General features: G+C 49.6%; 3 protein-coding genes across 5 annotated transcripts; all 3 read left to right on the plus strand.

Moving 5' to 3' along the window:
• Window positions 1-6033: 6033 nt before the first annotated feature.
• Window positions 6034-21977, plus strand: SLC22A14 (solute carrier family 22 member 14; the record flags this gene model as incomplete). Its single annotated transcript, XM_082663503.1, is given in 11 exon segments — window positions 6034-6144; window positions 6148-6549; window positions 7265-7368; window positions 7587-7741; window positions 8635-8836; window positions 14351-14471; window positions 14742-14839; window positions 15092-15306; window positions 17314-17446; window positions 18059-18262; window positions 21780-21977. Coding segments are annotated over 11 exon segments (1836 nt in total). The 3' UTR covers window positions 21871-21977.
• A 9570-nt stretch (window positions 21978-31547) lies between these two features.
• XYLB (xylulokinase) lies at window positions 31548-74965 on the plus strand. Of its 3 annotated transcripts, XM_082664638.1 has the most exons (19): window positions 31587-31658; window positions 32892-32974; window positions 35981-36050; window positions 37836-37916; window positions 39900-39986; window positions 40627-40755; window positions 41557-41622; window positions 43319-43391; window positions 45398-45516; window positions 48269-48350; window positions 52330-52370; window positions 52955-53070; window positions 53869-53984; window positions 54636-54709; window positions 59498-59594; window positions 64925-64983; window positions 66477-66564; window positions 69165-69259; window positions 74576-74965. In XM_082664638.1, the coding sequence occupies exons 1-19, from the start codon at window positions 31602-31604 to the stop codon at window positions 74651-74653; spliced, it is 1611 nt and encodes a 536-aa protein (XP_082520764.1). In that variant the 5' UTR covers window positions 31587-31601; the 3' UTR covers window positions 74654-74965. The 3 variants fall into 3 exon arrangements, 1 of the variants encoding a protein (XP_082520764.1); XR_014297374.1 differs by lacking the exon at window positions 66477-66564 and having other exon boundaries at window positions 31548-31658; XR_014297375.1 differs by lacking the exon at window positions 59498-59594 and having other exon boundaries at window positions 31548-31658.
• Window positions 74966-84024: 9059 nt separating this feature from the next.
• ACVR2B (activin A receptor type 2B) lies at window positions 84025-109252 on the plus strand (the record flags this gene model as incomplete). The annotated part of the gene is made up of 15 exons (XM_082663504.1): window positions 84025-84176; window positions 84239-84430; window positions 84891-84976; window positions 85224-85366; window positions 89115-89340; window positions 102453-102660; window positions 102970-103079; window positions 103233-103384; window positions 103467-103610; window positions 104108-104251; window positions 104577-104725; window positions 106164-106278; window positions 106917-107055; window positions 107149-107279; window positions 108862-109252. 15 exons carry the CDS (start codon window positions 84025-84027, stop codon window positions 109054-109056), a joined length of 2286 nt encoding a protein of 761 aa, XP_082519630.1. The 3' UTR covers window positions 109057-109252.
• Between the last annotated feature and the right edge of the window lie 12040 nt (window positions 109253-121292).

A 121292-nucleotide genomic window follows, 5' to 3' on the forward strand; every position in this document is an offset into this window, starting at 1 on the left:
TACAACCTTTACAAAAATTAACTCAAAATGGATCATAGACCTAAATGTAAAACACAAAACTATATAAAACTTCTAGAAGACAACATAGGAGAAAATCTAAGTGACCTTGGGTTTGGCAATGAATTTTTAGATATGACACCAAAAGCAAAATCTATGAAAGAAAAAAATTGATAAATTGGACTTTTATTTTAAAGATTTATTAATTTTGTTTATTTTTGGCTGCGTCAGGTCTTAGTTGCGGCACGTGGGCTTTTTGTTGTGGTGCACAGTCTTCTCTCTAGCCGTGGTGTGCAGGTTTTCTCTCTCTAGTTGTGGCGCACAGGCTCCAGCGTGCGTTGGCTCTGTAGTTTGCGGCACGCAGGCTCAGTAGTTGTGGCACGCGGGCTTAGTTGCCCCGCGGCATGTGGGATCTTAGTTCCCCTGACCAGGGATCAAACTCGTGTCCCCTGCATTGTAAGGCGGATTCTTTACCACTGGACCACCAGGGAAGTCCCAAATTGGACTTTACTAAAATAAAAAACTTCTGCTCTGCAAAAGATGCTGTTAAGAGAATAAAAGGGCAAACCAGAGACTGGAGAAAATATTTGCAAAACATAGCTGATAAAAGACTTGTATACAAAATATACAAATAACTCAAAACTCAACAGTAAGAAGGTACACATCCCAATTTAAAAAACAGGCAAAAGATCTGAAGAGATAACTCACCAAAGAAGATATACAGATAGCAAATAAGCATATGAAAAGATGCTCAACATTATTTGTCATTAGGGAAGTGCAACTTAAAAGAATGAAAAACTAAATAAAAGAGCTCATCTATTATTATGGCTAAAATCAAATAAATTGGCAAGGATGCAGAACAAGAATTCTCATTCATTGCTGGTGGGAGTGCAAAATGGTATAGCCACTTTGGAAGACAGTTTCGTTTCTTACAAAGCTAAACATAGTTTTACCATATGACTCAACATTCGTGTTCCTAGGTATTACCCAACTGATTTGAAAACTGTATCCACACAAAAACCTGCGCGCAAATGTTTATAGCAGCTTTATTCACAGCTGCCAAACACTGGAAGCAACCAAGATGTCCTTCAATAATTGACGAATGGATAAGCAAACTGTAGTACGTGGATACATTGAAAAATATTATTCTGTGATTTTTGAGAAACAAGCTGTTAGGCCATGAAAAGATATGAATGGCCTTAAGTGCATACTGCTGAGTGAAAGAAGCCTGTCTGAAAAGGCTATATAGTGTATGATTAAAGGTATATGACACTCCGGGCTTCCCTGGTGGTGCAGTGGTTGAGAGTCTGCCTGCCGATGCAGGGGACACGGGTTCGTGCCCCGGTCCGGGAGGATCCTGCATGCCGCAGAGGGCTGGGCCCGTGAGCCATGGCCGCTGAGCCTGCGCGTCCAGAGCCTGTGCTCCGCAACTGGAGAGGCCACAACAGTGAGAGGGCCGCGTACCGCAAAAAAAAAAAAAAAAAAGGTATATTACACTCCAGAAAAAGCAAGATATACTGTAAAAAGATCAGTGGTTGCCAGGGCTTTGAGAAAAGAGAGGAGGATTTAATAGGTGGAGCACAGATTTTTTAGGGCAGTGAGACTTCTGTCTGATACTCTAATGGTGGATACATGACTCCACGCATTCATCAAAACCCACAGGACTTTACAGCCCATAGAGTGGACCTTACCATGTACAAATTTAAAAAAAAATCATTTAAGAGATAGAGGGATCCCAGGGTGGAATGCAGACTGTGATAAATGAATGTAACTGTATTACACATGTATGAAAAACATATGGAATTTTAAATTATTAAGCTGTTAGTGACTTCTAATTTAATCTCATTGTAGTCAGAAGACAGGTCTATATGATGCCTATTCTTTGAAATTTGTCATGAGAACTTCCCTGGCGGTACAGTGGTTCAGACTCCTTGCTTCCAATGCACGCGGTGTGGGTTCAATCCCTGGTCCGAGTACTAAGATCCCATATGCCGTGCAGTGCGGCCAAAAAGAAAAAAAGAAAATTTCTGTCGAGGCTTGCTTTATTGCCTAGTGTATGATAAAGTTTTGCAAATGCTCTGAGTAGGCTTGAGAAAAGTGTGTATTCTCTAGTTGTTACATGCAGAATTTTAGAAATGGTCATTAGTTTAGTCTTGTTAATTGTGTTATTAAAATAATCTATCTTTGCTAAGTTTTTACATTTTGGCCCCTTGAAAAGGTGCATTGAAATTTCTCATTATGGTATTAGAGCTATCAACTTCTCCTATGAGTTATACTCATTATTTTATATATTTGAAGACATTTATTAGGTTCATATATATTAATTTTTTGGTGTACTGAACGTTTTGTCTTTAGATAATGAATCTCTCTATTAATGATACTTTATGGGTTTTTGTTTTGTTTTGGTAATAGTATAGCTAAATCAGATTTCTTTTGATTACTCTTTGCCTAATACAACTTTTTCCATCCTTTAACTCTCAGCCTTTTCATGTCCCTATGCTTTAAGTGTGCCTTCTTACAGAGTGACCAAGTTGTCATCAAAATCAAAACACTTGTGAGAGGGAAAGGGGGCGCTATGAATAATTACACAAGCATAAAAGACATAAACTGGGTATGTTCTGGGAAATACTGGCCACGCTGTTTATTTATTTTTAAATATTTATTTGGCTGTGCCAGGTCTTAGTTGTGGCATGCGGGCTTTTTAGTTGCAGCATGCAGGCTCTAGTTCCCTGACCAGGGATGGAACCTGGGCCCCATGCATTGGGAGTGCAGAGTCTTAACCACTGTACCACCAGGGAAGTCCCGGCCGCCCTATTTAAAAACAGCATATTAATTTGATTTTTCAAAAGCTCAATCCAATTATCTCTTTTAACTAGTGATAATCAATATACTTTGATTCATTTTTGCAGTCACAGTTACTGAAATCCACTTTTTCTATGTTTCCTTTTTTCTTTTCTTCCCTTTTTCGATTGAGGTCTTGTTTTTGTTTTTCCCTTTAGCCTACCTTTTTCCACTGCTGTTTTCTAGCTATATTATTGTAGTGGTTATCCTTAAAATTTTGTCATGCAAATGTAACTTTGAGGGACTTCCCTGGTGGTCCAGTGGTTAAGACTTCGTGCTTCCACTGCAGGGAGCATGGGTTGGATCCTTGATCAGGGAACTAAGATCCCGCAAGCCAGGCAGCATGGTGTGGCCAAAAAAAAAAAAAACGAGAAAAGTAACTTTGAAATCTTGGTGTCTTTCTCCTACACCTTGAACAATAGAAAGATTTTAAGATACTTTGGCTCTCATCATCTCCATCGTGAAATATGTTATTGCTGCCCACCATTTTATCTTTTTTTTTTAACTCCACAGTTGAACAGAGCTTTTATTATTTATTGCCATCAATATTTGGATTTGCTTACATGTTTACCATTTAGATTGCTCATCACTGCCTATCAGTTTGTCGTCTTGACATAATTTTCCTCCTCCTTATCCTCTTTTTTTTCCCCAATGGTTCCAGACCCATTTATTGATGAGTTCCTCTTTTATCCAGTTTCTGAACTCTTTTTTTCACTACACTGTATATTCCTACTCCAAAACTTTGTTGTTTTTTTTTGGCCACACTGCGAGGCTCGTGGGATCTTAGTACCCCAACCAGGGACTGAACCCGGGCCCCTGGCAGTGAAAGCTCAGAGTCCTAACCACTAGACTGCCAGGGAATTCCCACCAAAACCATTCTTAATTGTTTGTATTATTTTAGGATTTTGCATTTTCATATACATTTTATTTTATTTTATTTGGAGCATCCCCCTCCTTAACTTTTAGAAGTTCCATTAAATCAGATCTGTTGCTAACTCAATTTTTGACTATAACTCTCTTCATTTTACTCTGACAGATAATTTTGCTGAGTAAGCAATTCTAGGTTGGCTGTTATTTCCTATCAACATGTTGAAGATACTCTTCACTCTCTTCTGGTTTCCTTGTTGCTTAACAACTTTTGGTTATTTCTTTAAAAAAAAGAAAAGAAAAAGAAAATTCAAAAGTCTTAGAGTTAGGGCTTCCCTGGTGGCGCAGTGGTTGAGAGTCCGCCTGCCGGTGCAGGGGACACAGGTTCCTGCCCCGGTGCGGGAAGATCCCATATGCTGCGGAGCGGCTGGGCCCGTGAGCCATGGCCGCTGAGCCTGCGCGTCCGGAGCCTGTGCTCTGCAACGGGAAAGGCCACAACAGTGAGAGGCCCGCGTACCGCCAAAAAAAAAGTCTTAGAGTTAAACAGTGAGTCTTCAACATTATAAAGCTATTTATAACAGTAATTAAAGTAGTGGTAACATTTTCCCCTTATGAAAATGTCATAGACTTCAAATCACAACTTGGATCCTCAATGATTCAGGTGTTTTATCTTACAAATATGGGTTTGGTCAGTTTTAAGATAAAATTCCTCCAAATATGTTGTCCACAACTTTTGTTTCTTAACAGAAGTCTGTAGACATGGCTCATTTGTCCATGATCTATCTTCTCTTTAGATGTTTTTGAAAATCTTTTCTTTGTCACTGGTGTTCTGCAACTTTGTTACAGTGGGTTTCTCTTTTATTTATCCTGCTTGGGATACACTGTTTCCTGATTCTAAGGATTCATGTTTTTCAAATTTTAGAAAATGGATTGCTCTTATCTCTTTAAATATCGCTTCTCTCTTTCTCCCACTGGGCCTGCAACTAGATGAACGTTAAATCTTCTATCTTCTAATTCATCTTTGTGTCGACTCTAATTCATCTTTGTGTCGACTCTATTTAACCTTCCCTTTAGTGTGTTTATTTCAACAACTTGTTATTCAATAGTTTTTATTTTTAGAAGTTGTGTCTTCCCTCCAAAGGTGTCTGCTTTTTGCCTCTGGTTATAAGTCCATTTCTGTAATTATAACTTCCATCTCTTACTCTCAGAATGACTTAACTTCTTATGGGTTAGATAATATTTGTTTTGAGCCCTTGGCTTGATCTTAATCTGTGAGAGCCTTGCAAGCTTAGTTTGGAGAAATTTTCCTTCAGAGAAGACCTGCATCTGCTTTTGCTGGTAGCCAAGGGGTGCCCCAACCCAGGACCTCTTCAGCCCCGCTTAGGTTCCCCACTTTGCTGCTGTTCCAAGGTAATATCCTTACAGTCAGTGTTGCTACCTCACTCCTCCCCTCCGCCTGCCTTTCCAGCTTGGCTCTCTGTTGCTGTCTGTCACCCTACCATTTTGGTGCCCCATGGCACCAGCCCTGTCTTCTCACCTCTGTGATCAAGGCTTGCAGCCACCCACCTTGGCCTCAGTTCATGGCCACTTCAGAGCCAGATTTGTGTGTGTATGTTTTGTTTTTTTAATTAATTTATATATTCTTGGCTGCATTGGGTCTTCGTTGCTGCGCGCGGGCTTTATCTAGTTGCAGCGAGCAGGGGCTACTCTTCATTGCAGTGCTCGGGCTTCTCACTGCAGTGGCTTCTCTTGTTGCGGAGCACGGGCTCTAGGCGCACGGGCTTCAGTGGTTGTGGCTCACGGCTCTAGAGTACAGGCTCAGTAGTTGTGGCGCACGGGCTTAGCTGTTCCACGGCATGTGGGATCTTCCCAGACCTGGGCTCGAACCCATGTCCCCTGCATTGGCAGGCGGATTCTTAACCACTACGCCACCAGGGAAGTTCCTGTTTTGTTTTTTTTAAGGAATGGTCCCTGGAGACCTGTCCTACCTTTTGCAAGACTGGTGGTGCCTCAGTGTGTGTGTAAACAAAGTTTCCATTGTGGGGAAGTTGCAGGAGAGCTCCTCAGAACTTAGTCATTCATGATAACAGAAGCAGAGCATTTTCTAAAACATTAAAAAATCTTAAGTGCTCTATACACATCAGGGATGGGTGGGCCAATGGGGGACAAATTAAGAAATTTCAGAAGCAAAGGAGGGAAGTACAGAGAACATCAAGGTTGGGATCCAAACTGTTTCAAGCCAGTTTCTGGCCAGTGCCTCCCACGCTGGTCTATGATATCTGAAAAGTGGTGTCAGTGAAGACTGAGCTGCATCCTCTCTTTGAACAAATGGCAAAGGAAAACAACTTCAAGGTAGAGTTCAAATCCCAGCATCATCTCAGGAGCTTCCACCAACATGAGGCAGCAGAAAGCCCCCGTTCCTGTTCTCTGGACATGCTGTAACGCAGATTGAGGGCCATAGAAGCCAAGCAAGATGATAAGTTTGCCACCATCATGGATGCAGTAGGGGAGTTTGGCACATTCCAGCGGAGGCTGGTGGCCCTCACCTTCATTCCCAACATCCTGTCTACCTTCTTCTTGTTTGCTGACATCTTCGTGTTCACACCACAGAAGCCCTATTGCAACACCAGCTGGATACTGGCAGTGGGCCCCAACCTGACGGAGTCTGAGCGGCTGAATCTGACCCTGCCCCAAGCACCCAATGGCAGTTTCCTGACTTGCCTCATGTACTTGCCTGTGGACTGGGATCTGGAGTCTATCATCCATTTTGGGCTCAACCGCAGAGACTCATGTCAAGATGGGTGGATCTATCCTGAGGTCAAGAAGCGATCACTGATCAATGAGGTATGCCTTGTCCTGAGTTGTCTGTAGCTAACCCAGGACTCCAGAGATTTGCCCTTACCCTCACTGAACAGGTGGGGAAACTGAGGCTCAGGGAGGGGAAGCAATTGGCCCAAGGTCAACCCACAGAGGCAGGGCCAAGGCAGAAACAGGACTCCTGCTGCCCAGCCCTGGTCTTACAGGTCTTAACCAGGAAGCTAGAGTAGATTGGGGACTAGGGGCAGATGTCAGGTGGCAGAGTTTGCCACCTGCCCAGGGAATTGCTTCTGTAGTTGTGGCTCTGCCCTCTGAAATCACAGGAATTAGGGAACTGGGGAAAGAAGCATCTTTGATCTGGTATCTCTTATGGAGTTTCTCAGCCTAAGCTGCTACCTGGGCCCTTCACAGCACAGAACTGCCCAGTTTGATTCTCTAGGGTGAGGCCTAGCATCTGTACTTGGAAAAGGGTCTTGGGTGATTCTGGCCTTTGCTCCGTTACCTCTTCACCCAGCCCCCTTCTTGGCCTGTGTCTCTGGTCCCTCTCTCCAGGCCTAACTCCTAGAGTCTGCCAGATGCAGGATGGGATGCAGAGGTAACAGAGCTGAGGCATGCTGCACACAGTTACCTGCCCCTGTCCCAGGCCCCTTCTGCCTAAAGGCCCACCCTGGGTGGAGGCTCAGTCTCAACCTAGAAGGCCCTGGATGGAGGCCTGTGGCCAATCCCTGCATATAACCCCCAGTTTGACTTGGTGTGTGGCAAGGTACCGAACCCGGAAATCGTGCAGAACATGTACTTGGTGGGACTCTTGACAGGGTCTTTCCTCTTCGGGTTCATAACTGACAAGTAAGTCTTCCAGAGTTCCCTCTGGTCCGCGGGACACCCCTGCCTCCTCCTTGTGGCCATTCAGAGCTGAAGGGTCTCAATTTAGGGGAGGCAAGGGTAGGGGCCCTCCGGAGGCAAGTGTACGGCTCGGGGCCTGGTCTTGGTGCTGGGAGCGGGCTGGGGCCAGCCACATAGGTCCATGCACTTGGCGCAGTCTCCCCTCCCTTGCACGCGCGCAGGCTGGGCCGCCACCCAAGCATCCTGCTGTCGCTGCTGGGACTGATCATCTTCGGCTTCGGGACAGCCTTTGTCAACAGCTTTCACCAATATCTGTTCTTCCGCTTTGGCGTGTCCCAAGCTGCGGTGGGCTACGCCATCAGCAGCGCGTCTTTAAGTGAGGTGGGGGGGCGGGGCGCGCGTGTACCTACTGGGAGCCCGCAGGACAGGGGGAGTTGTGGCCTAGGCAGGCAGGCTGTGGAGGCCTAGAGATGGCAGAGAATCTGTGCCCACACTGCCCTTGCACTGTCATCCCCCTGGTACCCCACACATCCCCCCTTCATACCCCTTGCTTCCCCCACCTGGGCCAGGTAGCTGCTAAGCCCTCTATATGTATTGCCTCCTTTCATCCTGGCAGCTGTCTGTTCGGTAGCACTAATCTATTATTCCTTTAGCTCAGGAAGGTACTTGAACCTCAGGAAGTTAACCAACTTACTCAGGGTCACAGGGCAGTTCAGTGAAGGAACTGGGATTCCACCCCAGGCCTGTGTGATGCAAAATTCCCAAGTGCCCGTACATTTATTCAGCCTCACAGGAACCTGCTGGGGAACCCTGCTCCCGTTCCTCATTGGGAAATTTTCAGAGCCCAGCCAGAGGGAACTGGGTCCTCCACAAAGGCCGGGGTCTAGGTGGCCAAAGCACTGATACACTGAACCAAGACAAGGACAGTGATGTCTCGCCTTGCCTGTGTCAGGCCACATGTGAGGTGCTGTACCCAGGGCCAGAGCTTCTTAATGACAGGCGTGTGGTCAGGGGGAGGTGTTCCAAGGGAACAGCCAAGTTGATGACAGACTGGAGGCTATGTCTGTGGTTTGGACCCCAGGCAAGTGTGCCCTGGGGACGCAGAGGCACTCTGCCTGGCTTTGAAGTGCTGTCTCTGGACCCGGATCCTGAGCAGGCAGAAGAAACCCAGTTCCTGAGCAGGGCTGGGGCATCTCAGAAGGCTGGGGACAGGGGCAGCCCTGGGTACCTTGAGCTGAGTATGATTTTGTCCTCCTGGCCTCTGCACAGTCGCTGAGTGGCTAGTGGGCATGCGCCGGGCCCACGCCATCACCCTGGGACACTGCTTTTTCGCTATGGGGGTCATATTCCTGACGGGACTTGGCTACAGCCTTCCCCACTGGCGGCTGCTGTTTCTGGTGAGTGGGGCACCTGTGTTCCCCCTCATCTCATATCTGGTGAGCAAACGAATACAGGGCATGCACAGGGATGGGTCTGTTGGGCTGGAGGTTGAGGGGTGTGGAGGGTCCTTGAAGGGCTGGAGTGGGTGGGATTTTCCCTGGGAGAAAGTGTATGGGGAGCCAAGGGCAGAGCCTCTGGAACCCCAGCATTAACCCCATCAGAGGAGATCCTCAAAGAGATGTCAGAGAGGTGGGCAGAAAACCAGAAGGAAAGGTTTTGAAAGGCAAGAGTTCAAGGACAAGGGAATGGTCAGGGTTGAAGGCAAGAAAGGTGAGGCTGGAGAAGGATCTGTTGGCCTTAGTGACCTTGACATGGCTTCCGCGGAGCGGCAGGAGGTTGAGGAGCGAGGAGGAACTGAAAAATATATCCATCCAGGAGGTGACACTTTCCCAGTGTTGGACTGAGGCAGGCAGGGGGAAAGTGAGGACGTCTGTGGGCAGCTAAGGCAGAGTCAGGGAAGGGTCTCTGATGTTTTTAATGGTAGGGGAGTCACAGACCTGAAAGACGGAAGCTATGAAGGGACAACTGATGGAGCAAACTTGGAGGAGTAATGAGGAGGGACTGGGCACAAGAGCAAGATGGCGCTGCTTACTATGGGCAGGTGGCAAAAGGAGAGGAACGGGGCTTCCCTGGTGGCGCAGTGGTTGAGAGTCCGCCTGCCGATGCAGGGGACACGGGTTCGTGCCCCGGTCCGGGAAGATCCCACATGCCGTGGAGCGGCTGGGCCCGTGAGCCATGGCCGCTGAGCCTGCGCGTCCGGAGCCTGTGCTCCGCAACGGGAGAGGCCACGACAGTGAGAGGCCCGCATACCGCAAAAGAAAAAGGAGAGGAACAGAAGAGAAGGCAGATAGGGAGGTGAGAGGGAGCAAGCTGAAATCACCTTGTTAAGGGTTAGGCAATTCTGGGTGAAGAAATGATCATACTGAATCTTGACATGATCACATGTTATCTTTACAAGATGGATGTGAGTCTCCTGTCCCAGAGGCTGGAGGGAGGGGTCAGGGAAGAGGCTTCAGAGGGTCAGAATAACTTGCCCAAGGTCACACAGCTAAAAAGTGGGAGACCTGGGATTTGACTCAGCCTCTCTGGCTCCAAAGCCCCTGCATTTTAACCACTGCATTGTACACAGTATGGATTGTAAGAATTGGGGTTACCAGTTAAAAGTGAGGGCACATAGGTGGCTTGGAGACCTTCCAAATTGTGCAGAAGCTGGAGACCAGCTTTAACAGTCGTTGAGATACCCCTAATGAGTGTGAGGACCTGGACCCAGTTGATGCCAGGTAGCATGGCATGTAGCTGGGAAAGAGGGTTGCATGACTTGATCTATTTTTTTTTTTTGGTGAGGGGGGAGGTATAGTTGTTTTACAATGTTGTGTTAGTTTCTACTGCACAGCAAAGTGAAGTACTATTTTATACATATTCGTGTATCTATGTCAGTCCCAATCTCCCAATTCATCCCACCACCACCCCCTCATGACTTGATCTTAAAACATTTTTTAAAATGTTATTAATGCAATTGATGCATACGGTTAAAGATTAAGTGGTATCAAAAGGTTTGTAATGGAAAACAAGTCAATAATTTCAGCTCCCCTCAGCCCTCAGATCCTTTCCCAGAAGCCATCACACTGATCTCCCTTAGGGCTTTCTTCCAGCCGATGTCTACATAGTTCTACATTCTATGAGTAGACAGCTTATTGAATGGGGCACCATTTTTCTTCAACCACTACCTGCAGACATGTCCTGTCAGCTGTCCCTCGCCTGACACTTGACAATATCTTGGGCAGGTTGTGTCTCTTTCCCATCATTCTTGGTTGTAAGAAAAAGTCTCATTTTGATCATTAAGCTTCACTGGCAGTCATTAAAAAATCCAGTCATGTCCCCATTTAAAACTTGGTCTTATATCCAGTTCACACCTTCTCCCTGGTGGCTAGGTAGCTCAACCTAGTCTGTTCTGACCTTTGCTTTCCTCCTCTGTCTCCCTGCTCTGATATTCCAGGTTCCCAGCATCAGAGAAAAATGACAAAAGATGTGTCATCAATGGTCAGTGTCCTCCGTAGGGCAGATGTTCAAATGCCCCAGGAGCCCATCTGTGTGTCTTCAGAGTGTTGGCATTTCCAAATGCTCCAGGCACTGTCGTTGTGACTTCCTCCAGCTCCTGTCCCTAGCAGTTCACCCCATAGCCTCTTTCTGCAGAGGTCTTCTCGCCCTAGCACACGGGGTGCCTTCAAGACATCAGGGTCCACTTGGCTAAAAACTCATTGGCCCCCACCCCGCAGGCTGCCACTGTGGGCTGCTCACACCAACCTCCTGCCTGACCATACCCAGAGGGAGAAGGGACCCCAGTCTCTGGGTTTGTGTAAGTCCTCCAAATTCAGGAGACACACAAGGACTCTACCAGAAACTCTTCTGTCTAGAGTACAGGTACCAGGGCAAGCCCACAAGTGTCTGAATCAGCAAGCCCCAGCCAGAGAATGGAAGGACAGACTCCCTTTCTCTAAGGCAGTGCCCTTCACCAGGCTTGACCTGGTGAGCAACGTAGGGAGGGGAAGAGATTCAAGACCCTCTCACTTCCATGAACAGGAAATTTCCAGCCTTTCTAGGTGGCCAAGGGAGCTGGCTGCTGGGCTGTTTTGTGTTATTATTATTTCTTTAATAAGTCCTGTCCTGAATGTGGTAAAACCTCTCTTTAGAAGGTGAGGTTATCAGCCATTCTTACTAGCTTTGGGACTTAGCTGAAATTCCAGGCAAAAAAGGCCCTCGTTTTTTTCGTGATAGCATTTGGATTTTTTAAAAATTTTATTTATTTTTTGGCTGTGTTGGGTCTTCGTTGCTGCGCGCGGGCTTTCTCTAGTTGCAGTGAGTGGGGGCTACTCTTCCTTGCGGTGCGCGGGCTTCTCATTGAGGTGGCTTCTCTTGTTGCAGAGCACGGGCTGTACATGCACAGGCTTCAGTAGTTGTGGCACGTGGGCTCAGTAGTTGTGGCTCTCGGGCTCCAGAGCACAGGCTCAGTAGTTGTGGCGCACAGGCTTAGCTGCTCCGCAGCATGTGGGATCTTCCTGGACCAGGGCTCGAACCCGTGTGCCCTGCATTGGCAGGCGGATTCTTAACCACTGAGCTACCAGGGAAACCCTGGAATTTGTTTTATGAAAATAAAACTGCGAAACATTCTCAAACGGTTTGTTTTTTTTTTTTGGCCACGCCGTGCATGGCATGTGGACTCTTAATTTCCCAAGCAGGGATCAAACCCGTGGCCCCTGCATTGGAAATGCAGTGTTTTAACCACTGGACTGCCAGGGAAGTCCTCAAGTGGTTTTGGGGATACAAGTTAGAGTTTTCTTTTTTCTCTCCTGTCCCTTACATTATCTGTGTCCTCTGGGGTCCATTTTTTTTTTTTTACTTATTTTGGGCCCTTTTTAATTGGAGAGGTTTTCTTTACTATTTGGTGACCTTGGATCATCCTTTCTTTTTTCTTTCTTTTTTTTTTTGCAGTACACGGGCCTCTTACTGTTGTGGCCTCTCCCGTTGCGGAGCACAGGCTCCGGACGCGCAGGCTCAGCGGCCATGGCTCACGGGCCCAGCCGCTCCACGGCATGTGGGATCTTCCCGGACCGGGGCACGAACCCGTGTCCTCTGCATCGGCAGGCGGACTCTCAACCACTGTGCCACCAGGGAAGCCCCCATCCTTTCTTATTTAAGAGTAAGTCACTAAGAAGCTAATGGGGGAAACTGCGCAGGAGCTCCTTGACTGGTAATCCTTTAGGGCAATAGATTGCAAATTGATTGGAGCATCAGAATCACCTGGGGACTTGTTAAAACATTGAGGATAGGGCCCCACTCCCAGAGTTTCTGGCTCAGTAGGACTGGGATGGGGCCTGAAGACCTGCATTTCCAGCAAGTTCCCAGATGATGCTGATGTGGTTGATCCACTGATCACACTTTGAGAACCACTACTATTGGATGATCAAATGTCAGGTACCTTTTCCCTGAGGGATCCCAAAGCCAGTGAGTTGCCTGGCTCAGGCTGCTCTGCTCCCCAGTGGGGCTGGAGGCTGGTACCCTTGTTATCATCATGGGACTTCTGCTCAGTTCCCCTATTTACCCTCAGCCTTGTCCTTGCTATTGATGCCCCTTTCTTCCTCAGCCTTGATGCCAAAAACTCGGCCTCTGTGCACCAGTGCCAAATTGAATTTCAGAGACAGTTTTGTTTGTTTGGTTTTTTGGCTGCATTTGGGTCTTCATTGCTGCATGTAGGCTTTCTCTAGTTGCGGCGAGCGGGGGCTACTCTTTGTTGCGGTGCGTGGGCTTCTCATTGCGGTGGCGTCTCTTGTTGCAGAGCACAGGCTCTAGGGCGGGCCTCAGTAGTTGCAGCACGCGGACTCAGTAGTTGTGGCACGCAGGCCCTAGAAAGCGTGGGCTTCAGTAGCTGTGGCGCACAGGCTCTAGAGCACAGGCTCAGTAGTTGTGGTGCACAGGCTTCGTTGCTCCGCGGCATGTGGGATCTTCCTGGACCAGGGCTCGAACCTGTGTCCCCTGCATTGGCAGGCAGATTCTTAACCACTGTGCCACCAGGGAAGACCCTTGGTGACTTTCTTGAGGACAGTTTTGCAGCCTTAGAGTGGAGAAGGATAACAGGGTGACTGGTTGCTGGCCCCTGGGTCTGGGGGGAATAGGAGCAGGGGCAGGTAGAGGGGATGACGTTGTCTCTAGAGTCCTGGGTGTGTGTGTACAGTGACCAGCCACAGAGTCCAGGCTGGGGCGGGAGGAGGGACAGTTGCAAGAACACAGCAGGGACTGATGACATAGTTTTGTCAAGAGTGCCTTATCAGGTTCATACTAGCTCTGACTCTGTGACCTTGGGCAAGCCCTTACTCCCAGAGACTGAGAATAAAATGGGAATAATCATACTAGTTCGGGGCTTGGGGGGGGGATTAACTGATAAGATAAGGGCACTTAAGTGCTTTAAATGTTAATCTGTGTGGATTCTTCAACCTGGTAGCATCGGGAAGAACCAGGGGCCTTTTGAGGTCAAAGGCAATGGGAGATGTGGCGGGGAGGAGATGGGCCAGAGTGGAGACCACTCACCGAGGCAGGGGCTGGGCCCTGGGGTCAAACCTGGGGTCCTGCCCCCATACTCTCCAGGCTATTAGGAGATGGAGAGGAAACAGGAGAATTCCCCAACTACAAGAACGAGGCTCTATTAGAGGGTGTAGACGGGGAGGACAGTATGCCTGGCAGGTGGGGACAACCCCCAAGATAGAAAACAGCTCTTAGAGGTGGCTCTGAGGAAAGGAAGCTGTAGTGCAAAGGCAGCCAGTGGGCAGGGTGTCACTGAGCAGCAGTGGGTACTGTGTATGGCTTGGGCAGGGGACGGGCTGACTGCCAGGGGTGGGCGAGGGAGGCCAAGGTTGATGGTCACCTTCAGGGCCTCCAACACCTGAGTCACCTCATGCTGGAGCAGGATGGCCACCACTGAGGCTGGGATGGTGCCACCTTGGGTCTGCGGGGCATCTTGGAGTGATGGGTAAGAGAGGGGCGGGCCATGCAGGATTCTCCCAGAGTCCCCACGGTGGCTGATGATGAAAGGGAAGCTGAAAGAGGCCAAGCAGGTGCTGTGCTATGCAGCTGGTGTGAACAAGAAGACCATTCCTGTAAGTCTGCTGGATAAGGTAAGAAGCTTCAGGCCTAGAGTGGGACCAGGGCAGGGGGCTATGCAAAGGCCTCTTCCTTCCTCATCCTTTCAGGTAGGACCTCGGCCCAAAGGGTGTCCCCAGCCCACTGCTTGAGGAGCATGGTGACAGCAAAATCAAGCCCTGCCAGGGGAAAGACAGAGGCCAGGCTGGCCCTGTGGGGGGCAGGGGGGCCTCGTGAGTCCTGTTGGGGGAAGGAGCAAGCTGGGGTCTCGGCCCTGCCTCTGGCTGGTCCTGCTTGTCCTGTAGCTGCAGCTGCCTGGAAAGAAGGTGACTACGGCCTCTATCCTGGACTTCTATAGCAACAGGCACCTCCGCAAGGTGACCTTGGTGATGTGCAGCATGTGGTGAGTACCCAGCAGGGACTGCAAACGGCCTTGCAGGCCAGGGGTACAGGGAGATGATGGGCGTGGGCAGGCTGCAGGGAGAGCATGGCCTGAGGACCCTGGTGCAGCCTGCAGAGCCCAGATCTCTGTGCTCATTTCTGTCCTCCACTGCCACCCTGCTGTGCTCTCCTCTGCCTCTGTCTTTATTCCTGGCCCCGGCTTTCTGTGTGTGTCTTTTTCTCTAAGTGTCTCTCTTCTGGCAATGAATTCTAGGCTTGGTATCGGTTGCAACTATTATATGCTGAGCCTCAGGATGAAGGAATTGGGAGTGAACATCCACTTCACACAAGTGATTCCTGGCATGATGGAGGTGCCCGCCCGGCTGTGCTGCATCTTTCTCCTTGAGCAGTTGAAGAGGAAGCGAAGCCTGATTTTGACTTTCTTCCAAGGTGCCCTCATGTGCTTCCTTAGCCTTCTGCTCCCCTCAGGTACAGCTTCCCCTAACCTCCCACTTCACCTCCCTGATGCCACCCCCGGCCTTCCGGCTTCCTCAAACCCCTCCCTCCTGCCTCCTGCCCCTATCCAGCCAACAAAACACCTTGGCAGTTAGCCTCATGCATCCAGACCCCACCTGCCCTACAGAGGCCCCTGCACGTCCTGAGCAGGGGCCATTCTCTAGAGCACTGCCCTCTCGGAGGGGAGGGGGTATCCCAAACAGGGCACGTGCAGCTCCCAGAGACCTGGGAAGGGAGGACGTGCTGTCCAGAGGAATCGTCCTTGTGCAGGAGAGTGGGCAGCTTTCTTCTGCCTGATTCCAACTCCTGTCAATAATTAAATGTGAACAGATGCAGCAAAAGTAGTCCTTCAACTGCTACCCCTGCCCTGTCTCATCTGTAGTCTCACCAGGAAAAAATCACTTGCCCACTGAAGATTGAGCGTAACATTGGGCCAAACTCTCAGGAACAATTCTTGCATGGAGGCCACTCCTTCCCAGGGCGGGCACAGTGCCCTGCGCCCTGTCAACTCAGAACTAGGGAAGGAAATGGGAGGGTGGGCTGGCAATATTTTCAGAATTTCAAAGAACCTTAAGACAATGCCTATGCTCCAGGTCACAAGGCTAGAAGAGTGTGGCGGGGCTGAGGATGTGGACATCAAGATGTCAGTGTTGGGGGCTTCCCTGGTGGCACAGTGGTTGAGAGTCTGCCTGCCGATGCAGGGGACACGGGTTTGTGCCCCGCTCCGGGAGGATCCCACATGCCGCGGAGTGGCTGGGCCCGTGAGCCATGGCCGCTGAGCCTGCGCGTCCGGAGCCTGTGCTCCGCAACGGGAGAGGCCACAACAGTGAGAGGCCCGCGTACTGCAAAAAAAAAAGATGTCAGTGTTGGGAATATCCTGCCGGCCCGGTGGTTAGGACTCCGAGCTTCCACTGCAGGGGACCCCGGGTTCAATCCCTGGTCAGGGAGCTAATCCTAATCCCGCAAGCCACGTGGCATGGCCAAGAAAAAAAGATGTCAGTGTTCATTCACCTGATCAGAATTGCTGACCACAAGAGCCCCTTCAGCCACTGGGGCCGGGATGGCGGAGCCTGGATGCGGGGTCCACCTCAAGGGGCTCCCTCACTTTCCCTGGGGTCTGGAATTTTGTGTGTCTTGACCTGGACTCTTCCTCTCCCAGATGTTGGCAGTGTTGACAGGCTAAAACAAGATGGGGGAAACAAAGCCATTGTTCAATTTCTATTGTTTGGTGGTTTTTTAAAAAAGTGGGTCTATAATGAGTCAAGCAGAAACGTCTGAAACTCTCACATGTGTGAGAGGAACTAGGAGGAAAATCCCCAATATATAAAATTAGATCTCCGGTTTCATCCCAGAGCCAAGTAAAGCCAGACCCAAAGTGGGGAGTGGGGAGGCCTGGGGCAGGGTCCAGCAGAGGCTGATGGGGAAGGAGCTGAAACTCCTGGCTCCAGTTCAGTGAGCAGGGCGTCCAGCTCCCAGCTTCCCCAGGCCTGAGGAAGGGCGTTTCCCAGGCTCTTTTCTTCCTCCTCCAATGTACATGTCTGGAGTTGGGCATCCCGGAACGTCTAGCTGTGCAGGCCCCAGGGACCAGGCTTGCAGAGGATGAAGGGGAAGTGGGGAGAGCCCTGAGCAGGGAGCCCGGCACACAAGACGCAGGCCAGGGGCTGAGTGCATGCTTCAGGAGGAGCTGGCCGTGGGGTGGGTGAAGCTGGGTGAACATGTGGAATACAGGGAGGCAGAGGTGCAACAGCTGAGTCCACACAGTAGATGGTGGCCTGAGAGGCCACAGAGGTCCCCACTCCACTGACCAACTCTCCCGCTGTAGATGTACTAATTCCCGGCCTGGCTGGGCCTCTAGCAGACTGACCCTCCTCTGAGTCTCCTGGCCAGCTGACCAGGTGGTCTGGGTAGACCTTCAGATGCCTTCTAAGAGGGATTGAGGGAGGGCCGGTGGGCAGGCCCCCCAACCTGCCCCGAGGGAAGGATGGCCACATTGTCTGGCCACAGAGTTGAAATCCCTCTTGGTCTTGATAATTGTGCTTGGAGAGTTCAGCCTGGCCGCCACGGTCACCGTGTTCTACATCTACCCTTCTGAGCTCCTCCCCACTGTCCTCAGGTAGGGGGCCTGGTGGGTGATGGCCGTGGGGGCATGGGGAGTGTGGGGCAATAGCAAGATGGGTAACAGCAGCTGAGATTGGGCAATCACCTGCTGAGAGGCACCCTGCTAAGCAATTTACATGGGTTACTCCATCTAACCCTCACCAAAAAAAATCCCCCTAACACCATGATTAACCCTATTTCAGACAGGAAATCAGAGAGATAAGGGCACTGGCTCAAGGTCAAACATAGCAGGTGGCAGAAGTGGGATTTGGACCTAGGCAGTCTGACTCCAGTCCCTGACTTGCACTGACTGCCTGAAATGTGACTGGGCCGCTCTGAGGTTCAGGCCCTTCTCCACGGGGGCCCTTGGTGATGGCTGCAGTATCCTCCTCCCCACCCTCCCACGCATACCCACGCTATGGTGTGTGGTCTTACTTCTCCCACTCCTGGACCCATGAAGAAACTACTACCTACCTTGCAACAGTAAAGAACTAAATTCTCCAAGGTTGCACAGTGAGTTGGGACAGGGTGGAGATGAGGGTGTGGGGTTTTCCCTAAAACCTTTTTCCACCCTACCCAGTCTCTGGGCCCAAGAAGCCCCCAAATGAACTTTCACCTCCCCTTCCAGGGCGACAGGTCTGGGGCTACTGTCTTTGGTCTGGGCTGCTGGAGGTATCTCATCCTTGATAGTCGTCAACCAGAACATCGCCATCCTACCCGTCTTTCTCTGCTGCATCTCAGCCTTTGTGGCTTTGTTCTTCTGCGTCAAGCTGCCAGAAACGCAAGATCAGCCCATCCCTGACAGCCTGGAGCACCTTCCGCCAGAGAGAAGGTAGGTGTGTGAGGCTTCTGGGCTCTGGTCAGAACAGGGCCTCGTTCTCAAGCACTGTCCATCCCTGCCCCTTCGCCAGAAGGGCCTATGATACAAGGGCTACTCTATGTCCACAGCAGACTCCCTAGCTCTACTGGATGCTTCCACGTACCTCTGTCCAGCTCAGCCTCTGCCAGCTCCCATCCTGCCTGGCTCTCCTGACCTAGCCTGGGCCACGTCTTCTTCTTTCTTCATCCCCTGGTGCCTGTCTGGACTGGGGTGATGCCCTTCGAAATACTCAGGGCTCCCTCCCCTCCCAGGGCACAGGGGACTGGCTTGGAACCAGCTTTCTGAGTACCTCTCCATTCATTTCTGAACTCCCAGGTGCTCACAAAGGACCCAGTCTTGATTTACAACTCTGGCCTCTTGGCCCCAGTAGCCCGGGACCCCATGTGGGAAATGTGCTCCACCCAACTGCTTCATGGGCACTTCTGGTCTCTGGTCTCCTAGTGCCACTGGAGAAGGCTTGTCGTGATTGGTAGCACCATCCCTTCTGGGATTTGGGCCAGCAAAGCCCAGAACTCTCTTCCTGGACCTGAGCAACAGGGAGGAGCAGAGGCTGCTTCATGTCCTACAGTGCCCTCTGCTAACAGCACAGGGGCCTTTGGCCTTCCTCAGTCCTCCTCCCCACCACCCCCTCCTCCTTGCCTCCTTTTTCAGACTCTCATTGATACCACCTCTGCTAGGCATTGTACCAGGGCTGGTAAGAAGTCCCCAGGCTTAAGTAAGCCATAGTTTATAGGGAGACAGATACGCAAACAGTTATCACCAATGGACTCTGACAGAGGGATGTATAGGACGTATAGGGACCCCAGGAGGGAGGAACTTTAGTTTGGGGAGTTGGGGAAGGTTTCCCAGAGAAAGTGATATTTGAGTAGGGCTTTGAAGGATGAATAGGTGTTTGCCCCATTGTAGAGGGTGGGAGTGCCATGCAGCAGAGTGACAGCATAGTAGGTAAGAACACAGGCTCTGGAGCCAAAGGGTCTGGATTTCTATCTCTGCTAACACTTCCTAGTATGTGCACAGGGAAGTTACCTAATACTTCTGAGACTCAGTTTCTACGTTTGCAAAATGGGATGATAACATAGTAATAATAATAGCTAAGCTGTATGAAGCATTTATCATGTGTCAGGTCCTGTTCTAGATACATGCCTTTTCACATTTCATCCTAACAACCACCACATACCATAGTGACAGGTAGGTCCTGTCACTATCCCTTATTTTACAGGTGAGGAAACTGAGGCGCAGAGAGGTAAAGACATGGAGCTGAGCCTTCCTATCTCATAAGGATTTGGGAAGGTTACACCCATATAAAGTGGTTGGAGGAATTTCCTGGCGGTCCAGTGGTTAGGACTCTGCACTCTCAATGCAGAGGGCCTGGGATTCGATCCCTGGTCAGGGAACTAAAATCCCACAAGCCACATGGTGCGGCCTAAAATAACTAACTAATTAATTAATTAATTAAAAAATAATAAAGTGGTTGGCACAGTGGCTCGAGGCAAGTGCTCAGTAAATGCTCGTGATGAAGATGGTGGACAGCGTCCCAAATATGCAGAAGAGTGAAGGGTCTGACTAGGGTTGGGAGATGGAACAGGTCTGCTCCTGGAGGTGAGGGTCCCTCCCGGGCTCGTGGTGAAGCTTGGCTGGGGACCTGCCAAGGCGTGGGAAAGACCCACCTCTCAGGAGTGCAGAGCCAGGCCTGGCCGGTGCTGCTTTTCTCAGCTCCCAAAAAGATGCAGCTCATGAGTTTTTCTCCAACGGTTTCTTCAGGACCTTGAGCAAGGACATGTCGAGCGAGGACATGTTATGTGACGATGTGACAGAGGAAGTGGCCAAGAACACCATTTTCAACGCCACGATGACAAATATGGACCAAGACAGTCTCTCCAACCTGTCTTTGCAATCTGGAGAAGGGGAAATAGACAAAACAGGAGGACTGAGGGCCAGGCCCCCAGATGATCTCGGGCTGGAGTTGAGTGGCCGGATCTGGGGCTGTGGATCTCAGACCATGATTTCCGGTCCCAGTCCAGCTTGGTGGGGGCAGGGTCAGTCCTGCCCCGAGGCCAGCCCTGGAGATCCAAAAATGGCCCCTTCTCGGGGAGCTAGGGTGAGATTCATTCCAATAAAGGTACCATGTTGGACTTGAGACGACTAGGTCAAAATTGGCTGTGTCTGGAGGACCCAGAGGCCCAAGCCAGGAGGAGAGTAGTTCAGACAGGCTTTTCAGAGTCCTTAATGTCTTAGCTGACCTCTGAGGACGAGGAGTTGTCTGATTGGGGGGTGTGGGTGGGCCGTGTCTGTGAGGGCCGGGAGTGGGCAAGGGCGCCACTCGCCTCCATGCTGCCCACATCTTTTTAGCCCAGGCGTCCACTAGTGTGGGTGGTCTTCCCACTCAGGTGCAGGCTGAGGACAGGTTCCACAGCCCCGCTGTGTGTGTGTTCACCTGCCAAGGCAGGGGTGGAATATAAAGGAATAATGAGAAATTCTCCCTTTTGTGCCATGGCACAAGGGCTTTCTCACTCCTTCTGCTGCTCCCAGATAAGCACGGCCTTGGGGATTACCTATCTCAGGCTCATCCTCAGGGAGTGGGGAGCAGGGTGTCTCCCCTGATGATTCCATCCTGGCTGACCTCTGACCTCCACCACCCTGAGGATAAGCCCTCAAGCCCCAGCTCACTGTCCTGACTGCCCTGAGGGTGAGTCTGCATTCCCAGCCAGCATGCGCCCCCCCCCCCCCCCCCCCGCCCGGCAGGATCCAGGACTCCTCATCCACTAGTCAGACCTGGAAATCTTTGGGTCAGGCCCTGGGCTCCACCTCCTATCTCCCTGAGAGGAGAGTCCCTGAGGGTAGGGGTGGGCTCTTCTCTCCCTGCTCAGTTTATTTGGAAGATCATTATTAGCTTGCAGGGAGGTGCTAACTGCTGGAGCTGCTGCGGGGAGGAGAGAAAAGAATGTCCGCCTTCATGGAGCCTGAGGTCTCCCGGGCAGAATTGGAGAGCAGCACAGCAGGGTGCAGCTTCTGGTACCCTGGCCCAAGCACACTGCTTTGGGCGTGTGCTCCCAAGCTTCAGGACAGCAACAAGCTGGTGCCAGGCCTTCCTCTTAAAATATCATTTTCTTTTTTTTTAAATTGAAGTACAGTTGATTAACAATGTTATGCTAATTTCTGCTGTACAGCAAAGTGACTCAGTTATACACATTCTTTTTTTTTTTTCCTGTTTTTTTTGGCCACGCTGCGTGACATGCGGGATCTTAGTTCCCCCAATCAGGGATCAAACCTGGCCCCCCTTCAGGGAAGCACTGCGTCTTAACCACTGGACCGCCAGGGAAGTCCTTACACTCTTTTTTTTTATATTCTTTTCCATTATGGTTTGTCCCAGGAGATTGGATATAGTTCCCTGTGCTATACAGTAGGACCTTGTTTATCCATTCTAAATGTATTAAAATATCATTTTCTGATTTCTCTGTTCTTTACCCAGTTTCCCAGGATTGCCTTCAAAGAGGGGTTTGAAGGGCCCAGAAGAAGAGGTCTCGAGAAGTCTCTGCTCACAGGACGACAGGATACGTTAAAGGCCTCCCTTGCTCTTTCTGTGGGAGGCCTGTCTATGAGCTCTGGTGGCCAACATATTAGCTATGTTTAAACACCTCATCTCACATTGCTTTGCTGGAAGGATTCAGCCAGTACTGCAGGAACAGTAGGAGGAGATGGGTCAGAACAGAAAACTGATGGGGCAGCATGGCCACAAGAGGTGACTGTCGGTAAGACCTAGTACACCCCTACTCGACTTAGATATTCCTTAGGTGGCCAGGATTTGTCAGTCAGTTCCAGATAGGACCTAGTTTGCTTATCTGATCAATGGCTAATATTACCTAGAGTTTGGCATTGTATACTTTAACAGACCATAGGCTAGCCACTAGCCAGATACGGCTGTTGAGGGCTTGAAATGTGGGTAGTTGGAGTTGAGATGTGTTGTGAGTGTAAAAAACACACTGGAGGGCTTCCCTGGTGGCGCAGTGGTTGAGAGTCCGCCTGCCGATGCAGGGGACACGGTTTGTGCCCCGGTCCGGGAAGATCCCATGTACCGCGGAGCGGCTGGGCCCGTGAGCCATGGCCGCTGAGCCTGCGCGTCCGGAGCCTGTGCTCCGCAACAGGAGAGGCCACAACAGTGAGAGGCCCGCGTACCACAAAAAAAAAAAAAAAAAAAAAAAAACACACTGGATTTCAAAGACTTAGTACAAAACGAAACCAAACCCAAAAAATATGTCACCAGTATTTTTTATATTATGTGTAAAAATGATAACATTTTGGATATATTGAGTTAATATTAAAATTAATTTTACCTATTTTTTAAAACTTTTTTTAACGTGACTGGCAGAAAACATAAAACTACACACGTGACTTCTATTTCCATAAATCTATCGGCCCCTTGGATTCCCTGTTTTGTGAAGTACTTGGTCAAGTTTCTTGGCCTTTTTTTTTTCTGGCCACGCCGCACGGCATGTGGGATCCTAGTTCCCCAACCAGGGATCAAACCTGTGCCCCCTGCGCCCCCTTCATTGAAAGTGCAGAGTCTCAACCACTGGACTGCCAGGGAAGTCCCTCTTGGCCATTTTTGCTTTTCTCTTTCTTTCTTTTCTGTATTTATTTATTTATTTAGGCTGCACTGGGACTTAGTTTCGGCACGCAGCATCTTTGTTGTGGCATGTGGGATCTTTTATTTTCCTTTTTTAATTTATTTACTTATTATATATTTATTTTTGGCTGCGTTGGGTCTTCATTGCTGCGCGCAGTCTTTCTCTAGTTGCGGTGAGCGGGGGCTACTCTTCGTTGCGGTGCGTGGGCTTCTCTTGTTGCAGAGCACGGGCTCTAGGTGCTCGGGCTTCAGTAGTTGTGACTCACGGGCTCTAGACCACAGGCTCAGTAGTTGTGGCACACAGGCTTAGTTGCTCCGCGGCATGTGGGATCTTCCCGGACCAGGGCTCGAACCCGTGCCCCCTTCATTGACAGGCGGATTCTTAACCACTGCGCCACCAGAGAAGTCCCAGGATCTTTTTTTCTTTGTTTTTAGTCGTGGCATGTGGGCTTCTTAGTTGCAGCATGCATGCGGCCCCCCTGCATTCGGAGCGCAGAGTCTTACCCACTGGACCACCAGAGAAGTCCCTCTTGTCCATCTTTGTCTGGGGTTGTCTGCTCTTGTTCTTACAGACTTGCAGGGGTACTATATAGGTTCTTGATGAGTCTGTTGTCAGTTATGTGGTTGCAAATAGCTTCTACCTCTTTGATTTGCCATTTCACTCTATCTAAAAATTGTTTTATAGTTTCATATTTTAAAAACTATGGATGCCTAATTTTTCCACGATTCCTTGTTGGAAAGATGGTCTTTTCCCCACTGTTCTCAGTGCCATCATAAATCAAGTGATTGTGTATGTGGATTTGATCCTGGGTTCTCTTTCTTGTTTCATTGGCCTGTTTGTCTTCTTGTGACAATGATCTTGGGTACTGTGGTGCATTGAAGTCTTGATGTCCAAAGGAGCAAGTTCTCCCACATTGTTTTTCTTTAAGAGGGTCTTGGGGGACCTCCTTGGCGGTCCAGTGGTTAAGACTCTGGGCTTCCAATGCAGGGGACGTGGGTTCAATCCATGGTCAGAAAACTAAGATCCCACATGCCACACAGCACAGCGAAAAAAAAAGGTCTTGGCTTCTCTTGGCCCTTTGCGTTTCCATATAAATCTTAGAGTCTGGTCATTAAGTTCCACAACAAAAATGAAAAACACCTGTTGGGGTTCTCACTGGGATTATGGTGAATCCATAGAACAATTTACAATGTTGAGTCTTCCCATCCAAGAACATGCTAGATCTTCTCTCCAGTTATTTAGGTCTTCCTTCGAGTCCTTTGGTAAAGTTTTAGTTTATAGTGTTATGGTTTTCTCCATACGGGGTCTTGTATTCTTTCTTTACTCCTGGGTACCTGATATTTTTTAAGCTATTTTAAAAGCTATCTTTTGGTTTTGTTTTTTAATTTCATTTTCCATTAGCTGCTGGTATATAAAATTGCAATTGACCTTTGTATATTGATTTTATATCCACAGCCTTGTTAAATAGATTATCTCTTCGTTTCCAATGTTTATGTCTTATATTTCTTTTTCTTGCCTTACTGGACTAGTTAGTTCCTCCAGTACATTGTGGTAAAGAAGTAGTATGAACTGGCATCCTTGTCTAACTCCTCATTTTAGAGAAAGCAAACCTTTCAACATTAAGTGTGATGTTTGTTGTAAATTTGTTGTAGATAGCCTTAATCAGATTAAGGAAGTGCCTTACTATTTCTGTTTTTCTAAGAGGTTTTTTTTTTTCTCCTTTGGATCTTAGTTGTGCTTAGTTGTGCACAGACTTCAGTAGTTGTGGCACGTGGGCTCAGTAGTTGTGGCACGTGGGCTCCAGAGCACAAGCACAGTAGCTGTGGCACACAGGCTTAGTTGCTTCACGGCATGTGGGACCTTCCCAGACCAGAGCTTGAACCCGTGTCCCCTGCATTGGCAGGCGGATTCTTAACCACTGCGTCACCAGGGAAGCCCCTTCTGTGACATTTTAAAAATCGTACTTTCAAGGGGTCAGGATGTTTCTGGTTTATAATTCTCTGATCAAGATGGTCCACGGCTCAGGGGCCTGTGAGTTCATCTTGCCCTGGAGAAACAACCTGATTTCATACATTAATGATGATGTCTACAACAGCAATTTTAGTACATGGATGATGATATCATGTTATCAACAACAGCAGTCTGCCTCTGGTTGGTTAGTGTTCAATTAGCACAGGATTAAGGTCAGAAGAGACAAGAAAGGGGCTGAGGTCAGAGAGGACAAGAAAAGGAATAAAGTTTTGGATAGACAGAGATTAATCATACACCTGGCAAGGGAACTTGGTTTTAGGGGGCTCAGCTTCACTACAACGTGAATGATTCTCGGAAAAAGTATGTTGAGTAAAATAAGCCAGTCACGAGAGGCCACCTGTTGCATAATTCCATTTAATTTAAATGTCCAGAATAGGCAAAGCCATAGAGACAGAAAGCAGATGAGTGGTTGCCAGGGTTTGGGGAGAATGGGAAAGAGTGAACAATGGGATTTCTTTTGGGGGTCATGAAAATGTCCTAAAATTGGCTGTGACAGTTGTTGCACAGTTCTGTGAATACACTCAAAACCATTGATCGCGTGCTGTATTCTGAATAGGTTAATTGTGTGGTATGTGACTTACATATCAATAAGGATGTTAGTTTTTTTTGTTTTTGTTTTTTTGTGTGGTACGCGGGCCTCTCACTGTTGTGGCCTCCCCCGTTGCGGAGCACAGGCTCCGGACGCGCAGGCTCAGCGGCCATGGCTCACGGGCCTAGCCGCTCCGCGGCATGTGGGATCTTCCCGGACCGGGGCACGAACCCGTGTCCCCTGCATCGGCAGGCGGACTCCCAACCACTGTGCCACCAGGGAAGCCCGGGATGTTAGTTTTTAAAAAGAGAGATGAGCAGAAGGCAGAGCGGTGAAGGAGCAGAGAGCGAGGTGCTCTCCTGCACTGCGAGGGTAGAAGGGCACCTCATGCAGCTTTTCTGGAGTGGAGTTTGGCAAGATGTGCAAATAGTTAGACTCTATATACCTGTGGACACAGGAATCCTCCCAGATTTACCCAAAGGAGAAGATAATTATCCAAATATGAAAATCTGTGTGCCCAAGGATGTTCACTGCAGCTTTGTTACATTAAAAATACAAAACTTTTGAAAACAAACTTTAAGTCATTACTAAGAGACACTACTGTTCATATTATATAATTAATACAATTTATGATAAAGCTCTATATTTATGGACATGCAAAGCTGTCCGTGACATAATGTTTAGGGAAGTAAGCAGTTTATGGAACTTCAGTGGTTATGTAAAATTCAGGCATTTCTTTATACCTAGAAGGAAGTTCATCAAAATGCTGAGTAATTTCTATAGCCCCTGAATTAATGGGGTATATTAGTTTCCTAGGGCTGCTGAAAACAGTACCGCCAATTGGGTGGTTTAAAATGGAAGTTTACTTTTTCACAGTTCTCTAGGCTACCATCCAAAAATCAAGATTACTGTAGGGTCAATATTCCCTCCTGAGAGTCTAAGGAAGAATCCTTTCATGCCTCTTCTAGCTTCTGGTAGTTGTCCTAAGTCCTTGGGTGTGTATCTGTATATATGACTAAATTTCTCTTTTCCTATAGGGATACCAGTCATTGGATTAGGGCCCACCCAGTACGAAGTCATTTCAATTTGATTACATCTGCAAAGACCTTATTTCCAAATAAGGTCACATTCACAGGTACTGGGACTTAACTTGAACATTCTGGAGACACACAGCTCTACCCACTGCATGGGGTTAGTTCATTTCTTTTCACTCTTTAATGAAAGCGTTCAAGAATATGCATTTATCTCTGCGTATGTGTGTCCCAAAAGTTCTGATAGGGATGTTTTCATTTTCCTGCTTTCTAAATAGCGTGCTGTATTTTGACTCTTTGACCCACTAATTATTTAAGAGAATGAGTTAAAAGTCCTAAGCAGCTTGAGATCCATCCCATTATTGCTATTATGTTTGCTTGTTTTCTTTTTCCTTATTCTTTTAGTCTAAAAGTTAAAAGTTCAACAATACAGAGTGAATTAAAATGCAAAAGTCACCCCCTAACCACCAGTTTCTACATCCCACTCCAACAGATAATTGTTAGTAACTGGGAGTATATTTTCCAGACCCTCCTTTCACATATACAGAACTACAGGATTTAGTTATCTGCTTTAAACACTCATGGAGTAAAGGAAATTCAGACCCCAAGGGACGAATGCAGTAAAACCAGAAAATTGCAAGATATCCACACCAACAGTTAATTTTCCTAAATCAAATTTGCTTCTGAAGTGAGTACAAACACAGAAACAGCAGGCCTATGCATACTTTGGTGAAAATAAGAACTTTTCTCCTCAGAGCTCTTTAGAATCTGCTGAAACATCAAAGTCCATCAAAGTTTTCTCTAGACATAAACACAAAATCAGCTTTTAAAAATCTTAATCCCAGCTGCATGAGTTACTTATTTAACTGGAGGCAGGACACCCCTCACCCTCAGACTTGGATAAACAAAACTGTATGACATTTGCCCTGCTAAGGGCTATAGTTCCAAACATTTATTTTCAATCATAACAGCTTCCATTGGGAGACTGGGATTGACATATATACACTTATATGTATAAAATGGATAACTAATAAGAACCTGCTGTATAAAAAAATAAATAAAATTCAAAAAATCATAACAGCTTCCCACTGATCTTACAAAAAATTTGTACTACCTTTGAGATAGAACAGAGAAAAATTATTTAATTTCTGACATATCTCAAGATGACATCTTCTAAAAAATTTCAGACAGATATAATAAATTAGTAAACCTGAATTATAATTGATTTGCCTTTTTTTTTGGCCACGTCATCTTAGTTCCCCGAACTGAGGCCACGGCATTGAAAGCGCCAAGTCTTAACCACTGGACCGCCAGGGAAGTCCCTGATTTGTCTATTTCATTTCCCAATTTCTGATTACATTTGATTGATTCAGTGATTTTATCTTTGTCCTAGAAGTGGAAGGGATAGGAATTAAAGCTACCAGTACAATCCTAACTTTTCACTCTTAAAACTACTCATTTAGAAGGAGATATATCAGCCTGAACAGTTTCAGTAGCATCAGTACTAATGAACACAGCTTTAGGTGGGTTGGATAAAAACTAGTCAGCTATTTTTACACAAACAGGATAAAATATATTGGAATTTAAAAACAGTGCATCTTTATCCAGAAAGCATATTTCTTCAGGATTTTTCTCAAAGAAAAAGGTTAGGGCTTCCCTGGTGGCGCAGTGGTTGAGGGTCCGCCTGCCGATGCAGGGGACACGCCCCGGTCCGGGAAGATCCCACATGCCGCGGAGTGGCTGGGCCTGTGAGCCATGGCCGCTGAGGCCTGTGCTCCGCAACAGGAGAGGCCACAACAGTGAGAGGCCCTCGTACCGCAAAAAAAAAAAGAAAAAAAAGGTTAACTTTGAGAAAAATCCATGTTGTGGATGCAGACTTCAAAGAATTAAGAGATAGTTTGCTGTTGTTTCATTGGCGACCAGAGTATAGGAACTGAATTTATGTTTGTCTCCATTTTCCTATTTTACAATGAGTTCTCATTATTATATTTACTAAATGAAATTTTTTTCTTTCTCTGAAAAGTTTATATCTAGTGCTTACCCTCAGATAGATTAGTTTCCACTGACCTCTGTGTTATGATGTAGTATATTCAGTTGACAAACACCTAGCTTCAAAGAAAACTCAATTCAATCTGTATGTCTTTGGAGAAGTGTCTATTTAGGTCTTCTGCCCATTTTTTTTTTTTTTTTTTTTTTTTGCGGTACGCGGGCCTCTCACTGTTGTGGCCCCTCCCGTTGCGGAGCACAGGCTCCGGACGTGCAGGCTCAGCGGTCATGACTCACGGGCCCAGCCGCACTGTGGCATGTGGGATCCTTCCAGACCGGGGCACGAACCCGCGTCCCCTGCATCGGCAGGCGGACTCTCAACCACTGCGCCACCAAGGAAGCCCAAACCCACGGTCTTTTAATTAGAATCACTCAGCTGGTGTCTGGACTAACTGAGGCTCAGGTTCTTTGTGTCTCAACTCAGAAAGAATTCGGTGAGAGACAAAGTGATAGGTAATATTTAGAGAGAAACACGTTCCACAGACAGAGAGTAGGCCATCTCAGAAGGCAAGAGCGACCTCGAAATATGGTGTGGTTAGTTTTTTTGGGCTGGGTAATTTCATAGGCTAATGAGTGGGAGGATTATTCCAACTATTTTGGGGCAGGGGTGGAGATTTCCAGGAATTGGGCCACCGCCCACTTTTTTGGTCTTCGATAGTTGGCCTCAGAACTGTCATGGCGCTGGAGGGTGTGTCACTTACCTTATGCTAATGTATTACAATGAGCATATGATGAGGCTCAAGGTCCACTGGAAGTCGAATATTCTGCCATCTTGGACCTAGTTGGTTCTAACCAGTTTTCGTCATATCCTATGGCTATGTCATGCTTTTAAAGGCCGTGCCCTGCCCCCTTCCCTCCTGTTTCATAACCACTGGACTGCCAGGGAATTCCCTGCCCTGCTGCTCTCAAGAGAAGAGCGTGCTGGTAGGACACTGCTGGTCCCAGGAAAGAAAAGATGAGAGACACATGGAGCAGAGTCCCTCTAACTGAGCCGAGCCTAGATCAGCTGACCTGCTGACATCTGAGAGACAAGAAAAGATGATTGTTTTAAGTCATCAAGTTTGGGGGTGTTTTGTTATGCATCAGCGGTTGTCCAACCAGGTCACCTAAGCCAGGAACCTGAGCATTACCTTTGCTGCTCCCTCTCGCAATCCACGATGTTCCCAGAGCTTCCTAAGTATCTCTGGAATCCATCTAGTCTCCATCCTCAGCACCTCTTGAGGTGTTAGGCCTAGCTCAGGCCTCCTGCAGCTACATTCTAACTCATTTTTCCTTCCTCCCCTTTGCCCCCATTCTCCACACACAGCATCTTGAGTGACCTTCCTTATACGCCAATCTGATCACGTGACTCCTGTGGGTTTGCCTTGCCCTCAGGCTGTGGTGTCCTTAGGGCCTGATATGGGAAGGAACCTTGCTAGGCACTGTGGACAACCTGGTCATGGTGAAGAGACACCTCCAGGGCAGTTTCTGCTTTGTTCCTAAATTCCTGGTGCGGGGAGCCAGGTTCAAGGTTGGAGCTGATAAGCAAAAGGCCAGCCTCAGGCCACGGCAGCATTTCCCAAGGGTTCCCTGAAACCCCTCTACTGCTGGCTGGGCCTTTTCAGGGCGTCAACAGGGAAGACAGTATGAGACGCGTTGACAACTTGGAATTAAGATTTCCATCCTTATTCCTTGCTAAAGGATCAGATCGTGGGTGTACAGTCTCCTTAAACAGGCAAATGGGCTCTCAGACCTCTAGTCTTCTTTGTGGCCACAGTGAAAGTGCTATTACATCAAGAGAAAGGATGAGTCACCAGTCACCAGCATGGGGTAGAGATGCCACAACCCATAGAGAACGGCACCCCTGACCAAGAGTAGGTCTTCCTGTGAGGCAGCTTGAGAAACAGCCAGCTGCCTCAGCCTTCAAGAGACTTTCATATTTTGCCATGGGTCTTCTCGCAAGGCTGCCCAGCAGATTGTCTTGTGTAGTGGTTAAACATGTAAATTCTGCACCCAAACTCACTAGCTTTGGGTCCAGCCCTGCCACTGACCTTGGGACCTTGGGCTAAGAAGAGGATCTGGGTTCCGAGAAGCTCAAGTTCAGCAAGAGAGATATGGGTAATAAGACCATTGCATCAGGGGCTCTGCTGCGCTGGGGGCTCCTGGGCGGAGCACCTGGGTGGGTGTTGGGAAGGCTTCTGCGGGACACACTAGGTGGAATGAGGGGGAGAGAAGGGGTCCTCAGCTCCAGGAAGAGAAGGAGTGAGTCTGCTTTTGGTTCTCATCCCCCTTCACCGTGCCTGGAATACCAGCTGACCGCAGGAGTGACGAAGGAGCCCCCTCCGGGGGAAGTGGGGGCGAGGTGGCTCAGGAACTCTGACTTTAAATGCAGAGGTGGGATGCGGCACACGTCAGACTGGGGATAAATGCAGAGGTGGGATGCGGCACACGTCAGACTGGGGATAAATGCAGAGGTGGGATGCGGCACACGTCAGAGCTGGGGAACTACTCAGATCTACTGGGTCAGGACAGGGCCTGCTGGAGCTCCATGCCTCCAACCCCAGGGCACATTTCCCTTGCCCCCTAACTCACCACTATGAGTGGACAGCTACTGCAGTACCCGAGAGGGACGGCCATGTAAGTCCCCAGGCTCAGGGCCCCCAGAGAGACAGGGACAAGCCTGCTTAAGGTTGAATCCTCTGGCCCAGGCGTCTTCCGAGAGAAGGCAGGCAGCGTTAGGGCCAGGCCTGTGCAGGGAGCACATTTGGATGGGAAGCGGGGCGGGGCGGGATTGGAGGGAGCGGGCTGCGCAGGGGAAACCCGTTGGTCGCCCAGGTGCGAAGCGCAGGCGGAGGCCGAGCCGCGGTGCGTCCCCGCCCTGTTCACCAGCAGGCGGCGCCAGAGCTCAAGGCCGCGGGGACCTCGGGTCCCGGAGTCCGGCCGGGCGGGGCGAGGGGCGGACCCCGGCGCATCGGAGCGTTGGGGCGCGGGGGCAGTCCGGCGGCGGGAAGGACTGGCAGAGCGACACGCTTCCTGGAACCTCCGTGGCCATGGCCAAGCACGCCGGTCGCCGCTGCTGCCTGGGCTGGGACTTCAGCACGCAGCAGGTATCGGCGCGGGCCCGCGGTCGGCCGGGCGGGGCCGCCTCTTTCGCGACGCCGAGCGGGCTGTCGGGGGACCCGGGCGCCTGGAACCCTGGGCCGCGCCGCGGGCGCGCCTCCCTCTCGGGCTTCCCGGGGACCCGGCGCCTCCTCCCGGCCTGGACCCCGGAACTCCCAGAATGGGCGTCCACCCCCACGCTCCCGAGGGACCCACGGGTACGTGGCGGGGAAATGCCCGGAAGGCTGGGGGGGACCCGAAGGGCTCGCGCGCCGTCATGGCACAGATTGACAGGGCCCCGAAGGAGCTCAGCTACTGTAAACAGAGGACCAGACAGACGGGTAGACACGCAGGCAGAACCAGTGAACTGCAACCAGATCACCGCTAGAAGCTTTTTTTTTTTTTTTTTAAGTGAAATGGGCACAGTGTACACCTGAACTTTGTTCCGCCCTGTGACAGCCCTTGGTTGGCACCAGCGTGCTTGGGTCAACGTGCCCAGCTGTGCTGCTCTCAGGGCCAGTCAGACAGGCAAGCAGAGTCAAAATTTGTCTTCAAACTGGGCTTGGGGTGCCAAGGGGCTGGCTCCTCCTTAACTTGGGAAATCAACACAGTTGCAGTGAAATCCCCCTCCTCGGATGGGTCAAGGGAGCAAGGCCAATCCCTGATCAAAGTCCTGTGAGACCTTGGATAAGTCAGGTTGTCCTGCTAGGCCTCAGTTTCTCCATCTGTCCAGGAAAGGAGTTGTATCCTTGAGTTTGGAGGTCTGCTCCATTGGGGCATGTGTCTCTGGTCCTTGACCATGGCCTGTGGGAACAGACCAGGGACCTTGCCTCTCAGATCTCTGTAAGCGTGGACCTCCAAGAGACATCTCAAAACCTTGCCTCCCATGCCTTCCCCTCTAGGACTTTCTCAGACCTCCTTGCCTGGCACAGGAACCAGCTTATCTGTGGACATCTACCTCTAGAGCATCTTGGCTTTGGCTGTTTGAAGGGCAAAAATTCCCTGAGCTACATGGGTGTTTCTGCTTAGCCTCAGCTTCTCCATTTTACTAAGTCTTTGGATATGTCCCCAGATGAGGCCTCTGTTCCCATGGTTACAATGATGCACCCCAGCCTCAAGGAGGTCTCCAGACTGAACCACTTCTAGGGGGCTGGGCTTCACTTGGTGATGTTCATATCCCTGGACCAGTGTAGAAGCTGAGGAAAATTCTATACATTGTTTTTTTTTTTAATGCCTTCCAGGTAAAAGTTGTTGCAGTTGATGCAGAGCTGAATGTCTTCTATGAGGACAGTGTGCATTTTGACAGAGACCTTCTAGAATTTGGGTATGTACCTAGTGTGCATGTGTGTGTTGGGGGTTGGTTTTTAGGTCCTCCCTGAACCTTTTTTTGGCTGTACCGTGTGCAGCTTGCGGGACTGTAGTTCCCCCACCAGGGATTGAACCTGGGCACCCCCCCACCAAGTGAAAGCGTGAGTCCTAACCGCTGGACCACCAGGGAACTCCCCCTCCTTCAACCTTTTACATTTATAAACCACACAGTACTGGTTTCCTCAAACTGCAGGAGGGGTTGTCTTAATAAATCTCTCAGCATCTTTCTTCTATGCCTAGAATGCACACTTCTGCATTCCTTTCCAATTCCACTCATTGCTTCATATATGTATAGTAGGTATCAGTTGAGACTTACTTTGTACCAAGCACTATGCTGGGCGCTGGGATGGTAAACGAAAAAGAGACATTGTCCTTGCTTTCCCAGAGCTTCCCATTGAGTGGGGGGGATTGATATCAATCAAAGACTGATTGATTAAAGAAAAAAAACCCAAAAGAATGTTTGTTTATAAACTCAGAGAAGGCCATTGAAGGAAAGAAACTCACTTCTTCAAGTGCTTATTGTAAAGGAACGTGACCTAGACTTGTGAGAGTAGTTTAGGGAATGTTCCTAAGGAAGTAGTGCTTAAGCCAAGATCTGAATGAGTGGGGTTAGCCAGGTGATAGAAGATAGAGAGCTTTCCACGCAGAAGGAACAGCATGTGCAAAGGCCCTGTGGCAAGGAACACTGCTCATTCGTGGAACTGAAGAAGGCCAAGTGGCTGGGGAGCAGAGAGGGAGGTGGAAGCTGGGTTGGGCCATATAGGCCATGGAATAGAGTTTGTCTTTATCCTAAAAGCTATGGTCACCCACTGAAGGGCCATAGGAATGGGGGGGCCGGGGAGGCATGACATGGTTTTATTTGTGTTTTGAAAAGATCTCTCTGGTGCAGTGGGAAAGCAGGTGGGATGTGGCCAGAATACAGGTTGGAAAACTACTGAGGAGGTTTTTCAGGATCATCTGGATGAGAAATGATGTTGACTGGAGGAGAGAGAGCTGGTGGTAAAATTGACAGGTCTTGGTACAGAGTTGAATGTGAGATATGAAGGTGAGGCTTCTGGCTGGCATTCAGGGTGGATGGTAGACTATGAAAGAGAATTGGTTTCCAGAAGAAAGATCATGAGTTTAGGTTTTGTATTAGTTTGGTAGGGCTTCCAGAACAAAATACCACAGACTGGGTGGTTTAAATAACAGACATTTATGCTCTCATGGGTCTGGAGTCTGGAAGTCCAATTTCAAGGTGCTGGCAGCCTTGCTTTCCTCTGAGGTCTCTCTCCTTCGTTTCCAGATGGCTGCCTTCTTGCTGCCTCTCACATGGTTGTCTCTCTGTGTGAGTGCACCCCTGGTGTCTCCCAGTTATGTTATCTATGTCCTGATCTTTTTTTTAAAGTTGATATGTTGTATTTTCATTTTTATTCAGTTCAAGAAACTTTCTTTTTTTTTTTGGCCGCGCTGTGTGGCATGTGGGATCTTAGTTCCCCGACCAGGGGTCGAACCTGTGCACCCAGCAGTGGAAGCATGGAGTCTTAACCACTGGACCACCAGGGAAGTCCTTCAACTTATGAATTTTGGGGGACACAATTCAGTCCATAACAGCTGTGGATTTGTTGATTTTGAGGTGTCTCAGAGAGGTCCTGGTAGAAGTTTCCCTCCATGTCTATTTTAGATGTCACTTCCTTCTTGAAGCCTTCTCTGCTGGCCTTTCCCTCTCACTGCCCATCACCTGTGTTGCCATCTATTTCTCCCCCAGCTGATGTGTCTCCTTTGAGCTGAGGTTGGAAGCCACCTTGCTTTCATATATATATATTTTTAATTTATTTAATTTATTTATTTTTGGCTGCATTGGGTCTTCATTACTGAACACGGACTTTCTCTAGTAGCCGCAAGCCGGGGCTACTCTTTGTTGTGGTGTGTGGGCTTCTCATTGCGGTGGCTTCTCTTGTTGCAGAGCACGGGCTCTAGGCACAGGGGCTTCAGTAGTTGTGGCACGTGGGCTCAGTAGTTGTGGCTTGCAGACTCTAGAGTGCAGGCTCAGTAGTTGTGGCACATGGGCTTAGTTGCTCCGCAGCATGTGGGATCTTCCCAGACCAGGGCTCAAACCCGTGTCCCCTGCATTGGCAGGCAGATTCTTAATCACTGCGCCACCAGGGAAGCCCTTGCTTTCATATTTTATATTACTGCAGGCCACCCACATTAGAGTTTTGGTAGTTTGTGTCTTTCAAGGAACTGGTCCATTTCATCTAACCTATCAGGTTTGTGGCCATAGAGTTGTTCATAATATTCCTTTATTGTCCTTTGATGCCTATGGGATCAGTAGTTATGACCCTTCTATCATTTCTGATGTTGGGAATTTGTGTCTTCTCTCTTTTTTCTCTTGAGGAGCCTGGCTAGAGATTTATCAATTTTATTGATCTTTTCAAAGGATCAGCTTTAGGTTTCATTGATTTTCTCTTTTCATTTTCATTGACTCGTGTTCTAATTTTAATTATTTCTTTTCTTCTGCTTGGGTTGTTGCTGTTGTTGCCATATTTGAGTTTTTGTTTTTTATGCCATTGAATTTCTCAGTCTCTTTTTCTGTTGCTTCTTGGTTTTGAGTCATCGTTTAAAAGGCCTCCTCACTCCAAGATTATGAAGTGGATTTGGAAGGGCTTCTACTCCAACCCCAAATTTCTCCAGTCCTTTCATGCCCACTGCTCCAAGTGACCGCCTTGCAGGGTGAACCCCTTATACTGAGAAGGCTTGTTTTTGCTGGTGCTTTCTGAGAATTGCCACCTCTGGGCCACACCAGGCAATTTCCATGCCTTCTTTCTCCATCTTGCCCAGCATCTTCCCTGTTCAATGTAGAGTTCCCACACAGGGCTGCGGGGGTGGGAGGGTGCTTCTCCTTCTGTGGGAGGGATCCAGGGTCTGCCATCACTGGGCCTCCGCCTGAGGCTCTATCCCACATTCTCTCTTCTGCTTGTAGGACTCAGGGTGGAGTTCACGTTCACGAGGATGGGCTGACAGTGACTTCTCCAGTCCTGATGTGGGTCCAGGTAAGTACAGGGATTCCTGTCCCTCTCCTCTCCCAGCCCATCTTACCAGCAGACTTGGCGATTTGCTAGGAAGTCCAAAGGTGGCAGCCCATGAGAGCCTCTGTTGAGAGGTCCTCCTGAGGAAGTGGAATCTGCATGGTCCTAGGGCCAGACTCAGCCTCAGTACTCCTGAGCTGAGAGGACTCACAGAGGGCTTCCAGGTTCTGAAGCCAGAGCAGCTGGAAAGTCCTGCCAGTGACCATCTTTAAAATGCCACAGAGCAAACGTTTCCCAAACACTCTGATTTCAGGCCCTGTGGCCACGCTTGAACCCTGAGATCCAAACATGCCCCTTGGGCTCTTCTCTTAGTGCTCAGTCACCAGACTCTTTAACTCCAGGGGCAGAGGCCTTCAGAATGGTGGCTTGTGACCTGCCCAGTCAGGCTCAGATCCATCGCAAGCAGGCCTGCTCGCTCAGGACCAGCGAGAAAGGAAGATGCCTGTTGCCACATCCGGGTGACCCACGGGGCCACAGGGCCAGGGTGTGTGGACATCACAGGCAGGTATGATAGGAGCCAAGGGCTGCCTCATGGGCTGCAGGGGACCTGAGACCCTGAAACTAGAGGCCAGCCGAAGGCAGCACTGGATGTGTCTGGCCAAAGCTTTTTCAGTACTCCAGTACCTGTTTAACCAATTCCCTGTACTAACTTCTTTCTGTTAATGTAACAAGGATGATTTCTTTTTTATCGGCCTAACCCTGACTCATACTGGAGGATTGGGGGTAAAGGATGAACTTCCGCCGCACAGGCTGCCGGGGAAATACTTCAGGGGGCTGAGCCGGAGCACAGGGCAGCGGCAGTGGGGGTAATCGGCAAGAGTCACTGTCTGGAGGTCCCACTGAGGATGTCAGGGGCTTCGGATGGGCCAAGGCCATAACTTGGGGAGGTGGCAAGTGAGTAGAGAGCCAGGCTTGGGGTTGGGACCAGGATAATTGCTACTCCTGAGGGGCCCCCAGAACTGGACCTGTTCTAGCTTTGCCAGTCCCTTCCCCAGCTCTGCCCCACTCCCTGCCTGAGGTTTGGCAAGCAGGGCCAAGTTGGCAGCCGCAGCCAGGACTGTGAAAGAGCCCTCCCGGCATAGGATGGGGGTGGGAGGGTCAGGCCAAAGCTCCAGTGGCTTCTGTAGCCTGAAGAAAACACAGCCTGGGATGCGTATCTAATTCCCGGGGAAGTGTCAAGCTCTGCTGGGTGGCACCATCCATCCCACACATGGGGTCTTGCCAGAAAGGCAGTGCCAACCAGACGGTGGAGGGGGAAATAGGGGGTTGGGACAAACGGTCACCATCTTTACCTCCTCCCTCCAACCTGTACTCCCGGACACAGGAGTCTGGGCCTGGAGCCCTGTTCTGATGGGAGCCTCTGCTTTGCTCTTTGCTTCTCCATTGCAGTGAAGTTATATCACTAATATGGTGGGTTGAAAATGCAGATAAAAGAAACCGAAATTTGAGCCACCTCGTTTTTGCTCTTCCTGCGTGCCTGGAAGTCACCGATTGGAGAAGCAAAATTTGAGGAGTGCTGGTTTCTGATTCCATTTATTTAAAGTATTTTTAGCATAGCTCACTTTTTTGTTTGTTTGATGCCTACTTGTTTGATTGATGTATTTATTCTAGTGCTTCCAAATCCCGAGGCCTCAGTTCCTTCTCTGCCTCTGCTGGAAGGGCAGGCACTTACAGTCCAAATCAAGGCTTGTGTGTTAACCTGGTTCCGTGGTTCAGGACAGTCACAGTGGATTCTGTGTTTCTTCTCAGGCTTTGGATATCATCTTGGAGAAGATGAAGGCTTCAGGCTTTGACTTCTCTCAAGTCCTCGCCTTGTCTGGGGCGGGCCAGGTTTGTTTGCTGCAGCCTCTGTCTATGGCATAAGGGCGTCTCTCTTGGGCAGCGGTGCAGGTGCTGAGGTGACAGCTTCCCTCGAGGGAAGTTGCTTGTTCTTGAAAGCCACAGCGCACGTGTTGTTGCAGTGAAAATCCGTATAGCTGTTTCACCTTGGTGGATATATCACTTCCCTCCTTGCAAAAGGATTTGAGACAGTTCTTACAATTAAGCGTTATACAAAATAGGACACAGGGTGAGGAGGCACCGGATAGAGGTCCTCTAAGGGGAAGAGGAAGTATTTGACATGAATGTACTATGTCTGTTTGAGGGCACAAAATTGCTTTTCTGTTTCTTGGAAGTAAAAGCAAAGTCAGAAATCATGCTAATAATGATAGCAGTTTTAGTAGTAGAGATATTAGTAACAATGGAGCACTTAGTGTATGGAAGGTGCAGTACTGAGCGTTTGACATGCACTAACTTAATCCATGTGCCGTAGGGTCAATGTGAATGTTAAATACATAGGACAGGGCAAAAAAACTTCAAGCTTTAGCTGCTTTTATTATCACTGCCATTTATATGGGGAAACAGAGGCACCAAGTGGTGATGTCACTTGCCCAAGGTCACATAGCTGCTAGGAGGAGTCAGGATTCAAGTCCAGTGTTATCCTCCAATCACTTTGCTCCATGCTGGATTAGCGTGTCTTCACATCCTCATTAGAGAGCACTTACTGATGCTTCTGAAGATGCCTCTTCTTCCCCTGACCTAACAGGAGTGTATTGATTGCGTCCTTGTTACACTAAACAGAGTCCCTGGTGATCTTGTCCACATCTCTCACCTGAACCCCAGGCCTGGACACCCTCTCCCTCCCAGACATCCCCTCCGCCCCCTTGGCCGGGTATCCCAGGAATACCCCAAACTTGTCATGTCCCAGACTGAGCACACTGTCTTGCCCCCGATGTCCTCCTCTGGTGCCCTTTCTTGGGGAGTTCTTCTCCACCGGGGCCAAAACCCAGGTGTCATTCCTGACCCCTCCATCTTCCCACCCCTACATCCAGGGGGTCCCCTCGTGCTGCTGATTTGTACATGGCTCTTGAGTCTGCCCCTTCTTCTCCAACTCCGCCTCTGTTGCCCCAGGCCTAGTACCCATCATTTTTCTCTGGGCCTCTGCTTCTCCTCCCTTCCTCCAACCTACCTTCTCCATGACTCCCACAAGCCCTTTCATACATTTAGCCCTGGCCATGTCACTCCCCTGCCAATCCAGAGTTCTCACCACCCCAAGACAAACCCCAGCCTCCCGAGCATGGATGTCAAGGCTCAGGCTGTCACCTCCCCGTCCAGTCCCTACTGCCCCCCGCCCGAGCCTCAGGCCCCTTCCGTGCACCTGCCAGCCTCTCTCAGCTGTGGTTACTCTCTGCGTGGAGCACCTCCACCCTCAAGTCCGGGATCCTTCCCTAATTATCACGTCCACTTCTACCCACCTGCACCCCCAGCTGGCTAGATGCCCCTCCCCTCCTCTGTGTTCCCACAGTCCTGCCACTGCACTTAATAGGGTTTTGTCCGTTTGTGTCCTTTTCCCTGACTCAACTCCAGTATCCTGCAGAGTAGCGACAATACTACCCTAGTCATCTGTCCCATGCCTGGCACGATCTGGGTGATCCATCAATGTTTGTTGAATGAATAATGGGTAAGTGAATGAATGAGTGAATGTCAGGTAATATTATGAGCAATATATTTAAGTACAGTTTTACAAAGCCACCAAAATCCAGACCGATAGTTCTTTCTTGGACCCTTCCTACAAGTTTTGAGGTGGACAGGGCAGAGTTCCTGAAATGAAACAAGTCTCATAAATGTGGTGACCTCTGCGACTTACAAGTGGCGGGGCAGGCTTGGAGTCCAGTTCTTTGGCGTGTGGTCTGGGGTCTTTCTGGGTCTCCAGGAGGCTGACACAGGTGTGTGGCCATGGCCACGTGAACATGGGCTTGGGTTTTCCCTCGGCAGCAACATGGAAGCGTGTACTGGAAGGCTGGGGCCAGCCAGGTTCTGGCAAGCTTGTCACCGGACCTCCTGTTGCACGAGCAGCTGCAGGTAACTGGCCATGCTGTGGGAGTCTGAGAAACTTGCGTAGGGGGGGAGAAGGGCCCCGAATCCTGTGGGCCCTGAAGCCTGGGGCTTTTGTGCATCGTCAAGGGTGTGGGAAGTTGGCTTGGGCAGCAGGCCTGTGAGCGTGGTCTTCCCTGCCTGCCTGCCACAGACATCCCTGCTGTCTGGACAGAGGCTCAGGTGCTAACAGCCCACATCACACTGGTTCCCTCCAGCCCAGCAGGACTCTGTTGCGAGTTCCGCCCTCAGGAATCTCCCCCTGGGACGTGATGCCTCCCGGTGATGCTGGGAAGGTAGGCTCTGGCGTCTCCTTTTCTCCCAGGCTCCACAGGCCCCCGCCAAGCTGCCCTTTGCTGCAGCTCTGGCCCTTCACCGCCCATCTCTGGTATTGGCCTGTGGTGCTCAGGTGTCCTCGCCAGAACCTTCCACCTTGAGCTTTCTGGGGAGAGACCCCGCTAGGCCGGGCCGAGGTTTGGACATGAAGGGCTTGCCCGTGGGTCTTCCAAGGTCACATCCAGGGAAGAGGCGTCCACAGCTGCTGTGATGGGCGTGACTGCCAGCGCCAGGGCGGCCCCCGGAGTCAGTGGGCGGAGCTCATGCCTGTGCCTCTGCCCCTTCTTTCCAGGCCTGTTTCTCCATCAGTGACTGCCCGGTGTGGATGGACTCCAGCACCACAGCCCAGTGCCGCCAGCTGGAGGCCACCGTGGGTGGGGCCCAGGCTCTCAGCTGCCTCACCGGGTCCCGCGCCTATGAGGTGGGCGACGCCCGCCACGGGCTGGGGATGGGCTGGGCCAAGAGGAAGGTCTGGTTGCTGGCTCTGGTGCCTTCTCCCTGGGTGTCTGGGAGGACACGGCTGGTGACCTGTGCCTGTGGGGATCACGTGAGGCTGTGTGGGTGCCACCCCTGTGGAGCCATTCTGAGCAAGGCCACGTGTGCCGCTCAGCGAGCACGGGCAGACCTCCTGTCGCGCCTCAGCCCTCCCAGGTCAGAGCTGACGTGTGACCCAGGCTGTGCTGTGTATGCGGGTGACGATGGCATCTCAGTTTCAGCCGCTTTAACCTGGAGATAAAAATAGCACTTACATTTTGGGTAGTCTGGGAGCTGAAAGGAGTCAGTGCTTGTAAGATGCTTAGTGCAGCTCCTGGGAAAGTAAAAAAAATAAGAGTGCCTCTTTCCTGTTGGCTTCATCCATGGTCCCACCCCATCCCCTAGGGTGGCTGCTATCGGCCCAGCTGGGGTAATTCGATACTCCCTGGAGCAGAGGTTTGGGGGATAGGACCAACCCCACTTGGGTTGCCTTAAGGAAGAAGAATGTGGGCGGGGATAATACCTGAGTCCCCTGCATGGGTGCCCTTGGTCAGAGCAGACACCCTCCTGTGTGAGGAGCGAGGTTATTACTAAGGATGCTCAGCAGACGTCAGACATTTCCAGATTTGAGGCCTTAAGCTCTCATCGTGCTAACTAACCTTCAGAGCGTGCTGCACGAACTTTACTTTATGAAGTTGATCGTTCCCTGTAGGATTTGGGTTTTTAAGAATTTACACTCTTTTTCCAGCGATTTACAGGAAACCAAATTGCAAAGCTTTACCAGCAGAACCCCGAGGCCTACTCACACACAGAGGTTGGTTGAACGTTCCTCTTTTTTTTTCTCTTTTTTTTTTTTAAGATTTTTTTTTTTTTTTGATGTGGACCATTTTTAAAGTCTTTTTTGAATTTGTTACAATATTGCTTCTGTTTCTGGTTTTTTGGCTGCGAGGCATGTGGGATCTTAGCTCCCCAACCAGGGATCGAACCCCCTGTATTGGAAGGCTAAGTCTTAACCACTGGACCGCCAGGGAAGTCCCTAAACATTCCTCTCTGATTGAAAGTCACAGTTGAATTCCTTTTATAACTTAGCATAAATAAATCTCATGTGCATGGGCTAAAAACATTGATTAGCAGACATTAAAGATGATATATATTCAATTTGCTTTTATTCTCATTGTCAGGCTTTTTCCAAAGAGGAGGGAAAGAACGGAATTGTGGGAAAGAGAATTCCGGGGCTCTCCTGACCAGAAAGGTGGAGGTCAGGGTCAGGGTGGGAGCAGGGGGACTGGTGGCTTCCTGGGACCACCTGAGTAGGAGATCTGGGTGCCCTTAGGCTCTGTCTGCTCAATTTCTGTGGTTAATGCAGGATGGTTACCTGCATTTGATTGGTGTGGGGTCATTGTTTTCTTAGGAAATTTGTAAGGCTGGACCAATGTCTCCAGCTGTGGCCCTCCAACCAGAGCCAGGAACCCAGGTTCATTCCTTGGTCCACAGTTGCTGAAAGCCAGCACTTAATGCTGCCTGAGAAGCAGCTCAACATCGTGGCTAGTGATTTTTCTCTCTGAGTAATTAGAAAATGATCAGCTTGTGTTAAACCAAATTGCCTTTTAAACCTTGGACGTTAACATGCAGTTTCTAATTTAGTGATTCAAGGTTCCACATTACTGTGCAGCTTTAGCCGTTAATGAAGGTTTTGGGGGGAGGGGGTGATACAAATTCTCTGAATTCTATGTGTGGAACAAAGGTGGCCCAACTGGGGACAGGAGATGATGGCATTCTCTCCCCCGGTCCAAGGGCCCGTGATTCCCACGTGGAAGCAGAGACCCTCAGGGTGACGTTTAGCATCCATTATCAGTTCCTCCCGTTCATGTTTGGCGCCTCTGGCTTCTGAGGGGCCGGCTTTCCCTTCTCATTCTGAACCCCGGAGACTGTGTTTGTTGTTTCTGAATCCTGTGGCCACGCATCCCACTTCCTCTGTGACTAGATATAAAGACCACAGACATGGAGGAGGGAAATCAGGGCACCACACTCCCTGGCATATGGATTCTGGGTGAAAACCTGCTTCCCTAAGCGTGGCTTTTTTATCAGGTTTTGTAGTTGGTTGGTTTGTTGTTGGTTTTTATTTGTGGCAGTGCCTCGCAGCTTGCAGGATCTTAGTTCCCTGACCAGGGATCGAGCCCAGACCCCCGGCAGTGAAAACCCGGAATCCTTCCCACCAGGGAACTCCCTTTTTTTTTTTTTTTTTCCGTTTTGAACTTGACGGTTTTATGGCTTGTCAGAAACTGCAGAACAAGGGGCTTTCCTGAGGAGTCACTTCTTGGTGTTCCAGCCACTCAAAATGCCCTGAAGGACTGAGGGATACTCAGTCCCACACATTGCTGGGGCATCGTGCCCAAAATTTCTACCTCCCTCCCCAGTTTAAAACTCTTGTCCTGTTGTGTGTGTGTCAGAAGCAGTCAGTTGTTGATGGAAGTGAGTCATAAATCTCACTGTGTTTCTCTCTTCTGCAGAGAATTTCCTTGGTCAGTAGTTTTGCTGCTTCTCTGTTCCTTGGGTCTCACTCTCCTATTGACTACAGTGACGGTAAGTCTTCAGCGTCCATGATGTGGGTCTGTTTAGCGGGCGTGCGGGCAGCCTGAGCCCCATGCACCCGGGTGGGTGCCAGTCTTCCAGCCCTACCGTCTGTTGCCAAGAAGGGAGTGTATTATCTTTTGCGGTGTAACAAATGGCCCCAGCGCTTAGCAGCTGAGAGTCATAAATGTTTATTATCTCACAGAGTTTCTGAAGGTCAGTAATCAGGGAGGGGCTTCTCTGGATGGTTCTGGCCTAGGGTCTCTTAGGAGGTGGCACTCAAGCTGGCCGCCAGCACTGCAGTCACTTAAAGGCTTGACTGGGGCTGGAGGATCCACTTCCAGGCCACGCACGTGACCGTGGGCCAGAGGCCTCAGTTCCTTGCCACGTGAGCCCCTCCCCCATATGGGAGCTGGATTCACCCCAAGCGAGGGGTGAGAGGAGACAGCGGCCAAGCAGAAGCTGCAGAGTCTTTCACATGATCTTGGGAGTGATGTACATCCCTGTCCCTGGTCACACAGGCCTACGGGAACAGGGAGAGGGGACCTCAACGGTGTGAACACTAGGGGATGAGTAGGGATCATCTTGGAGCCTGGCTCCCACAAGGAGTAACTTATTGAAGTTTTTGTCCACATTTGGGGAACTCATGAGAGTGGTGAGCTTCTGGAATCAAAACCCTAACAAAAATAAATGCAGATACTATGTATAAAACAGATAACTAATGAGAACCTTCTGTTTAGCACAGGGAACTCTACTCAGTGCTCTGTGGTGACCTAAATGATCAGGAAATCCAAAAAAGAGGGGATATGTGTATATGTACGGCTGATTCACTGTGCTGAACGGTAGAAACTAACACAACATTGTAAAGCAACTATACTCTGATAAATAAACAAACAAATAAATAAATGCAAACGATGCCAGTGGAGAAGGAGAGCTGGGAGGAGGTTGCTGAAGGAGCTCTTGGGTGAGACTAGCATGGAGAGAGGAGAATGCAGAGCAAGAGCCCTGGCCTGGGAGGGTGGCCTCGGAAGAGCCTCGAGTCGCTCCGAGCCTCTGGGAGCTCAGCTGAAGTGTGTGAGTGCTGTCGTGTACCAGACGCTAGTCTAGTTTTCAGGGCACGGAGGGTGACTAAGGAGTGGTCCCGAAGCTTCACTCACAATCTGGAGAAGAAAAGCTTCATCCCACACAGGAACCCAGCTCCTTGGAGCTCAGACCAGCAGAGCCCTACCCGTGGAATACCCTGTACCCACCTGTGTCCTCCACACTCACCCCAGCCAGCCGCTAAGTGCTGCTGGGGAACGTTCCGCTGTGGCACTAGACATTCCTGAGCTTCATCCTCAGCTGGGTCTCCACCCACTCCCCTGTGTCCAGAAGTCACCTCTTCATTTACCAGCAGTCTGACCATCTCACATGGGCACGGGGCTCTAGCAGCACCCAACCCACCTGCCTGCCTCCACCTGGGCCCATAGAGGAGGAGGGCTGTCCACCTGAGCTCTGGGTTCTCCCCCCTCCCCATCCTCAGGAGAACCTTGGGAGAAGTAGATCGTTTTAGGGAAGACTTAGCTGATCTTAGTGACGAGCATGAGGAAGTTTAGAGGCGTCCGAGAGCTTTCCTCAAAAAGTTAGATGTGATTGGGAAATCCCTGAGAGCTGACCCACATCAGTGCCAGGGCTGCCTCTAGCCTTGAACCCCAGGGGGCACGCAGAGCCATCCTAGGTGACATTGGTGGGAGCTCCCCTCCCTCAGCCAGGTCTTAGAGCAATGGATTTCCAGGCTAACTGTGGGATTTAAGCCCATGAGGAATGTTTGGGGGGGGAGGAGGCATGTGTTTCTAAGGGCTCTGCTGACCTCTGGCTCTCTGGTTCCAGAGTCACCCAGGCACGTTGTATACGTTCCATCGGGAAAGAGCTCCAGGTATACGTTTGCTGCAAGAATGATCCACTCTCGGCCAGATTTGTGCATTTTAACAAAAGGTCCCCTTTTGAGATTTCTCTTTCTTGTTTCCTTCCTTCCTTAGGTTCTGGAATGAACTTGTTGCGGATCCAGGACAAAGTCTGGTCGCAGGCTTGCCTTGGTGCCTGTGCACCTCATCTAGAAGAGAAGCTCGGCCTGCCGGTGCCGTCATGCTCGGTTGTGGTAGGTTCCCTGCCCAGTGACGCGGCTCACTGGGGAGCTGGCAGCTACTGGGGAAGCTGTGTAGTACACACACACACACACACACACACACACACACACATACCCATCCATTTACACACGGGCACACACACATGTGACTTTGTCTAGTACAAGATAAGTATTTGACGTGATTCAGAGCAAAATGTCTGTATCAGTGTCTTGTACTCAGGTGCAATAACTACATCAAAGTAAAAAGCTTCTACACAGCAAAGGAAATGGTCAACAAAGTGAAAAGGCAACCTGTCAAATGAGAGAAAATATTTGCAAACTATATATCTGATAAAGGGTTAATATCCAATACATATATAAAGAACTCATACAACTTAACAGCAAAAAACTAAACAATTCAATTAAAAAGCTTTAACCAGGGACTTCCTTGGTGGTGCAGTGGTTAAGAATCCAACTGCCAATGCAGGGAACGTGGGTTTGAGCCCTGTTCCCAGAGATCCCACATGCCGCAGAGCAACTAAGGCAGTGCACCACAACTACTGAGCCTGTGCTCTAGAGCCCGCGAGCCACAACTACTGAGCCTGCGTGCCACAACTACTGAAGCCCGCACTCCTAGAGCCTGTGCTCTGCAGCAAGAGAAGCCACCACAACGAGAAGCCCATGCACTGCAACAAAGAGTAGCCCCCACTCGCCGCAATTAGAGAAAGCCCATGTGCAGCAACAAAGACCCAATGCAGCCCAAAATAAATAAATAAATAAATTTATTAAAAACAAAAAACCTTTAACCATCAGTGTGGCACCCACATTCGGAATAGACACTGACTGTCCACGCCCTGGTTTCCCCTAGTTGGCCGGCTAAGTTCTTGGTTGGGCCCTGCACTCGGCCCTTTGGCGGGGAGCATGTGCCCCACAGCCAGAGCAAGCAGAACCCCTGGGTGGTGCAGAGCGTTGGCTGCGAAGGAAGGACAAGGGCCCCTGAGTCCCAGGGAGAGTCACAGAGCTGGGAGGGGTGGGCCACCAGGAGAACCAGGCTATCACGAGTGCCTCACTCCTCACGTGTGGAGTCCCAACCACAGAAGCCCTTTCTGAGATGAACAGTGACCTGCTGAAAACAGCCCTTGCCACCATGAGCAGAATCTCAAAGCCAAATCGTCATCATCCAGAGGGTGCCGTGAGGCCAGCGCACAGAGCTTAAGTTAAGGGTGTCCTGCCCTGTAGAAGCAGACAGGTCAGGACCCAGGCAGGCTGATGCACAGCAGAAAGAAAAAGGAAGGGCTAACAGAAAACAGCCAAGCCTCTGGGACTGGTATTCCACACACGGCTTTTAGTTTCAAGTGAGATGGAGAGCGGTGTTTTGTCCACGGCAACCGGCTTTGTTTGCCTTATACCAGGAACACATGCCTCCAAGAGGTAGCCCGTGCAGACACCAGCAGCTTGAAGAATGGAAAAGAACTGATGGTGAAAAGTGTATTTTCATTTGTAACATAGGTACCCACGTGATGGGGGGAAACAAGCAAAATCCATGTTTTCTGTCATCCCTTTTTCTGAAGGTGGTGCCCAAATGGCTTTCTCTCCTTTTCTGCAGGAAAATATTTGGAGATATAGTGTAGCAGATGCTTCCCACCTTGCATCCTCCCAGCCCACTTTTTTGCCAGCTGTTGTGGCTTCACGCAGGTGTTGCCTAGCAGAACCCTGCCTGAGCTGCATCTCATTTGCCTCACTTCTGCCCAGAGCCTTCTGGGACTCCACAGTTGTGCTCTGCCAGCCTGGAGGGTCAGGGAGTTAGCACCCCACGTGTGCCCTTCACTGGTGGGGAGCTACGGAGAGCTGCTCCCTGTTCCATCCCCAGGTGGACAGTCCCCCCCATGCATTTCATGCAGCTCCTCAGACACAGCTCACAGCCATGACCAGCTCCACAGAGGACCCTGGGGTGGGCTTTCCCCCCTTTCCTGTTTCATTCTTCCCTGTCCCCTTCTCATTTCCTGGGGTTACTTCCCCAAATAAGCCACCTGCACAAGCCCTGACTCAGGCTCTGTTTTCTGAGGCCACAGAGGCCAGGACAATTATCTCCCAGGAGATGGCTTTATTCTGATGTAAATCCGAAAGTTGGCTGGATGGAGTAAAATGTTCTTCCCAGACACCAGGAAATCCCATCATTTATTTTACACTTTTGGAACCAAGACAGGGAAAGGGGGGGAAATGCTTTCTTTTCATAACCGTGCCCTCTAGAGACGGTAGGTCTGTCCAGAAGTTATCCCTGCCCTCTGATCCCACAGGCGGTCTTGGAGGGGCCCTGAGAGCTGTGGTTCCTGGTGGAAGCCTTTCCTTGCTTTATTTTCTTTAGAACGTTGACCTCTGCACAAACGTGTCCAATGACTCTTAATCTGACTGATAGAGCGTGTGTGCAAGGCATTATCTACTTCTATGAGTTTGCTTAATGATTTCCTCCTGTTATTTCTTTATGTTTAGTGCTACATCCATAATTTGGAGCTTACAGAGCAAGTCCACAATGGGAACTGGTCTGCTCTAGTTGCTTTGAATCTCAAAATTAAGTGGGCTTCAAGGCAGTGGGATGACCTCACGTGCGTGGTTGCAGCCCTGTGCTGGGCTCCTCTGGTGTTCTGTGAACAGGAGGGACGTCTCAGGTGTGATGCGACTGTAGGCCCCACCCAGGCCTGTGGCCTTCCTGTGGCCCGAGGTGTGGACAGTTGTGTCGAGCAGGTGGGGTTTGCCTCAGCAGAGCGTGCTTGCCTTCTCTCCTCAGGGGGCCATTTCTTCCTACTTCGTCCAGCGCTATGGGTTTCCTCCAGGATGCAAAGTGGTGGCCTTCACTGGGGACAACCCAGGTGAGTACCTCAGGGGATTTCACCCTCCCAGTAGCCCGCCTTGGTCCTTGTGGGACACTGGAGAATGCCAGCCGGCTTCTTGGGGCTTCTTGGGGAAGCCTGTCCGGGGCGGGCCCTCCCTCCCTTGGTGCCTGCCCGCCTGCTGGTCTGAACTCTCACGCCTTGTACCTGCCCCACCTTGGCTCTGATTCTGCCCACAAGAGCCACTGAGTGCTGCACCTCCAGGTGAAAGAAACCTGATCAGCGACTGAGGAAGACAGTGCCCACCCTCTCTCACCTGCCTTTTCTTTTCTTTCTTTTTTTTTTTTTTTTAAGCAACAGCCATTAATTTTTATTAAATTTCTAATTTAAAACAAATATTTACAACATTATCAGTTTGGGAAAAGACAAACAGGAAAAATGAAGAAAAGTGATGAAAAGACAAATTCAAGGACAGAATAAATACAGCCTATTTTCACGCCTGCCTGGCCCTGGTGGCTGCTGCCAGAGTGCCAGACCCTCAGCCTCAGAATTAGCAGCAGTTCAAAACCTCCTCCAGTTTCAACACGTCCAAGGGTGGGATTTTGCTCACCTGCCTTTTCTGTTCCAAGCTAAACATCTCAGTTCCCCCACCCCTTCCTCTGGGACCCAGCTTTGAGTCTCTGCCCCATCATTTGACCTATAGGTACGACTTCGTCCAAGCCCCTTGTCTCCTCTTCCTCCTTTTCTTCTCCTCTGGGGGTTCCTGAGGCCCCCCCCGGAGGGGCTGACAGGTCTCTAAAGAAAGGCCAAGTGGCCACAATGAGTACCACCAGACTGCTGCCCCTCACCCCACCTCTGCAGCCCTTTTCCTAATGGGCCACCAAATCAGGGTTGCTGGATAGAGTAAATACAAATACAGGACACCCAGTTAAACTTGAGTTCAGAGGAAGGACAAATGATGAGGTAGGATGAGTATGTCCCAGGCAATGTTTGAATTTCAGATGACAAATGATTTTTCAGTGTAAGTGTGTCCCAAATATTGTTTCTCTGAACTTGAAATGTGACTTAGCGTCTTATATTTTATCTGGCAACTCTACCCCAAGTTGCCATCCGAAGCAGCCATTCCTTCTCTAAGGAAGTGAGTCTCAGGTACATATGGAAGGGTGTGGTGGAGGCCGGGGTCTGACTTCAGCCCTTCTCCTGGCTTCCACACCCGTGAGCCTCCCTGTACTTACCTCCTGTGGGTTGTATAGATGAGAATGTGGACAGCAAAAATAAAATAAAAAGAGAGAGGCACACGCGTCTAGGAGTGGAGCTGTGTGCCTGGAAATGGGCTGAAGGTCTTGTTAAAATTCATTCATCATCATCATGATGATTTTATGTGCCGTATTTTCTGCAGTATCTATGTGTATTTTTGTGCCCGGGAAAAAACATTTAAATCACCGTTACTACTGTTTCTGCCACCACTCTGAGTAACACTCGTGGTGCTCCTAGGTCTGCTTTAGGCCTGTCTGCTTTGGAGCTGAGGGCACAGCGAGGATGTCCCCGCCACCCCTGTGGTTGCATCCGGGTCCTGGCTGTGCCCCCTCCCTTCTGGGGTGGCCTCCACCCTGGCATCTGCAGGGAACCCCCAGGAGCCAGACGAGGGCCTCCCCGTCCCTGCACAGATTCTGTAGAACTTCACACGGAGCCCTGTTGTCAAGGCACAAACCCAAACTCAGAGCAGGTTTTGGCGAAGGGACCCTCACGTTCCTGGTCTGAGGTGAGGTGAGACAGAGGCTGGTAGACAGTGGCCAGACTCCTGCAGGAGCAAGGCTTGAAGCCTGTCGCTCTGTCCCCTGGGCGCCTGATGTGAGAGGAAGCTCCGGCCTGCGGTGGGCATGTTCTGGTGCCCTGGCTCCTGGAGGGTGCCAGGCCCCAGTTCCTCTCTGCCCTAAAAGCTGAGTCACCCTCAGAAAGGAACAGATGGTGCACAAGCACCGATTCAGGACAGTTCTATGCTTTGTGGGCCACGTTTGTTCGCCTTTCAAAACGAAAGTAACTTCATCAAGTCTCGTTAGAAACAAATGCATTGTTTTTTTACATTGGAGCATTGTTGATATACAATGTTGTGTGTCCAGCAAAGTGATTTAGTTATACATATACATGTATCTATTCTTTTCCAGATGGTTTTCTCATATAGGTTATTACAGAGTACTGAGTAGAGTTCTCTGTGCTAGACAGTAGGTCCTTGTTGATTGTTTTATATATATTAGTGTGTATATGTTAATCCCAACCTCCCAGTATTTCCCTCCCCCCTGCCCCCACCTTTCCCCTTTGGTAACCGTAAGTTTGTTTCCTAAGTTTCTGAGTCTGGTTAGAAAAATGTATATTCTTACACCTACTCTGTCAACTGGAAGAATGTCAGGGAGAATAATGGGGCTGCTTTTGAACCACAGAAGCATGAGCTTCTGGCATGTTGCAGAGGGAACAACAAAGAAGCAGCTTCCTAAACCGTCCTTTTGGACTGCGGTTTCAGGCTGAATGTTGGAGATACCAGGCAGGTAGCCCTCAGCCGGTCCCTCCCTAAATCTGACCTTCACTTTGCTGCTGCCTTAAGTAATGCATTAGTCTTATGCTTCTTTTTCTTATACACAAGGGATACCTCTTCATTGCAGAAAAAAATTTTAAGTACCGACAAACCAAAGGAAGGATGTAAAAAAAAAATCATCCGTAATCTCTTAACCCAGAGATAACCACAGTTAATTTTTTTTTTTTTTTTGTGGTACGCGGGCCTCTCACCGCCGTGGCCTCCCCCGTTGCGGAGCACAGCCTCCGGACGCGCAGACCCAGCGGCCATGTCTCACGGGTCCAGCCGCTCCGCGGCATGTGGGATCCTCCCGGGCCGGGGCATGAACCTGCGTCCCCTGCATCGGCAGGCGGACTCTCAACCACTGCGCCACCAGGGAAGCCCCACAGTTAAAATTTTGAGGACTGTCCTTCCAACCTTCTTTTCCTATGCCCATAAATAAACAGTTTATTTTAACCAACCAAGGCAATATTTTTGTGCAACATCATTAGTGGTTGTTTAGGTTTCCATCGTCCTGGCATTTACTTTGCCAACGTCCCTCAGATGGAGCTGGGAGATGGAGGTAGGCGTGGCTTCTACCGTTTAGGCCATGCAAACATTATCTTGTCCCTTGTCCCTATAGCAGCAGTCTCCAACCCTTTTGGCACCGGGGACCAGTTTCATGGAAGACAGTTTTTCCACGGACGGTGTGGGGGGGGGTTGGATCAGGGGATAACGCGAGCGATGGGGAGCGGCAGATGAAGCTCCACTCGCTCGCCCGCCCGCCACTCACCTCCTGCTGTGCGGACCGGTAGGGGGTTGGGGACCCCTGCGGCCTATAGGATAAGCTCTCAGAGGTAGGATTCCTGAATCCAGGGCTCTGGCACTCTGCTGATCGTACCTCAGCAGCAGTGTTTGAGTACACCTGTTCCTGCCCACATTTCTCCTTCATTCATTCATTCACTCAACGTTTAGGCCTGCTGCTACATGGCAGACCTTTCAGTTCCAGGGTGTATCAGTGAGGAAGGCAGATAAACATCACGGTCGTGGGCCTCACATAAAGGGGACAGTCAACATTACCTTGCCCCTTTCCATACCACTGAGGTGGGGGAAAGCCTCTCACTCCGGCCTCGCCTTTGTCTTTCTCCGCCGTGTGTATCCTGGTGTCTTGACTTGGCCCCCTTGGTCCTCTGCACTCCTGGGAGTGCCTAACAGTGGGTGGGGAGTTTGGACCCCCTTAGATGAGGTTTCTGAGTCCAAATCAGAGGCCCTGACCACAGAGACTCCACCCTGTAGCCCTTGGGGCGTCCTGAGCCCTTGCCTCACCCTGTTCCTGCATCTCCCTTAGCTTGTGGACTGGGGTGGGAGATGGGGGCTGCACTCCCATCTGGCGGGGTGGGGGGGTGACTGGTTTGCTTTGTGGCTCTCATGTGACCTCCTGCTAACCACAGGCTCCCCTCCCGTTCTCAGCGTCGCTGGCAGGCATGAGGCTGGAGGAAGGTGACATTGCGGTAAGGTGACCACTCCCTCCCTCAGGCAGGGTCAGCTTTCTGCCCCAGGGGACGAGAGTGCTGGGTCTCAGCAGCATCTTTGCTGCCTATCAGAGGGACTTCCAGGGTCAAAAGGCAGCTGAGGGAGAGGATAGGGAGACCCAGGCCCCAGGACCTGCCCACAGGTCCTCTCTTAGAAGGTCAGTTGCCTTTGCTGAGCAGACAGGTCCCCTGCCTGCCTTGACAGTGGCCGGTCGTGGTGAGCACAGTGGCAGAAGGGTCAGACGTCGGGCTAGAGGACTGTGAGCTCCCTAAGCGATGACGACATAACCCAGACCCTTCTGCTTCTAGTGGGAAACCCGTTGTCACCCGAACCACGAGTTAGAGGTAGTTGTAGTAAGTTCTAGAGAATCGGCCCGCAGGATCCATGGGAGCCTGAATCTGGGGAGCTGACTTTGGACTTTGGTGTGGGAGGGTCAGCAGGGGTTTCTCTGAGGAGGTGGCGTTTAATCCGAGGTCTGCAGCCTGAGGAGTGAAGCGATGGGGGTCAGGGCGCGTGGAGCTGGCGAGACGGAGCTGCTTCACCTCTGCCCTTCTGTCTGCAGGTCAGCCTGGGCACCAGCGACACCCTGTTTCTCTGGCTCCAGGAGCCCACGCCCACCCTGGAAGGCCACATCTTCTGCAACCCGGTTGACCCCCAGCACTACATGGCGCTCCTGTGGTAGGTTGGGTGGGGCGGAGGAGGTGTGGGCAGGTCTGGCACCATGTGGAGCCCCCCAGGTCGTTCCACTCACTGCGCAGGCTCTGGGGGCAGCTGAGACCCCAGGGACTCACTGGGTCTTGCTGAGAACAGAGCTGGGTGGGGAAGCACCCAGGACCTGAAGTCTCTCCCAAACCCAGATACAGACCCCATCCCCAACACCTGTATCCTGTGTGGCCTGAGGCAGACCCCGTAGCATATCTGAGCCACACTTTGCTCATAAAATGCGGAGAATAAGAGGTTTACTTCATAGTGTTGTTACGCTATGTCTGGCACATGGTGGACCTTCAACCAATGGTAGCAAGGACATCCTGCTTCCTGACAGTTCTCATGGAAGGGGTCTGTTCTGCACCCTCCAAACAGGCATTTGGGGACCTGCTGGAAGCTACTAAGGGAGAGTTTTTGGCCTTGAAGTTCCAAGAACCACTGGAGAATATGTAGGTCTAGTAAATCTGGCCAGCCCTGCCCCTTGTCCAGGTGGTACAACGTGCTGAAACCACAGCTGTGTCTCTCCCTGGGGCTCCTTTGTGGCAACCTCCCCTGTAAACAGAGCCCACGACAAGTGCATTTCCTGGTGACTCCCAGGAACATGCGCTGGGTCTGATACCTGAGGAGGAACCTCAGATCCCTGCTGTGCACTGGCTGGGGTTGTGGTCCAGCCTGACCTGCAGCCCCTCTACCTGGGACTCTTCACCAAAGCCCGTGGGTCCAGTCAGCAAGCCCCAGGTCCCTCCCTCAGGGTTGTGTGCACTTCTGCAGCTTTAAAAACGGCTCCCTCATGAGAGAGAAGATCCGCGATGAGTTGGCTTCCAGTTCCTGGAGCGAGTTCTCTAAGGCGCTGCAGTCCACAGAGATGGGGAACAGCGGAAACCTGGGTAGGCTGTTTGGGGATGCCTGGGTCTGTGAAGGGGCAGCAGCTGCTGTGGGGAGGGGCAGGGCCAGGGAGAAGCCAAGGGGAGCCCTGACTGTCTGCACTTCTGCTCCATGGCCCTTAAAACTAGCGTGAGACCCCATGATCTGAGTGAGGTGGGGAGTGGCAGATCAGGCCAGAGCTGCATCTTCTGTGCCCCTCGAAGCCCCTGGTGACAGCATCAGAGATGGCAGCCACAGTGCCTACTCTGCCCTGGTGCATGCCCACATGCAGCTTTCTGCTCCAGACACGAGGTCTTGTTGGGAAAAGTGCCCAGCATTGGGGCAGGCCTTTTGAGCAGGGAGGGGATGTGCCTCCCTTGGTCAAACCCATGCTGGTATTTGAGGGTTAGTTGGACAGCTAGCTGTCTCCTGGCCTGGGCGGCCACATGAGAGCTGGAAGAGCTGTCTCCATGAAAAGCTAGCCTAGGCCTTTCATTTGCCCTCCGTCCTGCTGGAGAGAAGGACCTGAGACTATTCACAGGTCTCCAGGGGATAGGGGGTCCCGGGGAACAGGGATATAGGGTCATTTCACCCTGCTTTTTTCTAAGGCTATTGAGAAGCTGATATTTTGTTTTTGACCACTGACAACTAATCTCTTCCTGGTCTTGTTTCAGGTTTTTATTTTGATGTAATGGAGATCACCCCTGAAATTATTGGGCGTCATAGGTTTAGTGCAGAAAACCATGAGGTACGTGTGTTATTAGTATTGGAGCTACAGTGGCTCCATTTTTGACTATTTAACAAATGCCTATCAAATTATGCTAGTTTTAGGGACCTCATTCATTTACTCAGCCATTGATAAAACAAGTATTTAACATTTTTTTCTTTAAATTGAAATATTGTGGATTTACAATATTGTGTTAGCTTCAGATGTACAGCAAAATGATTCAGTTATTTTTAAGATTATATTCCATCATAAATTATTACAAGATATTGAATATAATTCCCTGTGCTGCACTGTAAATCCTTGTTGCTTATCTATTTTATATATAGTAAGTAGTTTGTATCTAATCCCATACTCTTAATTTGCCACCACCCTCCCCCACCAGTAACCATTAGTTTGTTTTCTACGTCTGCAAGTCTGTTTCTGTTTTGTATATAGATTCATTTGTATTTTTAGATTCCTCATATAAATGATATAATATGATATTTATCTTTCTCTGACTTACTTCACTAAGTATACCACTCTCTAGGTCCATCCATGTTGCTGCAAATGGCAACATTTCATTCTTTTTTATGGCTAATACTCTGTTGTATAGGGACCTACCTGGGTCCAGTGGTTAAGACTCTCGGTTTCCAATGCAGTTGTGCATGGGTTCGATCCTTGGTTGGGGAATAAGATCCCATATGCTGTGTGGCGTGGCCAAAAGATATTTTAAAAAATATATATTCTGTTGCATATATACAATATCTTCTTAAGCCAGTCATCTGCTGATGGGCACTTGGGTTGTTTCCATGTCTTGGCTATTGTAAATAATGCTGCTGTGAACGTTGGGGCTTCACGTATTTTTTCCAATTAGAGTTTTCCCTGATATATGCCCAGGAGTGGGATTGCTGGATCATATGGTAGCTCTAAGGACCCTCCATACTGTTCTTCATAGTGGCTGCACCAATTTACATTCCCAGCAACAGTAGGAGGATTCCCTTTTCTCCACACCCTCTCTAGCATTTATTATTTGTTGACTTTTTGATGATGGCCATTCTGACTGGTGTGATAATTAGTGATGTTGAGCATCTTTTCATGTGTCTGTTGGCCATTTGTATGTATTCTTTGGAAAAATGCCTATTTAGGTCTTCTACACATTTTTTGATTGGGTTTTTTCAATATTGAGTTGTATGAGCTGTTTGTATATTTTGGATATTAACCTCTTGTCAGTCTCATCATCTGTAAATATTTTCTCCCAGTCCACAGGTTGTCTTTTCATTTTGTTGATGGTTTTCTGTGCTGTGCAAAAGCTTTTAAGTTTGATTAGATCCCCTTTGTTTATTTTTCCTTTTATTTCTTTTGCTTTGGGAGACCGAGCTGAGAAAACATTGGTATGATTTATGTCAGAGAATATTTTGCCTATGTTCTCTTCTAGGAGTTTTATGGTGTCATGTCTTATATTTAGGTCTGTAAGCCATTTTGAGTTTATTTTTGTGTATGGTGTGAGGCAGTGTTCTAACTTCATTGATTTACATATGGCTATCTAGCTTTCCCAACACCACTTGTTGAAGAGACTATCTTTTCTCCATTGTATATTCTTGCCTCATTTGTCATGGATTAATTTACTGTAGGTGAGTGGGTTTATTTCTGGGCTTGCTATTCTGTTGCATTGATCTATATGTCTGTTTTTGTGCCAATACCATGCTCTTTTACTGTATCTTTGTAGTATGGTCTGAAGTCTGGAAGGGTTATGCTTCCACCCTTGTTCTTTTTCCTCAAAATTGCTTTGGCAATTTTGGGTGTTTTGTGGTTCCATGTAAATTTTAAGACTGTTCTAGTTTTGTGAAAAGATGTCATGGGTATTTTGATAGAGATTGCATTAAATCTGTAGATTGCTTTGGGTAGTATGGCCATTTCAACAATATTAATTCTGCCAATCCAAAAGCATGGGATATCTTTCCATTTCTTTGAATCATCTTCGGTTTCCTTTAGTTTTATAGTTCTCAGCGTATAGGTCTTTAAGCTCCTTGGTTAATTTATTCCTAGGTTCTGTTTTTTATGCCATTTTAAATGGAATTGTTTGTTTACTTTCTCGTTCTGATATTTCATTATTAGTGTAGCAGATTTCTATGTATTAATCTTGTATCCTGGGACTTCCCTGGCGGTCCAGTGGCTAAGACTCCTCGCTCCCAATGCAGGGGGCCCAGGTTTGATCCCTGGTCAGGGAACTAGATTCCACATGCCGCAACTAAAGATCCTGCACTTCATCCAGCAATGAAGATCCTGTGTGCTGCCAAAAAAAACCCCCCAAAACAAACAAACTTGTATCCTGCTACCATGCTGAATTCATTTATTAGTTCTAATAGGTTTTTTTTTTGTTTTTCTTGCTTTTTTTTTTTGCGGTACGCAGGCCTCTCACTGTTGTGGCCTCTTCCGTTGCGGAGCACAGGCTCCGGACATGCAGGCTCAGCGGCCATGGCTCACGGGCCCAGCCGCTCCGCGGCACATGGGATCTTCCCGGACCGGGTCACAAACCGGTGTCCCCTGCATGGGCAGGCAGACTCTCAACCACTGCGCCACCAGGGAAGCCCATAGTTCTAATAGTTTTTGTGTGGAGACTTTAGGGTTCTCTATATAAATTATCATGTCATCTGCAAATAGTGACAGTTTTACCTCTTCCCTCCAGTTTTATTTCTTTTTCTTGTCTGATTGCTGTGGCTAAGACTTCCAATACTATGTTGAATAGAAGTAGTGAGAGTGGGCATCCTTATCTTGTTCCTGAATTTAGTGGGAAGGCTTTCACCTTTTCACTGTTGAGTATTATGTTGACTGTGGGTTTGTCATAATAAAACAATACTTTTGATGTGCTAGGGTGCACTGTAAATGCTGGGGCATCAGCAAGATATAAGACAGACGCTGTACTTTCTCACAAAGAGGAGTGTGGAACACCTAAGTGTTCTCCCTGAGCTAACGTGTGCTCCCACTGAACGTCATTAAGCATCTTGGAGGCTGTTTCCTTGGCGAGCCTTATCCTACACCTCCCATCTCCAGACGATGAATTTCCTCCTGATTGAAAGAGCCTCTGGCACAGGAGACACTAACATTTGCTGACGTTTATCGAGCACAGTTTAGTTCCAGGCACTATGTATGTGGGTTTCTTTATCTTCCTCATTTACCTCTCAGAGCAACTCTGTGAATTAGGTATTTTCATCCCCTTTACAGATGGAGAAACTGAATAGCTCACCCAAGGCACCAGGGCCTAGGTGGTGGAGGTGGTCAAACCCAGTCCTTTCTGGCCCTAAAGCCGCTATTTTATTTGCCCTCCACCATGCAACCTTTCCCAGGAGGGATTTGGTTGATACTTGCTGCTTGGAATTGACTTTTCTGTGAGATGGTTACCAGAGTCATCACCACATTTTGGATTGGACCTGAGAGACTTTTCTGACCCTAAAAGGTGTCTGGGGAATTTCAGTAAGTCACTCTGTCTACTCAGTGTAACAGAGTTGGTGTTGGATTATATGCCGATGATGGTATTACGTATTGTATTGTAGATGGAAAGCTTTGCCTAAAGTATAGGGAGTTCATCTCAGTCTTCTGGTGGGGGTCAGTTTGGTTTCTGTTGCTCGTAGAAAGAAGACATGCCTGTTCTCTTTTGTGTAAATCTGTCTGGGTTTATCAAGAAGGGAGTTTTCTTCGTTCATTTCTTCAATCAACAGATATGTATGATTGGTGCAAACAAGACAAACAGGGTCCCTGCTCCACGGAGCCCAGTGTCTAGGAGGATGTAAACAGGTGAACGAACACACACACGATTACGGTGTGTGATGTGGCTCAGACGGGAAGGAACCAAGCGACGTAGGGGAAAGCAGGGCATGTGCCAGGGACTTGCCTTGGATAGGGTGACCAGGTGGGCCTCCCTGAGGAGGTGGCCTTTAGGTGCAGACTTGAAGGATGAGAGGGATCCCACATGGGAAGCTTGGGCAGAGTCCTGGCAGAGGGAGAAGTTTAGGAACTGAAAGCAGGTGAGTTGGGTTGGAGCAGTTCCTGAGGGAGGGAGCGGTGGCGTCAGTCACTGGTCTCAGGGGCTGGGGAGCAGGGTGAGGCTGGAGTTGGTGCCATTCAGCTTTAGCTGGAAGGGCAAAGGGCGCGCCACAGTGGTGGGTTCTCAGCACAAGCTCTCCCTTCATGAGCGTCAGCTACATTGACCAGGCTCTGCTGTTTGCTTTTTAACAACCCTGAAACGTAGGTGCTCCCATTACCTCAGTTCTGTTAACAAAGAAAATGAGAGACTCAAGAGGGAGGAGGTATGGGGATATATGTATATGTATAGCTGATTCGCTTTGTTATAAAGCAGAAACTGACACACCACTGTAAACAATTATAGTCCAATTATAGTCCAATAAAGGTGTTTAAAAAAAAAAAGAAAGAAAATGAGGCTCAATAAGATTTATATTAACTTATTCAAGGTCATAGAGCTGAATGGCAGAGGCAGAACTGGAACCCTCAGCAGCCTGAAACTGAGCTCTCCCATCCTCTGACTCCCCAGAGTGACACACGCGTGAGGCCGTGAGCACGTGTGTGTGCGTGCGAGTGTGTGACAAACAAGTTAGTGGTTCAAGAGCACAACTATGGGTGAGCTCCAGTGGAGGCCTGAGTCATGAGCTCTGAATCTGGGCTACTGTTAAAAAGACACCACACACACACATACACCACATACATACGCACCACACACATACACACAGACACACACACACAGACACACACACACACACACACACAGTGAGTGGACAATGAGAGTCCTTCACTCTGCCCACTTTCTCCTGGAATCAGGTCTCAGCATTCCCCTGGGACGTGGAGATTCGAGCACTGATCGAAGGACAGTTCATGGCCAAGAAGATCCATGCCGAGGGCCTGGGCTATCGAGTCAGTAAGTGAGCTGCTGGCGGGCTGTGTGCTGGGGTGGGCGCTAAGGGTTCTGCTCCTACCCTGAGGTGCTTGAGGCCCTTCCTGGGCTTCAGGCCAGGCCTAGTGGACACTGTCTGTTAAGGCTCCATTACACGGGCCCTGTTTGTGCAGGAGGGACGTGGAGCCTGGCTCCTGGTGGTGGGGTGAGAAAGCGATCAACTGGCACTGTGGACAGGCATAGACTAGGGGGCAGGTTGTTCCTGCATCTCTGCTGCGTCCCCAGGAGCCTCACCTCCTTGGCCAGGAGCTATAGGACTTGGGAGATCTTTCTGTAACCCTACGCTCCAACCTGCAGACTAAGTGTCCTAAGCTCTGGATCCCAAGGACACGGGCAACGCAGGTGGGAAAGGTCTGGGCTGGGGCCATGACTGGACCTTCACCTTCTAGCCTGGGCAGGCCCCATCTGCCTGTGGGGCACAGCTCTGGACATTTCAACTTGAACAGGGAAGAGAGGGGGTGTAGAACCACTGTCAGAACTGAGAGCCCTGCAATGGAGAGGGCAGAACCAGGGCCAGGGGAGGCCCATGGGGAAGGAAGGGACTTCTAAGAACTTGAGCTATGGAGTGTGGGCAGCTTTAGGAGGTCAGCGAGTTCCCCTTTTTGATGGCGCTGCAGTGGTCCGGCAGGGGGTGGGGGGCGTCTGAAGGAGGTTGGACCCGCCGACCAGAGAGTCCAGGTTTCCAAGATGTATTGTCCCTCTGGGCCAGCCGTGGTCAAGAGAAGGTAGAAAACCCCTGAATCCTCTTAGCTTGAAGGCCTCCTCATGATACTTTTAAGGACAATCCTATGTAGTATATGTTTTATGCCTTTGAACCAAATAAGTAAAAGGATACTTCAAAAATAAGCACTAGGTAAACCTTTTTGAAAACCTGTTAGGCAGCATCTACTAAAGCTGCATACACGTCCACCCAGCAGCTTCACTTCTCGGTGGATGTGAGACAGAGATGTGGACATGTGTTCACTAAAGACGTGCAGGAGGACGCTGCCTGTGGCCCTGTGCTTAGCACCCCATGCTGGAAACAACACAGTGCCCATCGATGGTGAGATAGATGCCTCGTGGGGTGTTCAGGCGACATGATCCTACACAGAAATGAAAATGAACCAGCCTTAGCCACGCACAACAAAATGGATGAATCTTATAAATGAAAACGCTGAGCAAAAGAAGCCAAACCCAAAAGTACGCGTGGCAGGTTCCGTGGACGTCAGATTCAAAAGCAGACAAAACCATCTGCTGTTGTTGGAAGTTTGGATCGTTAGTAGTTACCTTTCGGGGGGCATGGAGGGCCTCTGGGGTGCTGGTGAGGCTCTGTTTCCTAGGTTACACAGGTGTGTTTAGTTGTGAAAATGTGTCAAGCTGTCAGCTTATGGTATGTATGTACATTTGTTAGGATGTATGTTTTAGTTCAACAGAATTTTTTAAATAGAATGAACTTTATAAACAGTCCCACTCCTCTCCATCCCCCCACCCAGAGTGTAAAACGAAATTCCCCCAAGGTCTCCAAAGGCTTCCAAGGTCCCTGAGAAGTGAGCCCAGGTGAGCAGGGCAGAGATGGTGCTGAGGTGGGCGTGAATGACTGGCACGAAGGGTTTTCCGGTCGTCAGGAGGGGGCACTTTGGGCGGCTGGGGGGCTATCTCCACCGGCCCAGTGTGAGGGGAGAGGCAGTGAGGGCGGAGGGGCCCTCCTGGGCTCCAGGGAGCTAGTGTGCCTCTGAAGCGATTCTTGTGCAAAACAGCATAAGGTTACTTATCCTCTTAGCAAGCTTAAGGGCCGAATCAAACCTGTCCTGCCAGCTCTGCTGGGTTCCTCTCAAACAAGATCACATGAATGAGTGCGCTTGAACCTAAAAGGGCAAAAGGGCTGCACGAACTGTAGGCATCGTGCTCCCAGTGGCTGCATGGCTTGTGGCATCGTGGGATCTTTTTTTAAAAAATAAGTTTATTTATTTATTTTTAGCTGTGTTGGGTCTTCGTTGCTGCGTGCGGGCTTTCTCTAGTTGTGGTGAGCGGAGGCTATTCTTCGTTACAGTGCACAGGCTTCTCATTGCGGTGGCTTCTCGTTGCGGAGCACGGGCTCTAGGTGCATGGTCTTCAGTAGTTGTGGCACGTGGGCTCAGTAGTTGTGGCTCGTGGGCTCTAGAGAGCAGGCTCAGTAGTTGTGGCTCACAGGCTTAGTTGCTCGGCAGCATGTGGGATCTTCCTGGACCAGGGTTCAAATCCGTGTCCCCTGCATTGGCAGGCGGATTCTTAACCACTGCGCCACCAGGGAAGTCTGGCATCACGGGATCTTAGTTCCCCGACCAGGGATTGAACCCTGGGTCCTGTCAGTGAAAGCGTGGAGTCCTTACCACTGGACCGCCGGGGAATTCCCTAGCGTTTCATTCCTGAACTGTCATAATCTCGTTTTAATAACATCTAAGAAGAATAAAAAGACGTTTGAAGTAAGACTGATGATCATGATCATAATAGCTGCCAACATTTATTGAGCACGTACTGTGTGCCCAGCCTGGTCCCTAAGCACATTATGTTTATTAACAACAAAGTCTCTGGGGTGGGTACCAGTATTACTCCTGCTTCACAAAGTAGGAGACCAAGACCCAGAGTGTTACATCACCAGCTCAGAGCTTCTGAACCAAGCCAGTCTGGTTCCAGACTCTGGGTTCTGAACCACGGGGTGACCTCTGCTTTCTTTAAGGAATGATCACTTTCTTGATGTTTGGACACTGTGAAACATGCACCCAGCTGGGCGGGGCTAAAGCCATCGTCCCTTTTCAGCTTATATTTCGATGTATATTTCATTTTGTTTAGGTTGACTTAGAAGAGCAGAAAAACCTTATAATAGCAAGTTTGGAAAATAAAGGAAAGAAAACTACCTATAATCCCATCCCCTCACCCCAACCACTCCTGCCATCTAGGACCGTTTTCTTCCAGTCTCCATTATGAGTTTATTTTTTATAAAGCCAGGGCCCTATTCCCTTTGTACCTACAAAGAGGACATATAGGGCTTCCCTGGTGGCGCAGTGGTTGAGAGTCTGCCTGCCGATACAGGGGACACGGGTTCGTGCCCCGGTCTGGGAAGATCCCACATGCTGCGGAGCGGCTGGGCCCGTGAACCATGGCCGTTGAGCCTGCGCGTCCAGAGCCTGTGCTCTGCAACAGGAGAGGCCACAACAGTGAGAGGCCCACGTACCGCAAAAATAAATAAATAAAAAATTTTAAAAAAAGAGGACATATAAACCTAAAAGTGTGTCAAAGTCTTCATGGTGCTTTACATCATGCCCAGCTGACTTTTCTTGCAGTCGTGAATGAAGCGTGTTTTGATTTTCCAACATGGAATCACACTGGCACATCTTCCCATGTCCTGGATTGTCTCCTTAGCCGCTGACATTCCTTCCCCTTTTCCCAGCCCAGGTACTCTCTCTTTTTTAAAATAATTAATTAATTAATTAATTTTTGTCTGCGTTGGGTCTTTGTTGCTGCGTGCAGGCTTTCTCTAGTTGGCGGCAAGCGGGGGTTACTCTTCGTTGCGGTGCACGGGCTTCTCATTGCGGTGGCTTCTCTTGTTGCAGAGCACGGGCTCTAGGCACGTGGGCTTCAGTAGTTGTGGCTCACAGGCATTAGCATGCAGGCTTAGTAGTTGTGGCCCATGGGCTTAGTTGCTCCACAGCATGTGGGATCTTCCTGGACCAGGGCTTGAACCCGCGTCCCCTGCATTGGAAAGTGGATTCTTAAACACTGCACCACCAGCGAAGTCCCAGGTACTCTTTTTTTTTTTTTTTTTGCGGTACGCGGGCCTCTCACTGTTGTGGCCTCTCCCACTGCGGAGCACAGGCTCCGGACGCGCAGGCTCAGCGGCCATGGCTCACGGGCCCAGCTGCTCCGCGGCATGCGGGATCTTCCCAGACCGGGGCACGAACCCGTGTCCCCTGCATCGGCAGGGGGACTCTCAACCACTGCGCCACCAGGGAAGCCCCCCAGGTACTCTCTTAATGGCGGAGGGTGAAGATGCGAGAGGCTGAGAGGTGGCAGCAGAGCCTCATAACATTTGTTTTTAAATACCTGCATAATAAATGAATACCTCTTCATTGTAAAAGAGTCCTGTGACACAGGACTATAGGGATCTAAGCGCTATGAGATTACAGAGCGCTCTGTTTTTCTGCCCTGCCCCCGGCTTCTGCATCACCCCTTACACGGTCCATGGGGGAGAGGTGGGGGCGAGGAGGACTAGCTCTGCCTTTGGGACGCCCCTCCTACACTGCCACCACCTAATGCTTGGCCGGTTTTTCTGTCCTGGCAAAGTTTATGTGCCTCTGGAGGATCACTGTGCCATCTATCTTGTACTGCAGGTACAGCAAGTTAGCGCTTAAGGGCTCATCTCATTCTAGGATTTAATTTATTTATACTTCTTCGCATTTACAACTTTTTTTTTTTTGGCCACGTGGCATGCGGGATCCCCAATTGACCAGGGATCGAACATGTGCCCCCTATAGTGGAAGCACAGAGTCTTAACCACTGGACCGCCAGGGAAGTCCCTGCATTTACAACTTTTTGATAGCATTAAATAAAAATATGTTTTTGTTTGTTTATTCAGCATTCTCTCCTTAGGACAGCACAGGGGATGTTCTTTCTTGACCATCTCCATTTTAACCCAAAGTGGAACTATATGTCTTTTACTAGACTGTGGTTTATTATTTTTTATTGTGAAAAGTATGCATACAGTAGAATATATGCTTCATACAGCTAATTGTGAAACATATTAATAAATCAAACACCTTTCACAGAGCACTCTGGTTAAGAAATAGAACATTGGGCTTCCCTGGTGGCACAGTGGTTGAGAGTCCACCTGCCGATGCAGGGGACACGGGTTCGTGCCCCGGTCTGGGAAGATCCCACATGCCACAGAGCGGCTGGGCCCGTGAGCCATGGCCGCTGGGTCTGCGCATCCGGAGCCTGTGCTCTGCAACGGGAGAGGCCACAACAGTGAGAGGCCCGCGTACCGCTAAAAAAAAAAAAAAGGAAAGAAATAGAACATTGCCAGAACCTTAGAACCCGTCCTGTGTACCCTCTTCAGTTGCATGCCCAAGAGGTGGATGAGGAAGCAGCCTCACGAGCAAATTTCATGTTGGACGTGCGTGGACAGAACCCGCTTTAGATCTCCCACGCAGTCCTGTGTGATAAGCAAGAGGCATTGGCCAGACACTAGCTCTTTGTGGTAGAAGAGCTCTGGAAAGCAGCCTTTTCTGCCTTGGGGGAATTGTCACAGCGTTTGTTTTTTGTTTTCTTTTTCCTTACAGTGCCTAAGACAAAGATTTTGGCCACCGGAGGAGCATCTCACAACAGAGACATCTTGCAGGTAAGTGCCGGTAGCAAGCCCTGAGCTAGGGCCTCTTCCACGTCTAATACTTCCAAGAGCCAGACACTCAGCAGTAACACTGCCTCTGTTCCCGCTCCTGCAGGGATGGGGAGCTTACAGCTCATTCTTTCCCAGGAAGCCAGCTCTTTACAGCGCACGTGGCAAGCAGATTCTATCTTACGCTCAAGTGAAAACCACTGCCCTGTACAACTCCACTCTCTGATACCAGCACTGGCCTCTGGAGTCACACAGATAGTGCCTGTCCTTCATGGCAAACCTTCTGACATCTAATGCCAATGTTCTTGTCTTCCTCCAGGTTTCCCCCTTCCAATTTAAACATCTCTGATTTTCCCAGCCATTCCTCTTACAATACAGTTGCCAGAATTTGTCACTGTCTTTCTGGCCCTTCATTATGCTAGACATATATGACCCAAAGTAGAATCAACCTGCAGATATCTGACAATCAAGCTGTTAGCCCCAAATCATGGGGCTGTTAGTGTCTTATTGGGACACTGAGAATTTTAGGGTATAGCCCGAGGCTGCCTTAGCTGTTGGAGTAACTGAATCGACTGTTGACTTGTACAGTAGTATACCTGTCTTAGGTAAGATTCTCTAGAAGCAGAGCCTGCAACGGAAATTATTCTATGAGTGATTTGTTGGGAGAGTGCTCCCAGGAGAAAGGGAGTGAGGGATCCAGGTAGGGCAGGGGAAGAAGGATAGGCAAGGATGTGGTTTTGGTTGGAGTCAGCTTCAGCTCCATCCCATGGGGAGATATGGTCCATGAACTATGCCGCAGACTTGCTTCCACCTTGGGGTAAGAGGGCCAACTGGCTGTCGTGGGAAGAGATACGAATAACCTCCTGTGAGAGGCAGCCTCTGTTCAGTAAAGAGCAATTCTTTTGAGGAGGGGCAGCTGTGAGCCGTTAGCAGCCAATACTCAACAGCATCTGGGTGAGGGTGCACACCGGTCCAGTAAGGGGATCCAGATGGGGCATCAACAATATCTCTGGTTAACTAAGACCCCCAAGTCTTTTCCATGTGAGCTCCCCTTAGTACACATCCTCTATTCTAAATTTATGCAATTTATTTTGGGGACCTACGTGGAAAACTTTATCTTTATTCCTATAAGACATGCATTTGTTAGTGTGGGTTTGTTTGGCCTTGTTAATATTAGTCTGAGACCTAGCCATCTCCACCTTGATTGTTTGTTGCTAAGCATACTTTCTCAATCTTCTCCTCGTCTTTGATAAAACGGTTAAACAATGCAGGGACAACCCAGAGAGCTGTGGCCCTTCACTAGAGACTTCCCCCAGGTCACCCTGACCCTATTATCACCAGGGCGGCATAGCCAAGTGCACTTCCTTTAAGGCAGTAGAGGTGGAATGGAAGGTATCAGAAGACGTATTAGAAAAGAGAGCCCAGGAAACGCATGTCTGTGTGCATGCTCCCTCTGAGGAGTGACTCACCACAGTAAGCACTTCTGTCCTTTCCAGGTGCTGGCAGATGTGTTTGGCACCCCAGTGTATGTCACAGACACAGCCAACTCAGCCTGTGTGGGCTCTGCTTACCGAGCTTTCCATGGTAGGTCAGGGGATGGCGCCAGATGCCTCTGGAAGCGGTTGGGGCAGTGGCTGGGCTGAGGACAGTGGAAAGGGGAGACTGGGATGTTCCCGGTCTTTAGGGACATGGGAGGCTTGGGGTCTTTAGCTTCACTTTTCTCCCCTCCCAGCAGGGGGGAACCAACCCAAACCCTCTGTTCCTCTGTGCTTTACTTAAACTGGGAAAGAGAGGCAGGGTCCTAACTAAATGAGGCCTGGTCAGAGTCAGACTCAGCCCAGGGACATTGGTTGAGGGCCCTTGGGCATGGGTCTGGACAGCTGGTGGGCAGGAAGGGGTAGATAAAGTCCAGAGCCATCTTTTCAACAAGAGCAGAAGTTGAGACAAAGGTGGAGGCTTCCGAGCCAAGCAGTCCAGGACCCTGGACAGCTCCTTGGGGGCAGTGGGGAACCAAGGCTCTGATGGAGGCCTCCCTGAAACTGCGGGAGCAGCACAGGCCCACGAGGGCGTTCTTCCACCCATGTGGTCGACTTGCCCTGTCCTCTGCCTGCTCAGGCCACTCCTCCGGCCACCCATGTAACTCAAGGGCGTTGTCCTTTCCCTCTAGCGGTTGCATTCTTCACCCATTTATCCTTAACTTTTTAACACACCTATTTAAACTTGTATGTTTTCTTTCAACATTGAGAATTAATCAGGGACCATAGACTTCTCTTAATAATTAAACTCTTACTCTTTCATTCCCCTCCCTCTCCACCCTATCCACCTTGCCCCACCTTGTGCCACCGCCTGTATCAAGATCATTGGGCAATTTCTTTCTCTTTCTTTCTTTCTTTCTTTCTCTCTTTCTCTCTTTCTCTCTCTCTTTCTCTCTTTCTCTCTTTCTCTCTTTCTCTCTTTCTTTCTTTCTTTCTTTCCTTCCTTCCTTCCTTCCTTCCTTCCTTCCTTCCTTCCTTTTCTTTTCTTTTCTTTCCTTTCTTTCTTTTTTTTTCTTACGGCTTGTGGGATCTCAGTTCTCCGACCAGGGATTGAACCCAGGCCACAGCAGTGAAAGGATAGAGTCCTAACCACTAGGCCACCAGGGAACGGGCAGTTTATTTCTAGGCTGTCATGTTTTTAATCAAACTTTACAACATGTTGGCTTTTATTTGCACTGACGTATGAGTTTGTCTTTTTTTTTCTGACTCTGCAGTTTCTTTTTCCTTCATTTCTATGTTGGTGTTGTTGGAATATACAGCCAGAATACATAATTAAGAGGAAATTCAGTAGGTGATCATTTTCTGAGGGCTTGCATGTCCAGCAAGGGCTTGGTTTCAGCCTCCCAGAGAACGCTACCTTGGCTGGACAAAGGACTCTAAAATATTTTCCTCAGAACTTTGAAAACACCATTCCATAAGCTTCCAGCCTTCAGTGTTGCCCATGAGGAGTCTGGGGTTTACTTTATACTCCTTTTGCCGAAGCAGAAAAGGAACTACCCTTTGGGGCCTCTGCTGCTGTGCTGCACTGTGTTTCTTTCTTATTTTTCCTTTTCCATGCCTGTTTAGTTGTCAGACATTACCTGGGGGTACTGCCCTGCTCTGCCCTCCAAAACTAAAACCTGAGCTAGGTCCCAGCACACCAGTTCCCACTTTATGGGGACATCCATTCTCTCCAGCTGGGTCCAGGGATGAAAGCCAGTCTGTGAGTGAGTAGAGGGGGACAAGAGTCTTTCAAGTAGTCTCTGTGGTGGCTACCCCACCCCACTGTGTCCCCTCATCCACACAGCTCTGGGCTGGGATATTCCAGCATCCTTCAGAGGGAAAACTGGGCCTCACATCTTCAGTGGGCCCTCCTCCCCTCTCGGTGGTCTTGAGTTTCCCTTCAGTCTGATACTGCTCCTTAAATTGCCCGGAAATCCCTTACTGTTTCCTGCCCACCTATGGCAACCTTCTCTCTTTTCCAGCCCTGCCACTCTTTTGCTTGGTGGGCATTTATGGAGTGCCTCCTGTATGCGGGCAGTGTGCCAGGCACCAGGGCTCCAGTGGAGACCCAGTCCTGGCCTCTGAGAGCTTCCGGCTCGAGAAGGGAGGGACCTTAAACAAATCTGTGGCAGAATTAGTGAGATATGCCCTGAGGAAAGCAGATGGTGCTGAGAGCTGGAAGGGATGTTCCTAGCGGCAGCTTTTCTGAGAAGAGAGAAGAACATTCCACACAGTGAAAAGGCTCTGAGCAGAAGGAATTGAGAGCAGTTGGGGTGGCTGGAATGCAGTGATCGACTCGGAGAGTGGAGCCACGTGAGGGAGGAGAGGCGAGCGGACCCTCCCCTCTGTCAGAGGTCAGAGGTTAGCTGCCTCCCCACATGCGCTTCAGACAAAGAAAGCCCTGCTGAGAAGAGGCCTGCACTTGAAACTTTTCTTCTCTTTCTCTCTTTTTTTAAAGATGGTTTTATGGAGGCCCAATTTCTATAACATAAAAATCACCCATACTTAAGCATACAATTCAGTGATTTTTAGTTAACTTTACTGAGTTGCACACCATCACCATAATCCAGTTTTAGAACATTTTATCACTCCAGAGATAAAATGCTATTTCCGGGTAACGCCTTCATTTGCAACAGGCACTGACGTGAAATGAGCTTTCCCTTCTAGGCCTTGCAGCTGGAACAGATGTGCCCTTTTCAGAGGTTGTGAAGTTAGCCCCAAATCCCAGATTAGCTGCTGCCCCAACCCCAGGAGCGTCTCAGGTAAGAGACCATCAGAGTTCATTCGTGGCATTTGCATCGTGAAAATCAACTACGTTCTTTTTTCCAAAAGGTAAGTTTTTCTTTATCACCTACATTATAGCTGATGTGCTCAACTAAAGGGGAAATCTACTTTTTTTTTTAATTGTCAAGGAAACAGCGCAAAAGAAGACAGGTTGTCTCTGAGATTCAGAGATACGGCTGATCTTAGAGCCCCAGGGATCAGATGGCTCACTGGGCATATCTTCCTTGCTCAGATGCCTTGGGGTGCACCCTTCTAACTCACAGGGTTACAGAGGCCACTGAAAGACTCTGTCACTTAAGCATAAGACGTGCTGGGTTTCTACCATTCAGATCTGAAATCTGGATCCAAGAAAGCTGTGTGGTCCCTCAGTCAGAGGGAAGGCAGACCCCACTTGTTACAGGTTGGGTTCCCTGCAAAGCAGACCCCGAGCTGTTGATTAGGGTACAGGAGATTTATTAGGGGGCACTCTTGGGATCTGCATCTGTTGAAGGAAAAAGGAAGAGGCAGGGCTGCGCAGAGGCAGGAAGTGAGCTGCAGCGCAATCTCAGGGGAGCCTTCAGTCAATCCTACCGTAAGTTCTGAAGCTGGGATGACTCTGGAGTTTTACCCAGTTGTGGTGAGGGGGATGGGCCCTTATACCCCATGTCCATCAGTTATTGCCTGCAGGCCACCCCAGGATGGGGTAAGGCAGCTCTCTATAGCCAAAGCAATCCACAAAGGAGGCTGCCAGCTGAGGGCTGAGAGAATAAGTTCTCTGTTCCTGCGGGGCAATCCAGGTGGTATGCCATAGCTTCCATTTCACCACCCTTCCTGTTTGCACAAGGTTCTTGCAGTCCAGGCACAGGGGGTGACACAGACAGAGGACTTTATTACTCACAGTACAGCAGGCAGCATAAGCTTCACGTCTGCATCAGTTTTCCTTGGCCCCGAAGTGTGGAGTGGACCCAGGTGGATACTGTGCACACACTGTGTCTGTGTCACAAATGAGGGACCCTGCGCGTTATAAAGGAGCTGCGAGCAAACCTGTCCAAAGGAGACATCTTTATCATCCTGGTCAGCAAACAAATTTTCCCTCTCCCTATCCTCCAAGGCTGTTTGCTATACAAACACCCTTGAAAAGATAGTCTGGAACAAAAGCTGTCACAAGACATATAGAAACACCCTGGAGAATTGTCTCACAGCTTATCTTGGAAGCAGAAGCTCATGCTATCCAGGTGACTAGATAACCCACACACATGGGTCTGCCCAGGCTTCTATTACTTTCTGTTGTGTGCCCTTCTGTTTAAGAGGGAGTTCAATGAAGTAGAAAGATTCTACCTTGAGATAAAGGGCCTTTGGGTTCTGATTCTTATCGTGCCTCTCCCTCTCCGTGTGACCTTCACATGACCTTGAGCTGCACTCCTCATCTCTGAACCTCTGTTTCTTCAACTGGGAAGTGGGGACATCTGTCTGGCCTACTTTTAACCTGCTAATTGTGAGGGTTAAAGAGAATCCTTGCCTATCATGGCTTTATTTATTTTTTTATTTTTTTGGCCACGCCTCGCAGCATGCGGGATCTTAATTAGCTCCCCAACCAGGGATTGAACCTGCGACCCCTGCAGTGGAAGCTCGAAGTCTTAACCATTGGACCACCAGGGAAGTCCCTATCATGGCTTTACTGTACAACAGGAAGTCTGACGGTGTTGCCGTGTTGGTTCAGTGGTTCAACAGTGTCAGGGCTACGGGTGAGGTTTTCTGAAGTTCTCCAGATCAGCAGTGGACAGTGAGAACATCATGAGAGCCACATACGTCATTTACATTTTCCAATAGTCTCATTTTTGAAAAAAGAAGTAAAAATAAATAAGTGGCTAATTTTAATGTATTTAATTTAACCCAGTATGTCCAAAATATTGTCATTTCAACATGTGATCAGTAAGAAAAGTTGTTAATGTGCTAGTTTACTTCTTTTTTTGTTTGGCTGAGATCTGAAATCTGGTGTGCATTTCCTGCTAATAGCGCCCGTCACATTTCAAGGGCCCAGGACCGCGTGTGGCTTGTGGCTACCATATTGGATAGTGCTGTACTAGGTATGCTCCACATGACCACAGGATGTATGCAGCTTCTCCTAACATCATGTTCCCCCTCAACTGTATTCATAGGCAGAAATCAGAGCGTGGCATTAGGCAAGGAGTCTCTCCTCACACACTCTTGCTTTTCAGGGAGAAACATACTGGTCTGTTTCCCTCAACTCCCCCAAGAGACTACCACTTGGTTATACTGTCAACCTTGGTTGTAAGAAAGGCTGAAGTGGAGTCTGGCTCTTTCATCCTCTCTAGAAGGAGGCCAGCAAGGGAGACGGTAGTGAGGGTAAGCTTTAGGGCAACAAACAGCTGCAGCGGCCTCATTACAGGCGGCAGATACTCAGTGTGTGTACCGCCACTCTCCCTGGCTTGCCCATGACCAGAGTCACTAATACCTCATGGAACTCTTTACCATTAAACCCAAGTGTAACCTCGGAATCCTTCTCAACACCAGTTGGCAAGAAGTGACAGTCTGTGATTGTTGGCATAAGTGACCTATTTGAGGACTGGATTGTACATACCTTGAGAGCAGGACAACATCCTCTGTTTGCTTTCTGTGGCACCTCTGTGTGCTCAAGTGGAAACTCAAAACAGTAACAGTGTTTTCCCTGTAGGCTCTACTGAATGTTACAATTTCCTCCTTGGAGAGGACATCACAGCCCTCTTACGTCAGAGTTCACAGGCAGAGCTGCTCCAACTGCACCAAGAGTAGGCCCTAGTTGCGTAATCAGTTACTAAAGGCCTTGACTTTGGAGCCAATTAAACCAAATTAAGAAGGAATGGGGGCTTCCCTGGTGGCGCAGTGGTTGAGAGTCCGCCTGCCGATGCAGGGGACACGGGTTCGTGCCCCGGTCTGGGAAGATCCCACATGCCGCGGAGCGGCTAGGCCCGTGAGCCATGGCCGCTGAGCCTGCGCATCTGGAGCCTGTGCTCCGCAACGGGAGAGGCCACAGCACTGAGAGGCCCGCGTACCGCAAAAAAAAAAAAAAAAAGGAGTGGGATTGGCATGACCTCCTGGTGGTATATGTGAGTCCCAAGGAAATCTGGGTCCCTTGGCCAGCCTTGTGTTGCTTGTGTGTAAGACCACATGCGCTGACCTAAAGTGCAAGGCTTACAGAGCTACAGATGAAAACAGCTTTAAACAAAAAGAATGAAGAGGAAGAATGTGGGATTGTGTTTCTTTCTGGTCCTTTTTCCCTTGTTGGTTTTTTGGTTTTGGTTTTGGTTTTATTTTACTACACAGCACACTGTATATATAATTTTATAGCCTGCTTTAAATATTCTACATTACAGTGTAAGTATTTATATTCTTTTCTTTTTCACAGTATACAATTTATTATATTATTTGTGTTTACATTGTCATAAATATTCTTCATGTTTGACATATTTTACATGTTATATTATTACTTTTTTTTTAAACATTTCTTTACTACAGACTTTTACTATGCTAAGAATTTATATTCTTAAAGGTATACATACTTTTTTTTTTTTTGGTTTGCACATAGTCATTTATTTAACAGCTATTAAGTTCTTACTGTGTGCCTAGCACTATGCTAAGCTCTAGGAATACAAACACACCATCTCTTGTATGTTTGGGATATAATGGGAGATAATGGCACATAAAAAAGATAAATTCCTAATTGCTACAGACTGTTTGGGCTTCTCCAAAATTCATTTATTTTAATTAATTTTTATTGGAGTATGGTTGCTTTACAATGTTGTGTTAGCCTCCACTGGGTTTTTTTTTTTAACTAATTTTAAAAATTCATGAGTTGAAATCTTTACCCCCGAAGTGATGGTATGAGGAGGTGGGAATTTATGAATGTGATTAGGTCATGAGGCTGGAGCACTCAGGATGGGATTAGTGTCATTACAAAAGAGACCCCAGAGAGATCTCTGGCCCTTTCCCCCATGTGAGGACACAAGAAGAAGATGACTGTCTAGGAATCAGGCTCTCACCAGACAGAATCTACTGGCATCTTGATCTTGGACTTCCCAGCCTTCAAAACTGTGATAAACAAGTTTCTGTTGTTTATAAGCTACTCAATGTATGGTATTTTTTTGTTATAGCACCCAGAATGGACTAAGACACTAATCATGCAATTTGCAGAGGTGCACAGGAACATACATGTTATTTTTAATGACTGCATAATATTCTATCTGGCTAATGAACCATATTTTCTCGAGCATTTTCCATGTCTTAGAGCAGTTGCTTCTAGTTTGTCAATTATTATAATTAACGCTATGTGGGTAAAGGGTTAACAAAACCTTTCCCTATTCTGCATGAGAATTTGACTTTTGGTTAATGTTCTAGCTCTGCAATAAAAGTGGAATGTCAACAGTGTTACTAGGCAACATTGCTATGTCAAAATGGCCCTGAATTAGGAAACTGCATCTGGAATGGGAAAACATAAATACCTAAGGGGAAGTCATACTTAGGGCTCCCTGAGTGCAGTGACTTCTCACGGGCATGGCTGTTGTCTATGGAGTTGTTAACAAGGGATACTCCTGTGGGGAGTGAGGTTTCAAAGCCAGGGTGGTTCTTGCACCTGTAAGATGTGGATTTCATCTCCTTGCACCTGAGCTGTAACCTGGGGGGCAAGGAGGGAAGAAGGAAGGGAGGCAGAGATACCCTTTCCTGGACACCTGTGCAAACTGTTCATGGTCTCCTGCAGCCACTGTGCCAACATGCATGATTCTCCAGTGTATCCTTTTTAAGGCCAGGGTGTGGCCCATGGTAGTCTTATGAGTCTGAACATTTAGTGGTATCTAAGAGGACCTTTGGTGGGCCTAGCACCCTACACTTAGGATTACTTCCTTAGGAGAGCTTTGCAGAAGTAGAATAACTAGGTCAAAAGCCATGGGCATTTTCAAGCCCCTTAATACAAATATAAAGTTGAATTGATTTACAAAAGGATTGCACCACCAACTTCTACCAACTGTGCAATGAAACAGCCATTTCCAGGTACCTTCATCAGAATTTTTTAAAATTTTGTAGATTTGATAACAAAAACTGGTTTCTTGTCATAATTTGCCTTTTTTAAAGATCTTAAACTATAGGTTTGAGAACTACTAGCATTTCTTCTTTTGTGAATTGACACTTCCTTTTTTCTGCCCAGCAAAAAATTTAAATTGCAAATACATGGGATGTAGAATTTTTTAAATTGCAAGTTGCAAAGAGACGTAAGAGCACCTTCCCTTCGCCATCCTAAACTGCTCTTTCCACCCCTCCAGGTCTACGAGGCCCTCCTCCAGCGGTATGCCATGCTTGAGCAGAGAATCCTGACCCAGACCCGGGGGCCTCCGGAGTGAATTCCACAGGCCCAGTCTCACTGATTCCACTTGGAGACGTGGCCTTGGACAGCAGGGAACCTCTTCCCTGTTGTAAGCAGCTCTGCCTGCCCACCTGACTCCTTACGGTGCTCCAACCTGCCCAGGACCACCTTAAAGCCCACCTTAGCACATCCTCCTGAACACAGCTTGTGTCCCTGTGCCCTTGTGCCCAGGGCAGGAAAGCATCTCGCTTCCTGTCTTTTATCCCAGGAGGCAAGATAACACTGAGCCTGGGATATGTCCAATAAAAATTGTGACTTTTCCCCTTTCGGGACCTAAGTCAGCAGAATGGGAGAGACAAAGCAAAATAAATAGATTCTTTCCTCTTTATTCACTAGTTTTCAAGACGATGAGTTGATTGCCAAGCATCCTCTAACAGCAACTAGATTTTTAGTATCAATATGATACATTTGACATACTTTATATGTCTTAATCCATTGAGTAATTATTTTTCTCCTTGTCTTCTTTCTGATAGCCATACTCTCCAACTTTTCTCCTACTTTCCTGATCTACCATTCATTCTTTCTTCTTTACTGTTACTTCTGCTCTGTCTACTCCTTAATGATTGCTGGGCCCCAAATCTCTGTTCTCATTCCTCTCTCCCTCCAATTCTCTCTTATTGGATGGTTTCATCTAGCCTTGGGCTTCAACTGCTACTTATATACTAGTAACACCCAGCTCTATGTTTCCAGCCACAACTCTCCTTGGAGTCAGCCAACATTCTCACAGGGGTACTTCAGACTCCGCTTATCCTTTTTTTTTTTTTTTTTTTTAATTTTGAGTCATTTTAATCTTTTTTTAAAATTTATTTATTTTTGGCTGCTTCGGGTCTTTGTTGCCGCGCTCGAGCTTTCTCTAGTTGTGGAGAGTGGGGGCTACTCTTTGTTGTGGTGAGTGGGCTTCTCATTGCGGTGGCTTCTCTTGTTGTGGAGCACGGGCTCTAGGCACGCGGGCCTCAGTAGTTGTGGCACATGGGCTCAGTAGTTGTGGCTCGCGGGCTCTAGAGCGCAAGCTCAGTAGTTGTGGCGCACGGGCTTAGTTGCTCTGTGGCATGTGGGATCTTCCCGGACCAGGGCTCAAACTCGTGTCCCCTGCATTGGCAGGCGGATTTTTAACCACTGTGCCACGAGGGAAGCCCCAGACTCTGCTTATCTTCCCTTGCCCTTCCCCAAACCTCCTCCTCCAGAGTTCCTGTTTCAGTGAATTGGTACCACCAACCATCCTTTCATTCATTCATTCAGGAACCCAAACCCAAAACTCAGATATCTGCTTTCCCACATCAAATCAGTCACCAAGTGATTTTTGTTATTCCTTTGGTAACTCTTAAAACAGTTCCTTTCTCTCCATCCCTCCCTGTTTTACTTTATTCCTTGCTCAAATTATTGCAGAAGCCTCCACAGAAAGTCTGCCTCCTGCAAAATCCTCCAGATTTTTCTTCTGCCGCAGGCCCACACCTATGTTGGGACTTCAGTTAAACCAAACTACTTGTGATTTCATCCAGAGCAGGAAAATGCTGCAACAGCTTTGAGACCTGATGGAGCAGAGCAGAGACAGAGACTACCCTAGTGGGAAGTCAAGGGAAGAGGTTTAGAAAATGAGTAGGACCAGAGATATCACTTGTGAGAAAGCTGACGTCATCTTGAAAGGGAGTGGTGTCCCTTGCGGGCTTGATGGATAAAGGCAAAAAGGGAAACAAGAAGCTGAAGATAACAGCCTATCAACAACAGGTCAAAGATTCAGAAGAGGAACTTCCCTGGTGGTCCAGTGGTTAAAAATCCGCCTTCCAATGCAGGGGATGCCGGTTTGATCCCTGGTCAGGTAACTAAGATCCCACATGCCACGGGGCAACTAACCCGTGCGCCACAACTACTGAGCCTGTGCACTCTAGAGCCCTTGCACCACAACTACTGAGCCTGCATGCTCTAGAGCCCGCACGCCACAACTAGAGAGAAGCCCACGTGCCACAACGAAGGATCCCACGGGCTGCGACTAAGACCCGATGCCACCAAAAAAAAAAAAAAAAAGATTCAGAAGAAAACAGACAACTCTCCCCACCACCACCACCTAGACATTACTTATTAAAGAAATTACATTATTAGCCAGCAATAAAAGGTCTCTTTTCTACCAAGAAACAGAAAGCCACTCAATCCATTCCCCATTTTACCCCTGCCCCCGTAGAGTTGCCCATTATTACAAGGACGTCAACATAAATAGAAAAAGGAACTCACTTTGTACAAATATGGGAAGAAAACAAAGTGAGAATCATAACTTTTCCAGCTAATGAAATACACCCAATACAAAGGAACAAAGAGGGTAAACTGTTAACAACCCTCCAACGTGAACTTTAAAACAAAAAACAACGGCGGATATGAAAGAATACCACAGATCAGAAATTCAGAAACTCAGAGTAAAGATGAAAAAGCAACAAGCGTATATGGAAAGAGAACTGACCAAACTTGGGAAAGAATTTGAACAGAAAGGTAAAGTCACCCTAGATAATGAAGACTACATTACAACATACCCAAATGAAAATAGGAACGACAGCAAGTACCATAAAGCATATAGAAGATAGGAATGAAAAAAGCTAAGACAGCAAAAACAATATAAAGGAAGACCTGGAAGGGCCCAGAAAGAAAATGATAGACAGGCAAAGAAAAACTAACACAGTTAAAGTTGGAGCTCTTGAAGCTAAAATATAAGACAATGGAGCAGAGTTAATATTTAAAACTAACCCCAGAGAAATTCCTGAAAACAAAAGACCTGACTCCATATCTTTTTAAAAAATATATATATTTATTTATATATTTGGCTGCGTTGGGTGTTAGTTGTGGCATGTTCTGACTAGGGATAGAACTTGGGCCCCCTGCATTGGGAGCATGGAGTCTTAGCCACTGGACCACCAGGGAAGTTCCTGAATCTGTATCTTGAAAGGGCCTATCTTGTTACTTGGAAAATTGACCCAGAATGATCAACTGAGACACATCCTAGCAAACTATTACACTTTGCAGGTGAGGGGGAATATTCTCTAGGCCAAAAGGCCTAGTCTCTTACGCAGGAGATATCAGGTTGGCATCAAACTTTTCAAAAAGCAAGTAGCAATGGAGCAACATTTTCAAGAAACTCAAAGAAAACATATGAACCAATTGTTTTGTGTCCAGCTAAGCTGCCCTTTAAGTAACAAGGATGTTTAAAAAGAGCTCAGGAAATATTGTACTCATAACCCCCTTAGGATTCTACTAAAACAAGCTTCGTCCAGCTAGGAGATGATTGGGGAAATTTCAGCCAAAGGACTCATAGTGAGCATTGAATAGTTTTAGATCTAAGACCAAAGTGAAAGTGGGGATAAGGGTGGAAGAAGAGTATCAAATGGCATGTGCTTTGACACAGTAGAAGTAACATAACTAAATAAATCAAAAAGAAGGAAAAAGACAGTACAAAGAGCTCTGTTGCAAAGGCAATATGTGCAAGTCAAAGAATATCATTTCAAGTTGACAAACCGAATATCAACGCTTAAATAAGGAAAAAGTAAGTGTAGCATCATATACAGAGTGAATGTAATAAGGACGAGCGTATGAGCCATATCAGTAAATGAAAACTCATCATTTAAAAAAAAAGTTCAGCTTGGCTTACAAACAAACATCTTACCGTCTATTATTTACAAGAGACACACCTAAAATAAGTGATCCAGAAAGGCTAAAAAGTAAAGGGGTGGACAAAAATATACCAGGCACATACAAATTATAAAAAGCAAAGCTTACGGGCTTCCCTGGTGGCGCAGTGGTTGAGAGTCCGCCTGCCGATGCAGGGGACGCAGGTTCGTGCCTCGGTCCGGGAAGATCCCACATGCCGCGGAGTGGCTGGGCCCGTGAGCCATGGACGCTGAGCCTGCACGTCCGGAGCCTGTGCTCCACAACGGGAGAAGCCACAACAGTGAGAGGCCCGCGTACCGCAAAAAAAAAAAAAAAAAAAAAAAAAGATTGAGCAAATTCCCTGGTGGTCCAGTGGTTAGGACTCGGTGCTTTCACTGCCAGGACCTGGGTTCAATCCCTAGTCAGGGAAGTAAGATTCTGCAAGCCGCGTGGTGCAGCCAAAAAAAAAAAGACATAATGAAATCTATGGGTATAATTAAAGCAGTGATAGGTGAAGTATAGCTTTAAAATGCAGTAACATTGATACAAATAAAAGTGTAAGAGTTAAATGAATTAAAAATACAACTCAAAAAGCAGTAATAATAATAAACTAGTGAACAAAAAAGACAGAAGAAGTAATGAAGATCAGATCACGCATTAGGAAAAAATGGCAATTCCACCTAATTAATCTTTTTTTAGAAAGACGCTAGTTATTTTCTCTCTAGAAAGTCCATTTCTGAGATATTTTATTCTCCCTTCATTACGTTCACTTTTCCCAGAAATCTTTCAGCATATTTATAATAGCTTTTAAAAATGCCTTGACTGATAATGACATCATCTATGTCATTTCTGTTTCTGTTGACTGATTTTTCTCCTGATGGGTCATATTTTCCTGCCTCCTCTCATATCTAGTAATTAAAAAATTTTTTTAATTATACAGTGCCAGATTTGTTAAATTCCTTTAAAAATGTTGACCTGTTGTCTGGTAGGTATTTAAGCTACTTATAGATCAGCTTGATCATTTCAAGGCTTGGTAGTGTGGGCTTACAGTAGCCTTGATTCTAGGGCTAGCTTAGCTCCACTGCCATGGAGTAACCCTCTGAGTCTTTACTCTCAGTGTCCTGGGTGTTCAGTGAGGACTTTCCACTTTGGCTGGTTAGAACTAAAAACTATCCTGTGCCAGTCTTGGAACTATTCAGCTTGCTTGCTTTCTTCCCTCACCTCATGGAGTATCATTCTGTGTATGTGAAACCTAGAATTCAGCAAAAGCCCCAAGGAGACTCATCTGCAAGACCTCCAGCTTTCTCTCTGCAGCTCCCTCCACCCTGTACTCTGCCCCGTCAGTTTGCTGCAGCCTTCCTCATCTCCCGAGCTCCAACCTCTCTCTCTGTCCCCAACTCGACAAGGTTGCCAGGCTCTGCCTGGGGTGCACTTCCTGCATTGTGGACTGGAATTTGTCTCCAGGCAGAAAGCAGGGGCAGTCATAAGCCTCACTTTGACTGCCTTTTTCCCCCCAGGGATTAGAGGATTGTACAAGGTCCAGAAATAAATAGTTGCCTCCTATATTTTGTCTAGTTTTCTTGTTATGGCTCCAAAGGGCAAATACCGTTCCAGCTACTGCATGATGGCTGGAAGTAAAACATCTTATCCAGCTTGATTTTGGTTCCACTTCCAGAAGTTTCTCCTCTTTGGAGGAGCCTGACCTAAAAGGGAGGCTTGGCTGCTCAGTTTTAAGAGTTCACAGGGACAGACTGTTCTAGCTCTTTCTATTCTTACCAGAGTCTCTTTGCATTCACTTGCTGTTGGATTGGAGAAAACCCCTCCTAGTTTCACCTACTGTTCTAAAGTTATTGAGCCATGCTTTCCAATGAATATCTCTTAGCTATTTTGGGATTCTGTTTTTCCCAGGTACCTCTTCCACCGTGTTCCTCAGCTTCCCCTTGTACAGATACTAGTCCATGAATTTTTTATTGCTGTTGATAGTTTGTAGTTATCTCTATTTGCTTGTATTTTGGTATTTTGGGGGAAACCTTGTTACCTAGTTTTATTGTAAATGTGCATGGATTTTCTGGGTTTTTTTTTTCTTCTATGTAGTTGCTCTGTGAGAATTTTGGAAGATTCAAAAGCTATGCAGCCACCACCCTAGCCCCCCATCTTCTCGGAATCTGGTAGAAGTTTTAAGAGCTTGGATGTAATTTACCAGGCTCTCTTTCCCCTATCTCTGCAGTAAAGAAGCACATATCAAAATGTTGCCTCCATTAGCCTGTGTCCCTAAGTTATTATAATGAGTACAGCTTGCTTGGTGACCCCCAATGGACACGCAGTATGAGTGAGAAATAAATTTTGTTGTTTTGAGCCACTAGGGTTTGGGGATTTTCCATTAGCACAGCATAACCTAATCTGTTTTGAGAGTTATAGACAGTTACCTTTCCATCCAAGACAATTAATTTAGTTGACCTCAAGGTAACCACCATTAAGTTAAGAGAGAGGGTGGGAAGAACTATGGGGGCAAGGAAGAAAAGAAAACAGTTTGAAATGTTTGGGAAATAACTTTTGATGTTGACGGCACATGGGACAGATTGGAAATAAATAGGTAAGTTTTGGGGGAATTGTATTGCCAAAAAAGCCATGCACCCATCCTATTAATGGTACCCCCTGAAATTGTTTAATGCATTGCTGTACCTAAATTACCCACTAATATATACTAATGTATATTGCCCTGTATTTCTCATAATTACCCACTGAGGCATATCTCTAACCAAGGGCCTTTCAGGAGCTGAGAGAGTCTGGGGCCACTTCTGTGTATTTAAGTGAAGAGGTCTCCAAATAAAATTACAAAAATTGTGGTTACTTTAAGAGTTTATCGGACTTCCCTGGTGGCACAATGGTTAAGAATCCACGTGCCAATGCAGGGGACACGGGTTCACTCCCTGGTCCGGGAAGATCCCACATGCTGCGGAGCAACTAAGCCCGTGTGCCACAATTACTGAGCCTGCGCTCCAGAGCCCGCGAGCCACAACTACTGAGCCTGCATGCCGCAACTGCTGAAGCCCGCGCGCCCAGAGCACGTGCTCTGCAACAAGAGAAGCCACCGCAATGAGAAGCCCGTGCACCGCATTGCAGAGTAGCCCCCGCTCGCAGCAACTAGAGAAAGCCCATGCACAGCAACAAAGACCCAATGTAACCAAAAATAAATTTAAAAAAACGAACAAAAAACCCCCCAACACATCTAGCATCAAGCCAGTTCTCTTCCATATATATTATCACCACCCAGCATCTCACATGTGGACCACTGCAACAGCAGTGAACTGAAAGAGATCGTGACTTGTCACCTGCTTTCATTCTTGCCCAGCTAAAATACATCTACATAGCAACTGAAATTATCTTTTAAAATGGAACTCACGGGCTTCCCTGGTAGTGCAGTGGTTGAGAGTCCACCTGCCGATGCAGGGGACACGGGTTCGTGCCCCGGTCCGGGAAGATTCCACATGCCGCGGAGCGGCTGGGCCCGTGAGCCGTGGCTGCTGACCCTGTGCTCCACAACGGGAGAGGCCACAACAGTGAAAGGCCCGCATACTGCAAAAAAATAAATAAATAAATAAAGGAACTCACTTCACATTTCGCCCCTTCTTCAAAATCCTCCCGTGGCTTCCTGAAGCCCACGAATGTGTTTTTGAAACCAACTTGCTGATGGACTGAATATGGGAGGAATCAAGAATGACATAAAATTTCAGTTTGAGCAATTGGCTGGTTATGCCATTGATTCAGACAGGGACAACTGGAGGAGTAGCTTTATGGGGTAAATGAGGAACTCTGCTTTAGCTAGGGCAATTTTGAGATACCTGATAGGCTGCCCAATAGAGATGTCAAGTAGGGAGTTGGTTATACAAATTTGGAGTTCCCAGAGATGTCAGGGTGGGAGACACAGATGTGTTGGCAAGTTGGACCACCCTGAGCGTTTATTGCGATACCCGACTTGATGTGAAGCAGAAGAGAAGAACCAGCCAATCTAATTGTTGGCACACGGATTATAGTCGCTACCTTCCAGTAGGAAGGAAGCAGTGACTCATCTTCCCTAGAAAAGACATAGTTGCTTTCCTTGCCATCATGCGTCTATCAGTATAGCCTCCTATAGTCTATCAGTGACTCCAAAGTGTGGTCCCTGAGGTGTTCCTGGTGCTGTGGAAACTGGGGGTGGTGGACCCTCGTTTCAACTTCAATCAAGGCAATAAACGTTCTACAAGGTGGAGTTTTACATAAGATTTCGTTTGAATAAGATTCCTGATATTTAAAATAATGCAAAGTATAGCCTCCTCACATTTCTCCCCTTATATATTTAGCCTCCTCACTTTTGGTGTTTTTTTTAAATACTTTTTTATTTAGCTGTGCTGGGTCTTAGTTGTGGCATGTGGGATCCTTAGTTGTGGTGTGCGGGATCTTTTTAGTTGCGGCATGTGAACTCTTTAGTTACAGCATATGGGCTCTAGTTCGGTGGCCAGGGATTGAACCTGGGCCCCCTGCATTGGGAGTGCGGCATCTTAGCCACTGGACCACCAGGGACGTCCCCTCCTCACTTTCTGTAGAAGGAAACTGAGGCTCAGAAGTGAAACAACTCAGACTTCCAGGCACCACCTCCTGCCTGGCCGCTCTTGCCCTGCTCCGAGAGAGGCTGTGGCAAATCAGGAGAGGCGGGAGGACAATTTCTGTATCCGAGGGTTCTGCGCCTCATCCCCGAGCTGTGAGGGGGCTTTCCCTCTTGAGCTGGGAGCCTCAACATGCTCCCCTCCCAAGCTCTGATTGTGGTAAGGACGGAGGAATCTGAGACAGAGAACAACAGGCCCCCAAGGAGGAAGCTGGGGAGTGAAGAGGATAGCCGAGACATTCGCTAGACAAGTTCAACTGCGGGGACCAGAGGCAACTGAGAAGTTTTGAAGGTGCACAGTGCAGGGGTGGGGAGGGCAGATGGGTGGCAGTGCTTAGAACATTTGGGGTAAGGGTAAAGAAGAAAGTTGCTATGGGCCTTTTTCCACCTGCTGCTGCTCTGCGGGGCGGGGCTCGCACCCTCTCTCACTTGGATGGGTCCAATTCCAAGATCCCCAGCTGTGCCTTTGTGTGTGTGGGGGGGGCGGGGGGTTGGGTTGCAGACGTGGGGGACCACTTGTCATTTCAGAGAAATCAGACTTTTTTCTGCCGAGTAGTTCATCCATCAATAAAGACACGACTCCTGTGGTTCACTGTGACCCCCATCTCAGGTGGGGAAACGGTGGCGCAGAGGGGAATTCAGGCCAGAGTCCGGGGGCAGCCCAGCACTCAGGGGTCGCACGGCAGGCTGCGTTCGGGTGCTTGGGCTCCATCCAGCGCGCGAAGCAAGAATCCCGGTGCCGCGGCCCCGGGGTCCCGGGGTCCCGGAGTCCCGGGCCCAAACCGCGATCTCTGCCAGCTCGCCCTGCCTCGCCCTCCAGTCCTGCGGTTTGCACGCGGCTCGGGAACGGCGCGGGCGTGGGGCGGGGCCTCCGTGTTGTTGTTTCTCTGGGGCCCCGCCCCTGAGGGGGGCGCGGACCACGCGGCCGGAGGGCCCGCCTCCCACCCCCTCCCCTCCCAGCTCGCCCGCCTCTTTGTATCCAACATCCGGGTTTCCCCGCTGGCTCCGCTCCGCGGCCGCGGCTCAGGAGCCATTTTGGACTCAGTTCAGCTCCCCTCCCCCCACCCCTCCCCCCGTTCATGGCCCCTCCGGACTCGGCCCCTGCGCCCCGGGCCCGGGCCCAGCCCCGCCGCGCTATGCCTGAGTCGGGCGCGCCCCGGCCTGCGCCCCGCCGCCGCCCCCCGGCCCCCGCGTCGCCCCGGAGCCCGGGCCGAAGCCTGCGTCGTCCGCAGTGGCCCTGAGCCCGGCCCCGCCGTCCGGCCCTTGGAGCCTGCACGCTGCCCCGGGACGAAGGCTCGGGAAGCGCGCGGGGAACAAGACCGAAGGAAGGAGCGGGAAGAAGAGCGCAGCCGCCGCCGGGCCCTGCGCGCCCCGGGAGCGCCGCGCGGCCCTGCCCGCGGGCTCCGGGTGTCCGCGGGGCGGCGCCGCGGAACATGACGGCGCCCTGGGCGGCCCTCGCCCTCCTCTGGGGATCGCTGTGCGCCGGTAAGGACGGGGCGCGGCGTGGGGGGCGCGGGGCGGCTTCTGGCGCCGTGCGGTGTTTACCAACAAAGGGCGGGCCCGCGGCCTCCTCGCCTCACCACCTGCACCCAGCTTGCATCTCCCGGGGCGGGGACGGGGGGCGCGCGGGGCGCCCTGCTGGCTGATCTTGGGGGGATGATCTTGCCTGTGCGGCGGCCTGCGGGGCTCCGGTTCGCGGAGGCGACCCCAGGGTCGGGGTTCAGGCTACACAGGTGCGTGGAACCGAGGGAGAGTGAGAGAAAATCCCAAGCATGAGGAAGGTGGTCAAGCGGGGCAGGCAGATCTAATACGGGGGGTAGCGGGACTGTAGGTGCAGCAGCGGCTGGGGGCAGGATTGCTTGACCCTCAGAGCCACTAGGTGTAGCGAAGCGACGCGGGCCGCTTCACACAGCCCGGAGGAGTCACTTGCACCCCATCCCACCAGCGTCTGCGTGGTATTCCCCCGGAGGCGCGCCGTTGGCGCCAGCTCCTACCTGCGCCTGCTTTCCCTGCGGCGCCCGGGGACGCGAGGTGCGGCCACCCCGAGGGACTGCTTTGTTTTGGACTCCTGGGAGGGGAGGTGGGGCGAGAAGACAAACCAACAGGTCCCTATTCGTTCTGGCCACCGGGAAGCACGTGGCGGGGGTGGGTGACCCTCGCGGCCAGCGCTCGGCTCGCGTGAGGGTGTTTGAGGGTGTGTGGTTGCGGGTGTATAAAGCGGAGTTCCGCCGGGAGACCGCTTTTCCCCCAGGCCGAAGCACTGATTTTCCTCTTCTAGCGGTGCTGGGACGCGCCCTGCTCCAGTGTGCGCGCAGGGACGGGCTCCGCGCTCGGCTTCGGACGGCTCCGGGTAGCCCTGGGAAGCGTGGGGAGCCGCGCATTAAAGCTCCAGGGAGAAGCCCGGGGCGGTCTCAGAGGCCGGTGTGCTGCAGCCCGGGAGCCTGGTCCTGCGCGTCTTTGTTCCCAGCCCCCATTACACATGCAGCGCGGGTCCCCAGACGCCCGCGGTGGCAGCAGCGTAGAGTCTGGGAAACCCGCGAAGGGCGGGGCCGGGCGTGCAGGGGCGGGGCTGGGATCCCCCGGCTGCTGAGTGGGTGGGGAACGCGCATCTCCAGCTCATCCCCACTCCCACTCTACGCGCCTCCTTTGCAGTGTAGCAGGGTTTAGCTGTCGGCACCGAAGGCAAGTGAGTTCTCCGAGTGGGGCTTTGGAGCTGCGTAGCCTGAGTGCAGGGACCAAAGGATAGAGACCCCTTAGTGGTACCTGGGCACAATATGGAAAGGGTGTCATGGATCTTTTGGAGACATTTCCTTTGTCGTAGATGCCGAGAGTTGGTGGTGTTGAACCTGTTCCTTTCTCTGCCTTTTAAGTGCTGCTTTGAGCTGCTTTTCCCCAAGAATGAGATCTCTGAAGTGAAAGGAAGGCATTGGCCTCTAGAGGGAAGGGCTGCAGCCTGACGACTTACTAGGCACGCAGCAGCTCACCTGACTGTCTGTGGATCCCTCCTGTAGGTGCTGGGCTTTTCCAAGACCATGTCTGCAGAGGGGGCCTCCTCCCAGGACAAGGACAGCCTCAGACCAAAACCCTCTCCCTAATTATCGCTGTCTGGCTTGGCCAGTCTCAGGTCCCTCCCTGATTATGCGGGCCAGGGCCAGGGTGGGATTGGACCCCTGGAAGGACTGTATTTCCCTCCTCTTCCCTGGCTTGGGCAGTGCTCAGCAGTGCATCTTGCAACATGGGGCAGCCAGAGTTAGGACAGAGTCCACCAACCTGTGTTCCTGCCCTGGAGGAAAGTGGGGGTCACTGGGTGTTTCGAGTGGTGACACCAGCCAGTCCTTTGGTGGCCACTGCCCTGACTTGTGAAGAACTATGGGAAGAGCCTCGACAAGCCCAGGTGGGAGCAGAGCTGACCCTCCTGTTCCTTTGACTTCCTTGATACCCTTCCTTCAAGTTCCTGGCTTGCTGTTTAGAAGTACCACCACTCCCTGCAGCACACAGTGCCCTTGTAGAAGGAGGATCTAGAACAGCACTGTCCAACGGAAATATAGTGTGAACCACACATATAACTTTAAATTTTTCTGGTATTTATGTTAATAAAAGGAAAAAGAAACAGGTGTGTCTTAGTCTCCTTGGGCTGACTGTGTGACTTAAACAACAACTTATTTTCTCACAGTCTGGAGGCTGGAAGTCTGAGGTCAGTGTGCCAGCATGGTCAGGTTTTGGTGAGGGTCCTCTTCCTGGCTTGCAGATGGCTGCCTTCTCACTGCATCCTCACATGGGCTTACCTGGTGCTTGGGGTGGGGAGGTGGGGGGTTTGTGGGTTTTTTTTTTCCTCTTCCACTAACCCCATCATGGGGGCTGCACCCTCATGAACCAGTCTAACCCTTTGCAAAGGTCCCGTCTCCAAATACCATCGCATTGGGCATTAGGGTTTCAACGTACGAATTTTGAGGGGACGCATTCAGTCCGTGACAAGGTCAAATTAACTTTAATGGTATATTTTATTTAACCTAATGTATATAAAATAATCATTTCAACTTGTAATCAGTATTAAAACAGACATTCTCCAGTTTTTGTACTGTCATAAAAATCCACTCTGTATTTTATACTTACAGAGCATCCCAATTCAGACTTTGCACATCTCAGATGCTCAGTTGTCTCGTTTGGCTAGTGGCTACCGTATTGGATGGTGCAGGCCTAAAAGAAGAGGCAGAATTGATGCTGCAATAATGGTCCAGGGTACTTGTTACAAGATCAGTGTTAGTTAGTTTTGCACGTCTTCTGTATTCTGTGCCTGGCCCAGTGTCCTTGGGAAACAAGTCATCTGGCTCTTGCCTTGCAGTGGATATCTCAGACACACATCTGTGTATCCCGCAAGAACTCCTGACATCTGTCTCTGTACTTGAGGTTTAGATCAGGGCCTGTGGGTTGGAGAGTGTTCTGAGTGAAATGTCAGGAGCCGCTGGCTGGGGAGGAGGACCTGATTCCTGTCTGTCACATTGGGAAGTGCAGGCCTTGACTGCTCCAAGCTGTCCTCATAGGTGGGCTTCTCTCTGACTCAAAGATACTGTCCATTTCCTCAGGGGAGAAGTGTGTGTGGAATGAGTGAAGTGACCCTCAGGCCCAGTGTAGTGGTAGGTGTCAAGGACACGGACCACAGAGTCATGGGCTGTTGGTGCTCTTCCCCAGGGAAGGGTGTCCTCTGCTACCTGTCCTTGTACCTGCTAAGAATTCCAGACTCTGCCCTGTCTGGCTGGCTGGGCTGCCCTTTGGGAGGAGTGGGCACCCTCCTCAGCTCTTAGAGATGCTTCCAAGGTAGATGAGGTAAGAAACTCACCCAGACTCCCTGGCTCTCCACCTGGGTGAGGACATAAGATCTGGAACCCCATGGCCTCCCACAGCTTGGGTGGGCTGCTGTGGTGCACTGCTCTGCAGGGTCTTTCTGGGCATCTCAATTCCCAAATAGCACCTGGACTTCCCCTGGCGCTTCGCCTAAGGAACCTCCTTTCTAGGGAGCCCAGTGAAGAGTGCCCGTCCTACACCATGGGCCCCTTTGAGAATCTCATGAAAGCTGTGGACCCTTCCCCCGCAGAAAACAAATGCAAATAAGAAAGAGAACCCATGTGAGAGTATGTACATACGTTGTCCACACTCGCTGTTTGTACTGATACCAGCTAATTATGGCCCCCTGGATTGGACTCCGTGAAGGCCTGTCTGCCCTGGCTGCCCTGCCCATTGTACCAGTCCTGGCCGGGGGCTATGCACTGGGCAAGTTCCCACACTGCTGCCTCCACCTACCCTGTTCTAGCCACTGGGCATGACTTCTTTACTTCTGCCTTTTGTGACCCTGCCCAGTGTTCACATGCCACCCCTGATCCACCCCCCACCCCCACCCCTTCCTTCAGGAAGCCCTCCCCTGAGTGCCTGTGTACTGCTACCTGGGAGCTTAGGGTAGTGCAAGTGAGGACCAAGAGACATCAGGTCAGAGTTTAGATCTACTTGCAGACACTGACCTGTTACCAGGGCCTGGGATCTGGGGGCTTAGGTCGGGGGGAGCTGGTCTGGGTAATACTTTTGAGAATGACACTGGGTAGACAGCCCTCAGGCAGGATCCTGGCTGGGTAGACCTCATTCTAGAGCAGCGTTTCTAAACCTTGACACTGTTGACAGTTTGGACCCCATGATTCTTTGTTGTGTGTGTGTGGGGGGGGTGGAGGGCATCTTGTGCATTGTAGGATGTTTAGCAGTATCCCTTGGCCTCTACCCGCTAAATGCTAGTAGCACTTCCAATCGCGAAAACCGAAAATGCTCTGAGTGGAGGGGGCACAGATCACCTGATTGAGAACCTGATCTAGAATGTTCTCATGCCTTTAAAGGGACAGAGAGTTGTGGGCGGTGGGGTTAATGGCTAATACCACCCCCCGCCGCACACCGCCCCCCCCATCGGATTCAGGGTGGGAGGTTGGATTCTCAAAACCTAGGAGATTCCTGCTTCAGCCTCAGGGTTTGGTTCGAACTCGTGGTTTGGGAGTCCTACTGGCCACCGAGGAAAGAATCCTGGCGTCCTTGAGTTTTCTCAGAAGTGGTTCGGGTTTCAGGGAGGCGGCGATTGTGGGTGGCCGGGCAGCCTGCCTGCCGCCCCCGCCCACCACCCTGATCGCGCCGCCAGGTTTGCAGCGCGCGCCTCGCCCGAGGGGCCGGGGCCTCTGCGCCGCGCGGCGCCCCTGTGCGCGCACCTGGCAGCCGACGTGGGCCTAGCGGAGCGCCGGGCATGCCCTCCCCGGCGAGCCCAGCAAGCGGGCTGGCTGCCGGGCGCCCTGGGGAGGCGGCGCCGCCCTGGGCCTGGAGCTCCGAGCCCGTGGACCCTGGGGCGGGGGCGCCGCCTCTCCCCAAAGGTACGGGTGCGCGGCTCCACCCTGGCCGCGGGGAGGTGCGGTAGACTGCACGGCGGGAGACGGGACTGCACCCGCACCGCGCGGGCCCAGACCCCGGGGTTGATCTCTACCGGCGCCTGTTGGTTGTGCTTGGCAGGCTGGCAGCCCGTGTTTGTCCTCCGCTCCTCCCCCCACCTACTCGTGGCTCGGCTGGGGAGCTTTATGGGGTCTCCTCTCTGTTCTTGAACTCGGCAAAACACAGCTTGCTGAACTGGCAACGGATTACAGACGCTTCTTAGAGTAGGAGGAAGCACTCCCAAAGCTTCAGTTTCCAAGTTCTCCATGTCGCTGGTGTGTGAAGTGCTTATTTTAAAGGTTTTTTGTTTGTTTGTTTGTTTGCTGGGGTTGAGACTCTGCTTCCATCTCTTGGAGTCTTTCCAAAGTGGACTTTGTTGCCATCTCAGGATTCTTTATTTTTTTCCCCTTCCCTTCCATTCTGTCACCTGTTCTTTGTTCCGGAATAGACACCCACCCCCTTGTTTGGGGCTTCCTTTTTGGCCTTTCTCCACCAGACTCAGAGGCCTGCCATCCCAGCCCCAGAGGTGCCTGGTCCTTGAGGTCCTGGTGGTGCTGCTCCTGGAGGCCTAGGTTGTTGGGTGGGGGCGGGGATGGGGGAGAATAGAGTCCGCTGCCCTCTTCTGAGTCTGTTTTTAAAGTTTCTCAGTGCTGTTTTTGTCTGAGACAATGGTAGGTACTGGAAACCAACTGGTAATGCAGGCCGAGGTTGTTTGGGGGTCAGCTGTGCCTCCCCTGGCCCAGGATCAGTCATGGCTTCCCGCATTTGGACAGCCCCATGCCTTGCCCTGGTTATCCCAGTCTGGCTGTACACATACATGCGCCTTTTTCAAACTCTCTCAGGGACTGGCAGCCCTAGCTGGGTGTTTTCATTCATGGGCACGTGATTGCTGGGACTGGGGGTTGGAAAGGAAGCCTGCCCCAGTGGGCGCATGTGAGTCCTCCTCCCAGGGGCCTTCTAGGGGCTGGGCCTGCCACTCAGTGGGACTTCTCCTCTGCCTGGTTTCTGGGCTGGAGCTGAGGCGTTCTGTGAGGTGAGCGCATGTTCTTGTTTGCAAACGTTTCTCTACCGACTATTTCAGTTCCACTCTGACAACCAAGGAGGCTAAAATTAGTTCCGGGGAAGGAAAAGGAAGGCTGCTTGGAAACCCAAGCCCTTGGCTGGAGGATGGAGGAGGCTGCTTCCTGGGGCTTGGGCCCAGCATTTCGGAAGATGTGACCAGACAGCTGTTGTCTGTCCATCTGAGGAGAGGGAGGGGCCCCTGGTTACCTCCTAGACCTGAACCAGTGAAAACAGGAGGCTGACTTGGAAACTGACGCTCTTGAGTGTTGATGCCAAGATGTTTTTTCCTTCTGGCTTGCAGTGGTGCCCAGTGTTTTTAGGTATGAGGACAATGCCTCTTAATGTCCAGTGTCATTGACAGTCCTCCTTCCCCCTTCCCCCTCATTGATTCAGAAAGCATGCATGAGTTCTCAGAGCCTTGGGCTGGCAATCATGGGTTAAGAAACCCTTACTTTATATCCTGTTTGGGAATTTCCTTTTTACCCAAGTTTTACATTCCCTTCAGGTGCTCACAAGCCAGGCAGACCAGGGCCTTCCTTGGAACTGCTGGCTTGGGTGGGAGTGTGGGTGGGAATTGGAGGAGAGCCCTGTGGTCCAGGCCTCATAAGTAGAGCCCTTTGTGCCCTGAGGGCAGAGGAGATCAGGGTTCATCTGCAGCTGGGGCTTAGAAAATAGAGGGGCAGAGAAGTTAGGTGAATTCTGGTTTCCCTTCCCACCTGGCTGGCCCCTCCTGTGAACCCGCTACCTGAGAGTGGGTCCTGCAGTACTACGTGGGGGAGGAGAGCCAGGGCAATGCGGTCCTGTCTCCCCTACCCTGAAAAACCCCTCCCAAGTCTGCCCTCATCCAGGGGTCTCCTGGTTAGCCACCCTGACATATAGTTGAGTGGTGGTCACATTGGCCATAACTTCTTTTCCCATTTAAAATTTTATTAATTTTTAGTTTTACAAGTAATACATACGGATTCAGTTGCAGAAATTTAGATATTACAGATAAAACCGGGGTGTCTTTTACCAGCCTGGTCCGCCATCTGAGTCCTCCTCCAGAAGTGAGCCTTCTCAGGTTGGTAGATATCTTCTAGACGTTTGACATATGTATCTATAGAAGTACTTAGAGAAATAAAGCTTTTTTTTTTAACCTAAAATGGTATTACTCTTTTTCAAATACTTAGCTGAAATATAAAATATGTATAGGATAGCGTAATTATCATAAGTGACATCTTGAGGAATTTTCACAAACTGAATATGCTGATATAATCAGCATTCAGATCGAGAATCAGAAATTTACTGCCCTCTCCCCAAGCAAGCCCTCTCTTGCTCCATTCCAGTCTCTACCCCTAAACCCCTAAGGGTAACCACTATCCCGACTTCTAACAACATATGTTATTTTGGCCTGTCATTGTGCTTTAAATGAATGGAACGTTACAGGATGAACTGCTTTATGTCCATCTTTTGCTCACCATGTTTTGTGACTTGCGTCCGTGTTCTCGCATGTCATGGCCTTTTTCTTTTAGCTGTGCCGTGCGGCATGTGGGATCTTAGTTCCCCCAACCAGAGGTTGAACCCATGAACCCTGCATTGGAAGTGCAGAGTCTTAACCACTGGACTGCCAGGGAAGTCCCTGTCATGGCTTTTTAAACTCAGAGATCTGTTCTGGCAATCTTGTTAATGTATATGGATCTACCTCAGTCTTTTTATTTATTTACTTTTATTTATTTATTTTTGGCCCGCTGGGTCTTCATTGCTGCTCTTGGACTTCCTCTAGTTGCGGTGAGCGGGGGCTACTCTTCGTTGCGGTGCACTGGCTTCTCATTGCCGTGGCTTCTCTTGTTGCGGAGCACAGGCTCTAGGCACGTGGGCTAAAGTAGTTGTGGCATGTGGGCTTCAGTAGTTGTGGCTCACGGGCTCTAGAGCTCAGGCTCAGTAGTTGTGGCGCATGGGCTTAGTTGCTTCGCAGCATGTGGGATCTTCCCGGACCAGGGCTCGAACCCATGTCCCCTGCATTGGTAGGCGGATTCTTAACCACTGTGCCGCCAGGGAAGCCCCAGGACATGTGCATTTTAAATTTTGATAGATATCGAGAAATGATTATACATGGTTATACTGTGTCTTGGTGGTGGTGGTGATGGTGGTGGTGTGTGTGTCCTGTGTAATGTTAGATTATAGAGGTTGGAAATAGCCCACCTGATGAAGGGTGCCCGGACAGGGAGGGTGCTCACTTCCACTGACCTGGTATCTCAGGAGCGCCAGAGAGGCTGCTTCCCATGTCTGAGGCTCCTGGTTACCGTGCCGACAAAGGGGAGGTGGCAGTGGACTAGCCAGGATATGGTCTGGGTTTGGGGTGGTTGTGCATGTGTGTGTCTGTGTGTGCTCACTAGCTAGGCTCCATGCTGCCTCCACCTCTCAGAGAGACTGAGGCTCTTGCCGAAGGTGGTGGGGAGCAGGGCTATACTGGTGCACCCTGTGTGTTTGACAGGCTCTGGGCATGGAGGGATCCTGAAGTCACGTGTGATGATAATGGTGGTAGGAGGTATGGGAGAAACTTGTAAAAGGATTATTTTAGAGTCTGGTGAGAGGCTTTTCACACCAGAACGGGTTCTGGTGAGCTTCAATTCCTGGCTGAGTGTGTGCCGCGTTTCCTCGCACGATCTTCTGCCTTAACTGGCTGAAGAATTAAAGAAGACAATTTGAGACGACTTGTTCTCCAAAGCCCCTGCTTTCCTAGTCCCTTCTTCAGCATGCTCTCTACTCTTTCACTACCATTTTACTGGGATTCCTTGTGTGAGCTCCCATGTCAGGCCCTGCTCGTGGAGTTAGGTGGAAGTGGGTTAAGGGTACTGTTTCCAGTGTAAATGATGTCCCAGTCAGCTTTCCCACATGGTACAGGTGATGTGCACTGTCTGTGTATTAATCGGCTCAGGCTTCTATACCATGGAATACCACGGACTGGGTGGCTTAAACAACAGAAATTAGTTTTCACAGTTCTGGAGGCTTGAAGTCCAAGACCAAGTTGCTGTCAGGATTGGTTCTTGGTGAGTCCTTTCTCCTTGGCTTGCGGATAGCTGCCTTCTTGCTGTGTCCTCACACAGCCTTCTCTCTGGGTGTCTACACTCCTGGTGTCTCTTCTTCTTCTCTATAAGGACATCGGTCTTGTTGGGTTAGGGCCCCACGCATATGGCCTTAATTGACCTTAATTGCCTCTTTAGAGACCTTATTTCCTAGGACAGTCACATCGGTGGTTATGAATTTTGGAGGGGGACACAATTCAGTTCCTAAGGGTCTGAAATAATAAAGTTGGTAGAAAGTGAATTTTCCTCTTGAATTACACTTTGGAATGGAAGTTACTTTTTTCAGGACTCTGCTTTGGGGTCAGTGTTCTTCTCAATTGACACTTTCTATGGGTAGTCTTATCTCTACACTGGTATCTCAGTTGTTGTGTTTGTGTAGAGGTATCCCCTTTGGGTACTATATATGGTCCTGAAAATATATCTAAAACCTGGGTTAAAAGTAGATATGGAAATTTCCTCTTTCGATGATCAGGACCAACCCTCTTTCTGAAAGCACCTGAAAAGATGGACAAACTGAGAAAACATCTCTGGTTGAAAGCATTGTACAGCTATCTCTCAATGCTGAGACCTACTAGGCCAGGATATGTGTGAGAAAAGAGGGCTTGGGTGGTGACTTTTACATTTGACTCTGTCTTCAGTTGCATACGGGCACCTGAAAAGCTGAGCCTTGCATTTGATAGCCTTGGGCTAGGAAGACAGGAATTGGAGTTCTAAAGAGAGCCCCTCTATAGTGAGCCCCTCTTTTTGGGTTGGGACCCCAAAGATGTAGAGGTGAGGGGGAGGCAAAAGAAGACAAACTCTAAAGTGGACTGAAGATGTGAGATGGTAGAAATCATGTTGCTTCTCAGCTTTCTCCACAGCCAGATTAGGAGTCTGTGTGATCAGTGGCCACTTGTTATATTTGCTTTCCAACTTCAGAACTTCATTTCTGTGGTGCTTTCCCGTTCTTTTTGTCCTTAAAAACCTTTTCTTTGCTGCGGTTTTAGTGGGGCTACAGGAGAGAGCAAAAATAGCATTTGTGTATAATCCTTGCCCTTTACCTGGAAGCTCTCTCACCACTGTCCTTCAGGAATGATGGGCCCTGGAGAAAGGCAAGTGTTTCAGAGAATGGCCCTGGACCCACACCTTGTTCCGTGGATGGTGCCAAGGAATTGTTTACAAAGTTCGAGGTTGGAAGTGACTTGAGGTGACCTAGCTTGATTCCTTGTTCCTAGGCTGATAGAGCTCCTTTCGTCACCCTTGGAGATGGCTCTTGAACTTCCATTTCTGGCAATAATAGTGAACAAAACAGCTGAAAAACCTCTTCATACAAGACACATAGAAATGCTGGATAAAGTATAACAAATATCCTTTTTACTTTTTTTTTTTTTTTTTTGCGGTATGCGGACCTCTCACTGTTGTGGCCTCTCCCGTTGCGGAGCACAGGCTCCGGACGTGCAGGCTCAGTGGCCATGGTTCACAGGCCCAGCCGCTCCGCGGTGTGTGGGATCTTCCCGGACCGGGGCACGAACCCGTGTCCCCTGCATCGGCAGGCGGACTCTCAACCACTGCGCCACCAGGGAAGCCCCAAATATCCTTTTTAAATGTATATGCATGATTGCATGTATAACAAAGTAAGGGACAAGCGAGAGTGGGCTGGAAGCTAGAGCTGTACTGCTTCACTGGTTAAAGCTGCTTTTTCCTGGGGGACTTTGCCTCTCTCCATAATTTAGAGATGTGGGTTTAGTAGCAGTGTGTGAGGCACAGGAGATAAGATGTGGAATTGAGACTGAGGCTCTCACATGATAAGACTTCCACAGCATTATTCATTCAGTGAAAGTATGGACTAGAGGGAACATTCTTTTGCTGATAAAGGGAATAGATAATAAAATTGTTGGTTGGTGGGGGGTGGGTAGTTTCACTTGAGAATTTGTAACCATAGATCTGTGCTTCCATGAGCTTGGAGTTGGAGTATATACCATCTGTGTTTCCTGGGAGTTAAGTAATTAAAGTGATTCCAGATTGGTAATGTCCTAGAGAATTCGGCAGAATTTGGCAGAAGCAAAAATATAAATTATCTCTGGAAGTTTGCCCCCTCAAACTTGGCTTCACTTTTTATCCCCACAGAAAAGGCCCCCACTGAACACAAGCGTATCCAAAAACAGAATCCAAAATTCCAAAACACACAGAGAAACAAGATACCATGAGTGAAATCATCAAAAGTAACAAGTGGCAGAAATAGATGTTCAGGAAGTTAAATTATGGAATTAGAAGTGAGGGATTTGGAAGTATGACAAAGAACAGAAGTATCAAAATTGACCAAGAAGGTTTTTTAAAAAATAAAACTTCTAGGGACTTTCCTGGTGGCGCAGTGGATAGGAATCTGCCAGCCAGTGCAGGGGACCTGGGTTCGATCCCTATCCGGGAAGATCCCACATTTTACAGAGCAACTAAGCCTGTGAGCCACAACTACTGAGCCTGCGTGCCACAACTACTGAAGCCTCTGTGCCCTAGAGCCTGTGCTCTGCAGCAAGAGAAGCCACCACAGTGAGAAGCCTGCACACTGCAAAGAAGAGTAGCCCCCACTCGCCACATGCACAGCAATGGAGACCCAATGCAGCCAGAAAAAAAAAATATAGAACTTCTAGAAATAAGAAAATAGATTAATTGAATTTATAAATTAAATAGAAGAACTAAACAGCAGATTAGACCCAGCTAAAGAGAAAATTAATGAATTGGAAGTTAGACCTGTGGAATTATCTGTAATGGTGCTTAGACACAGAATTGAAAATTGTGAAAGCAGAGTTAAGAGACTGGGAATGGTCTGATACTTGTAATAGGAATTTCAGAATCATAGAATAGGGAGATGGCAATATTCAAATTGATAAAAGCCAAGAATTTTTCAGGCTTGATGAAAGACATGAATCATCAGATTAAAAGCATATTCTTCCAAGCAGTACAAAGAAATTTAAACATGGACTTAGACACATAGCTCATAGTGAAACTGCAAGAAGCAGATCTAAGAAAGCAGCCAGAGGGAAAAGATAGAGTATGTACAAAGTTAAACTAATAGTAGACGTTTCAGCAATAATGATGGAAGCCAGAAGACAGTGGAATAATATTTTCAGAATGCTGAGAGAAAATAACTCAACCTAAAAGTTTATGTTCTTCTAAACTGTCAGTGAGGAAAAAGAACAAACTAACATTTTCGGAAAGATGAACAAAGGCTTCTGTACCAAAAGATCTTTACTGAAGGAAGATGTTCGTCAGGAAGGACAGTGGTCCTAGAAGGAAGAGTGGAGCTCTTCCTTCTAGGAAGGGTGAGCAGGCAAGCTGGAGAATGTATGGACTAATAAGAAAATGCTGGGCTTCCCTGGTGGCGCAGTGGTTAAGAATCCGCCTGCCAATGCAGGGGACACGGGTTCGAGCCCTGGTCTGGGAAGATCCTACATGCCACGGAGCAACTAAGCCCGTGCACCACAACTACTGAGCCTGCGCTCTAGAGCCCACGAGCCACAACTACTGAGCCTGTGTGCCACAACTACTGAAGCCCGCACGCCTAGAGCCCGTGCTCTGCAACAAGAGAAGCCACCGCAATGAGAAGCCCGTGCATTGCAACGAAGAGTAGCCCCCGCTCACTGCAACCAGAGAAAAGCCTGCTCGCAGCAACAGAGACTCAATGCAGCCAAAAATAAAATTAAATTAAATTAAAAAAAAAAAGAAAATGCTGACTTTATAAAACACAGATAATATCTGCTTTGGGAGGCGGATAAGAAGAACAACTGATTAAATGTGGAACACAGATATTATGTTAAACTAATTTAATGTAAGTTGGAAGGAGGTAATTGGAGTTAGAACAATTAAGTTCTAATGAGGAATGGAAGAGATGTTGATTAACTTCAGGCTTTTAGCATAAATGTACATATTAAAACTTAAAGGCTAGCTTATAATAGGATAGAAATAGGGTACATTACTTCCAGACCAGAAGTGGCTGAAATAATGGAATTTAAAAAGATAATCCAAGGTGGTAGCAGTAGAGAAAAAACAAATTTAAACATAGTGGTAATCATAAATGTAACAGGAGTCAATTCTAGGATCAAAGACAGTGTTAGATTGAGTTGGGATAAAAAAAGATACAGAAAGATTTAAAATAAAAGTTGGAAAAAGATAAACTGGGAAAATACTACAAGAAATGTCATATAGCTATGCTAGTGTCACATAAAGTAGACTTTCTGGCAAAGAGCAAACAAATAAATGAAGGGGGTTACTATGTAGGAAGAAAAGTTTTATTGGAATCTGTAAAAACTTTCTATAACCCAAAGGAAAAGCAGCCCAGCAGAAAAATGGGAATGGGTGCGAACAGGCAGTTCTCAGAAGGGGCTGATGAACACAAACATGATCACTCTCACAAGCAGTCAGGAAATGTGGATCAAAACCATGATGTATGATTTCACCCTGACCGGGTGAGCACACATCGGGCTGACGGTGTGGCTCAGGGGGGCTGGAGTCGGTTGGGCACATAAATTGGTACATCCACTTGGGAGAACAGTGTGACTGTATCCAGTGAGTTGGAGATGCTCATCCTTATGTCCCATATCTCTAACGTGTGGCTGTATTTCCTAGAGAAATGCACGCTCGTGGGCACCAGAAAACATGCAAAAGAGGATTCAGGAGGGTTCACAGAGGCAGTGCTTAAGTCAGTAAATGTTGTAAATGACCTAAAGGTCCAACAGGAGGATGGACACTTAGTTTGTGGTCAGGCCATACAGGGGACTGTTCTGTAGCACTGAGAATAAAGGCGTCACAGAGCATGTAAAGGGCATGTACTCTAGAGCCAGGCTGCCTGGTTTCAAAACCTGGTTTTGACACTTAATAAATAACTTGGGTAGAGTTATCCTCTTGTGTGAAAGAAGTTCAAAGAAACGTAGGCATGTTTAGGATTCTTTTCTGCCTCTTGTATGTATGTGCCATTCCACCCTTGCGTGTCCACACACACGTGTGTGTGTGTGTCTGTCTGTCTGTATCTCTCGTGCTCTAGCCCTCCCCTTCGCCCACCCCCCCACCTCCATTTAGGTTCCCTTGATTCCCCCCCCCCCGCCCCCGCCACGGGCCATCCTCACTCTGGTCGTGGGAAGATGGTGAAGATGCTCCTGTGTGGATTGGGGGAGGTGGAGGCATAAACTTGGATACAGACACTGTGGCAGGGAGCCCTCACCTTCAGGACCCTTGGCTCCTCTGGAGGAACCTGCGGGGACAGCAGGTGTTCAGCTGACGGCTGGGCCCCCTGAGGGGGCAGGGCTGGGGAGCCTGAAGCAGGGCCTCCCGGGAAGAAAGCCTGGCCGCTGTGTGTGTGGGGCTGCCCCTCCTCTCTGGGCAGACCTGGGTGCTGGACCATGAGGGAGAAGGCTAGGCTCGCCTTGCGCGGCCCCCTCTCGGGCGTGGTGGCTCCTGGGGGGGTGCGCTGGTGCAAGGGGCCTGAGGTGGACGTGGTGGCGGCTGGCACCGCATTCTCACCACTCTACAGTGTAGGTGGGCTGTGCCCACAGGGAGGCGGGGGCTGCCGAGGGGCCTCCAGGAGCCAGGGGCAGGGTGCAGTGGCCCACTGGCTACTGGGGTCCGGGCTACCTCTGGGAGTTGTTGGCTGAGCTAGATGCACCCCAAGGCCAGAGCTCGGGGGACCCCAGGGGAGGCGTGTCCCCTCTAGCTCCAAACCCTCCCACCAAGGCTCTGCCTCACCTCTTCATCCCTCTTCCTCTCCCTACTGGATTTTCCCCTTGTCTCCCCAGTGCAAGTCGGGTACATCCAAAGTCAGCTGGCCTGGGAAATGGACCTCAAGTGTCAAAGCCCATCATTTAGGTTCATCCCGCTCCTGGAATGTGGGTTCTGAGTAGAATCTGCATATATTCTTTCTTTTGGTGGTGGTGCGTGTCCAGGAGCGGGGTTTCTCTGTTCTCCCTGGACTGGGGGCTAAGGGAGCACTGGGGGCATCTTTCTGCCGAGGTGTAGGCCCCTTGGAACATAAGGGCTGCCTGCTGGGGACACTGACGCTGGTATACCTGCTTCCTTTGGAGGCTGCCGGTTGGCTTGGCTGGTGCTCAGGGGTAGAGTGAGCCCCTTGCCCAGGCGTCTGGGGGGAGGTTCCCCACAGGGCTCTGAGGCAGCACGTGAGAGGGATGGGCGAGTGGGCTGGGATGGGGGAGCCTCCTCTGCAGGGGGCCCCGGCTCTGTGAGTGTGGGCAGGAACCCTGTGTCTGTTAAAAGGCGGAGGCAGCCTTGTGGTTGGAGTGTTGCCAGAGGCTATAAATAGCTGAGTGTGTGCAGAAGCGGAGTGCCAGGGAGGAGGGGGAATCCCTCTCCAGCTGGCAGCAGAGTCTGGGTGTGGTGAGGGGGGGCATGGAGTCTCCCAGTCTCCCCTGGTCCCCCTGGGGCTCTGAATGCAAAGCTCTTTCAGGTTGGGTATGCACACTCCCAGCCTGACAGGGCAGGGAGCTTGTGCTGTGATGAAGTGGCATAGGCAGCAGGGCGTGTCAGGCTCTAATGTAACAGCCAGTGTGCCAGGCATTGTGCTAACCAGCATTAAAATGCATTAACTCATCTCGCTCTTGGAACAGCCAAGGAAGTAGGTTCTGTTATCATCCCCTTTTCATGAGTGGGGAAATGGAGGCACGGGGTGGCTGGATCACTTGCCAGTAAGCATCAGAACCAGGACTTGAATGGGGTCATGGGCACCTTTTGTTTCCAGTTGGTCTGTAGGAGGATCTTGTCAGGTGGGGGTCCAGTGTCATCCTGAACCCTTGGGTCCTACCTGGAGCCTTGAGATTTGGACTTCCCAGCCCTGACCACCTGGGTCCTGGCCACACGGTAGTGGCCAGAGGGGTCTCTGCCTGATCAGCAGCTTGGAGAGAGGAGCTGGGCCAGCCTTGGGCCATTCCTGATGTCTGCTGGCCTCTCTTGTTCGGGCTCCTTGCCTTATACAGGGGGTGGGGGCTTGTTGTCTGAGTGGAGATGGAAGCTCCCCTGAGGACCCTAGGGCTTGGGCTGCAGGCTGAGGCCACCCCTTCTGTTTTCCCCTCCCTTCAGAATCCTGCTGTAGCCAGGAGATAACTCTGTCCTTCTGTCCTTCTGTCTGGTCCTTCCTTCCTTCATACATCCATCCATCTATCCGGTCTGTGTCTGGAACTGGTTCTAGTACTCAAGACAGTCAAGGCTTCTGCAGTTAAAGCATCAGCTTTGCAGTCCTGTGGGGGAAGCCTGACATTTAAAAAGCAGTTGTCAAGCACATTTGTAATGATTTGTCTCTTTCTTTCTTTTTTTAAAAATTATTTCTTCTTTAAATTTTTGTCTGTGTTGGGTCTTCGTTGCTGCGTGTGGGCTCTCTCTAGCTGCGGCGAGCAGGGGCCACTCTTCGTTGTGCTGTGCGGGCTTCTCATCACGGTGGTCTCTCCCGTTGGGGAGCATGGTCTCCAGGTGCACAGGCTTCAGCAGTTGTGGCTCGCGGGCTCTAGAGCGCAGGCTCAGTTGTTGTGGCGCACAGGCTTAGTTACTCGGCAGCATGTGGGATCTTCCCCGACCAGGGATCAAACCCGTGTCCCCTGCATTGGCAGGCGGATTCCCAACCACTGCGCCGCCAGCGAAGTCTCTGTTTTGTTTCTTACATGAGTGTTCATTATGTTATTTTCTCTGGGAAGTTATCTTTGGTTACATTATTTTTACACTTCTTGAATGTCTGAAATAATCCTTTAAACAACAACAGGCAATTAGTCAAGGGTGATAAATTAGGTGATGGAGGAAGCACAAAGGCCTGTGGAAGTAGAGAGAGAAGAGCCAAAATATAAAGGAGAAAGTTGTGAGCGTCTTGCAGCCAGAGGTGATAACTTGTGCTAAGCCCAGAAGCCCAGCTTGGGGGTCTGCCCCACAGGTCAGGTCTCCTGGAACCCCTACTAGAATTGCTGCTGTGGATGCAGTGGGCCCCCTGAGCCCTCCGGACTGGGGGCTTTGCAGAGCACAGCCGCCGAATGCTGCTGCAGGTGGGCAGGAGCCTGTGGGCATTGTCGGCGTCAGCCTCGGCCCTGCGGCTGGTGCTCACTTAGCCTTTGGTCTCCGAGGTCCACCCCATCCCCTCAGCCCTGTTTCTCACTAGTGGAGCTGCTCTGAGACAAGGCAGAGACAGCGGCAGGAACCTGCCCTTCTAGTTTCTCAGACGTGGTCCCAGAGGTCTGCATCAGAACCACCCGAGACAGAGGGGGTTGGTTAAAGACATAGATCCAAGGACTTCCCTAGTGGCGCAGTGGTTAAGACTCTGCGCTCCCAATGCAGGGGGCCCGGGTTCGATCCTTGGTCAGGGAACTACATCCCACATGCATGCCGCAACTTAGAGTTTTCATGCCACAGCTGAGGAGGCTGCCTGCCGCAACTAAGACCCGGCACAACCAAATAAATAAATTAAATGAATAAAAAAAAAAAAACGTAGATCCTGCCCCCACTCCAAATGGATGGGTCTGGGCAGGGCCCAGGAATATGCATTCTTTAAAAAATTATTTGGTTGGGCAGGGTCTTAGTTGCGGCAGGCAGGCTCCTTAGTTGCAGCACGTGGGCTCCTTAGTTGTGGCATGTGAACTCTTGGTTGCGGCATGCATGTGGGATCTTGTTCCCTGACCAGGGATCGAACCAGGGCCCCCTGCACTGGGAGTGCGGAGTCTTAGCCACTGAGCCACGAGGGACATCCCAGGGATATGTATTTTTAGCACCACCCTCCCGCCCCACCCGGATGACACAGTGATTCTGACCATGCCCTGGGGTTTTGAGGCCCCCTCCATTCATTGCTGTTGCTGCAGGGAAGCAGCCCCCCTCCCACCCAGGAGCCCCCCACTGTGCATCTGGCTGTCAGTCTGGCCCCCTGCCTCCCTCGTGGGCCTGGGGCTACTCGGCAGCAGCTCTCTCCCCCGCCACAGGTTCCGGTCGCGGGGAGGCCGAGACGCGGGAGTGCATCTACTACAACGCCAACTGGGAGCTAGAGCGCACCAACCAGAGCGGCCTGGAGCGCTGCGAGGGCGAGCAGGACAAGCGGCTGCACTGCTACGCCTCCTGGCGCAACAGCTCAGGCACCATCGAGCTCGTCAAGAAGGGCTGCTGGCTGGACGATTTCAACTGCTACGACAGGTGCCAGTGCCCCTGGGGCTGGGTGTCTGGAGCTGAGGCGGGGACACACGGGCTCTCGTGGCAGCCTGGGCGAGCAGGGGTGGTGCTGGGTCCCTGCCCCTGTTGCGAGGTCCCCAGGAGGGCTCTGGGTGCATGCCCACCCTCTGTTGTCCCTCCTGACCCTGGGTCCCGCTTTAGGAGAAGTGGGCTCACACTCCCCCTGCCCCCCACCTGGTTCCCTGTGGGGTTCTTTGTGGGGAGGGGTTTGGCTGGGCCACCCCGGGCAGGCTGTCCCTCACCTGAGGAGCGGATGGGAAACTGTTCCTCCAGGCAGGAGTGCGTGGCCACCGAGGAGAACCCCCAGGTGTACTTCTGCTGCTGCGAAGGCAACTTCTGCAACGAGCGCTTCACCCACCTGCCCGAGGCAGGCGGCCCAGAAGGTGAGGGGGGGGAGCGATGTGGGCCGGCCTTGGCCCCCCACCGAACGCTCAGCTCCTCTGTGGGGTGGGGAGTAGCCACAGGGCTCTTTGGTCTGGCCCTGGAGGTGTGCGGGTAGGCGGGCTGTGTGACGCCGGGCTCCGTGTATCCCCCAGTCACGTACGAGCCACCCCCGACAGCCCCTACCCTGCTCACTGTGCTGGCCTACTCGCTGCTGCCCATCGGGGGCCTCTCCCTCATTGTCCTGCTGGCCTTCTGGATGTACCGGCATCGCAAGCCCCCCTATGGCCACGTGGACATCCATGAGGTGAGATGGGGTGGGCTTGGGGCCGGGGAGGGTAGAGGTGGGGAGGCCAAGCCAGATCCTATTAAGCCCTCGATCCCCCCAGGATCCTGGACCTCCACCCCCATCCCCTCTGGTGGGCCTGAAGCCACTGCAGCTGCTGGAGATCAAGGCTCGGGGGCGCTTTGGCTGTGTTTGGAAGGCACAGCTCATGAATGACTTCGTGGCTGTCAAGATCTTCCCACTCCAGGTGCGTGTGTGCCTGCGGGGCCCAAGCTCTCTGCCCCAGGGCAATCCACGTCGTGTACAGCTGGGATGAGAGAGGTGTGGGCCCCATTGGGGATGGTGACGTTCACCTTGGGCCTAGGGTAGGGCTTTGCAAAACTTTGATTTGCAAAACCTCAATCCCGTCTGGTTTTCAGGGTTTTGTTTTGCCATCAGGTTCTGCTTAGGGGCCCTAGACACCAGGCTACCCCGAGCAGTTGCCTGGGACACTTGGCAAAGCCAGGCCTGCTCTGCTTCTCACTGATTGGGTGGTCCTGGGCTCCTCACTTCTGTCTCTGGGCCTCAGCGGCCCCCTTTGTAAATCAGGTGCTGGCCTTGGTGATCTCAGGGGTCACTGTTGGTCTGGGGTCCTGGGCCTGGCTCAGTCCTGCTCCACCTCCCTTACAGAGGCTGAGGTTGGGGTTAGTGGGCAGCTGCAGGGTGGCACGGCTGTGGTGAGGTTCAGCCGCATCCCTGCCTCAGGACAAGCAGTCATGGCAGAGTGAACGGGAGATCTTCAGCACACCTGGCATGAAGCATGAGAATCTGCTGCAGTTCATTGCCGCCGAGAAGCGAGGCTCAAACCTGGAGGTGGAGCTGTGGCTCATCACGGCCTTCCATGACAAGGTGAGCACACCCTGTGGAGCCTGCTCCCATGGGAGGTGACCGTGGGCCCCACTGGCCTTCCCCTGAGGTCGCCCGTCATGGGTGTGGACACGAGGGTCTGCAATAAGAACCCCTCGCCCTGGGATCAGTGCTTACGAATGGGAGTAGTGACTTCATGATTATCACTCTCTGACGACTCCCCCTTCCCAGCCCCTCCTGGCCTCATGAATTCCAGCATCCGGGGGTCGGGGGTGGGAAGCCCAGCCGATGGCCCATGGAGATGGCCCTCCAGGGGCTGGGCTGGATCCTGTCCTCCTGTGCCCAGAGTCTGTGCTGTCCCCTCTAGGGCTCCCTCACGGATTACCTCAAGGGGAACATCATCACATGGAACGAACTGTGTCACGTGGCAGAGACAATGTCAAGAGGCCTCTCATACCTACACGAGGACGTGCCCTGGTGCCGTGGCGAGGGCCACAAACCGTCTATTGCCCACAGGTACCTGGGTTAGCAGTTGCCCTCTCTGCGCTTGACCTGGAGCTGCAGAGAGGGTTGGAGGGTGAGAGCAGGGCCTGGGGGTCTCAGTTTCATAAACGTGGTTAGCTGCTCTGTGGTGTGTCAGAGGCAACCGCACAAAACCCTTTGCCCACCTGACTCTTCCCCTGCCTTCTGCCTGCGTCCCCTGCAGGCTGTGGCCTCGCAAGTCAGTTCTCTGGTGCCCTCCAGTGGCCGCAGGAGGAAGTGCCGACTGCTGACTAACTTTGGAGAGTTGATTTAGCAGGTCTCAAACTTTTTGTTAGGATCCCTTTACACTCCTGTGGGTTATGGCTGTTGATATTTGCTGTATTAGAGCACACATATTCCATTAACTGTCAGAATGATGACATGTGTGTGTAGCCTCTGGAAAACTCTATACTCTTGGGAGAATGAGCTTAAAAAAAGGCAAATAACAGATTATTATGAAAAGAATGCTGACCTTGCAGATCCCCTGAAACAGTCTCAGGGATTCACTGGGGTCCTTGGATGGTGCTTTGAGAGCCACTGTGCCACCTCCTCACCACAGTGGCAGGCACTGCTCTAAGCACTTAGAAACACCAAGTCATTTCAGCCTCATTGCTGCCCTGTGAGATAGGTACTGTTTTTCTCTGCCTGTCTTACAGGTGAAGGAACAGTGGCGCAGAGAAGTAGACCTAGTGTAGTGTGGTTCTGTGGCCGTGAGGTAGGGAGTGAGCCTCGAATTCCAGGGTTCAAAGCTGAAGGGCCCCGATGGTAATAACATTAATGACATAGGAGGTTGACTGTATGAAATTGCCATTGTTGTAGGTCAAAAACGGTTGAATGTCGACTCTTCCATATGGTTCCACCTAACGGTAGTGCATAGTAAGTGTGCCAGGGGTGTCCCTAAACATTCGTCCATCGGTTTAGCCCTCACGGCAAGGCTGAGACAGGCGCGGGAAGATTGAGGACCTGCTAGGGAGGGGCCAGGCTGAACGCAACCTCAGCCCCCGCTCCGCTGCTCCCGTAGCGGCTCGAGCCTCGGGGGCCTGCTCGGAACCCAGGCCAGTTCACTGAAACTTCTCTTTTCACTCACATCCCAAATAGTGTAAATTCTTCCCAGGAAACTCACATCCCTGGCTGCTATGCCCCCTCCTCAAGCCCTCTGAGAATGTGAGGGCTGGCCTTCGATGCTGGGCACCGGGCTGGGGTCAGCGTTGCCGCTCTGGTGGGAGTGCAGTTCTGGACTCTCACACCAGTGGAGGGAGGCGTCCTAAAGCTGCCTGCCCGTGTGGCTTCATGGAACTTCACCCTGGCGCAGACCCTGCTCCCCACGGGTGGGATGGCCTGGCGTGGGGTCTCTGAGAATCAAGGTGGGAAGCCAGGAGGAGGGTCAGTTGGACCACATGTTCGACTCTGTCTCAGTCCATTGTCTCCACAGGGACTTTAAGAGCAAGAATGTATTGCTGAAGAGTGACCTCACGGCCGTGCTGGCTGACTTTGGCCTGGCTGTTCGGTTTGAGCCAGGGAAACCTCCGGGGGACACTCATGGGCAGGTGACGAGCCTCAGGGGGTGTGAGACGTGGGGGCACGGGTGGACGCTGCCCTTCTGGTGCTCAGCTGGGAGGGGGCAGGGGTTGCCCCGCGAGCTCAGAGCTGTCTGAGAACTCCAGGAGCAATGCTCTCTTTCACCCGTGGGGAGAGCGAGGCCTGGAGGGTGGTGTGGTTTCCCAGGCCAGCCAGTGAGAAACAGATTTCCCTTCCTCTTTCAGTTGTAATTATTAAACAAGATAAAAATAAGATAAATAAGAGTATACTAAGAATCCAAACCAGAAACCTAGAAAAAGTAACCTAAGGTTAAGCCTAAGCAGATCGTCCTAAAACAACGGCTATTACTATTTTTAAGTATTCTCCCCCTTCTGCTTTTGGCGTGCGTCTCAGTGAAGTACACATCATCTGTGTAGCCCCTCGTGGTGCTGATGGAGGCAGCAGTTCATGGTAGATTACTGCTGTCTCGAATGACACTTTACAGTCGTCATTACTTCACGACCCCGGGGCCCCCCAGGGATGTGGTGCGTCAGGGACAGCCGTCATTGTTGGTGGCCCTGCTGTGCACACGGCTGTAGCTCGTGTCCAGCTGTGAGTGCATTTGTGCGTGGTTGGTGACCGCAGACCCTCCCCTGTCCCCGTGCAGGTGGGCACGCGGCGGTACATGGCCCCTGAGGTGCTCGAGGGAGCCATCAACTTCCAGAGAGACGCCTTTTTGCGCATCGACATGTATGCCATGGGCCTGGTGCTGTGGGAGCTCGTGTCCCGCTGCAAAGCTGCCGATGGTGAGCGGGACGGGAGCCCGGAGCATTCTGGGTGTGTGGGGGGGTGTGGCTGGGCGTTAGGGTGACCCTGCCGGGCTCTCTCTCCGCCCCCAGGACCTGTGGACGAGTACATGCTGCCTTTTGAGGAAGAGATTGGCCAGCACCCGTCACTGGAGGAGCTGCAGGAGGTGGTCGTGCACAAGAAGATGCGGCCTGCCATCAAGGATCACTGGCTGAAACACCCGGTGAGGGGCCTGGGGGGCAGAGAGGGCAGCCCCTCCCATGTGTGGCAGGGTCAGAGAGAGGGGCCGCAGGCAGCGGGACAGCCCCTCCGCCCCTGCCTGGTCAGAGGCCACTTGGTGCAGTGCCTCCCTTCCACCAGGGGAGCGTCTGGGGAGGTTAGTGCTCTGCAGGGAGGTGGCTCTGGTTTTGGCCACAGAGAGCGATGGGGCCTGACAGCTCCGTCAGAGCCCTGGTTGCCCCCGTGGAGCACTGGTGCAGTGGAGCCCACTGGCCCTGGGCCTGACACATGTTGGTTGGAATCCTGGATCTGCCGGTCAGTAGCTGGGTAACTTCCGGCAAATTGCTTTATGTCTCTGAGCCTTTGTCTCCTCAGGGTAGTAACAGATTGAAGGAGTTACTGTATATCACCAGGCAGGACACCTATCACATAAGTGCTTAATATGGCTTAGCTCTGTGGCATCTGGGCCCCTCCAGTCTGGAGATACCATACAAAAGACCCCAGCTATGGGCTTCCCTGGTGGCGCAGTGGTTGAGAGTCCGCCTGCCGATGCAGGGGACACGGGTTCGTGCCCCGGTCCGGGAAGATCCCACATGCCGCGAAGCGGCTGGGCCCGTGAGCCATGGCCGCTGAGCCTGCACGTCCGGAGCCTGTGCTCCGCAACGGGAGAGGCCACAACAGCGAGAGGCCCGCGTACCGCAAAAAAAAAAAAAAAAAAAAAAAAGAGACCCCAACTATGTAAATCATTACCTTTCTTGGAAGGATATTTGCCTCCAGTTTCATTGAGTCCTTCCCCCTGCTACCCCAGGGTTAATTCAGAAGAGGGACATCCTTGGGGCCAGTGGGAGCTAGCGCTCTCACCATATGGTCTGGGGTCGAGCTGTGGAGGCCAAGTTCAGCTGCCATGCTGCTCCCTGGAGCCCAGAGCCGCAAATGGAAAAATCTTAGGCATCAGGAGAGGGAAGCTGGGCCAGGAACTTACCTTCTGCCTCAGACCTCCTCAGTCTCCCAGGGCAGAGAAACTGGGGTTGCCAGTCCAGTTCCCTGATGAGGAGCAGATCCAGAGAGGTCTGAGTGTGTCCTGATGCTGAGCAGGCCGGACTGCTCCTGGGTGTGGGCATTTTGCCCATCCTGCTGCCTTTCCCAGCTGCACACAGTTGGTTCCAGCACAGGGTGTCACGCCACGTTCCCTGGACTCTGGGGAGGTGTCCAGGGCTATGGGGGACAGGGTGGGATGAAGCCTTCCTTTTTTCCCACTGTGACTGCACTTTGGGCCCTTATGTGGTTTAGGCTTGGCGTAATAAGATTTCGTTTGAATATCACTGCTCCGCGGCAGCAGCCATGTCTGCCCGCGGAGGGCCCTGGGTTGCCCTGCTTCCCACGTTGAGGTTCAGTGGACCCTTCGTCAGCGCTGTGGAGGAGGCCCGTGGCCTCAGGCTGGTGACTGTCGGAAGGGGAGTCTCCTTCAGACCCCTGCAGGTGGGCTCGTGGCTCTCCCTGGTCCTCAGGAACATCGTCAGGTTTGCTTGTCCTCAGTGAGGGCCACCGGCAAGGGCATCTGTTTCCTCTCTCCCGCTGGTGTGCAGGGCCTGGCCCAGCTCTGCGTGACCATCGAGGAGTGCTGGGACCACGACGCAGAAGCTCGTCTGTCCGCGGGCTGTGTGGAGGAGCGGGTGTCCCTGATCCGGAGGTCTGTCAATGGCACTACCTCGGACTGTCTTGTCTCCCTGGTGACCTCCGTCACCAATGTGGACCTGCCCCCGAAGGAGTCGAGCATCTAAGCCCAGGACATGAGTGGATCTCCAGACTCAGTGGATCTGAAGAGGAAAGGAAGAAAACAAAGTAGTGTTTTGTTTTGGAAATCCCGTAACACCAACAAACACGCAAAATGCAGCTGCTACTTTACCTTGACTTCTTATTATTATTATAATTATTATTATTATTATTATTAATATTATTTTTTGGATTGGATCAGTTTTTACCAGCACATTGCTCTACTGTATCGCAAACAGCGGACACGTCAGCAGGCGTTGAGGTGCTGAGCTGTGAATGCAGAACCAGCGCCGTGCTGAAGAGCCTCGGCCACCTCCCGCCCTTCGGGGTTCATTTTTCCCTCTTTCTCTTTGTTTGTTGTCTCAGAATCTGTGACACAAAGAAACCCATCTCCTGTCTTAGGAAACTTAATGCTGCAAACTCTACCTAGAGGAACCTTTGAAGACTGTTACATAAGAACACATCTTCCTCAAAAGAGGAGTTTCCCTCTGCCCTCGTCCTCCACCCCCCACCCCCCCGCCTTTTACTGTGTTTTTCTCCCTTTTTAGACAGTGAGTTTAAGAAACAGCAGATGTGTCTTTCACGGATTAACGGGTGTTGTCCTGACCGAGGAAAAACTGGGCTGAGGATGAGGATGGTTTGGACCGGAGTTGGAGGGGAGGACAGAGCTGGGGGTGGGGTTTGGTGCAGAGCTACACTGGACCCGGGCACATTCGGAGCAACATCCTTTGCTATGAGACTACTTCTCAGGTAACCAGGAATCGAGGGGAAGGAGTGTGTGGAGGCCAAGCGTTAACGGCAAGAGCAGGGTTTGGAGAAAGTCTGAAATCAGGTGTGGCTCTGACCCATCTGTTGGCCCTGACCAGTTTTTTCCACTCACTTGGGCTTGGGCATAGGACAGAACATTTTTTCTGCCCTGATTTTAAGGTTAGGTAAGGGTATAAATCATCACGGTTTAGTGAGTACATTCTTCGTAAGACATAATACTGTAAATATCTTTAATGAGGAAAAGTTGAAATATGTACATTGCTTCCTCCTGGAGCAGTTCAGGGAAATGGCCACAGGGGGCGCTCTGCACAGCCAGGGCGGGAGAGTTTCCTGGGTTGGGCCTGCCGAGAAGGCCTGCCCCTCTGGAGACCCCCGGAGTCCTGCAGTGCTGGCTCTGCCCTGTGTGGTGACGTTATTGTCCCTTTCTGTGGCTCGTGAACACAGCTTTCTCCAGACCCTTTAAAGAGGTGCATATTCGAAAAACAGTTTCTCTGTTTTGCCATAACCTTGCTCTCGTCAGTGAATGTTCCTAATGCTGCTGTTTCAACATTTGAATTTTTTTTAATTTATGAAACATGCAAATTTTTTAAAAAAACAAAACACACACATCCACACATACACGCTTTGCTATGTGGCTTCCGAGGTTTAAATTTTGAAGAGTAAGAGAATTAAAACTTCACGACCACAGACCACCTCAAACCAGAAATACCTCAGAATTTTCTACTTGTGTAAGTTTTATTATATATTTTATTAGTTGTGTTGTCTTGTAGTAAGTATATTTTAATGTAAGTTGGCTTTTATGACAAGAAAGCTTAAAAGAAATAGAGAAAAAGAGGAAAAGTTGTGAGTCTTCTAGGGAGTGCTACCATTTTTCTTTGATAACGCCCCCTTGTAAATAATTGTCATCAACTGTAGGTTGGCTGTCTGGGCCGAGTCTGGGCATTCATCACTCTTATTTGTGAAGACTTTTCCTTCCCGTTTCTTTAGACCATTTTATTTAAAAACTGGATCTCTTCACCTTGCGGGTAGGCGAGTTGGTGGACGATGGGGAGAGGTTGACTGGCGTGAGAAGGGGAGGGGGAGCCTCCTCCTGAGTTATTTGGAAGTTCAAGTGTTTCCCTCGACTTGATTGGTCATTGTTCAGGATGACAGGTGACCCCACTTTAACTTGGCAAAACTGTAGCCTTTAGACCCACGTGAGGTAATTGTACTCGAGACTTAATTTCTTAAGCACATTGGCAGCAGTGATAGCGGAGTTGAGCTGTAGGCTTCTGGGTCCACACTGCTCGGGGCTGGTCTGTGACGGCACGGCTTGGTGGTGAGGGCTCAGTGCACCCGCCACGCGGGGGTTCTGGGCCCCTGGCCCGTGTCCTCCTCTGCGTGTTTGGGCACGGGGTGTGGTAGGAGATGAGTTTGCTTCCCTCTCAGAGCTCAGTTTTTGCTTCATGGGTCAAAATGTGGGCTGGCCAAGGTGGCCACAGGGACAGGTTTTTGTTTTTGTTTTTTGGTAAGTTATTTGTCTTCTGACTTTTCCTTTTTAAGCTATTTTTTGCTGTGGTATTTTTCTTCCCTCGGAATAATTTTTAACAGAAAAACAGGCCTTACAGCAGTTGCTTTTCTTTTCCACTTATGTCTTTCAGAAGCTTTAAAATATTTATTGAAAAGTGCCATATCTGATTTCTCCAGCTTTCTCCTCAGGCAGGGCTGGGAGTCTCTAGTTTTCAACCCTCAGAAGAAACGAATAGAATAAACCAGTAACAAATGTAGCTCATTTACCATAGGCATGATTAGATCCCTGATCCCAGCCCGTGTGGAACACTAAACCCCAGCCTCTGTTTGGTTTTAGATTTCCTCTGGGCAGTTTTTCTTTTGTGTGCTGGCTTGATTCTTCTGGGAGCACGTTTTGGCCCTGCTGTGGGACCTGCGGGGCAGGATGCAGGACGGACACGGCAGGCCTATTGTCTGGGGACACTCCCTCTTTGCTGACCCAGTGCTCAGCCACTGTCACTCCCTTTGGGGCCTTGGCACCAGAATGAAGTGTCCAGAGATGGCCCCATGGGGTGTGGCCGGGCAGAAGGCTTCCGGCGGCCCTTTCCCCGCGTGCTAGGCTGAGTGTCCGTGACTGCTCGTGGCCAGGAGGTGGGCATCTCTCTCCCGGGCATGCTGCTGGGGCCTGGGTGGGTCTTCCGCCTCTGATAAAGTTAGGTTTACTTAGGTTTACTGTCATGTCTTCTTCTCCGGGGAGTCAGCCATCCAGAGCTCCGATTTGTGTCGATGGGGTTGGGGGCCTCTGCCTGTGCTCTTCTTCACAAAGATTTGTAGCCTCCACTTCCGGAGATCTCAGATCACTGCTACATTCCGCCCCCCCCCCCCCCCCCCCCCCCCGCAAAGCTCTGTGGAAGACGCGGCGGGTGGGCAGGGAGGGAGTCTGACATTGCTTTCCCTGCCTCATCCAGGGTGAGAGGGTGGCCAAGTCAGGGGACAGAAGTGGCCCAGGATCCCTGCCCCTTTCTTCCTAGTGTACTGTCGTCCGGGCAGGCTTCTGGCTGTGGGGTGGACTTGGGGGAGAGTGTGTTCTTTTTGATCACTGTGGGGAGATCTCCTGAGCCAGAGAGATCCATGGGAGGGAGCAGACACGTGGGGACAGAGGCCACCATGCCACAGTGTCCTGCAGAGGACTCTTCATGACGGGCAGCCAGAGAAGGCCATGGACGTAGTCGTTAGCTCATGCTGGGGCTGGCATAAGCTGGGCTTTTGCCTGGGGCCGTTGGTCCCTATCAGGAGTCCTTCTTTGGTTGATTACTTGGGGTGTGAGGGCTGAGAATGGACCCTTCTTAGGAGGAAGCGAGACCCAGCTGTGCATAAATGTGGTGAGCGCCTCAGCCTGGTGTTCAGATGGCCTTCCTGTCCTGCTGGCTTTCAGTAGGTGCCCGGAGGGGTCAGTCCTGCTGGGGAGGCTTCCCCGTGTGTGCCAGCTGCTTCTGACTCAGGATTCACTCTTTCTGGATGTGGTGGCATGTGTCCAGAACACGAAGGACCTTGTCCAGCCTTGAACATCCTCAGGATTCTTGAGCCCCCAGCTCACATGTTCTCAGCCGAGGGAAAGATCTGCCATCTCCAGGCCACTGAGGTGGTCCTTCCCCTGCCCCTGGGGCCAGGCTAATCCTCCTGTCATGCTTTAGGGAGCTGAGCAGGTGACCCTATAGTTCTGTGTCCCCTTTCTCTCCAGTTGGCCACGTTCTTGCTGGCTGCTGCCCTGCCCTTCTGCACTGGGTGCTTGGGTTGCATGTGTGGTGTTTCCTTGGTGGCAAGCCCAGCTGTGTACTGAGGGTCCACCGTGTGCTACGTGCGGCGCAGAAAGCCCATCACGTGGCCCCTGTGCTTGAGCCATGAGGGCAGGGAGGCAGCTGCTCCATCCAGGGTGGGAGGACTAGGTGACCCTCTTGCAGATGGAATTCTGCCTCCTTTTAGAATGCAATGTGAAGTTCCCCACGTCTATTGGTAATACAAGGATTTGATGTTTTTTTAGTAATATAGTGAGCGTATGTATGTAAGTTTTTACAAGTGGTACTAGAAGTTGAACAGCCTGGCATTATTCCGGAGAACTTGGCTCCCTAGAAAAATATCTAAATTGGAAAGCATTTTTCAGGAGAAATCAGTTTACTCAGTCTGTCAGTCCCAGCTATTTCAATGGCCTGTTGGGTTCTGAATCTTTGGAGAGACAGCCAGCCCTGCCTGGTTCACAGCTCAGGGGCCCTCAGACCACATTTTTCCAAGAAGCACAGGGAATTGACTCTCTACACGCCGCCCCCCGCTCCCCCAAGCAGCCAGAAAAGGAAAGAGGACAAGATGGCTTTTTCTCCTCTTCTGGGTGATTTGAATTCTCCTAGGTCGATGGCTGTTCACAAAACCTGAACAAATAAAATGCTCAGCGGCTAATGTGTTCAGCCTAGTAATGATGAGTTTAAGTCTCAATCAGGAGTAATGTTTTAGGCAAAGAAACAGACCCAGTAATTCAGTTGATGAACTGTTTGTTTATTTTCTCAGTCTAGATTTGTAAACAGTGTATTCAGGGTTATAGGCATAGTTCTTTAAGTAAGACTCCTGACAGTTAATTTGTAACCAGCAATTCACGTATGAATGTATCCCAGACCTTTAGGAGGCTTGGGGAAGTTTTAAAAGATGATTTTAGTTTTGTAGCAAAAAGAAATTGAAGCTTAAAATGCACCCTCTCCCTTGGAAATTAATTTATTTGACTCAGCCACACTTTAAAAACAATTACAGTCGGCCCTCTGTATCCACGGGTTCCTCATTCGTGGGTTCAGCCAACCTCGGATCAAAAATATTTTGGGGGGAAAAATTACAGAATGTTCCAAAAATCAAAACTTGAATTTGCCACCTACTGGCAACTCTTTACATAGTATTGACATTGTATTTACAACTATTTACATAGTATTTATATTGTGTTTGGTATTATAAGTAATCTAGAGGTGATTTCAAGTATAGGGGAGGATCTGTGGAGGCTATATGCAAATGCTACACCATTTTATGTAAGAGGCCTCTGCCTCGGTGGATTTTGGATTCCCATCCCCCTGCCACACTCCTCCCCCATACAGAGGGACGACTGTAGTGGGTCCAGGAGACCTATACATTATCATCAAGTAAAAGTCCAAATTATCTAGTGGGGTATTTTGAATATTCCTATTTTAAACTCATTTTGGGTCCACTGTAAACTTTGGTTTGGACAAGATATTGAATTTAAAGGATTTACCACTATTTAAATTTTTACAATTTTTACCAAGCTTTTACATTTTTGTGATGGTATCTTCCAGGTATGAGTGAAGCAGGACTTTTTGATTGTGGTACTCCATGTATCCCTGTAGTGCCAAAACCAGTGATATATTATTTGCTCCTATGGCAGCTCGTAGCGATAACACAAGTGTTTTTTCCTCATGAATTAAAATGCATATTCTCTAAACGCCAGCATGTGGAGATGGGCCCTGTGCTGCCCTTTCTTCTCCAGGAGTGTCTTTGGATTGTCTGGGGCCTAGACGATTCTGAGAAGTACTGCAAGCCAGTTACAGGACACTAAAGAAATACACACACGGACACGTGTGTATGCAGTGGATTCTACAAACGTGGTTTCTTGTGGACATCTACAGAAAAGCGTTTCATTCATTTGCAAAGTTTACATTTTTAAGCTGATGGTTATAAAAAATACAACGCATTAGCTAATGCTTTTCAGGCAGGTGAGGATGGGTTTTTTGCAAATGGATGAGTTCTGTCTTGAGTCCTGGGAATTTCTGCTGTTGGTTGGGAGTGGGCTCATTCCCTGATTCTCCGAATCATGTTTGCATTGTAATGTTGTTAGGTAGCATTGTAAATAAAAGTATAGGTTATATAATAGAGTTACAACACTTGAAATTTTACTTTAAAAAATCTATAGCACTACATATATATTTAGTTATATCACCTGACAGATTTCTTCTGCACAGTGTGGAGATTGTTTTATACCACAGATTATTTTTATAAAGTCTAGTGAGTTTCGAATAAGAATGATTCTCTAATCAGAGTAATGAGCTTTACCTTTCAAGATAAACATACACTGGAGTGTAAGTGGTGTGGCGCTGTCACTTAGCGCTCCTGCGGATTCTCGTTGATACACTGGCAGATTACAGACCATCTTTGGGTCTCGTTTGACCAAAACTCCACTCGTGGCTGTCTGTGTGGGACGGTCTGTGCAGGACAGGGGTGCTCAGCCCTGCTCCTTGCAGACCTGGAGGAGAGGGGCTGGGAGAGGCAAGTGGAGCCTGCAGTGTGCTTCACAGTCGTGCTTCCTCCTGAGGTTTCTTTTGAACAAAGGGTTCTGAGGTGAATAATTAGTTTCTAAGTTACTCTCATGGGTGAAGTAGTATGAAGGTGTTTTGGGGAACAGAAATTGCATGGGTGCAGGTTGGGGTGGGTTGGGACTAGAATAAGATTCAGGCTACGAACACGTGAAAAGAGGATTTGGTGATTGGAGAAATCTGCCACACTGAATTATCTAGGACCAAGTTATCCAGTTTTCAGGACAGAATTCCCAATAGAGTAATTATTCGGAAAGGGGGAGGGTGGTGTGTGGACATAGTGATCAGATTATACGGAGAGCTGCCAGACACATGTTATCTTCTCTGTGAGGGCTGTTGGAGGCGAGAGGGGCTGCGTTGGCTCGCCACTTCAGTCTAGCGAGTAACCCAGGAGCCTGTGGAGGAGGCTCAGAATCCTGTACCAGCAGGGCATTTTTCCAGCATCTACAAGGTTTTCCCGCTCTTCCTACAAAGGTCAGCATCACTGCCATAATCTGGAAGGCAGTCTTCATGTTAGCCTTTTGATTTTTTGGGTAGAGAGTGGATGGTTATTGGGTAATGAGCCTTTTTGTTGGGGATGTATAGGAAGTATACATCACGTATACTCATCTATACTCAAGTGTAGAGTCATGTAGCTCATACTCTAGCCGTAATGGCTGAAGGCCTGTTCCCCAGCCCCTGCCTGCTGGCTTCAGCTGCTGCGTTCGGAGGTGTTCTGGTTGGGACAGAATTGTCAGGAGAGTCCCTAATGTGTCATGTGAAACCAGCTGTGCTTTTATTCGGTCTGATCGAGAGTCAAGTTTTACGCTACCCCTTTTATACTTGAATGAATTGAGTTTTGGCAGATCCAGGAGCACTCTGGGAACCAACCATCCGTCATTTTCCTGTTCCCCATCAAAGAACATTTCTCTGCTCTCCAGCCACATGTCTTGGAATGTAATTCTTTTGTGCCTTTGTTTTTGTCACCTGCCTCCCCCCAAAAGCAACTGCTGTAAGCTTTTTTCTACTTGTCTTTTCTAGCCCGAAACCCCACCTTTTTCCTTTTTCCCAGCTGTATTTTCTGGATGCAGTTCTGTGCTCCAGGTGTGTTAAGAACCAGTTACCTCAGACCTTGTGTTGAACAGTGTCACCATCTGGGTCCTCTCGAAACTGCAGGCTTGTGACATACACACGCAGGAACCCTGCCGAGTATGGGTACTTATTTGTTTTAAAGTAAAACTCTTCCCAAGGATTGCAAAAGGGGCTTCTGGCAAGCTCTTCATGGCCCTGCGGTGGGATGGGTCTCGAGTGCCATCTGAAGGGTGCTTTCTGCGCTCCACTTTGAATTCTGCCATTTTCAGTATTCTGCTGTCTGAATAGGCAGAGTGATTCAACTGGTTGGCCTTGTACACAAATGAGTTCCGAAAATGAGCTCTTTGTAACACATTTCCAGTCACTAAAGCTCAAATGAAGAACATTCCCTCAAATGGCAGGATTGAAAACCCCGCCCCCATCCACCACAGTGCATTTCGGGAAGATGTCTGTAGCGTATGTTGCTGTGAAATTAGGCCTTGCGGGTTATGGCTGTTTGTCATTTTGATGTATTTTAAATAAATATATATATATATTTTTAAAGAGCCTTTTTTACCAGTTCAGAAAGTTTAATTAACCAGCAGTCACCACATCTGAATTTTTGTCGCTGGGGCATAGATGGCAGACCAACATTAAAGTGGTAACTCAGCCCTACGAGCGTGGGCTGCCCACCTGGCCTGTCCTGCTGACCGTGGGACACCAGGGTCAGTGTGTCCCCACTGGGTCCCAACTCAGCCCTCGAAGTGTTCGGTCTCTACTCTGTTCAGGCGCTGTTTACTTCAGTCTCTGCAAGGGCTTTAGCCCAGCTGGGGTTTTCTCAGAGCCCTGCCACGAGTTAAGTGTATGTTGAGCCAAATAATTTCTCCATAAGGGAAAAACACGCTCATCGAAATTTTACCAGCAATGACAGATGAGAGTAGGAAAGGTTAGGCAACATCTGGGATTTGATTTGGAAAGTGTCCAAGTCATTGTCAAACACCGTCTGAGAGCCAGTGACCGTACAGAGATTCTTAGGAGACCTCATCTGAGAGTGTGAAGACCTCCTGTGAGGGGAGGAGTTGTTAAAATGCCAGCGTCTTTTTCCTCCCTTTTTTTTTTTCCCTGGAATTCTGTAAAAATGCAAAGAGAATTGGGTGGTACTTGAGAATTGGGGGTGAGGGTTACCGCAGATGAGAAACATACTTCTAGATTTCAGTTCCACACCACAAATCCACACAATGCCGTTTTTCAACTGTACAAAAGAATCTGCTTATGAATTTGACATGATCTTAATGGTAGCATCAAAGGCCGAATTTTTCACGTGTTAATATTTTTTCCACATTTGTCCTTGAATCTGAAGAACTTCATACAGACTGTAAATTTAACTTACATTGAGTTTGATGTCAATTCTTGTGAAAAGAGCTTCTGCATGTAACAGACACACAGTTAAGGAACACAGCAGAGTACAACATTTGCAGGACCAATTCTGGAACCAAAAGATGTCACCTCTCATTTGCCATCTTATATGTCAGTGTTACCAGCTCCTTCTAAATGTGTGTATTATTTGTAAGGAAAAGAAGGAAAATCCTAAGACTTGTCTAATAACTTAGTGGAGAATGTGTGTGTTGGGTTTAGGATGGATAGCAAAGTCTTTTTGAGCTGTGTTATCTAACTTGTATATAAAACTGTAATTAAAAGTTTGGATTCACCTGTTTCTCACGGTTTACAATGACGAATCATTTGAAAACTCTGGAAATGTGACTAGGATATGATTTAAGCCTGTAGAAGTGAAGAAGCTCTTCAAGTGCTAAAACTAAAGACTTCTAGTTTTTGGCTCAAATTCAGTAAGTACTGTTTGTATGCCAGGATATGTGAGATGTAAATGTAATAGGTCACTTTTCACCCTTGTAGCTATAAAATAAAAATTTTGTAGAACAGAAATAGATTGTACTACTGAATTAACAAAAGTTATACTAAAGTATCATGTTTAAAAATATATATATATATACACACACACACAGAGTTAAGCTTGTTGCTGTTACCCTGTCTGGATTTGAAAAGTGTGCTGATTTATATATATATATATATATATATATATATAAAACACACACATATATATATATTATATACCCGCACACATCTAAAATGGCCTAAAGCAGACATCCATGTAATTACAGTTGCAAAATGAAGACATTTTGGAGAGAACATTGTATCATAGTTCATTCATTTGCAGTGGATCTTTGTTCCTTTTTACTGTGGTAATTTTAGAAATGAGTGTCAAGTTTGGAATTAGATCTGCTAAGTTGGGGTTTTGCTGCTTGAACTCTGCACTGGGTCCTCAAATAAACCGATGTGAATGTAGTTTTTTCCCCCTGTGTGAAGAAGCAGCCACACCCCAACAGATAGGAGGAAAAATCTAGAACTGTTTCAAGTTTTATCTTTTTGTATATGAAAATAAAATAATAATAATAATAAAAATCCTGTTGTCTCTCTTAATCACACGGCAGGGGGTTGTGTTCTCCCACTTACAGGGCCAACTTGAGCACCTCCGTGAATTCCTGCTTGGACGACATGCAGTTAATGGCCGATACCTAGGCTGTCAAGGTCCTGTGGGTGGACCTAAGCACAGGTCTCCAGGTCTACCCTTCAGAAGCTCAGGACTTAGTTCGAGACACTGTGGGCTTCTCCTTAATGGACTGTCCTGGGACTTTGGGTATGTTCCTGCAGGACAGGGGTGTTATTTTCCAAATCCCCCAGATCCCCCCACACACAACCCTGCTCCCCAATCATATACTTTGCAGACAGCCCTGAGCAATATTTTTGTAAGTGCAGCAGAGAAACCTAGAAAATAAGTTATATTCAGGACTACTGAGAATACAAGCGCTGCCATTTCCAAACATGGCTGAGTAGCTGGGTCACTTGCTGAGCTGTTAAAAAAATACAGTGATGGAGCACCACCCCAGATCTGAATCAGCAAGCCAGATCTCCCGATTGGGAGCTCCTGAGTTATCTCACTAGATGCAAACGTGGTTCCCTGCTAATAAAATAATTATAGTCTCTACTACCTAATAAAACAGGAAAGACGCAGAAATCACCTCACTGCTTTCTGCAGTAACATAAAAGATTTTTTTTGGCCTCTGACTAATATTTGCTAAGTGGAGAAACAATTGCTTTGAATCCTTCTGGTGGTGTCAATGCCTTTTTATTCACTGTTTATTATGAAGATTAAATAACCTGCTTGGATCTCTTTGGAACAATTTTTGATGAAGGGGCCCTCTATTTAGGAACCGGTTGTCCAGTTTTTGATCCATTTTGTCTTCTCAGAGTTAGAAAGTTCACCTTTTATTAGTGAGTGCCCTTGATGAGAAGGAGAGGAAGACAAAAGGCTAACATTTTTGAATGAAGACCTTAGCGCTAGCAACACTGGAAGGTCGAACTGCAGGGACCATCTGGTTGCTTTCTCTTCAGCAAAGGGATTCTTTCAGTTAAAACAAAAAAAAAATTGGACACAGAAGCCGGTTCATAAAAGCAGGCTTGCCCAAGTTAGCAAGTAGAAGAGGGCTCAGGGGCCATTCAGCCTTCCCTCCCACTCCTTCCCTTAATTCTCAAGCACCCCTATGGAATACTAGGGTTCCCCTGATGATAGTTTTAAAACTACTGGTCCTTCATTTTAAAGGTGGACAAACAGGCCCAGAGGAGGTACCCTACCCAGAGTCGGGCAGACTTTACTTCTAATTCTTGACTCTTGGGGCCCAGTGTGGGGTTCACTGTTGTTTCCAAGTACAGGATGTGGGAGAGGAAGAGTCACCCACCATTTCTCTCTCTTTCTGGTGCTTAGCACAGTGCATGGCACTTAGGAGGGCCTTGAGAACTACCTCTTAAGTGAATGTGTGTATTTAGTAAATTCTGATGGAAGCTGTCAAAGCAGCTTTGAAACCTACAGATACTAGTGTTGCCTGGTTGTATTTGGACTCTTGACTGCACATGCCAGACACCATTAAACAAAAAGGGGGCTTTGCCGGAAGGATCCTGGGGCAAGTGGCCAGCCAAGCCTTGGGTAAAGGGCAGGATGTGTCTGGGCTTCTTCAGGAGCCTCGGAAGCTGGGGTCAGCATGGCACGCCTTCACCCGTGTCTCAGCATTTGTTCCACTGGTGTTCTGTGCAAGACCAGATGCATCTACTCTTTGTCTACTTAGCAAGAAAAAAGGCTGTAGACAGAGCGGGAGTTCCATATGTCACAGCTGTGCTATCTGGAGAAAGTTCCAAATCGAAAATCCTTAGGAAGACTCTGGTTGACTTAGCTCAACCAGTTAGTGTCGGAAGCCCTGGGGATTATACAAAATGACTTCATGACAGGTATACCTGGGAGGGCGTATGGAGCCATGAAGCTGTCAAAACAACGTATACTTTTTTTTTTTTTTTTTTTTTTTTTTTTTGCGATACGCGGGCGTCTCACTGCTGTGGCCTCTCCCGTTGCGGAGCACAGGCTCCGGACGCGCAGGCTCAGCGGCCATGGCTCACGGGCCCAGCCACTTCGCGGCATGTGGGATCTTCCCGGACCGGTGCACGAACCCGTGTCC

Source organism: Grampus griseus, assembly GCF_964374135.1.
Source record: "Grampus griseus genome assembly, chromosome: 10".
In the NCBI taxonomy this organism is placed as follows: domain Eukaryota; kingdom Metazoa; phylum Chordata; class Mammalia; order Artiodactyla; family Delphinidae; genus Grampus; species Grampus griseus.

Bases quoted from the DNA above. Each gene is read 5' to 3' on its own strand.
- XYLB (XM_082664638.1), top strand. From the start codon at position 31,602: ATGGCCAAGCACGCCGGTCGCCGCTGCTGCCTGGGCTGGGACTTCAGC. The intron at 41,623-43,318 runs GTTGGTTGAACG...TCTCTTCTGCAG, and splicing joins AGGCCTACTCACACACAGAG to AGAATTTCCTTGGTCAGTAG. The intron at 43,392-45,397 runs GTAAGTCTTCAG...TTCCTTCCTTAG, and splicing joins TCCTATTGACTACAGTGACG to GTTCTGGAATGAACTTGTTG.